Source organism: Pan paniscus, chromosome 3 (genome assembly GCF_029289425.2).
Source record: "Pan paniscus chromosome 3, NHGRI_mPanPan1-v2.0_pri, whole genome shotgun sequence".
In the NCBI taxonomy this organism is placed as follows: Eukaryota; Metazoa; Chordata; class Mammalia; order Primates; family Hominidae; genus Pan; species Pan paniscus.
The window spans coordinates 100,338,190-100,482,368 of record NC_073252.2 but is presented as its reverse complement, the minus strand read 5'-3'; the positions used below and the strand labels follow the sequence as shown (position 1 = coordinate 100,482,368).

Sequence of the window (144,179 nt, the reverse complement as noted above, 5' to 3'; positions counted from 1 at the left end):
AGGATTTTGTTTTAAATTAGAGGTTTATTAGTCAGGGTTCTCTAGAGGGACAGAACTAATGGAAGATATTTACATATAAAGGGAAGTTTACTAAGTATTAACTCACATGATCACAAGGTCCCACAATAGGTCATCTGCAGGCTGAGGAGCAAAGAGAGACAGTCCGAGTTGCAAAACTGAAGAACTTAGAGTTCAATGTTTGAGGGCAGAAAGCATCCAGCAAGGGAGGAAGACTTAGGCTGGGAGGCTAAGCCAGTTTAGTCTTCTACCTGCTTGTATTCTAGCCACGCTGGCAGCTGATTAGATTGTGCCCACCCAGATTGAGGGTGGGTCTGCCTTTCCCAGCCCACTGACTCAAATGTTAATCTCCTTTGGCAGCACCCTCAAAGACACACCCGGGATCAATACTTTGCATCCAATCAAGTTGACACTTAGTATTAACCATCACAAGTCCATGCCTTGTCAACTTGAACCCATACACATCTCCTGAGATCATACATAATCTTCAAATAAAAACGAAAATAAGTTCATTATTACACCTAATATAATACAACTATCCTTCGTACAACTGGAAACGCACCAATCCTCAACCCAGATACTATTATATAAAGTTAACCATACTTAAATGCTGATGTGAAGTCAATAAATCTTATGTCACATGATAAAGGAGAAAGTAATAAAATGAAGATATTTTCTTAGTACAAGTGTATACATGCACAAACATGCTTTTAACAAAAGAAGGAGGAGATAGGAGATACATAAAACAATTACTGTCCTTGTTTCTGCAACTGGTCATGTGTTTGTAGCTGGTATTGATTACTACCTTCTTCTACTACCCCATTATGTATTCACTTTGCCTTCAGCAAGCACCTCAGCAGGTCATGGTTTTTTTTCCTGGTGGAGTGACCCAGACTTTCATTCCTGAAAAGTCTGGGTCATTTGTAGTCCTGCCTGGATTGGGCTGTTGTAGTTTCCCATTGACCTTAATCACAGAGCATGATAATACTAAGAGATGCCCTAATGGATTTCCTGTATTCAATGTATACTCTTCCTGACTTCTGTGTGGAGTAGTAGACTGATTTCATCTTGATAGTCCAGGTCAGTCACCCCAGCCAACACTGCAACTCCCTTCTTAGCCTGTTGACTTGAAGGTAGGAGGAGCCCAAAGTGTCGAGGTGGCAATCTTAACTTCCAGTTTAATGGGATCGTTGTTGTGTCTCCCGGTGGCAGCATTCCTCCCTCTGGAAATAAGACCTCTGGGCTAGCAGAACATAATGTCGTGAGAACAGGAAGCAAAAATGTTGCTAGTGGATCACTATGGGTGTTGGTGAGTGGTGCCACTTCCACTTCCACCCCTTGAATCCTGGACCCGTGAATCCTGGCTATGGGAGAAACAGTACCATATATTGGATGCTGATTTAGAGCATATGTGACCTTCTGGAGAACTTTGCCCCAGCCCTGCAAAGTATTGTAACTTAGTTGGTGTTGTAATTGTGGCTTCAACAGGCCATTCCACTGTTCTATTAATCTGGCTCCTTCAGGATGATGGAGAACATGGTAAGACCAGCGAATTCCATGAGCATGAAGCCAATGCCACATTTCTTTAGCGGTAAAGTCAGTGCCTTGGTCAGAGGCAATGCTGTGTGGAATATCATCACAGTGGATAAGGCATTCTGTGAGTCCACGGATGGTAGTCTTGGCAGAAGCATTGCATGCAGGATAGGCAAACCCATATCCAGAGTAAGTGTCTATTCCAGTGAGGACAAACCTCTGTCCTTTCCATGATGGAAGAAGTCCAGTATAATCAACCTGCCACCAGGTAGGCGGCTGATCACCCCCAGGAATGGTGCCATATTGAGGGCTCAGTGTTGGTCTCTGCTGCTGGAAAATTGAGCACACATCAGTGGCCGTATCCAGGTCAGCCTTGGTGAGCAGAAGTCCATGTTACTGAGCCCATTCATAACCTCCATCCCTGCCACCATGGCCACTTTGTTCATGGGCCTATTGGGTGACAGCACGGGTGGCTGGGGAAAGAAGCTGAGTGGTGTCCACAGAATGGGTCATCCTATTCACTTGATTATTAAAATCCTCCTCTGCTGAGGTCACCTGTTGATGAGCACTCACATTGGATACAAATATCTTGTTTTTGACCACTTAGAGAGGTCCATCCACATACGTCTTCCCCGAATTTCTTTGTCACCAATTTTCCAATCATGCTTCTTCCAAGTCCCTGACCACCCAGCCAAACCATTAGCTACAGCCCATGAATCAGTATATAATCACGTATCTGGCCATTTTTCCTTCCAAGCAAAGTGCACAACCAGGCACACTGCTCAAAGTTCTGCCCACTGGGAAGATTTCCCTTCACCGCTGTCCTTCAGGGATGTCCTAGAAAGGGGCTGTAGTGCTGCAGCTATCCACTTTCAAGTGGTGCCTGCATATCGTGCAGAACCATCTATGAACCAGGCCCTAGTCTTCTCTTCCTCTGTCAACTGGTCATAGGGAACTCCCCATGAGGCCATTGGTCCAGGCTAGGGGAGAGAAGGCAGGGTGGCAGGAGTGGACACCATGGGCATTTGAGCCACTTCCTCATGTAACTTACTTGTGCCTTCAGGACCTACTCGAGCCCGATGACGTATATACCACTTCCATTTGATGATGGAATGCTGCTATGCATCACCCACTTTATGGCTAGATGGGTCAGAAAGCACCCAGTTCATGATAGGCAGTTCAGGTTACATGGTGACTTACATAGTACATATATATATGTAAAGAGGAGTTCTTTAAGTATTAACTCACATGATCACAAGGTCCCACAGTAGGCCATCTGCAGGCTGAGGAGCAAGGAGAGCCAGTATGAGTTCCAAAACTGAAGAACCTCGAGTTTGATGTTTGAGGGCAGGAAGCATCCAGCACGGGAGAAACATGTAGGCTGAGAGGCTAGGCTAGTCTCTCTTTTCACATTTTTCTGCCTGCTTATATTATAGCCATGCTGGCAGCTGATTAGATTGTGCCCACCCAGGTTAAGGGTGGGTCTGCCTTTCCCAGCCTACTGACTCAAATGTTAATCTCATTCGGCAGCACCCTCACAGACACAGCCAGGATCAATACTTTGTATCCAATCAAGTTGACACTCAGTATCAACCATCATGCAAGGCTTATATATTTTTCTTTTTTATTGTGAAATAAAATACATATCGAGAAAAACCACACAAAATAATTGTCTGGCTTTGAATTATTGAAGTTGAACACTTTCAACTTCCACCCAGGCCAAAATATAGTTTTGCCAGCCATTCTAGTAGCTTCTCCAGGTGACCTTTCCCAATCACACCTGTCCTTCTTTTGAAAATTAACCATGTAACTTCTATCCAAGTTTTGTTTTGTTTTGTTTTTTGTTTTTTTTGGCAGCGTCTCACTCTGTTGCCCAGGCTGGAGTGCAGTGGTGCAATCACGGCTCACTGCATCCTCAACCTCCAGGGCTCAAACGACCCCCCCACCTCAGCCTCCCGAGTAACTGAGACTACAGGTGTGTGCCACCACACCTGGCTAACTTTTTCTTTTTTTGTAGAGATGCTGGTCTTACTATGTTGCTCAAGCTGGGTTGCTTCCTTCTTTATGGTTTCATCACTTGTGTGCATTATTAGACACTCTAATTGTTTTTGTCTATTTAAAAAATTTGTATGTCTTTTAATCTATGGACTTATCCTCCATTTCATTCTTTGCCTTATAGTTTGTCTGTTGAAAAACTAAGGGCATTTAACACAAAGTGTCCTGCCGTCTGAATTTTTGTTTTTTGTTTTGAATCCTCATAGTGAAGTTCAACATGTTCTTTTGTCTTCTGTATTTCCTGAAAATTGGCAGCTAAATCCAGGGACTTGATCAGACTCAAGTTTGATTTTATTGACCTACAATTCCTGGCTGTTTGTCTTTTTCTGATGTTAGAAGACATCGACACTCCTTGCCTCAATTCGTTAAATCATGGCAGATTGCAAAAGGGTGAAGTTCTATTTCCATCATTTGGTTTTCAATTATTAGTTGAAATACCTTGCATAAAGAGATGCTGCTTTCATCTTCTATTTGTTTGGATAGTGGCACAGTTTATATAAGAAAGGCAAAATAAATGTTTTATTCTAGCCCTTTACCTGTTTTTAAGATAATACATTGGTTCTATATCATCCTCTGAAGCTAAGCAATTAATTTTATATACATAGTTTTTGAAAAAAGAGAGGGAAGGAGTTTGAAAAAATATTGGAAAAGCTCTTTTACATGAAATGCTAGCAATTGTACCAGCATTCTAAAGGAATGGCTTCTTTGTCAAGTTATGCTGTGTGTATCCCTCTGTGTTTGTGTGTGTGCATATGCGAAAGGAGAAACACACTGTCATTATAAAAAACGTTGATAAGTAATTGTTCTTTGGCTAATATAACTTAGCACTCCTCATTTTCCACACAGTAAATTTTCTGTAAAACAAGACAAATTACTGCTGTTTGTCTGTACTATGACATAATGCACTATATTAAATCATCTTTATGGAAGTTTCTATCCTTACATTTATGTGAGAAACTTTATGTAGCCATTTACTTGCTTTACAAATTCTTCAGCAGTATAATAAATCAGAGGTACCTAATTAAGTGTTAATATGTAAGGATATAAAGTTGGCCAGACTCACATAATCTCACTTTATTCATTTCATTCAGGAAGTAGAATAACATCCCCTCTAACAAATAAAAAGTAATAACACACTCCTATGAAAAGGCTGTCCTTTGGTGGCCAGACATTTTGGAACGTGGAATTACAGCTCTAATCTGGGCAAAGCTGCTGTGGCTCCTGTTCCAGGCTGGCTGACTCTGGTGTACCTAGCATAGTACTGTTCCACTTCTTTAAAGGGGGCCACGCATAGGAATCTTTGTTTCCTCTCTGGCGGTGATCAAGTAAATGGAGTGTATTTTTTCAGGCCTCAGATAGAATCAGCCACATAACTAAGCCTGAAAAAATCTTGTTCCCAGGGCCTTTTCAGCTAAAATCCTCTCAGACTAGCTGATAGGGTGTGTAGAGATTTAAAATAATAGCTCCACATGCCCTTTGCAATAATAATGAACAGGTATTAGAAAATCTGTTACGGTACCCTAGCCCAGTTTTCAACTCTGTTTCGCAAACACTCTCTTGGTCTAGTAGCTACTTGTATAATTGCTGGCATTTCAGGTAAAGGAATTTTAAAACATTTTTCAAATTCCACACTGTTTTCCATCTTAAAAAAAAAACAAAAAACAAAAAACTAGGGCTATTCTTAGCAACATTAGGAAGCACTTTCTGTAAATAATCTATGAATTGTATATCAAAGTTCAACACTGAAATGATTTGCCATTTGAGAGCTGAAAGGATTCTTGCCTCTATTTTTGGCTTTGTTTTGATTATATGTTATTTATTTCCTAAATGATGCCACCCACTTAATGGAGGTAAGGTATAAACATGTGAAATGAAGAAAGCACATTTGCCATTTAATGTGGAAGCATAATGTTGTTATTATGAACCCGTGGCCCTATACACTATTGATTAGGAGTTGAGCTGATCCTAGCAAGTTTCTAACACCGGTGGCCTGAATCGATTGATTTGTTTATTGCTGAAGCTGCCATTAGAAGTAGGTTGATTGATTCAATTTAACCAGTGAGCAATCTTTCCTACCTGTGCCCATTTTGCGCTACCTGAGCAGATTCAGAGGTGAATAAAACATGCCTCTGTCCTTGAAGAATATATAGTCTAAAACAGTGATACTCAAAGTGTGGGCCATGGACCCATGCTGATCTACAAACTGTTTCTTACCCAGTCCATAATGAAATAAGCACGGCAATTGAGAGTAAACTTTTAGGAACTCTCATAGCAATTAACAGAGTAATTTTAAGTGTGTTTATTTTGTTCTGCTAGTAATTTCTTCCTATTGTAGTTTTAAAAGTATTGGTCCAAAACTGAGAGGAAATTGAAAAAAAAATTGGTTCTAAACCACTGATAGTTTGATAGCACTGGTTGCAAGCATAAGTCAAGTGTGTTCACAGATAACTACAGGTGGTTTGATCTACTGTAAGTAGTTTGATCTTTCGTTTTCATTATTTTTGAATTAAGATACAATTCCCATATCATAAAACCTGCCCCTTTAAATAAAATGTACAATTCAGTAGTTTTTGGTATATTCACAAGGTTGTGTACTCCTCACCATTATCTAATTTCAGAACATTTTTATCATTGAAAAACCCCAAACCTATAAGCAGTGACTCCCCATGTCCCCATTCCCCCAAGCCCTTGGCAAAAACACTAATCTACCTTTTGTCCTTGTAATAGAGATCTGCCTCTTCTAGTCATTTCCTATAAATAGAATCCTACAATATGTGGCCTTTTGTATCTGACTTTTTTCACCTAACATAATGTTTTCAAGATTCATCCAAGTTTTGGCAAGCATCAGTAATTTATCCCTTTTTATGGCTGAATGATATTCTAATTTATTATTTATCTAATGATATTGCTTATCCAGACATCCGTTGATGAACATTTTGGTTATTTCCACTTTTTGGCTATTGCGAATAACGCTGCTCTGAGCATTTCTGTACAATTTTTCTGTGAATGTACATTTTCAATTTGGGGGGGTATATATCCAGGAGTGGAATTGCTGGGTCATATGGTAACTCTATGTTTAACTTTTTGAGGAAGTGACAAACTGTTTCCAAGTGGCTATACTATTTTGCATTTCAACAGCAATGTGTGAGGTTTTCAATTTCTTCACTTTTGCCGACACATCTTGTTCCTCCTTTCATTATAGCCATCCTAGTGGCTGTGAAGTAATATTTCACTGTGGTTTTTATTCCCCCAATGACTAACACTAATGACTAACAATCTTGAATGACTTTTCATGTACTTATTGTTCATTTGTATGTCTTCTTTGGATAAATGTCTATTCAAGCTCTTTGTTCGTTTTAAATTGGGTTTTTTTTTAATTGTTGAATCATACAACTTCTGTATATATTCTGGATACTAGAGCTTTACTGAATACATGATTTGCAAATATCTTTTTGTATCTGTGAGCTGTCTTTTCATGTTCTGAAAAGTATCCTTTAAAGTAAAAATGTTTTTAATTTTGATGAAGTCAAATGTATATACACTTTTCTTTCTTATGCTTTAGGTGTTAAATCTAAGAAACCATTGTCTAATCCAAGATCATGAAGATTTATACTGATGTTATGTTCTAAGAGTTTTATAGTCCTAGCTGGATATTTAGGCCTTTGATCTCTTTTGAGCTAATTTTTGTATGTGGTGTTAGTTAGGGGTCCAAATTCATTCTTTTCATGTGGATATCTGGTTGTCACAGGACCATTTGCTGAAAAAGACTATTCTTTCTCCACTCAATTGTCTTGGCACCCTTGTGGAAAATTAGTTACCTCATTAATGAATGTATGAGTTTGTGTTTGAACTCTCAAGTCTATTTCATTAATCTGTATGTCTATCTTTTTGCCAAGTTTTGAAATCTGGGAATATAAGTCAAACAAGTTTGATCCTCATATTTTATTATTTTTTGGCTATTCTATATTCCTTAAATTTGTATATGAATTATGATATAAGCTTGTCAATTTGTTCAAAAAAAAAGCCAGCTGAGATTTTGATAGGGATTTCATTGAATTTCTAGATAATTTGTAGAGTATCACCATTTAAAAAAATTAAGTCTTCTGACCAGTGATGATAAAATGTTTCTCCATTTAATTAGGCCTTTTAAAATTTGTTTCAATGGTGTTTTGTAGTGTTTAGTACAAAGCGTTGCAACTCTTTAATTTATTTCTAAGTATTTTATTCCTTTTAGTGTTATTTTAAATGGGATTTTCTTAATTTTATATTCATATTATTCATTCCTAGTGTACAGAAATATAATTGAGTTTTGTATATTGATCTTGTGTCCTGTTACCTCACTGAACTAATTTATTAGCTCTATTAGTTTGTGTGTGTGTGTATATGTGTGTATTCTTTAGGATTTTCTATATACAAGATCATGTCATTTGTAAATAGAGTTAGTTTTACTTCTTCTTTTCAGTTTGGATGTCTTTAATTTCTTTTTCTTGTTTAATTGCCTTGGCTAGAACCTTCAGTATAATGCTGAATAGAAGTTATGAAAGGAGACATCCTTTTCTTTTTACTGATCTTACTGATGACTCTTCTGTTTTAATCAGAGATTTATAAAATGTGGGCTATATCTTCACTGTGTTTTCAACCCAGTCTTTCCTGTTGGGGGTGGGGAGTCACTGTTATCATTTCTCAGGCTGTCCATTATCTTAATACTTTAGGAATATAAAGAATAACTATTCATTTTGTTAAAATATAAGTAAGCCCAGACAAGGGTAATAAACATTATAATATCTATATACATAATAATTTTTTACAAATCCAAATGATAATCCACACAATGTTAGACTAAAGAGCTAGTTTTCTTGTAATTTATCATTAACTGTAAGCTTTGTTATGGTTACTTTAATGAACCATTGTGAATATAAGTAAATTACAGGGCATATTTCAGAGGTGAGGTGGCAAGGAGGGAACAGGCAACTTTTGGTTGTTCAGAATCTACTTACTCAGCAAGTGGAATTTAGAATTACAGGATTTCAAGGTTGAAGTGGTAAATTCACAAAGTTCAATCATTATCTGATGTTTGAATTCCCCCTATAGATATCTTTTCTAAGTATTTATGTAACCTGTGAGTCAATCTCTCTAGTGAGAAGAAACTATCATAAAGGTCACCCATTACACCTCAATTCAGAGTATTTATTGTTTTAATGACTTAAATTATTTTTCATATTAAAACTTCCTGCAGAGAGGGTTGAAGAAAGAAAAATGAGTATTATTAGTAGTAGTAGTAGTAGTACAGTTGGTTAAAAAGTTAAAGTTAATTGCTCACAAGTGATTTAAGGATAATAACTATTAGTTTAGAAAATGAAATAAGATGGAACATAAAAAATAAGCACAATAGTATGTATTTTTAAAATTAATGGCCAATTTTTCAACTATTGGGTCACAGTGACCTTAGCATCATGTGTACAGTAGGAAAAATCAATCAAAACATTTTTATGGAGGACCTTTGCTCTAAGTGCAACAAGCTAGAAAAACTTAAGATATATTTTCTTTTAAGGAACTTAAAATCTCCTTGGAAAGGTAAGATAAGAATGTAGAAAGTAACAGAAAATATGAGTACACCAATAATGTGCACCAGTGAAAAGGTTAAAAATAATAAGATTTAAGGCTTTCTCAGAAGTATGGGGTGGTCAGTGAATGTATTCACTGGGGGATGAAGGACATGGGAAGGGGGCTGAGACTTGAAGGATTCAGGGGACTGATAAGATGCCGTGAAGATGAGGCAAGGGAGCCATTTCAAGCCAAAGAGTGGGAGGAGGATGGTTTGAGCAGAGATCTGGTGCAGAAAGGAGAAGAATGCCTGGAGGCAAGTTGGGTAACTGCAGGAGATAAGGTTTGGCAAGGTAAAAATGGGCCAGATGGTTGAGGGCTAGGCACAGGAATTCAGATTTTTGTCTTGCACAGATTTCAGAGTTTGAATTAGGAAATCATTTGACTTAGAGACTGTAAACACAGAAAAATGTAAGAGACAGCAATTATGTAGGCTTTGTGATTATTGTAGAACTTCAGAACGGAAATGAATAATCTGACCTATGTGGACAGTGATGGGGATGGAAAAGCAGGGATGCATGTTAGTGAAGTTGCACAAGAGGAATCAAAAGCATTTGGTAACATGATCTAGGGGTGAGGGGCAGGTAACTTTCAAACTTTTTGATGATGATCATAACAAGAAATGCATTTATATATTTTGCTTATAATTACATATATATATGTTGTACATTTATAAAAAACAGAAATGAAAATTCTAAAAAAAAGTGTACGCTTACTCTAATTGATGTACATTGATATTTGTTTCCTTCCATTCTATTAAAAAATAAACTGACACTAATCCATGAAAATGATTTTATGAACCATGAGTGAGTTGTTATTTGAACACAATGTTTTTAGGGGTATAATTTAAAGGATACCAGAAAATTGTCCTTCTCCAAGATCTCTTACTGATTTTGCATTTCCAGAATTGGAAATTGAAATTTTGGTCCTGTGTTAAAGCAAATATCTTTGGAAAGGCGTAAACTTTGCAACCTTTTACCTTACGGTGAGCAATTTATTATCTTTCCTGGAAATCATGTTACGTTAGAGCAGAGAATAGGGAAAATATGGAAGCCCGAGATGTTTGTCTGAAAGGTTGCGAAAGGCAAGACGGTGTTGAGACAGAAATGTTGTCCTCTTTAAAATTTTATATAGAAGTTACTACAATAAGTACAAGATAAAATTAATATTCACTCATTCATTCTCACTTAATCACAAGATAAAATTAATATTCACTCATTCATTCTCACTTAATCTTAGCCAAAAAACTGAGAAGCAATAATATTCATTCTCTGAATGAGGAAGAAAGAATTGGAGGAAGGTGGAACAAGGATTGGCAAACAGGATAGAAAGCCATTGTTTCTCAGCCATGAGGAGAAGATGCTAACCAGTACATCTGGAAGGTGAAGAACAGGAGAAGGAGAGGTTTGGAATAACCAGGAATAGGAATAGAGGGAGAAGGTGGGAGTGTAACTGTCTCAGGAGAGCGTTATATGTCAATGTATCATGTCAATGAGCCATGATAAAAGTGACTCTAGTCCTCAGGTTTAGGCAAGTTGCTTAGTCTGGGTCCTCTATCTTTTGTTGCCAAGACTCGATTTCACTAAAGTAACTGTCCAAACAAACCAACACACAGAGAATTAGGAAAACGGGTTCCTAATTCATCTGTGGTATTGTCAGGAGAATAGGAGAGTCAGGCAGTTAGTGTTCTTCTAGTGGTTCCAAGGATTAGAGGAAAATCATATTGGAGAAAGGGCATAGGGCACATGCCTTAATTTATGTGTATGGAGAAGGATGCTCTCTGGATGGCTGTGATAATCCCAGGTATCTCACGTTGTCAGCTTCAATTTGGTGTGTGGTCTGCATCTCCATGGTTTTGTCTGGGCTGAGGGGTCAGTCATGAACACTTCAGGGTTATTTTGCACCAGGCCGCTTAGTCCTATCTAGAATACGGCAAATCACTCTTAGATCTAAGATATCAATTTAGCAGAAACAGCAGTCAGTGAGTGAAGTCAAATAATTTCAATGGTTCATAATGGATGTATTAAATTTTATCATAGCACTAACCTCTTCTATCAATTGTGTAAGATTACTTTTCTCTTGAAAGACCAGTACCCTTAGAAGAAAGATCAATCTTCTCTTATTAATGCCTCTCTTAAACAGAGGCATTAAACTTACATATTTGCAACTTCTGCTTAACATTTATAATTAAGAATTTCTCCTTAATTTGGAGTAAATTATATAGAACTAGAATAAAAGATGAGTTCCCTTTGCCAATTTATAGAGCAGGAGCTGGATAAAAGGATGCGGCCATGCTGTTTTCTTCTCAGAGCTATATCTGCTCCAGTGCCTGAGGAGATGCCCAAGGCACAGTTCAAAGTCTCTATTTCTAATCTCTAGTGAGAGTTTGATAGGAAGAATGTGGACTTATCCTTCCTTGGCCTGAAATTGAGAGGAAGAGAGGGATGTGTGTGACTCCCCTCCCCGTGTTCAGGGACTTTGCCATCAAAGCCTTGCATTATTCCAGGAGTCCCCACTTGCCTTAGTTCGATGGAAAGAGAATTTAGCTGGATGGAGGAATCAGGAATTCCCCCTGAATACTGTGTGCCAAGGAAATCTTTTTTGTTTCCAGTAATCATAAAATAACCCATAACACCCAGATGGGTCTGATTCCTGGACCTCAACACAAATGTCCCCTCATTCTCTACTCTCTTTCAGATATAAAGGTAAATGCTATCTAAGCCACAGTAACCTTGGGATACTGTGGGCCTGGGGCAGAGAAGAGCATCTGTAGAAGAGGCAGTGGACCACAGTACTGGATCTGGAAGTCCTGAGCCTTTACTTGTTGAGGAGCAGTGAGTACCTATTTGGGATTTCTGGTGAGTAACATCACCTGCCTCCTCTGACAGAACTCCATTATCATGTCATTGATTTCTCAGTGAACCATACTCTAAAGGTATTACTAGGAGAATCTGGTCTGTGAACATATAGTTCTGTGTCATAGGAACAGGTATAAGAATTTCAAGGAAATAAGCATATCAAATGGTCACTGTGGAAGACTAATTCGCTGTCTACATTGAGTTAGCATTTGCACATTTCACATGACTCCACACCCATGATAAATGATGAAGAACAACAATAGGAAGCATGCAACCAGCCAACTGCTCTGAGGGCCCAGAAGGGCTGACTTTGGGAAACTGACTCTCCATCCTTTGGAAAACAAGGCTGAAGGGCCCTGACTTTTTCAGCACAGCCTTCTCCATGCAAACTGTCATTAGGCAAAACACTGCGTCATAGACCTGTGATTCCCAGCCAGTGTGATATAGGTATCAGATGATATGTTCATAAGAACATGGTAAAATGAGAAAAATCACAAAATGGAGTAAGTTTGTAAATAGGTCCAAGATTATTACAGTTAAAGGAATTTTCCTTATTTTAAGATTATACTCGGGGATGTGGCAAGATGATCAAATAGGAACAGCTGTAGTCTGCAGCTCCTAGTGAGACCAACACAGAAGGGGGGTGATTTCTGCATTTCCAACTGAAGTACCCAGTTCATCTCACTGGGACTGGTTAGGCAGTGGGTGCAGCCCAAGGAGGGTGAGCAGAAGCAGGGTGTGGCATCACCTCACCCAGGAAGTGCAAAGTGCTGGGGACCTCCCTCCCCTACCCAAGGGAAGCTGTGAGGGACTGTGCTATCCAGCCTGGATACTAAGCTTTTCCCATGGTTTTTGCAATCCGCAGATCAGGAGACTCCCTCGTGTGCCTACACCACCAGGGACCTGGGTTTCAATCACAAAACTGGGTGGCTGTTTGGGCAGACACTGAGCTAGCTGCAGGAGTGTTTTTCATACCCCAGTGGTGCCTGGAACCCCAGTGAGACAGAACTGTTCACTCTCCTGGAAAGGAAGCTGAAGCCAGGGAGCCAAGTGGTCTAGCTTAGTGGGTCCCACTCTCACAGAGCCCAGAAAGCTAAGAAGCACTGGCTTGAAATTCTCACTGCAAGCACCGCAGTCTGAAGTCGATCTGGGACAATCAAGCTTGGTGGGGAGAGGGGTGTCTGCCATTACTAAGGCTTGAGTAGGCAATTTTTCCCTGACAGTGCTAAGGAGGCCAGGAAGTTTGGACTGGGTGGAATTCACCACAGCACGGCAAAGTGACTATGGCCAGACTTTCTCTCTAGATTCTTCCTCACAGGGCAGAGCATGCCTGAAAGAAAGGCAGCAACCCCAGTCAGGGGCTTATAGATAAAACTCCCATCTACCTGGGACAGAGCACCTAGGGGAAGGGGAGGCTGTGGGCACAGCTTCAGCGGACTTAAAGGTTCTTGCTTGCCAGCTCCAAAGAGAGCAGTGGATCCTGACAAGGAAAGATCTCCTAGCACAGTGCTCAAGCTCTGCTGAAGGACAGAGTGCCTCCTCAAGTGGGTCCCTGATCCCCTGTGCCTCCTGACTGGGAGATACCTCCCAACAGGGGTTGACAGACACCTCATATAGGAGAGCTCTGACTGGCATCAGGCCAGTGCCCCTCTGGGATAAAGCTTCTAGAGGAAGGAGCAAGCAGCAATCTTTGCTATTCTACAGCCTTCACTGGTGATACCCAGGCAAACAGGGTCTGGAGTGGACTGCCAGCAAACTACAGCAGACCTGCAGAAGAGGGGCCTGACTTTTAGAAGGAAAACTAACAAACAGAAAGCAACAACATCAACATCAACAAAAAGGACCCCCACACAAAAACCCCATCCAAAACTCAGCTTCAAAGATCAAAGGTAGATAAATCCACGAAGATGAGGAAAAACTAATGCAAAAATGCTGAAAAATCCAAAAACCAAAATGCCTCTTCTCCACCAAATGATCACAACTCTTCTCCAGCAAGGGCACAAAACTAGACGGAGAAGGTGATTGATGAATTGACAGAAGTAGACTTCAGAAGGTGGGTAAAAACAAACTCCTCTGAGCTAAAGAGCATGATCTAACCCAATGCAAGGAAGCTAAGAACCTTGATAACAGGTTACAGGAATTGCTAACTAGAATAACCAGTTTAGAGAAGAACATAAATGACCTGATGGAGCTGAAAAACACAGCACAAGAACTTCATGAAGCATACACAAGTATCACTAGCCAAATTGATCAAGTGGAAGAAAGGATATCAGACTGTAAATCAACTTAGTGAGATGAGGGGTAAAGAGAAGATTAGAGAAAAAAGAATGAAAAGGAACAAACAAAGTCTCCAAGAAATATGGGAGTATGTGAAAAGACGAAACCTACGTTTGATTGGTGTACCTGAAAGTGACGGGGAGAATGGAACCAAGTTGGAAAACACACTTCAGGATATTATCCAGGAGAACTTCCCCAACCTAGCAAGACAGGCCAACATTCAAATTCAGGAAATACAGAGAACACAACAAAGATACTCCTCGAGAAGAGCAACCCCAAGACACATAATCTTCAGATTCTCTAGGTTGAAATGAAGGAAAAATGTTAAGGGCAGCCAGAGAGAAAAGTCAGGTTACCTACAAAGGGAAGCCCATCAGACTAACAGTGAATCTCTCTGCAGAAACCCTACAAGACAGAAGAGAGTGGGGGCCAATATTCAACATTCTTAAAGAAAAGAGTTTTCAACCCAGAATTTCATATCCAGCCAAACTAAGCTTCATAAGCAAAGGAAAAAATATTTTACAGACAAGCAAATGCTAAGGGATTTTGTCACCACCAGGCCTGCCTTACGAGAGCTCCTGAAGGAAGCAGTAAATATGGAAAGGAAAAACCGGTACCAGCCACTGCAAAAACACACCAAAATATAAAGATCAATGACACTATGAAGAAACTGCTTCAACTAATGTGCAAAATAACCAGCTAGCATCATGATGACAGGATCACATTCACACATAACAACATTAACGATAAATGTAAAGGGGCTACATGCCCCAATTAGAAGATACAGGTTGGAAATTGGATAAAGAGTCAAGACCCATCAGTGTGCTATATTCAGGAGACCCATCTCACATGCAAAGACACCCATAGGCTCAAAATAAAGGCATGGAAATATTTACTAAGCAAATGGAAAGCAAAAAAAAAAAAAAAAAAAAAAAAAAGCAGGGGTTGCAATCCTAGTCTCTGATAAAACAGACTTTAAAGCAACAAAGATCGAAAAAGACAAAGAAGAGCATTAAATAATGGAAAGGGATCAATGCAATGAGAAGAGCTAACTTTCCTGAATATACATGCACCCAATGCAGGAGCACCCAGATTCATTAAACAAGTTCTTAATGACCTACAAAGAGACTTGGGCTCCCACACAATAATAGTGGGATACTTTAACATCACACTGTCAATATGAGACAGATCAATGAGACAGAAAATTAACAAGGATATTGAACTCAGCTCTGCACCAAGCAGACCTAATAGATATCTACAGAACTCTCCACCTCAAATCAACAGAATATACATTTTTCTCAGCATCACATAGTACTTATTCTAAAATCAACTGCATAATTGGAAGTAAAACACTCCTCAGCAAATGCAAAAGAAAGGAAATTGGCCAGGCACAGTGGCTCACACCTGTAATCCCAGCACTTTAGGAGGCTGAGGTGGGCAGATCATGAGGTCAGGAGTTTGAGACCAGCCTGGCCAACATGGTGAAACTCTGCCTCTACTAAAAATACAAAAATTAGCCAGGCATGGTGACGCATGCCTGTAATCCCAGCTACTCGGGAGGCTGAGGCAGGAGAATCGTTTGAACCCAAGAAGCAGGGGTTTCAGTGAGCCAGGATCTCACCACTGCACTCCAGCCTGGGCAAAGGAGCAAGACTCCAGCTGAAAAAAAAAGAAAAGAAAAGAAAAGAAAAGAAAAGAAAAAAAGAACGGAAATCATACCAGTCTCTCAGGCCACAGTGCAATCAAGTTAGAACTCAGGATTATGCAAGTCACTCAAAACCATGTAACTACATGGAAATTGAACAACCTGCTCCTGAACGACTACTGGGTAAATAAGAAATTAAGGCATAAATAAAGAAGTTATTTGAAACCAACAAGAACAAAGAGACAACATGACAGAATCTCTGGGACATAGCTAAAGCAATGTTAAGAGGGAAATTTATAGCACTAAATGCCCACATCCAAAAGCTAGAAAGATCTGAAATCGACACCCGAACATCAATAGAGAAGCAAGAGCAAACAAATTCAAAAGCTAGCAGAAGACAAGAAATAACTAAGATCAGAGCAGAACTGAAGGAGACAGAGACATGAAAAACCCTTCAAAAAATCAATGAACTTTTTTTTTTTTGAAAAGATTAACAAAACACACCATTAGCTAGACTAGTAAAGAAAAAGAGAGGGGTGGAGCCAAGATGGCCGAATAGGAACAGCTCCAGTCTACAGCTCCCAGCGTGAGCGACGCAGAAGATGGGTGATTTCTGCATTTCCAACTGAGGTACCGGGTTCATCTCACTGGGGAGTGTCGGAAAGTGGGTGCAGGACAGTGGTTGCAGTGCACCGAGCATGAGCCAAAGCAGGGCACGCCATTGCCTCTCCTGGGAAGTGCAAGGGGTCAAGGAATTCCCTTTCCTAGTCAAAGAAAGGGGTGACAGATGGCACCTGGAAAATCAGGTCACTCCCAACCTAATACTGCGCTTTTCCAATGGCCTTAGCAAATGGCACACCAGGAGATTATATCCCGCATGTGGCTCAGAGGGTCCTACACCCACGGAGCCTCACTCATTGCTAGCACAGCAGTCTGAGATCAAACTGCAAGGTGGCAGCGAGGCTGGGGGAAGGGCGGCCACCATTGCCGAGGCTAGAGTAGGTAAACAAAGCGGCCGGGAAGCTCGAACTGGGTGGAGCCTACCACAGCTCAAGGAGGCCTGCCTGCCTCTGTAGACTCCACCTCTGGGGGCAGGGCATAGACAAACAAAAGGCAGCAGAATCCTCTGCAGACTTAAATGTCCCTGTCTGACAACTTTCAAGAGAGTAGTGGTTCTTCCAGTATGCAGCTGGAGATCTGAGAACGGATAGACTGCCTCCTCAAGTGGGTCCCTGACCCCCAAATAGCCTAACTGGGAGGCACCCCCTAGTAGGGGCAGACTGACACCTCATATGTCTGGGTACTCTTCTGAGACAAAACTTCCAGAGGAACAATCAGGCAACAACATTTGCTGCTCATCAGTATTTGCTGTTCTGCAGCCTCCGCTGCTGATACCCAGGCAAACAGGGTCTGGAGTGGACCTCCAGCAAACTCCAACAGACCTGCAGCTGAGGGTCCTGACTGCTAGAAGGAAAACTAACAAACAGAAAGGACATCCACACCAAAACGCCATCTGTACGTCACCATCATCAAAGACCAAAGGTAGATAAAACTACAAAGATGGGGAAAAAACAGAGCAGAAAAACTGGAAACTCTAAAAATCAGAGCACCTCTCCTCCTCCAAAGGAACGCAGCTCCTCACCAGCAATGGAACAAAGCTGGACAGAGAATGACTTTGACGAGTTGAGAGAAGAAGGCTTCAGACAATCAAACTACTCCAAACTAAAGGAAGAAGTTCAAACCCATGGTAAAGAAGTTAAAAACCTTGAAAAGAAATTAGATGAATGGCTAACTAGAATAACCAATGCAGAGAGGTCCTTAAAGGACCTGAAGGGGCTGAAAACCAAGGCACGAGAACTATGTGATGAATGCACAAGCCTCAGTAGCCGATTGGATCAACTGGAAGGAAGGGTATCAGTGATGGAAGATCAAATGAATGAAATGAAGTGAGAAGAGAAGTTTAGAGAAAAAAGAATAAAAAGAAACAAACAAAACCTCCAAGAAATATGGGACTATGTGAAAAGACCAAATCTATGTCTGATTGGTGTACCTGAAAGTGACTGGGAGAATGGAACCAAGTTGGAAAACACTCTGCAGGATATTATCCAGGAGAACTTCTCCAATCTAGCAAGGCAGGCCAACATTCAAATTCAGGAAATACAGAGAACGCCACAAAGATACTCCTTGAGAAGAGCAACCCCAAGACACATAATTGTCAGATTCACCAAAGTTGAAATGAAGGAAAAATGTTAAGGGCAGCTGGAGAGAAAGGTCAGGTTACCCACAAAGGGAAGCCCATCAGACTAACAGCTGATCTCTCGGCAGAAACTTTACAAGCCAGAAGAGAGTGGGGGCCAATATTCAACATTCTTAAAGAAAAAAATTTTCAACCCAGAATTTCATATCCTGCCAAACTAAGCTTCATAAGTGAAGGAGAAATAAAATCCTTTACAGACAAGCAAATGCTGAGAGATTTTGTCACCACCAGGCCTGCCCTAAAAGAGCTCCTGAAGGAAGCACTAAACATGGAAAGGAACAACCGGTACCAGCCACTGCAAAAACATGCCAAATTGTAAAGACCATCGAGGCTAGGAAGAAACTGCAGCAACCAACGAGTAAAATAACTAGCTAACATCATAATGACAGGATCAAATTCACACATAACAATATTAACCTTAAATGTAAATGGGCTAAATGCTCCAATTAAAAGACACAGGCTGGCAAATTGGATAAAGAGTCAAGACCCATCAGTGTGCTGTATTCAGGAAACCCATCTCCCATGCAGAGACACACATAGGCTCAAAATAAAGGGATGTAGGAAGATCTACCAAGCAAATGGAAAACAAAAAAAGGCAGGGGTTGCAATCCTAGTCTCTGATAAAACAGACTTTAAACCAACAAAGATCAAAAGAGACAAAGAAGGCCATTACATAATGGTAAAGGGATCAATTCAACAAGAAGAGCTAACTATCCTAAATATATATGCACCCAATACAGGAGCACCCAGATTCATAAAGCAAGTCCTTAGAGACCTACAAAGAAACTTAGCCTCCCACACAATAATAATGGGAGACTTTAACACCCCACTGTCAACATTAGACAGATCAATGAGACAGAAAGTTAACAAGGATATCCAGGAATTGAACTCAGCTCTGCACCAAGCAGACCTAATAGACATCTACAGAACTCTCCACCCCAAAGCAACAGAATATACATTCTTCTCAGCACCACACTGCACTTATTCCAAAATTGACCACATAGTTGGAAGTAAAGCACTCCTCAGCAAATGTAAAAGAATAGAAATTATAACAAACTGTCTCTCAGACCACAGTGCAATCAAACTAGAACTCAGGATTAAGAAACTCACTCAAAAGTGCTCAACTACATGGAAACTGAACAACCTGCTCCTGAATGACTACTGGGTACATAACAAAATGAAGGCAGAAATAAAGATGTTTTTTGAAACCAACGAGAACAAAGACACAACTTACCAGAATCTCTGGGACACATTCAAAGCAGTGTGTAGAGGGAAACTTATAGCACTAAATGCCCACAAGAGAAAGCAGGAAAGATCCAAGATTGACACCCTAACATCACAATTAAAAGAACTAGAAAAGCAAGAGCAAACACATTCAAAAGCTAGCAGAAGGCAAGAAATAACTAAGATCAGAGGAGAACTCAAGGAAATAGAGACACAAAAAACCCTTCAAAAAATCAATGAATCCAGGAGCTTGTTTTTTGAAAAGATCAACAAAATTGATAGACCACTAGCAAGACTAATAAAGAAGAAAAGAGAGAAGAATCAAATAGACACAATAAAAAATGATAATGGGGATACCACCACTGATCCCACAGAAATACAAACTACCATCAGAGAATACTGTAAACACCTCTATGCAAATAAACTAGAAAATCTAGAAGAAATGGATAAATTCCTTGACACATACACCCTCCCAAGGCTAAACCAAGAAAAAGTTGAATCTCTGAATAGACCAATAACAGGTGCTGAAATTGAGGCAATAATTAATAGCTTACCAACCAAAAAAAGTCCAGGACCAGATGGATTCACAGCCGAATTCTACCAGAGGTACAAGGAGGAGCTGGTACCATTCCTTCTGAAACTATTCTAATCAACAGAAAAAGAGGGAATCCTCCCTAACTCATTTTATGAGGCCAGCATCATCCTGATACCAAAGCCTGGCAGAGACACAACAAAAAAAGAGAATTTTAGACCAATATCCCTGATGAATGTCGATGCAAAAATCCTCAATAAAATACTGGCAAACCGAATCCAGCAGCACATCAAAAAGCTTATGCACCATGATTAAGTGGGCTTCATCCCTGGGATGCGAGGTTGGTTCAACATACACAAATCAATAAACGTAATCCAGCATATAAACAGAACCAACGACAAAAACCATATGATTATCAATAGATGCAGAAAAGGCCTTTGACAAAATTCAACAACACTTCATGCTAAAAACTCTCAATAAATTAGGTATTGATGGGATGTATCTCAAAATAATGAGAGCTATCTATGACAAACCCACAGCCAATATCATACTGAATGGGCAAAAACTGGAAGCATTCCCTTTGAAAACTGGCACAAGACAGGGATGCCCTCTCTCACCACTCCTATTTAACACAGTGTTGGAAGTTCTGGCCAGGGCAATCAGGTGGGAGAAGGAAATAAAGGGTATTTAAGTAGGAAAAGAGGAAGTCAAATTGTCCCTGTTTGCAGATGACATGACTGTATATCTGGAAAACCCCATCATCTCAGCCCAAAATCTCCTTATGCTAATAAGCAACTTCAGCAAAGTCTCAGGATACAAAATCAATGTGCAAAAATCACAGGCATTCTTATACACCAATAACAGACAAACAGAGAGCCAAATCATGAGTGAACTCCCACTTGCAATTGCATCAAAGAAAACAAAATACCTAGGAATCCAACTTACAAAGGATGTGGAGGACCTCTTCAAGGAGAACTACAAACCACTGCCCAGTGAAATAAAAGAGGATACAAACAAATGGAAGAACATTCCATGCTCATGGGTAGGAAGAATCAATATCGTGAAAATGGCCATACTGCCAAGGTAATTTATAGATTCAATGCCATCCCCATCAAGCTACCAATGACTTTCTTCACAGAATTGGAAAAAACTACTTTAAAGTTCATATGGAACCAAAAAAGAGCCCGCATTGCCAAGACAATCCTAAGCCAAAAGAACAAAGCTGGAGGCATCATGCTACCTGACTTCAAACTATACTACAAGGCTACAGTAACCAAAACAGCATGGTACTGGTACCAAAACAGCATGGTACTGGTACCAAAACAGAGATATAGACCAGTGGAACAGAACAGAGCCCTCAGAAATAATACCACACATCTACAGCCATCTGATCTTTGACCAACCTGAGAAAAACAAGCAATGGGGAAAGGATTCCCTATTTAATAAATGATGCTGGGAAAACTGGCTAGCCATATGTAGAAAGCTGAAACTGGATCCCTTCCTCACACCTTATACAAAAATTAATTCAAGATGGATTAAAGACTTACATGTTAGACCTAAAACCATAAAAACCCTAGAAGAAAACCTAGGCAATACCATTCAGGACATAGGCATGGGCAAGGACTTCATGTCTAAAACACCGAAATCAATGGCAACAAAAGCCAAAATTGACAAATGGGATCTAATTAAACTAAAGAGCTTCTGCACAGCAAAAGAAACTACTGTCAGAGTGAACAGGAAACCTACAGAATGGGAGAAAATTTTTGCAATCTACTCATCTGACAAAGGGCTAATATCCAGAATCTACAAAGAACTCAAACAAATTTACAAGAAAAAAACAAATAACCCCATCAACAAGTGGGCAAAGGATATGAACAGACACTTCTGAAAAGAAGATATTTATGCAGCCAAAAGACAGATGAAAAAATGCTCATCATCACTGGCCATCAGAGAAATGCAAATCAAAACCACAATGAGATACCATCTCACACCAGTTAGAATGGCGATCATTAAAAAGTCAGGAAACAACAGGTGCTGGAGAGGATGTGGAGACATAGGAACACTTTTACACTGTTGGTGGGATTGTAAACTAGTTCAACCATTGTGGAAGTCAGTGTGGCGATTCCTCAGGGATCTAGAACTAGAAATACCATTTGACCCAGCCATCCCATTACTGGGTATATACCCAAAGGATTATAAATCATGCTGTTATAAAGACACATGCACACTTATGTTTATTGTGGCACTATTCACAATAGCAAAAACTTGGAACCAACCCAAATGTCCAACAATGATAGACTGGATTAAGAAAATGTGGCACATATACACCATGGAATACTATGCAGCCATAAAAAATGATGAGTTCATGTCCTTTGTAGGGACATGGATGAAGCTGGAAACCATCATTCTCAGCAAAGTGTCTCAAGGACAAGAAACCAAACATTGCATGTTCTCACTCATAGGTGGGAATTGAACAATGAGAACACATGGACACAGGAAGGGGAACATCACACACCAGGGCCTGTTGTGGGGTGGGGGGAGGGGGCAGGATAGCATTAGGAGATATACCTAATGTTAAATGATGAATTAATGGGTGCAGCACACCAACATGGCACATGTATACATATGTAACTAACCTGCATGTTGTGCACATGTACCCTAAAACTTCCAGTATAATAAAAAAAAAGAAAAAGAGAAAAATCAAATAGACACAACAAAAAATGATGAAGGAGATATCACCGCTGATCCCAGAGAAGTACAAACTACCATCAGAGAATACTATAAACACCTCTATGCAAATAAACTAGAAAATTTAGGAGAAATGAATAATTTCCTGGACACATACATCCCCTCAAGAGCAAACCAGGAAGAAGTTGAATCCTTGAATAGACCAATAACAAGTTCTGAAATTGAGGCAATAATTAATCGCCTACCAACCAAAAAAATCCCAGGACCAGATGGATTTACAGCTGAATTCTACCAGAGGTACAAAGAGGAGCTGGTGCCATTACTTCTGAAACTATTCCAAATAATAGAAAAAGAGGGACTCCTCTCAATCATCCTGATACCAAAACCTGGCAGGGACACAACAAAAAAAGAAAATTTCAAGTCAATATCCCTGATGAACGTCGACACAAAAATCGTCAATAAAATACTGGCAAACTGAATCCAGCAGCACATCAAAAAGCTTATCCACCACGATCAAGTCGGCTTCGTCCCTGGGATGCAATGCTGGGTCAACGTACACAAATCAATAAACGTAATCCATCATATAAACAGAACCAATGACAAAAACCACACGATTTCCTCAATAGATGCAGAAAAGGCCTTTGATAAAATTCATCATCCCTTCATGGTAAAAACTCTCAATAAACTGGGTATTGATGGAACATATCTAAAAATAATAAGAGCTATCTATGACAAACCCATAGCCAATATTATACTGAATGGCAAAAGCTGGAAGCATTCCCTTTGGAAACCAGCACAAGACAAGGATAGCCTCTCTCACCACTCCTATTTAACATAGTATTGGGAGTTCCGGCCAGGGCAATCAGGCAAGAGAAAGAAATAAAGGTAATCAAATAGGAATAGAGGAAGTCAAACTATCTCTGTTTGCAGATGACATGATTGTATATTTTAGAAAACCCCATTGTTGGCTGGGCATAGTGGCCCACACCTGCAATCCCAGCACTTTGGGAGGCCGAGGCAGGTGGCTCACCTGAGGTTGGGAGTTCAAGACCACCCTGAACAACACGGAGAAACCCCATCTCTACTAAAAATACAAAATTAGCCAGGCGTGGTTGCACTTGCCTGTAATCCCAGCTACACAGGAGGCTGAGGCAGGAGAATTGCTAGAACCCGGGAGACAGAGGTTTCGGTAAGCCAAGCTTGCACCATTGCACTCCAGCCTGGGCAACAAGAGCAAAACTTCGTCTCAGAAACAAACAAACCCATTGTCTCAGCCCCAAAACTCCTTGTCTCAGCCCCAAAACTCCTAAAGCTGATAAGCAACTTCAGCAAAGTCTCAGGATATAAAATCAATGTGCAAAAATCACAAGCATTCCTATACACCAATAATAGACAAGCAGAGAGCCAAATCATGAGTGAACTCCCATTCACAATCACTACAAAGAGAATAAAATACCTAGGAATACAAATTATAAGGGATGTGAAGGACCTCTTCAAGGAGAATGACAAACCACTGCTCAAGGAAATAAGAGAGGACACAAACAAATGGAAAAAATTTCCTGCTCTTGGACAGGAAAAATCATCATGAAAATGGCCATACTGCCCAAAGTAATTTATAGATTCACTGCTATTCCCATCAAGCTACCATTGCCTTTCTTTGCAGAATTTGAAAAACTACTTTAAATTTCATATGGAACCAAAGGAGCCTGTATAACCAAGACAATCCTAAGCAAAAATAACAAAGCTGGAGGCATCATGCTACCTGACTTCAAACTATACTACAAGACTACAGTAACCAAAACAACAAGGTACGGGAACCAAAACAGACATATAGACGAAAGGGGAGACAGAACAGAGGCCTCAGAAAAAACACCACACGTTTACAATCATCTGATCTTCAACAAACCTGACAAAAACAAGCAATGGGGAAATGATTCCCTACTTAACAAATGGTACTGGGAAAACTGGCTAGCCATATGCAGAAAACGAAAACTGGACCCCTTCCTTACACCTTATACAAAAATTAACTCAAGATGGATTAAAGACTTAAACCTAAAACCATAAAAACCCTAGAAGAAAACCTAGGTAATACCATTCAAAACATAGGCATGGACAAAGACTTCATGACTAAGACACCAAAAGCAATGGCAACAAAAGCCAAAATTGACAAATGGGATCTAATTAAAGAGCTTCTGCACAGCAAAATAAACTATCATCAGAGTGAACAGGTAACCTACAGAATGGGAGAAAATTTTTGCAATCTATCCATCTGATATAGATCTAATATCCAGAATCTACGAGGAACTTAAACAAATTTACAAGAAAAATCAAACAACCCCATCAAAAAGTGTTGGAAGGATATGAACAGACCCTTCTCAGAAGAAGACATTTATGTGGCCAGCAAACATATGAAAAAAAGCTCATCATCACTGGTCATTAGAGAAATGCAAATCAAGGCCGGGTGTGGTGGCTCACGCCTGTAATCCCAGCACTTTGGGAGGCCAAGGCAGGCAGATCACGAGGTCAGGAGATCGAGACAATCTTGAGTAACATGGTGAAACCCTGTCTCTACTAAAAATACAAAAAAAATTAGCTGGGCGTGCTGGTGGGTGCCAGTAGTCCCAGCTACTCGGGAGGCTGAGGCAGGAGAATGGCATGAACCTGGGAGATGGAGGTTACAGTGAGCAGAGATCATGCCACTACACTCCAGCCTGGGTGACAGAGTGAGACTCCATCTCAAACAAACAAAGAAACAAACAAAAAAAGAGAAATTCAAATGAAAACCACAATGAGATACCATCTCACACCAGTTAGAATGGCTATCACTAAAAAGTTGGGAAACAACATATGCTGGCAAGGCGTTGGAGAAATAGGGACACTTTTATGCTGTTGGTGGGAGTGTGAACTAGTTCAACCATTGTGGAAGACAGTGTGGGGATTCCTCAAAGATCTAGAACCAGAAATACCATTTGACTCAGCAATCCCATTACTGTGTCTATAGCCAAAGGATTATAAATCATTCTACTTTAAAGACACATGCACACATATGTTTATTGCAGCACTATTTACAATAACAAAGACTTGGAACCAACTCGAATGCCCAACAATGATAGACTGGATAAGGAAAATGTGGCACATATACACCATGGAGTACTGTGCAGCTATAAAAAAGGATGAGTTCATGTCTTTGCAAGAACACGGGTCTAGCTGGAAACCATCATTCTCAGCAAACTAACACAGGAACAGAAAACCAAACACTGCATATTTTCACTCATAAGTGGTAGTTGAACAATGAGAACACATGGACACAGGGAGCAGAACATCACACACTGGGGCCTGTCGGGGGGTGGGGGGCAAAGGGAGGGATAGCATTAGGACAAATACCTAATGCATGCAGGGCTTAAAACCTAGATGATGGGTTAATAGGTGAAGCAAACCACCATGGCACGTGTATACCTATATAATAAACCTGCACATTCTGCACATGTATCCCAGAACCTAAAGTAAAATAATAAAATAAAATAAAATACACCTACTATAGAATTAAGCCATTCCACTCCTAGGTAATTATCCAAAAAACAAAAAACAAAAAAGAAAGCATGCATCCACACAAAGACTTGTATATGAATGTTAATAACCATTTCATTTGCAACAGCCAAAAATAGAAAAAAACCTAAACGGTCTCTTTTGCTGATGCCCAGATAAACAAATTGTTGGATATAAACAATGGAATACTATTAAGCAATAAAAACAGTGAACTTCTGATACGTACAACAAAAATGAATTGTGTAATAATTATGCTAAATAAAAAAAGCCATAAAGAGTTTAAAAAAATCATACTCTTAATTTTTATGTGATAAAATGTCCTTCTCCTTAATGGAACACTGTGAAGAAAGATTCTTTTTTATGGAATATTGTCTGGTTATATGTGTGTGTGTATGTGTGTGTGTGTGTGCAGATACACATGTGTATGTTTAGTGTGCTTACTTGGCAAAGGAGGAGTGGAAAACTCTTTGTCTTCTCCCCTTAACCTTTTAAGGAAAATTTTATTGTTTCTAAAGTTCCAAGATCTGGGAATCACTGTTTTGTTCAGTATCAATCATAATCCTAAAATACATAGTCCCAAATGTTGAAATCCTGAAAACTTGAAATCCGTAAAAGTCGCTAATATCTAAATTGCTAATAACTAAAATCTTGAAAATTATACTCCTGAAAGATTAAATTCCAAATGTTTAAATCCTGAAAGCTGAATTCTAAGGAAGGAATTAGTGTGTTTTTTATTTTATGCAAGATAGATGCATTATGCTCGTTGCATCATGTTAGGCAGAACTATTACCTTGTTACTGTTGTTATTTGGAAATTAAGTATGGTTTAAGGAGATGCATATGGGTGCCAAGTTTTGTGGATTTAATTTTAGGTGTTAACTTGAATGGATTAAGGGATACCTAGAAACCTGGTAGGGCATTATTTTGGGTATGTGTGTGAAGGTGTTTCTGGAGAAGATGAGTGTGTGAGTCTGAGTGGACTAGGTGGGGAAATCCTTTCCTCTGTGCTGGTGGACACCCTCTAATCAGCAGGGGGCACAGAGTGAACAAATATAGAAGGAGAATTGGTCTCTCTCTGAGAGCTGAGACACTTTTCTTTTTGTTTTTTTGAGACAGAGTCTTACTCTGTCCCTCAGGGTGGAATGCAGTGGTTCAATCTTGGCTTACTGCAACCTCCGCCTCCCAGGTTCAAGCGATTCTCCATGTCTCAGCCTCCTAAGTAGCTGGAATTACAGGCATGAGCCACCACGCTGGCTAATTTTTGTATTTTTTGGTTTCACCATGTTGGCCAGGCTGGTCTCGAACTCCTGACCTCAAGTGATCCTTCTGTCTTGGCCTCCCAAAGTGCTGGAATTACAGCTGTGAGCCACCATGCCTGACCTGGGACAGACTTTTTCTGCCTTGAACATCAGAACTCCAGGCTTGCTGACCTTTGGACTCCAGAGCTTACACCAGTGGTCTCCCAGCTTCTGAGACTTTTGGCCTCAGACAAAGTTATAACATTGGCTTTCCTGGTTCTGAGGCCTTCTGAGTTGGACTAAGCCACATTACTCACATTCCAGGGTCTCCAGCTTGCAGACTGTTGGACTTCTCAGCCACCATAATTGCATGAGCCAATTCCACTATTAGATTCCCTGTCATGTGTCTATATACATATCTTACTGGTTCTGTTACTCTGGTGAACCCTAACACAGATTCGATACTGGGAAAGCCAAATATTATTCCTTCTTACTGCATTTCTTGAAACACAAAGGAAGAGATCGGTGAAATTATCCCCATGCATAAAGGCTGTGATAAATTAAGTGTACAAAGCTACTTAACTATGAAAGATAAAAGTTTGAAAATTAATTATTATTGGTGTTGTGAAAGTAGAAAATTGTTTAATTGCAATGGCCAAGCAATAACCAGATTTTCAAATGGACAGCATATACTTACAAAATTTATAGGTTACAACCACTCTCCAAACACAAGTGCAGCAAGTATTTCAATCATAGAAGTGAAAACACAGAAGAAATCTCTTCTGCCAAATTATTCAATCACATGTAACTTCTGCCACTTCCACATTGTGTCAATTTGCTATGCTACGTATCTTATCTTTGCATCATTTCCAATACTGGAGGTATAAATTGTGCAAAAACTTTTAGAGAGTGCTAATTTATTTTATGCATTTTTTTTTTGCAAGTTTGACTCCACAAAAGTGCATTGGCACAAGGTTCTTTCCGTGTAAGTATTGTGTATGTATATAAAAATGTTGAAACTTCCTCAGTAAATGAAGAGATGTCCCTTTTGTACATCTGCAATTGTGAAAGATAAAATTCTCAAGCTCTCAGCTCTTTGGGTGACTGCATATGTGGTGATGACCCCATCATGGTCTTTGATTGATCTTATTAAAAGAATTAGATTAGGGGCCAGGCACGGTGGCTCACGCCTGTAATCCCAGCACTTTGGGAGGCAGAGGTGGGTGGATCACGAGGTCAGGAGTTCAAGACCAGCCTGATCAACATGGTGAAACCCCATCTCTACTAAAAATACAAAAGTTAGCCGGGTGTTGTGGTGCACACCTGTAATCCCAGCTACTCAGGAGGCTGAGGCACGAGAATCACTTGAACCCAGGGAACGGAGGTTGCAGTGAGCTGAGATCATGCCACTGCACTCCAGCCTGGGCAACAGAGTGAGACTCCATCTCAAAAAAAAATAAAAAAGAATTAGGTTGTCTGATATGGTATTTCAGATGACTGCAGTTATAAAGCTGGGAGCTCACAACTACCAACCATAGTTACATGGGTTTATACATTTTGCTTTTGACATATTTCTTTTTTAAAAAATAAACTTTTATTTTATGTTCAGAGGTACGTGTGCAGATTTGTTATATAGATAAACACGTGTCATGGGGGTTTATTGTACAGATTATTTTGTCACCCAGGTACTAAGCTAGTACCCAGTAGTAATTTTTTTCTGATCCTCTCCCTCTTCCCACCCTGGCTCCACTCTCAACTAGGCCCCAGTGTCTATTGTTCCCCTTTTTGTGTCTATGTGTTCTTCTCATTTAGCTCCCACTTATAAGTGAGAACATGAGGTATTTGTTTCTGTTCCTGCATTAGTTTGCTAAGGATAATGGTCTCCAGCTCCATCTACATTCTGGCAAAAGACAAGAGCTTGTTTGTTTTTTATGGCTGCATAGTATTTCATGGTATATATTTACCATATTTTCTTTATCCAGTCTACCATTGATGGGAATTTAGGTTGATTCTATATCTTCGCGATTGTGAGTAGTGTTGCAGTGAACATTCGAGTGCATGTGTCTTTATGGCAGAATGATTTATATTCCTTTGGATATATACCCAGTAATGGGATTGTTGGGTTGAATGGTAGTTCTGTTTTTAGCTCTTTGAGGAATCACTACACTGCTTTCTACAATGGTTGAACTAATTTACACTCTCACTAATAGTGTACAAGCATTCCCTTTTCTCTGCAACCTTGCCAGCCTCTCTTATTTTTTGACTGTTTAATAATAGTCATTCTGACTGGTATGAGATGGTATCTCATTATGGCTTTGGTTTGCATTTCTCTAATGATCATGATATTGAGTGTTTTTTTTTATATGCTTGTTGGCCTCATGTATGTCTTCTTTTGAAAAGTGTCTATTCATGTCCTTTGCCCACTTTTTTTATGTGGATGTTTGTTTCCTTTCTTGAAAATTTATTTAAGTTTCTTATAGATGCTGGATATTAGGCCTTTGTCAGATATATAATTTGCAGATATTTTCTCCCATTCTGTATGTTTGTTTCTGTATGTTTGCTTACTCTGTCGATAGTTTCTTTTGCTTTACAGAAGCTCTTAAGTTTGATTAGATCCCATTTGTCAATTTTTGCTTTTGTTGCAATTGCTTTTGGCATCTTTGTCATGAAATCTTTGCAGTTCTTATGTCCAGAATGGTATCACCTAGGTTGTCTTCCAGGGTTTTTTCAGTTTTGGGTTTTACATTCAAGTCTTTAATGCATCTTGAGTTGATTTTTGTATATGATGTAAAAAAGGGGTCCAATTTCAGTCTTCTGCATATGGCTAGCCAATTATCCCAGCACCATTTATTGAATAGGGAGTCTTTTCCCCATTGCTTGTTTTTGTCAGCTTTGTCAAAGATCAGATGGTTGTAGGTGTGCAGGTTTATTTCTCTGTTCTCTATTCTGTTTCATTGGTTTGTGTATCTGTTTTTGTACCAGTACCATGCTGTTTTGGTTACTGTAGCCCTGTAGTATAGTTTGAAGTTGGGAAATGTGATGCTTCCTGGTTTGTTCTTTTTGCTTAGGATTGCCTTGGATATTAGGGCTCTTTTTTGGTTCCATACGAATTTTAAAATAGTGTTTTTCTAGTTCTGTGAAGAATGTCATTGGTAGTTTGATAGGTATTGCATTGAATCTGTAAATTGCTTTTGGCAGTATGGTCATTTTAATGATATTGATTCTTCCTATCTATGAGAATGGAATGTTTTTCCATTTGTTTGTATCATCTCTGATTTCTTTGAGTAGTGTTTGTAATTCTCATTGTAGAGATCTTTCATCTCCCTAGTTAATGATATTCCTAGGTATTTTATTCTTTTTGTGGCAATTGTGAATGGAATTACATTCCTGATTTTGTTCTTGGCTTGGCCATTGTTAATGTATAGGAATGCTAGTGATTTTTATATGCTCATTTTGTATCCTGAAACTTTGCTGAAATTGTTTATCAATTAAAGGGCTTTGGGGCTGAGACTATGGGGTTTCTAGATATAGAAACATGTCGTTTGCAAACAGGGATAGTTTGACTTCCTCTCTTCCTATTTGGATGCCTTTTATTTCTCTCTCTTGCTTGGGCTTCCAATACTATGTTGAATAGAAATGATGAGAGAGGGCATTCCTGTCTTGTTCTGGCTTTCAAGGGGAATATGTTTAGCTTTTCCCCAAGACATATTTCTTTATGAGTACAGTTTGTCTGTCTGTCTGTTTGTCTGTTTGTTTTTTGAGATGGAATCTCACTGTGTTGCCCAGGCTAGAGTGTAGTGGTGCCATCTCAGCTCACTGCAACCTCCGCCTCCTGGCTTCAAGCGATTCTCCTGCCTCAGCCTCCTGAGTAGCTGGGATTACAGGCGCCCAGCACCACGCCCAGCTAATTTTTGTATTTTTAGTAGAGACAGAGTTTCACCATGTTGGTCAGGCTTGTCTCAAACCCTGATCTCTGGTGATCCACCCACCTCGGCCTCCCAAAGTGTTGGGATTACAGGCATGAGCCACTGCACCCGGCCAGTTTGTCTGCTTATAACTGCCACACTTGTGCAACTATTGTTAGTATACCTGAGTTTTATTCTTGCAAAAATATGTCATTATCATTGCCCATTTTATTGCAAAAAGTGGCATATGAAGTGTTCAGCTATGTTTTTACGTGTTTCTCAAGTAAGTTTCCTTTTAAAAATGTAGGCTGGGTGCGGTGGCTCATGCCTATAATCACAACACTTGGGAGGCCAAGGTGAGTGGATCACTTGAGGTCAGGAGTTTCAGACCAGTCTGGCCAACATAGCGAAATCCCATCTCTACTAAAAATACAAAAAATTAGCTGGGCATGGTGGTGTGCGCCTGTACTTCTGGGAGTTTGAGGCACGAGAGTCACTTGTACCGGGAGGCAGAAGTTTCAGTGAACCAAGATTGAGCCACTGCACTCCAGCCTGAGTGACAAAGTGACTCTGTCTCAAATAATAATAATAAGTAATAAAAATGAAAATGTAAACAAATGTCTTTTAAATAATTTTTTAAATTTATTTTTTCCAGAGTTTTATTTTTGGAATTTTGACTTTTCAGGATGGTGATTTTTGGGATTTTAAGGATTTTGATCTTTTGGGATTTCAACATTTGGGATTATGGCCTTCAGGATTGTGTCTTTTGGGGTTACGGCCCAAACCTGTATTATCCGTGGGTTGAATCCTATAACACTGGAAGGTCAAAGTGAGAGAGTTCATCTTAGCCTATTGCTTAAAAAATTAATAAATTCTATTTTAGAGCAGTTTTAGGTCGGCAGAAAAATGAGCAGAGAGTTGCCATAAACCTCCTTGTATCCCTCTACAAGTTTCTCTTAGTAACATTTTGCATTATTGCAATATATTTGTTGCAATTGATGAGCCAATATTGATACATTATTATTAACTAAAGCCCACTGTTTACATTAAGCTTCGCTCTTGGTGCTGTATGTCAGGGTTTGATAATATATAATATATATCCACCACTACGGTGTATACTGAATAGTAGTACTGTCCTAAAATGCTCTGTGTTGTACCTATTAAGCATCCCTGCCTCCTCTCGGCCTTTTGGCAACTGCTGATCGTTTGATTGTTGCCATAGTTTTGCCTTCCCTGGAAGGTCACATAGTTGGAATCATACAGTATGTAGCCCTTGCAGATTGACTTCTTTCATTTATCAATATGCACTTAAATTCCTCCATGTCTTTTTGTGGCTCGATAGTTTATTTCTTTTTATAATATTCCATTGTATGCCTACACTACTGTATAATATTCCATTGTATGCCTATACTACTGTTTATTTTTACATTCACCTACTGAAGGAGATCTTGGTTGCCTCCAAGTTTTGGCAGTGATGAATAAAGTGGCATCTTATCCTGTTTTTTGCATTTAAACATACATGATGTAGTATTAATTTGCCACCTATGATGTACTCATTATGAAATTTTAGAAAGCGCAGGAAATACTTTAAAAAATACTATTGGTAATCTCATGCCAAATATAACACTAGTAGCTGTTATGTATATCTATGTTTTCTTTTCTTTTCCTAAATCAATATCTATGTCTGAAAGCTTATTTTTGCCTATATATGCCTCAATTAATTGTTCTTATAAGCTCAAGTATTATATTCTATAGTTTTGTATTCTTGTTTTTTTCTCCCCACTTAATATTATATGCACATCATGGAAGATGGGGTATTCACTCCCTCAAGAATTTATCCTTTGTGTTGCAATCTAATTATATTCTTCTAGTTATTTTTAAATGTACAATTAAATTATTATTGACGATAGTCACCCTGTTGTGCTGTCAGATACTAGGACTTATTCATTAATTTTAATTAATTTTTTGTACCTATTAACCATCCCCTCCCCTTCTCCTCCCCACCACCCGGCAACCTGTTTTGTTCATCGATGATTCTTCAGTACACAGAAGAGTGTCTACTAGGCACCCCAAAAATATCTGTTGAATAAGTGAAGGAATTGTATTTTTGAAATTTGCATGATCTCGTTAGCTATTCTTTGGAATCAAACCAAAGTTTACTTGTAGTAAAAGTTATTGCCTGTTAAATTGAGAATCAAAATAATCATGCAGTCTTACAGTGTTTTTAAGGAACTGATTTCTATAGTGGCTTTCTCATATAGTTAGTGATGACAATGTTTTTACCAGCTCATCATTAGCATGTTCTGCAACTTGAGGGTTTTTCAGTGATGGGGTAGTATTGTTCCTGCCCTGCCCCTTCTCTTGAGAATAATGGCACACTGTTGCTAAGAGGCTGGTAAGGATTAAGCATTCTCTTGAGCAAAACAACACTGGTTTATGCTGGAAATAACTTTAACTTGGTGGTAGCAATGCGCTGCTGACAGGGTCCCAGCTAGAACATGCATTCTTCACCATCTTGAGGCTTCCTCGATGAGAACCACTCACTGAGAGCAGTTTGTAAGGTTCATCAAGGCTGTGCCTTGCCCTCCATGTATTTCCTGTAGATTTCCTGGGAAACCAACCTCTTCACTTCAGCTGACCTGAAATCCCCACAGGTCCGCTCAAATGCTGTATTTGTTTGCATCCAACAAAGTGGAAGTATAGGGAGTGTCAGTGATAACATACTGTTTACATGGGTGATAGCTGGGAAGAGAAATTCACCAGGAAATCCTGGTGAGACTCTTACATTCACCAAGGTGTGTGGCAGTGGGCAGACTCAGGAGTCTTCAGATTTCAGAGCAAGGACCTGCAGCATAAGCAGGAAGAGGAGAAAGGGTGTTGTCAGGGTGAGAGATTATGGAGTCAAAGGCTTGGAACAGATGTTATGTACTTTTAAGTCTTAGTGAAGGCTAGCTCTGTTCAACACCTTGCAGTTCTATTGGGCGAGTTCATAAATTAAAGCCATCTCCATAAAATGCCATTCCAGACTAACATATGGGATTGACTTAATTTTTCCATTTAAAAATGCCTGCTTTATAGTATAAGCTTTAAAATTGCTTTCTAAGTAATGCATTTAAAAAAATCCGAGTAGGCGTGTATCCATGGTTATGGCAATGATGATAGCAAAGATTTCTGAAGATAGGGTTTTTGTCCTAGATTTTTATAGGGTTTCTATTTATCCACCTTGCTTCTGTTTTCCTTCAGCTCTTTCTATATGATTTGAAAATTTGTTTGCCAGTTTTTTTGTTGTTAAAAAATTTAACATTATTTAACATTTTTATTTTACTCATTAATTCATTTATTCTATCAGTATTTATTGAATACCTAAAATATGTGGAGCATTTTAGACACAATGAGAAATAGAAAACTTCAAATACTCTAATTGAATAGATGACATAAACAAATCTAGACAGGTAATTAAAATACAGTGTAATGTTTTAAGAACACATAGGAGGGGCACTTAACCAAAAATTAACATGAGAAGATTTTCAAGAGTAAATGCGGTCTAAACTAGAAGTAGTAAGAAGCTGGAAGTGGAGATGAGGAATGAAGAAGTGCATTTCAAGAGAAAGAGGCAGCATGTGCAAAGGTCCTGAGGTGACAGACCACATGGCTGGTCAGAGACCTGAGAGTAGCTCAGTGTGATTAGTGTATGAAGTGAGAAGTAGGAATGGTGAGAGATGTGACTGTGGAGGAAAACTAGGTCTTTATTAGGACAAACCTCAAAAATCATATTAAGGAACTCATATTAAAGACAATGGGAAATAATTGAAGGTTACTATGAGTGAGTAGGATTAGATAGTCCATTTAGAAAGCACACATTGACTTCCCCATGGAAAATAACTTGGTAAGGGACAATTTGCAAGGCAGGGAGACAGAAGACGGCAAATTATCCAGTTAAGAGTTGATGATAGCCTATCTTAAGATAAAGGCAGTGGACTTAAAGAGAGTAGATCAATTTGAAAACCATAGTAGAATTACTATGGCTTGATAATTGATGGCCAGAGAGGGTATATAAAGGAGAAAGATAAGGGAATGATATTGACTCTCTTAGTGTGGTTTCTCCCTAAAAGCAAGTCTGTGTCAATAACTGGGATGCAGGAAGTTTATTTTAGAGATGATCCCAAGAAATAAGAGTGACAGAATGAGGAGAGTGTGTTAGGGAAGGAGAAAATCTAATTCAGGGAAGGAAGAAAGCCAGTAAAGGGTGCATTATTGAACTATTTATTGCTGTAAAACCCTGGGGCACATATTGTAGGAATTCCCTGAAAAACCATGTTGAAAGCTTTTCAGAAGTGACCCTTTGAAAGACTGAAGACTGAGCCTTTCTTCTCTGACTCTCATTTCTCTTTGGTTTAGGGTTGCCTCCAGGGATGTTAGCTCCTCTATGCTTGAAAGCTGCTGAGCAGGTTATTAGAATTCTAAAGAAAACCTGAGGTAAAAAATATGAGAGAATGACTTGAAGTGAAACTACAATTAGAGGTGGGCTAAGAGGATATGATGTGGGGTACAAGTAGGGTCTAATACAGTGACCATGTTTCTGGCACAGGTAACTGGATGAGCCAACATACGTTGAATTCTTGAAATATTTTTGAGACATCCATGTGGTGAGATCCAGTAGGTAGAGGGATACAGTCTGGCATTCAGAGCTGGCACCACAGTAATGAGTTTAGGAGCCACAGTCTAATCAGAGGGACTGTATTAGTTTTCCAGGGCTGCCCTAACAAAATACCACAGGCTGGATGGCTTAAAAAACAGAAACATATTGCCTTCCAGTTCTGGAGGCTGCTGACAGGATTGATTTCTTCTCAGGTCTCTCCCTGGCTTGTGGATGGCCATCTTCTCCCTCTGTCTTTACATAGTCTTTCCTCTGTGTCTGTGTCTGAATTTCACCTTTTTATAAGAATGCCAATCATACTGTATTAGGGCCCACCCACGTGACTTCATTTTACCTTAATTACCTCTTTAAAGGCCTTATCTCCAAATAGAGTCACATTCTGAGGTACTGGGGGTTCGGAATTCAGCATATCAATTTTTTTTTGTGGGGGATGGGACACAACTAAGCCCATAACAGGTAGCAATCGACACAAAGGGAATAGATAAGGTGTTCAAGAAGCATGTGTAGAATGAGGGAAAGAACAAGGTTTGAAGGGATACCAACATTTAAAATGACTAGCATTTAACACTAACAAAACAATACAAAAAATGGAAGGAAAACTGGGAAAGTGTGGCTTCCTGGAAGTCAAGGGCAGGACTGCTTGAAGACGGATGGAGTAGTCAGCCAATGCCCAGTGCTCCTGAGAGGCCCAGTAGAGGAAGATACTGTGAGATTGTTGAGCTTATGGGTTGGTGTTTGAAAAGAAGGTGAAAACTTGTGCTGGGAGAAGGAGCATCTTCAGGACACCACCGAGTAGGTATATAGGTTTGGGTGCTGCTGGGAAGAAGCCGCAGGTGGGTGAGGAAAGGGCTAAAGAGGAAGGAAAGAGAGCAGCTGACTGGCTTGCAGCAGTGGAAGAGAAAAGTGTCCACAGCTCAGACACGGAATTCATCTTAGATGAGTGTAGAGTCACCACTTCCACGTAACTAGGGTGGAAGGAGGAGATAATGTGAAAAATGATTGGAGAGTAATAGGGATATGAGCAGAGCTTTGAGGGAGAGAGAAGTTCGTTTGAATTAAACTAAAGTTTGAAGTAAGATGTGATAAAAGAGCATACAAATGTATATTTAAATAATTTCTATGTTGTGAAGTCCAATATCACTTCATCATTGAAATTTCTCAAATCTTTCTTCATGAAATCAGTATTGTCACGACATCCTTTTAAAAAAGATGAGTTCAGTGGAAATATGAACATAATGTATTAATAAAATTATTGTTATTATGTACACACACAGATTACTAAAATGCTGTTGTTATATTAACTCATGTCCAAAAGGTAGCTTGAATAAAACATATAGTGTTCTTCTTCTATGGAGGCCTTGATAGAAAGTATAGCAATTTAAGAAAGTGTAATAATTCATCCCTGATATTTTCAGTTAGCAAAGTTACAGTATCTTTAATATGCTGCTTTATCTTGCTATTAAGCTGCTGTTTACTACCGATAAACAAGGCAACCAGAAAATGGAAAAGACAAATTTATGTGGATATAAGTGGTGATTAGTGTAAACTATCACATCATAGACTAATGTGATCATAGCCCCCTTCAAATTAGATACTGCATTTTATGAATACATTTAACAGTGCTCCTTAATTTTCTCTTTTTACTCAGTTCATTGTGCTAAATTTCTGCTGGCCCACAGAATAAGAACTGAGCAAGAAATCTTCATTTATTGCATATATTTGCATAATATATGATTTCATATTCCTCATCTGTAAATTGCTTTAATATCCAGGAGGAAGTTATTTTTTCTCATTTAATATAATTAAGATAATAATCTTACATGCCAATGAAATTATAAGGTGGTGTTGCTGCTGAGGGATTTTAGTGGAAATTAAACTGATTTGACAGTTCAAAGTTCTTATCCCAGTTTGCATTTTATCATATATCCACTTAGATATCACAGAAAGGCCCTTTGGTCTTAAGTCCCTTAATTTCCAAATCTGTAAGATAAAAGTTAAACACCCCTTTTTCCTAATACATAGGATGAATGTGAAGATTAGTATCTGCTAATAGCTGTGGAAGGTGCAATATGAAGACATCATAATTTACCTTGGGATAAAATATAAGTGATAATGTATGCTGGCACAGCATGTATACTTCATATTAGTAGTAACTTCCAAATTCTTGAAAAATTATAACAAAATCCTTGCAAAATATTACCATCCATAAACAAAGAGTGTTTATATCCAAATGGAAATTTTATGTCCTAAATGTAATTAAAAATCTAAAAGCAAATGTATTTCATCAATTTTCTTTGAGGATATATGAAGTACCAGGGCCTGGAGTATGGTTAAAAAATACATCTATCCCCTGTCTTTTTGGAACTTACAGAGTCTAGTAAGTGAAACAGAGAATAGCTACATTAAAAATAAACATATAATATTACATGTCATAAAGAAAAATAAAGTACAATAAATTACTTTGACAAAGCTATCTTCTGGGGAGTGGAGAGTGGGATGAGGGATCATGACCAGAATGAGTGCATTCGAGAATGGGAGGAGCAGAAGTAAATACAGCAATCGTAGGTAACTCAAGAAATTTGCCATCAAAAGTAAGCAAAACAATAAGGCAGTAGCTTAAGAGAGATGTAGGGTCAAGGAAACTTCTAAGAGATAAGAGATAATGTTTTCTGCTCATGGGAATAATTTAGTATAGAGTGGGAAACTGATGACCTATAAGTCTTCTAGGGCTGCTGTAACAAAGTGCCACAAACTGGGTGACTTTACTGTCTCGCACACAGTTTTGGACACTAAAAGTCTGAAATACAGTTGTTGGCAAGGGCCATGCTCCCGTGAAACCTCTAGGGTAATCTTTACATGCCTTTTCCTAGCTTCTGGTGGTTGCTGGCAATCTTTGGCATTTCTTGGCTTGCAACCGCATAATCCAATCTCTGTCTTTGTCATCACATGGCGTTCTCCCTGTGTGTCCCTGTGTGTCTTCACATGGCTATCTTCTTAAAAGGACAGCAGTCATATCGGATCAAGGGCCCACCCTGTTAGTTAAGATGACCTCATCTTAACTAATTCCATTTGCAACAACCCTATTTTCAAACAAGGTTACATTCTGAGTTACTGAAGTTTAGGACTTCAGCATATCTTCCTTTTGGGGACACAATTCAACCCATAACAAATAGAGCAGTAGCTTGACAGAGATGTAGGGTGAAAGGAACTTTTAAGAGAAAAGAGACAATATTTTCTGCTCATGGGAATGATCTAGTCCAGAGCCGATGATATAGTAGGAGAAAGAAGGTTAGAATTGTGGAGACAGATAACTTGAGTAGGAAAGAGGATGAGATCCACTGGAAGGCTGGTCGTGCAAGAAAGCATGGAAAATTCATTTGCTGTAATGGAACAGAAGGCAGAGTTTAAGAATTCAGATAAGGTTTGGTTGTAGATTTTATGATGGCAAAAGTTTCTCTTTTCAGTGTTTATATTTTTTTAGTAAAGAAGAAATACATTTTCTTCCTTCCTTCCTTCCTTCCCTTTCTTGCTCTCTCTTTTCTTTCTCTTTCTTTCTCTCTTTATTTCTCTCTCTCTCTTTCTTTCTCTCTTTATTTCTCTCTCTCTCTCTTTCTCTCTCTCTCTTTCTTTCTTTCTCTCTCTCTCTCTCTCCCCCACTTCCTCCCTACTCACTCTCTCTCTCCCCTCCCTCCCTCCCTCCCTTCCTTCCTTCCTTCCTTCCTTCCTTCCTCTTTCATTCTCTCCTTTATCTTTTTTTTCTTTTTTTGTGATAGGATCTCTCTCTGTTGCCAAAGTTGCAGTGTAGTGATACAATCTCAGCCCACTGCAGCCTCAACTTCCTGGGCTCAAGCCATCCTCCCCACTCAGCCTCCTCAGCAGCTGGGATTACAGACGTGTGCTACCATGCCTGGCTAATTTTTTTAAAAAACTTTTTGTAGAGATGATGTCTCACTATGTTGTTCAGGCTAGTCTAGAACTCCTGGCTCAAGAAATCCTCCAGCCTTGGTCTCTCAAAGTGTTGGGATTATAGGCGTGAGCTACTGCATCTGGCCACAAATGTTTCTGATATGAAATTCAGACCAATGTCATAATCATCATTAGTATCCTTTTAGGGCATTGTGGGATATACTGGAAAAGGAAAGAAGTATATGAAAGCATAGCACCATGCTTGAGATACACATGCACATACTTTTGTACATTTTACATTTACTGAGCCTCTGCTATGTGGCTTTATGCTAGACACTTTATATATACTATCTACTTTAATCCTCACAACATTTCTAATGGCATTCCCTGGCCAAAAAATGCCTCTTTTTCCATATATACTTATACTATCTAAATATTAAATAAGCTCACGTCATAGGCCAGAGGCTACTAGCGCACAGTCACGTGAACAGGTCCTTTGAAGGTTGTTATGTAGTCAGTACAAAGTTGAGAATCACAGAGTTTTACAACTTTTTAAAAAGAAATATTTAGGATATAGATTAAAGAACAATTAAAAAATAAAAAAGCAAGTATTTTAACAATTTTAAAATAATTGAAGGTAAAAATACACTGTGACCAAGCACACCTAGGTTCTTCATAACAAACTTCATGGGCTGATCAAACACTGCAGTCTCTTTGTACTTTAACCTGGGCTCTTGGCAAGAAGCCCAGTCAGTAGGCATTCTTTTGTTTGTTTGTTTCTCAAATGTAGATCAGCTTATTAATAGGTAATGGTCTTGATCATCTCTATCAATATTTATATCAAAAGAGGATTATAAATTTGAAATATGTATTGCTTATGATTTTTAACTTTGACTTTTGTTTTAAATGAATCGACATTTTAAAACAAATTTGTTCTTCTGTATTTTGTCTTTGATTTAAATTCACTCCTAATACTTAAGAATCCAGACTATATGCAAAGTGTTCTTGTCTGGTTAAGGCAATAAATTAATTTTCTACATATTCACATACCAGAATTGAAATGTCAGATAACAAGTCAAGCAAAGGTTATACAAGGAAATGAACATCTGTAAGAAAATGATGGCCGTTAGCTGATGACATGTTAATCTGAATGGTATAGTGAGAATACTGTTATCTTCCAAATAGGCTTCCATCAGGTCTATCCCATAGACCTAATTTCTCCGGAGTGATTATGTCATCATAATAACTGTGGATTAGAGAGGATAATTATAGATATTATTTTTGTTGATGGTATTGTTTCTATAGTCATAAACATTGAGTTCTACAGTGTCAACAGGGACATAGATGAGTTAAAAAAAAATAACAGTGATAAACATTCTCTATTTATCTTAAAACCCAGGCCTCTCTGAACTAACTCTGCAAACAGGTTTGATATGATTTGGTCTGTGATGATGCCCAACTCCATTCTTCAGTTCTATACCTATCACACAGGCCAGGTGTGGTGTTTGCAGACAGTAATTCTAAACATTCCTTTTCTAGTCCCATTTTTCTAATCTTACTCTCCAGCATTGGCTAAGATGGAGGACTTACAGGCCTCTCTTAAGATAAAAGAGCAGAAAGTACATTTGAGCTTATCGGCTTTGACTTTCTGTCCTACTCTCTGGATGGCAAATTTATTTTGGCTCCATGTTTGTTCCAAGATTTTTCTGAGTATTTTTAAAAGATTCAAATCCTGGAATCAGAAAATGATACAGAACAAAACAGACAGTGACCTAAAAGACATAATTTTGCATTTTAAAGATTGAAAACTTTGACATAACATTGGTAAAAGTTTTCTTTGTATTAAATCTCAGTAGTCTAAGTAGGAAGAAACAACTTGGAGAAGTTGCATTTTATTCCTGTTTTAGATACTCATAAGAAAAATTTTTGGTGATTTTATTTTAGATTAAATATTTAAAGTTTATTTAGACATTTAGTAATATTTTAGATTAAAACTCTCTAACTTAATTCCTATCCCTATGAAATATTTTAGACGAAAACTCTGTAATGTGGTAGCTATCCAGAATTTATTAGGTCACCTATTATATCTTACTCATTTGGATTTTAAGGTTTTAGTCTAAATTTTCCCTTTACATGTGGGAGGGTGCAGTTGCAGTTGCAGTTGGCAAGTTTTATGGAGCATAATAATTCTGGCCTTGGGGAATTTCTTTTCCTGCTAAATATAGGGTTTGCTTACTTAGTTCTTGTTTTTACAGCAGTAGGATTACAGTTCAAATATATAATAAGCCCTCAAGGTAGTTTGAAAATAAAAGTTTGAAAATTACAGTTTGAACATGTGATTACACCTTTAATGAGAAAACAAATGAGAAATGTCAAAGGAAAGAACTTAATTCAATATGTGAAACATATTGTCAAACTTATCCTGTTATAGAAAATCTCTTCTACCCTCCTTATTTCTTCCTCTCTTTCCCCCTCAAATTCACAAATGAGAAATAATAAAATATTGAAAACGAATCCATATGAACTCCCTATTTTGCTGGAATTAACTCCATCGTAGCAATTTATTCTTCTTTTAGATGAGAGAAATGTAGGCGATTAGGCAAATGGGACTTTGGAACAAAGCAGAGCACCTACTTATGCCTGTTTGCTGTTAACCTTAAAAAGACTCATGTGCTTTTGTCTAAGTAAGGTTTTGCACTTCTTTTAACATCAAAAAATTGTTTCAAATCTAAATTAGTTTCAAAACTGCACTGGAAAGCATATTTTTCATTTTTAGAAAGATAATAAACATGTTTTGATTAACTTGAATTAATGACTGGATTGTAGGGTTCATAGAAGACATACAAGGTCCATATGTTGCCCACACACTTTGAGAAATACACATTTACCAAAGAAGGCAAAGTGTAGTGTTTGCAGACTTTGTAAGTCTGCAAGAATTAGGGCCTGGAACATAAAAATCATTGGACATTAGTAAATCTGTCAATTTTTCCATGGCACCAGACTTCATGTCTTGCAAATGTTTCTTCTGTCTCAAATACAAATTGAATATTTCTTTATGGTTCTTAGGATATTAGGATTTATTATTTTTGGATTGCAAGTTTCTTGTGTATTCAAACCATTATCTTTTCCTGTAAAATCTATCCTTAGTTTTAGTTTATTTTTGTGTAAATCATACTTTATTTCAAGTGCATTGATCCTCATTAAGGCTTGAATACAAGAATGGCTTATATATAAATGTAAAACCACAGGTACCAAATATTGGTTTGTCATTTGTTTGTGCCCCCCCAAATTTTTTCTCTTCCTGAAGTGTACCAACCAAAAGTATCAGAACAGGAAATAGAACTGGAAAACATTAAAACAGTCCATGGTAAAATGAAAAATTCCACACAGGTTTAAAAAAAAAAGAGAGAGAGAGCAGTGTTGTCTGCAGTGGGTTCCCTAGACCTGCAGAGAACTAATTTTCCATTCTAGAGAGGATGTGCTACCTGGCTTGTTTGGTGGTGTTATGTGCGTACAGACGAGCAAGTAGTGTCACAATGCTGTAAATCATGTTCAAAATGACTTCTCAACCTGGTTTGGCCAGTTTGAAATTTTAGATTTTCTTGAATATATAGCTTATAAAATGCTTTGATTTATGTTATCTTAACTAATTCTTGTAATAACCTCTTGAGATACACAGAATTGTTAAGAGACTCAAACTATGAATATTACAAAGCTGTTCACATCGTTTCAGTTAGAATCAGAACTCAAATCTTCATTCTTATTTCATTGTTCTTTCCACAGCACTGTGCTGCCAGGAAACCTTGGGTTAGGATAGTTGATGCTCATTCCTTAGAGAACATAAACCTCTTTCAAACAGGGCTTTATGATTTAACCACAAGTTACAGATGAGTACCTAATAACAGTGAGAGTAAACATGTCATTTCACAAAGGTGTTCTGCAGCAAGAATGTGATGTGAATAAATATCTGGAAAATACTGAAACTAATCAAGAAAATTCTTATATGGATTTAAGCTCTTAGTAGTGCATATACTGAAAAGAGAAGACTTTTTCTATTTGCTTTTTAAATTTCCAATAGTCTCACTTAAATTCTTAAGTTAAAGGTATTTGCAAATTATGTAAACCAAGGATATCATTAACAAAAATAAAAAATAAAAAAATGCAAATAGAGCTTGATCAGTTATCATTTTTTGTTCTTAATTTTTAATATTTTAGCATGCATAAAGTTTCTGAGGTTAGGAGATTTGAAGGAAAAGAAGGAAAGGGAAGAAAGGGAAGAGAAGAGGCTGTAGGTTCCTGGTACTAAGGGGTTGAGAACCCAGGCGAGAAGAGTTCCTTGTCATAGTTTCATTTCATAAGTTTGTCTAAGGCTAGGCTTTGTACTAAGCTCTTATCTTGAAAGCAAAATTTTTAATTGTTCTCACATGATCACATTTCCCAGCAGCTCAATTTCAGTCAGGCTTTCGGACTCTGATCCTTAAGAGTTGGGAGAGTGGACATATGGGAAATACTCTCGTGGAGAATTATTCATGCCTGCTGTTCAGCTTACCCCATGCCGCATCAAAGACTTGGCGTTATTGAGAATTCAGAGTGAAAGGAGTTGGATGCTTTTCTGGGCTTCGTAAGACATTTATTTTAAATAAATCTCTGCTTTTTGGTTAGCTTTCGGTGATAAAGAAGCATGCCAGCCACGCAGCATGGGTTCTTCCTGTTTGCTGCTCAGGACTTTCTTCTCATCAGGTACAGGGAGACAATTTACTGAGCCTTATTCTCTCTGTCCCCATTTAGAGTCTACTCAAACTTTTTCCATCATCTACATTTTGATAATTTTTTATTCCTTTAAGTAAAACGTGCCTTTTGAAAAAATGTTAAGTACAGGCCGGGTGCGGTGGCTCACACCTGTAATCCCAACACTTTGGGAGGCTGAGGCGGGTGGATCATCTGAGGTCAGGGGTTCAAGACCAGCCTAGCCAACATGGTGAAACCCCGTCTCCACTAAAAATACAAAAATTAGCTGGGCATGGTGGCACACGCCTGTAGTCCCAGCTACTTGGGAGGCTGAGGCAGGAGGATTGCTTGAACCTGGGAGGCGGAGGTCACAGTGAGCCAAGATCGTGCCCATTGCACTCTAGCCTGAGCGGCAGAGTGAGACTCTGTCTCAAAAAAAAAAAAGGAGGATATAAAGGAAAACAACACATTTTTCTCCACAGAGAAAGGTATTGTTCTTCCCCCTTTGAATCACCTGTCCTCAGACCTACTTCTTACATTTACTTCTTAAAAGGAAAACATTGTAAACAACTTGGCACATATTCCTCAGAACTTTGTTAACGTACACACAAACACACATGTGCGCAGCTGTTTCATTGTTTTAAAACGTGTTCTGCCTCATTTTTTTAAATTAATTTACTCAGTATATTTCCATGTTAGTATATATAAAATTTCCCAACATTCTAATAATAATTTTAAAATTTGTAGAATTATAAAGCATAAAAACCATGCTGAGATAATGCTGGGTGAGCTCAGGTGAAACAGCAGCATAAAGGGTGGGGACACTGGTTCATTAGAAAATAATTGAAGAAAAGGGATGAAGAAGAAGAACTAGGAAGAACATAGGTTAGTATAATTTCCAATTTCACTTTCTCAATCACATTAAAGTCATAAGGGTGTTATCCTTGAAACATTGACTGGTGTATATTTTGTCGTGGTGTAATGGAAAAAGACAAGTTTGGGCTTCTGTTCCGGTCTAAATATGTTACTTGGCCATACTGCTTAACTCTCCTGAGCATTCTTTTCCTTATCCCCTAAATGACAAGATTAGACTAGGTGTAATTTATGGATCTTTCCATTTCCGATTAGCACTTCAATTTCCTAGAAAAAAACCTGAGTTTTGTAAGGTATAAAGTAGTCTTTGTCCTGAGATATTCTTGGTTGTTCTTGTCCATTTCCCATTGGCCCTTTGCTAGGCCTATTACACGGGTCATGTTACCCTACCATTCCAGCATATATTAACACCTGCATTCTGCTTTACAGTTGATAAAGAGATTTCACATACTTTATCACATCTGATTTTCACAATTATTCAGTGAGGTAAATTGAGCAGGTATTATTTTAATCCCCATTTTAGAGATTAGGAATTAAGTTAAGAGGGGCCTTGCAGAAATCTGATTCCTACCTCTACTGTCTCTGGTTTGGATGGCTGAATAGACATTGATGGTCCAGATAGAATCATTATCTTGGTCTTATTTGAGCATTTTAGGTATGGCTTATTTGTAATAATGAGGACTAAATATTGATACTGATACAGGATAAAGAGGTTTAAATTCACTGAAGAGATTTTGTTGTTGTTGCCTCAGATGATCATAAGGAATCTTTGGGGACATCATTAGACAAAGACTTGGAACTTTGAGACTTTTCCTGATTCTGCCAGATGCTGCCTTTCTATTCCAGATTCTCCAATTCCAAGAAACCCCTTGCAGTTCTCTTTATTCTCTCAGGCCTCTCAAGCATTTTATTTTGCATTTTCTTGTCTTGGAATGTTCTTCTGTTTTTTTTTTTTTTGTCTTTCTGTCAAACTTCTACTTATCCTTGAAGCTCAGGGATTACCTACTCTGTAAACTATTTGCTCACTATCATCTGCAGACACTAGTGCTCCTATCTATCTCCACCGCAACATTTAAAAGTCTTCATTACAGCAACCATCTTTCACCTTCCTCCAACCTGTAACTACAAGCTACTTAAGAGTAAAATAAGGAGTATCTTTTCATTCTTGTATTCCAGACACAATGGACTGTGATGCAAACGCTAAAAATATGTATTAGTGAGTAAATTAATTTCACTGAAAATTATACTTTTTGTAAAATTTTAGATTTAATTTTAATGTAATTTGTTGCAGGAACTTTCTCCTTTCCTCATTAGTATTCAATGTTTAAATTTTAAAATTATGAGGTACTTACAGTAAAGTGGCCAGCACAGTAAAAATACTTTTATTCCTTCTGATCCATTTTAGAGTAAGTTGCTAATCTCATGTTATCCTGGAATAATGTAACATGCATTTCTGCATTTTTGGACCATTCCCTTGCTTTCAAGCACAAGGTGATATTCCAGGTTCATCCTGTTCTTTGTCTGCTTCTGGAATCAGCCCTTTTTCTAAGGGGCTCTGGTTCTGTTTAGTAGAGGATAGTAATATTTAGAAGCCAAGCTCAGTGCCCTAGTTATGCTCTTTGCTATTAGTGTCATTGTTCTCAGACCCTGTCAGTGGACAGAGCTGGTAATTATTCATAACTCACTCTCACTCTCTCTCTCTCTCTCTCTCTCTATATATATCTGTTTCTACACCGCAAACCATGAATTGATACTGATCTCTCCAATTCCAACCTAAGACCAGAGGGTTCGTTCATTCTAGTTTTCTCCCTCTCCATATTTGCAACTCCCTTCTGTGATAACGAGAAAACTGGCTACTATAATCTAATATATTTACTTATTTAATGAATCCCCTTATGTATAACTAATGTATTTCTGCTGCCATCCTCTTCCCCACTGATTCCTTCCTTATCCTCTTTGGGTTCTGACACACCGTGCCAGGCTGCCATTCTCACTGCACAGACTCCGATACCTCATGCTACTGCTCTTCAGGGTCACCTTCCTTCCCCTTGCCCATCTCTGACATTCTGTTATGACCACCTCAGGCCTGACTGCCTTCATCACCTTCTCAGGCTCTGACTCTCCACACTGGCTGACTCTTTCTCTCTCCCCTAGATCCATGGATGCTTCCTAGCTGTGCTCAGTCTCTGGCACCCAACACCTGGCCACTACTTTGGTGGGCACCCTACACTTCCAGCTTGGGCTCTGACAGATCATGCTGGGAAGGATGCTCTGCTGATCATACTTGGGTCTGATAGTCAGTGCTTGTGCACACACATACACCCTTATCCCATTAGTGATGCAGCTCTGATTTCCCATGTCTCTTCCCAAATCTGGACACCTTCAGGACCCTGCTTGGGCTCCTACTGTCCACGCTATGTTCTCTCCTACTTAGATATCCTTTTTTTCTTGTTCAAGCTCCAACACCCCTCTTTGGGCCACTATGGCTCCCCTCCACACAGACACTGCTATACTCCACCTAACGACTTCCAGGCTGGATGGCAAGGAAGAGAAGGGAAGAAGAGAAAGGGGTGTGTCATCTTTTAGATTTCCTTATTAGTCCTTCCACAGAGAAAATGCATGCATGAAAATGTTTACAAGAGGCCAGTTTGCTTTATATTTGCGATAGTCACAAAAGATCTGAACTGAGAAAAAACTGAAATCATTAGAGAAAGTAAGATTTGAAGTTAACTGTCCTTTCACTTGGGGAAGTGAAGTCTTATTTCTTTTTTAGGTGTTTCATGTTTTGTTCTGATAAGTGACTTCCAAATTAGACACTTAGAAATAAAAAGGCTGGAATGGAGACTTGATATTCTTCTGTCCCAATTATCTTGTTTTACAGACGAGGGAATTCATCCTGGTGAGGTCAAATGAGTTTCCCAGGTTTCCCAAGTGCCTGAGTCAGAAACGTGACATTTTTCAACATCCTGGCCAGTGTACTTGGCATGCTACCCTCATTATCATTTAAAAGTATTCGACCTTTAAGGCAAATTTCTAAGAAAAATATATTTTATACATTATACATTATATTTTAAATTGGAAGTGTTTTTCTTTTGTAATAATATTACTTATAGAATTTGGACCCTAAAATTTATCTGGCTGGGTGCAGTGGCACAGGCCTGTAATCCCAGCTGTTGAGGAGGCTGAGGTGGGAGGATCACTCGAGCCCAGGAGCTCTGGGATGTAGTGGGCTGTGCCAATCACTAAGTTTGGCATCAATATGATGACCTTCAGGTGTGGGGTGGTGGTGACTGGGGACCACCAGGTTGTCTGAGGAGGTGTGAACTGGCTCAGGTCTCAATGGAGTAGGTCAAAACTCCGTGGTGGTCAATAGTTGGATTGTGCCTGTGAATAGCCACTGCATCCTAGCTTGAGCAACATAGTGAGATCCTGCCTCTTAAAAAAAAAAAATAATAATAAATGAAACATTATTTGGTTATGAGTTGATTTGAAATGCTTGGGACCAGAAGTGTTTCAAATTTGGATTATTAAAGATTTCTGAATATTTACATATATATAAAATGAGATATTTTGGGGATGGGACCCAAGTCTAAACACAAAATTCATTTATGTTTCATATACACCCTATAAACATAGGCTGAAAGTAATTCTATATAATATTTCCAATAATTTTGTGCACCTGTCAAATGAGGTCAGGTGTAGAATTTTCCATTGGTGTCATTTCAGCACTCAAAAAGTTTCATATTTTGCAGTATTTTGGATTTGGAATTTTTGAATTAGAGATGCCTAACCTGTAGTTCTTTGGTGATTATAGTTTATTAGACTGGATGATCTAGAAATTAGCCTTACCTATTTGGTAGTTAGTAACCTGAAATTTTCTGAACACTTTCTCTTAATTGCATTATGTTAACTGGGCTTAGTAAAGTTGGCATGCAGGTTGGTCATTTATTTTACTGTTTCTTATTTTGTGGACTTGATGGGCTGGCAAAATGTATGTGCATAGACATGAATGACTGATAAATAGATAAATTATATATTCTAAAAATCCCACAATGTAAGATTTGTATTTGTATTTGTATTATTTTCTTTTTTGAGGCAGAGTCTCACTCTGTCACCCAGGTTGGAGTGCAGTGTGCTGATCTTGGTTCACTGCAACCTCTGTCTCCTAGGTTCAAGCGATTTTCATGCCTCAGCCTCCCGAGTAGCAAGGATTACAAGCGTGCGCCACCATGCCTGGCTAATTTTTGTACTTTTAGTAGACACAGGGTTTTTACATGTTGGCCAGGTTGGTCTGAACTCCTGATCTCAAGCTATCTGCCCACCTTATTCTCCCAAAGTGCTGAGATTACAGGCGTGAGCCACAGTGCCCAGCCAAGATTTGTATTTTTAAAAACCTTTTATATTTGTTAAAATCTAACACTTTATGGACAAATTTAGTTTTAGAAAAGCTGGAAATAAACAACTTGCTGGGTATAGATTAGCCATTTAAAGCATTCATTAATTTCCAAAAATCATTTTGCATCACGGAGGTCCAAAGGAAAAATAGGCAACAAACTATATTTTAAAATCCAATGAAAGGCTTGAAGAGTCCCACGAGCTGAGTGATTTAAGAGGACAACTGTGATATTAACTTACTTCTGGCCCTTAGATGAAATATTTGCCCTTTTAGTATCAACATAATTCTGTAAACTATTATTAACAAATACGTAGATTTTATAATTGGAAAGAGCACAGTATTAAGATCATTTAGTTTATCTCCCTTCAGGCATGAATCCTCCTACCACCTACTAAAGGCGGTCACCCAGTATCTGTTGATTTGAATCACTTTTGATCGTGGAGAAATCACTATCTTCCAAGGCAGCCATGCCTTATAATTCCACAGAAACCTTCCTCTGGGTGACTTTGCCCCATGACTGCTGCCTTCTGTCCTCTGAAGTTAGATATAATATAGTTAAACCTTCTTCCATATGACAATCCTTCAGCTTCGTCTGCCTAGATCCTTAGCCTCTGGGAATGTTCTCTACCTGTCGCTTTCTTCTGCAGTTATGTCTTTAGGTTCCTCTTCTAAGATTAAGATTTTTTCCCTTTCCCCATCTTTTCCCCTTTGTCTAGACTTAATGTCTCTTTAAAATGTGCTATTTTAGGAGGCTGTGCATTCTCCTGATGAAAGGCAAGAACGGCATCTTGAATTCTTTTTATTGTCCTTAGTCACGTGAATGCAAAATGTCTGAGACAGGTCTCAGTCAATTTAGAAAGTTTATTTTGGCAAGGTTAAGGATGTGCCCCTGACACAGCCTCAGGAAGTCCTGAGACATGTGCCCAAGGTGGTCGGGGGTACAGTTTGCTTTTATATATTTTAGAGAGACATGAGACATCAATCAATATGTGTAAGATGTACAGTGGTTTAGTCCAGTAAGGTGAGACAACTGGAAGTGGGGGCTTCCAGGTTAGAAGTATAATAGACAAGAGACAAAAGGTTGCATTCTTTTGAGGCCATGATCAGCCTTCCACTCAATAGACAGTTTAGTCTGGCCCAGTGAATCTGCATTTTTTGCATAAACGATGGAGAAGAGAAAGCAATCAGATATGCATTTGTCTCAGGTGAGCCTCAGAGGGATGAATTTGAATAGAATGGCAGGCAGGTTTGCCCCAAGCTGGTCCCTTCTTGATGTTTCCCTTTAGCTTGGTGATTTTGAAGTCTCAAGATTTATTTTCCTTTCACAGCCATCTAACAGTGAAGCATGGTTTCACTTTACACTTGAACCACTATATCCACCAGATACAAACTTTGCCTCAAACACCACACTCACTTTACACAAACCTGTTGACATCACACCTAAGTCAGCTTTTCTTGAGCCCCCATATGAACAAATAAACATTCCTCTGATCTGCGGATATCCCGCCAGGAAGGGCCGGCTTGGGCAGTGCTGGCTCAGCTAGCCCGCCACCGCTACCATTGGATTTCCTCTTTCTCCTCTGATTTTAAGAAGTGAGAAAAAAAAGCAATTCCTGTTAATTATGTAGACAATGCAAGGGTCTCAGGCTCCATTTCAGCACGTTGGTTTCATCAAGATCACGAAAAGATGCATGCGTCCCCGAGACCAGAGAGGAGTTAGGGACCCCGACACGGAGGTGGCATCAGGTAACCCTCAGGAGTGAGGGTGGGGAAGAGGGCATGGCTGATGCTGGGAATGAGCAGCGCCCGCGGAGGGAAGGCCGGCGGTCCTGCGCCCCGGCGTGGACGCGCGCGGGAGTTCAGGCTGGGGAAATGGGTCACCACGTGCTACGGAGGCGGGGACAGGGCCCTCCTCCCCTTATTTGTAAAGAGCGCCGGAGCGGATCGCGGAGTTTCACCGCGGACCTGTCAGAGATACAGAGGTTGTGGGGGCGGGAGACAGAAAGAGAGAGAGATCCAGAGACCGAGTCTTACGTTGACACGCAGAGAGAAAGACGCAGAGACAGACAAACAAACAGATAGGAGAGGTGAGAGGCCAGCGAGTGCTTCCGATTAACTTGCCAAGCTCAGAGAAGATCCGGGGAGAGGGAGGGTCCCCTTTAAACGCGCAATCCCCAGGACTCCGGAAGAGCCCTTTTCTGCAGCTCCTTGGGGACTGCACGTCTCACTTCTAAGTTTGCGGCGGAGAGAATAAAGCAGAAAGACAGGAAGAGGAGGTGGAGTTCTACAGTTAGTGTGGTTTTAGTTTTTCCTAAGAAGTGGCGTGGTTTGGGGCTTTATATCCGGGAGGAGCATATGTACGCAAATCCTGGGGCGTTTGCAAACCCGGATCCGGGGCGTCTGGCCCCATGCCCGGCCGGGCGTTTGAGGGCTACTGCCACGCAGCGTTTCTGGAGCCGGCCGGCTGGTGCCCTGGTGGCCTTTATCTCTGTCCCCCTTTGTCCTCTTTATCTCAGGCTCTCCAGGAGGCCGGGGGGCCCACTCCGCCTATCGCTCCCCTCGGCTACGCTGCCACTTCAATGCCCCGCAGGTCGCGAGCTGCTGTTCTTTCGAAGGCGTCGGAGAACCAGGGGCGTCCCGCGCCACCTCTGACTCGGAGCAGCGCCGAGCACTGACGCTCCCGCCCTTGGGCACGGACGCCAGTGCGCCCGCGCGCGTCCCTCTGCGCGGCAGCCCGTCGCGGGCCCTCAAGTGGAAGCCCAGGCCAGGATGGCCCCGGGTCGGGCGGTGGCCGGGCTCCTGTTGCTGGCGGCCGCCGGCCTCGGAGGAGTGGCGGAGGGGCCAGGGCTCGCCTTCAGCGAGGATGTGCTGAGCGTGTTCGGCGCGAATCTGAGCCTGTCGGCGGCGCAGCTCCAGCACTTGCTGGAGCAGATGGGAGCCGCCTCCCGCGTGGGCGTCCCGGAGCCTGGCCAGCTGCACTTCAACCAGGTAAGGCCGCCAGGTCCGGGCAGCCCTCCGTACTGTGGGTGTCCCTAGACTTCACTTTGTATATGAGCCGTTTTTATTTGGGAAAAGTGCAGGAGAAAGAATCTTGTTATATTTCTCAAGTAGAAGGCGGTATCTGGTGACACTTGCTTTTCACTAGACGAGGCTGAAGGATTAAAAGGTTAACGTTGTTAAGGGATTTGGCAGCCAGAAACTGCAGTTTTACGCCTGATGAACTGAGAGGTCCGACCCTGGTGATTGTAACATTTTATAGAAAACTTTATGAAGTAGTTGAGGGTGTGACGCCACTTTAACAGATGCTTTTTAGATAGGAATGAGTTACTTAAATCTTGCCAGAAAGATAACGGCTCGCACACTTCCTACAAGGTTAGCAAGGAAGATTATCACATGCCACCCTGGTTAACAGTTGCCCGGTGCGTAACCAGTGCTATTTGAAAACGAGATATAATGTAGTTCTGGCTCCTGTGTACATTACATGAGGCATTCAGGGCTGAAACAGGGGCGGCCTTGAGACTAAGATTCTAATTTGGTCATCCAGATGGTGGTAGACTAGGCTTATATTGTTAGTTCCTTGTCATATGTCAGGTCAAATATTTGATTCTAGTATTTATCCAAAATGATTAAAAAAACATTTTTCAGTAATAAACAGGGTACTACTAGGCATTTGGCAATACCTTGGGTTTAAGAACAAGCTTCAAACTACGTAGGAGCAGTTAAACATCATACCTCTTTGTAAACATAAAATCAAATTATTCCTAATTATTTCTATAATAAATACTCTGTGATTGGGTAGTTCTTAAAATTGTTAAGTAGACAAAGTGTAGTTTCTGCATCCTTCCAAAACTGCTCTCCGTCTTTTAAAACTCAGTTAACTCAGTGCTTTGACTTGTTTTCCTTTACTCCTGTCCCACTGACAGCTGATATTGGAGGGTAGAATACGGTATTTTCCATATTGTTTGTCATTTTTGGACGATGTTAGTTTGTTACAAGAAGTTTTTGGGGTCCAAGATGTTTGGGAAATGCTGCATATTATACTCTGCTCTTGGAAATTTGGCGTTTCCTAATGAATATGACTTTAGATTACAGTTAGGGAAACTGTAATCAAATAAATTCCATGTTAATAACATTATACGTAGATTGATCTTCTTTTTGTTAGAAATATCTTACCACAATTAAAGTATATGGCTCTTAAGAAAAGTAGAACTTTCTGATGCCATAGCATGTCAGAGGTGGTCTCTCTTTGACCTAGAAAGGTTTTGTGGTCCCCTTATGCATGTTCTTTAGTAAATTGTCTATAATTCGAGTTCTGGGCATGGTATTTTATCTGGGGTAATATCTGAGAAATGATGTGTTGGAAAAATGGAAATGCCCACAAATTATGCTAATATTTAAGAAAATAAAGTGTTTGCTGGCTAGTTGCATTCTTTTCTTATCAAATAGGGGAAACAACTGAGCTGACTCCAGTATTTCCAGGTAGGTATGGTCACGTGCTTGGAAAGAAGTTTAGAGGATTGACTTGAAGCTGCATATCTGTAGCCCACACATTGTTTTGACTTGCATGACCTCCTTATCTTGCAGTGTCTGGAGGTGTTGATGAATTTTAAAGGGGCAAAAGACCTCCCCACATCACCTTTGCAAAGACATTGGAAAACATGCCTAAATTATTTAGGAAAATTGGTTAAGTGTACCAGTAATACGATTCTCTGTTTATTAGCAGGTAGGATGTCTCAATAGGTAAAATTATATGTATCTTGACACCTGTTTTCTCATTCTCATGTTTGCATATTTAACTGCCCTCATTATGGCCTCTGTGGGCATCAAAAAGAGACAGGAAGAAGCCCATAATTACCTTGGAAAGAAAAGGAAGCCAAGGAAAATTTACCACTTAATAAGCCTAACAAACATCTCTTTGATGTTCTTGCTTTTTTTTTGAGACTGAGTTTTACTCTTGTTGCTCAGGCTGGAGTGCAATGGCACGATCTCAGTTCACCACAACCTCCCCCTCTGGGTTCAAGCAATTCTCCTGCCTCAGCCTTCCAGGTAGCTGGGATTACAGGTGTGTGCCACCACACCGGGCTAATTTGTATTTTTAGTAGAGATGAGGTTTCTCCCTGTTGGTCAGTCTGGTCTCCAACTCCCGACCTCAGGTGATCCGCCGGCCTCGGTCTCCCAAAGTGCTGGGATTACAGGCATGAGCCATGGTACCCTGCCTGATGTTCTAAAAAGTCCTAATGATGACAATAATCATTGGTTAAACGATGACAAATGAAATACCAATCTAAAAGAATCCATTGATTTGCTGGTAAGTGATGGACTTGAGCCCACAACATTCATGTATGCTCCAGTGTGAAACCACCCAATTCTGGAGTAAAATTTTAGGGTCATTAATGCTTACATACCCTAAGGAATACAACTTCAGTTTCCTCACAGGGTGGAATAAACAATGCACATGTCTATTGTGAGACACTGGTTTTTGGCTTTGAAAAAGGCTAAGAAGATAAAATTTGTTTCAAGGTCCAGGAATTTACTGAATCTTCTACAAGACTTAGTTTTCAAATAACATTGTTCTTTTGGTTGAGGGCTGTGATATTTATTAGGTCAGCTTTTCTCAGGTAATAGACTAATGAACTCTGGAGATTTGTTAGACAATTTTGGAAGGTTTTCTAAATATTTTTCTTCGTATCCTTAAGTAAGGACTACTAAATTAGCTTGTTGCTTTGGGATATCAAAGAGATCAGAGTTCAAACTGTAGACAGTAGAACAATTGAGCCAATAGTTTTGCTTCTTATAGCTACTGACAGTGCAAAGAGTTAGGTAGAAGCAGTGACCAAAACAACAAAGAAGAGGGAGCCCTTTTAGCCAAATAGGTCTCTGGGGCCCTCATTTCTGGATAAAGGTCTGATCTATTGAGGGGAGTTCCTAGAATACACAGGGAAGCCCCAGATATCTGGATACCCCTGGGTTATTAATCTAGGACATTTAAGAATGGCCTCAGTGCTGCCTTTTGTTTGTTCAGCTGTTCCTTTCTCATTCTTCAAATGTTCCTTTTCCTCATTTCCTCTTTCAAACACTGTATTTTCAAGTTCTTATGTGTAGATAGTGGTTAAACAGCCTGATAAAAGGAAGATCCTATTTTCTAAATTATCACACTGAGCTGCTGGAAATGCCTCCATTCAGAGTTTCTTCTTCTGATATATATTTTTTGATGTATATCTTGCAGCCCATCTCCTGTATTGCACATAGTTTTTTTCTTCTCACATTTCTACTGGTAACCAAGTTCTGTTTTTAACCTTTTTCAGTTCATATTCAGTCTTCTCAAAGCAACACTCTTTCAAAAAGCCTCCATGAACTGTCTCTCAGCTGGCAAACTCTAAATCTTGAGCCTAGCATTTAAGGCCTGATCCTCCTGTGTCAACCTACCTCTCCAGACCTAGCACCCACTAAACTAAATTACTCACTGCTCTATGGATTCCCATAAGCTTTTGCTCAACCACTTCTTAACTCATTATCTTCCTTGGACCTTTCCTGCCTTTGACTGAAATGTTCTTCTTTTCCTTGAATTGCCCTGTGAAAATCTACTCTCTTAAGCCCAGTTAAACTTCACCATAAAACCTTTCTGGGGTATCACAGCCAGCACTGATTTACTGATTTCTCTATTTTCTGAATTCCTGAAATATTTTTTACCATGCTGATGTCACTTCTATTCATGTGTTCAACAGACATTTTAAATGACTGCTGCACTCTAATTTGAATGGTTATTTAAAAATAAAAATCTGATCATATCATTCATCCTGTTAAACAATTCAGTGACTTTTAGATAAACTACGAACACTTAGAGTGGCTTCAAAGTCCTTTTCTGATTTGGTCCCTGCATGTTTCTTAAACCGTATCCTTTGTCACAGTTCCAGTCTTAATGGACCATTTACACTGCCTGGTTCTCTAGAAATACCTGATTATGCTCTGGTATCAGTTTAGACATTACTTCTTCTGAGAAGCCTTTCTTGATCTTCTCAAGAGTGTAGTCGAAGTCCCTTCAATGCAATCCTGTATTTCTTGGTGCTTACATATTATATATTGCAATTATATTATAACATGTAAATTATTTTATATGTATTACAGTTTTCTGCTTATGTGGCTATAACCTCTGCTGCCTCCCTCTACCCTCCAAAAGATTTTTAACAAGTTGAAGGGCATGGTCTGACTCCTCTCTCTAGAGACTAGTGTAGTGCCTGGTTTATAACATGTATTCATTATAATTTTTTTGAATAGATGGGTGAAGATGGTTTAAGATGAGTTCGATAATTTGAGTCCTCACATGACTTTATAGTCTATTGGAGGAGATATGACATATGCACATATAATTATAATGCACGAAACAGTGATATGCCTGATTAAGGAACTAACCCATTTATGCCTGAGGTTGCAATTTTTTGAATTTTTGCAATCAGACCTTGGCAATGACCTTGAGCAGTGGGATATAAATAACTCCCACATGCTTAGTGTTTCAATAATGGAACACTAGGAATAAATGTGTTTAAAAACCAACGTGAGATAAGACCTGTGTTTTCAGAACATTAATCTGACATGAGAGTGTGGAATGTATTGGAGTGGGTCAAGGTGGGAGCTAAGGAGCCATCTGCAGTAGATTTCATGAGATGTAAGGACCACTTGAATTTGGAGAAACTCAGAAGGTAATATAAAGGCTCTGCCTTCAGAGACTTCAAGAAGAGCAGGCATGGCTGAAGAGTATGCAAAAGGCCCCAAAGATAAGCCTCTTCTATTTCAATATTTTGCCTGTAATCGTTATTTATTTAAGTATTGCTAGATCTCTTCCTTCATTATCTTCTGGCCCTGTGATGCCAGGAGAAAGAATAACTCTGGGCTCATATTAATGGATGGCCAGGCTAGTGGTATGTAGCAACAAGGAGTGTATGTATGTGTGTGGATACTGCAAACATGTTTTTTGCATTGCCTGTTGTCATCTACTGCACTTTTTCCTGCGGTGGGGGTAATGATGGGTTAGATGAGGGTGTTTCTGGGAAGCACTGACTATGGACAGAAGAGATAAAGAAAATTTGTTCTTTTTTTTTTCCCCCCTTTATGTGCTGAGAAATGGTGGGGGTAAACCTTCTAGGAATGCCTTCTAACCTGCTTGTTCAGGTGAGAAACTGGAAGGGCAGGACAGAGGGTGAGGTTACCTGGGTCTCTTGTTAAGAATCCTCCAAGACAATGGCCCCATTCTGATCTATTAGATCATTCTCACATAAGTTGATTGTGTACAGTGTGTTGATTGTATTTCAAGGCTTTGGGAAAATGAGGGACATTCGTAATTCATTTGACTGTGATGTCAAGAGCTTAGTTTGCCTTGATGCGAGGTGTGATTGGGATCCATTAGGAAAATGCTTTTCATTCCTTTCATATCTAACTCCCAAAATCACATCTTTACCCACTATTCTAGGAGTCATATGAACCCTTTTATATGTAATATAATAATTATAGCTAGGATTTATTAATCTTTTACTGTGTGGCATTACTCCCTCAACCAATTTATTTGTATTATCACATTTCATACTCATACCAACTCTATGATAAAGGTCCCATTATTATCTTCATTTTATGTGTAAGAAAAATGTGGCACAGAGAGGTTAAGTAACTGGACCAACGTCACGAAGTAAGTGGTAGAACCTCAGGCAGTCTTACACACTATGCTATAGTGCATTTTTTGAATTACAATCTAGAAAGCCATACTTTCTCTAGCTAGAGCAACCATGACCTTAGATTTTGAACTACAGGGAGAAGTTACTAGTCATCGACTGCCTATCTGGTTACATTGCTTAGTCACATGAAGGAAATGGTACTAGAGCTGTGGAGGCTACGATGATGATGACTTGTCTTTGTCCTCAGAGACCTTATAATTAAGAAATAAGATGGAGGCTGGGCACGGTGGCTAACGCCTGTAATCCCAGCACTTTGGGAGGCTGAGGGGGGGGCAGATCACAAGGTCAGGAGATCGAGACCATCCTGGTTAACATGGTGAAACCCCATCTCTACTAAAAATACAAAAAATTAGCCGGGAGTGGTGGTGGGTGCCTGTAGTCCCAGCTACTCAGGAGGCTGAGGCAGGAGAATGGCGTGAACCCGGGAGGCAGAGCTTGCAGTGAGCCGAGATGGCGCCACTGCACTCCAGCCTGGGTGACAAAGTAAGACTCCGTCTCGAAAAAAAAAAAAAAAAAGAAATAAGATGGAAACTGTGAAAAGTGACTATGGAAGGCAAAGCTGCAGTAATCACGAAAGCAGACATTGTAAAACATATCACAAGGCCATATATGATTGTCACATGGATACTAGAAAACATCTGCTACTAGTTTAGAAAGGTGAGGGATTTTTTGGGGTTGGAAATGCCTCATGGAAAAGTTATAACTCAGTCAATTTGGCTTATCTGGTTTGGTTTTTAAAAAATTTATTGATTGAACTCTTGCTTATACCAAATGTGATGAATTTTCATGTGAATTACATGAATTCTTTTTTAGAGGATGAAATTTTCTTTTATTGTATCATATATAATGAATTTTTTTAAGGGACTATATTTTGAGCAACAATAGTACTTTCTTCTATGGATAGACTTCAGGCATGTCTAGTATGAAACCTTTCAGTTCATTTCTCACTTTTATGCTAGAAGTTTTCAGCCAATGAATCCACTGTCTCTTCTGGCAGTTTAGAATGGAAATCTTCCCTTATGATGCCTCTGAAGCAATTGCATTCTTAACTGCACAGCACTGGAGAAAGTGGTTTGTGCATAGGTGTTGGGGAATGAGTTGAAGCAAGGAGGGAAGAGTAGGTGAGCCGAGCCAAGTACTTCAACAGAATCACTGACTCTTAACTATAGGTAAGACAGTGCTGCTAGGAGGCAGTTTGAGCTTTCTCGCACAGTTATCAGGTGAACTTTCCATAATTGGGATAGATCTTTCTCTCTAGGGATGTTCCCTAGGGATGTTCTCTCATCTGGGTGGGAGATTTGCAGCTGTTATGCTTTCCATGATTTATTCTTATCTTGGGATATATTGAGGGGCAGGGACTTAGTTTCCTGCTTTCTAGTCATAAAAACCCATTACTTTTCAACCATAATAATTGTTTAAAGGTGTTTTCTTTAAATTTAATATACTTTTGATTCTTTTTTTTTTTTTTTTTTTGAGAAAAGTGAATTCCTTTTGGTGGTAGTAGGGATTGGGGGAGAAAAATAGGAATATAAATAGAAATGGAAAATAAGGCCTGAAGTTGAGAAGGATCAGTGATCCTCAGGAAAAGAAAAGCAACATCTAATGAAGGCAATTTAATGTGGCTGGTAATGGGTTTGCAAGTTACTTGTATTCCAAGTGGTGTTTCCTCAAGGGATGTACACATTACTAAGTGCAAACAGCTAGTATTAGGGTCATTTACAATGCAATTTATTTTAAAAAAAGAATGTTACTAAACTCTAGGCTATCTAAAAAACTATGTAATTTTCAGAATTTTCCCATTTCCAACTTTATATAACAGTAGATTCCTGTTTGTAATCAAAACTAATTAATTTATTCTCAAATTATTCCCAATTGTCTGTTTCAGAAGCCTTGAGATTTATTTTATAAAGAAATGAACCTTTCATCGAATTACCTTTGTGTTGATAGGATTTGGGAGCATAGAAAACATTCAGAATGGAGCCTTGTTTAATTTGGCTTCCGTCTCTTTCTAAAGATACTCTGTTGTTTTTCCTGGCCTGAAGTTTAAGGAGAATAAAAACAAAAATCTGTTGAGTCTAGATTAAAGGTGAACCTGAAATGTAGCATTATGCCCTCCAAGGCCAAATATTTAACACCTTGACTTTTTTTCTTTAAATAACTAATTGAATAGCTAGAGAAAAAAATCAAGTGAGCATTGATAATGCCTCTAAGTCTTTAGTTCTTTGAACCTAATTTAAAAATAATCCATAATTGTAACCAATTTATTTGGTGAGCTTCTTAGACCTCTAACTATCTTAGCGAATACAGCATAATGGTTTACAATCTGGCTTCTGGAGTCAGGCAAGCTTGCGCTGAAATTCTAATTCTTTTGTTTACCACCTGGGAAATCACAGCCAAGTGACTTACCCTCTTTTTGTAATCCTTAGTTTTCACATCCGTAAATTGAGAAAAAAAAGAGCCTTACTCATAGGTCAGTTTTTTGGACTAGAAAATAAGAACAATATTAACATTTATTGAGCATTTAACATATTTCGGGCACTTATATATTCAGTATGTTATACGTGCCAACTCAATAAAGATATAAGACTTTTTTCCATTACCTATATTGCTTCCAATAATACGTAATACAAAAGACAATTTATGTAAAATACTTAGCATTGGGCCTGGCTCAAATTATGTGCTCAATACATAGTTATTATCATCATAATACTATGTTACTCGATATAGCTACATTATCCTTAACAAAATTGTCTTCCATTGATGATCTGAAGACCCAAGCGTCTGTCAACTAAAAGAAGAAAGCACAGCCATGAAAAGACAGCAAGAATTAATGAAAAAAAAGATCAGTGAAAAATAAGTCAGTCCAGTGCCTTTGATTTCAGTCTTGGTTTCCATGGTGACTCACCTTCAGAAAGGCTTTTACAGTTTACCTCCACTTCCCTTTCACCAAACACTGGTAGTAAATTCTTGAAAATGTAAACCTTAGGAGTAGAGACTAATAAAATAATTTGAGTACTTCAATGTGCATTGAAATTATTACCTCCCTTCCAGAGGACTTCTGATGCTACATTTAGAAGTTGGCTTTATTTTATTATTTTTGCCCCAGATTGGCATCACCACTGAAATGTGAATGTTTGGGGAACCATATAATACTTCCAGAAATGGATAGAATTGCGGTTTTAAATTGAGATCTACTTCTAAATCTGTATGGACCTCTATATGGGTTTTGCAAGCCGAAGAATCCAGGACCCTCTGCATTTAGCTGAACCCTGTTGGACAGAAAACAGATAAGAGAATGAGCATTATTTTAGTCTAACTGGAAGAAGTGAGAGATGTATCTCTTCAGCGACAGGGAAACAGAAAGTTAGCCCGAACTTCAGCGAACAGTAAAATCAGTACACCGATTCTGAGCTTGGCAAAAGTTCCTGCTTTATATAAATATTCATCATATGTTCTATAAAACATGCAGTCCCTTATGTTAAGAGATGCATGCTATGATGGTACCAGGTAATAGAGTTTGAATGTTAAATCATAATGCTCTACAGTTTTCTTCAGGAGCAGAGTTCCCCAGAACGTAAGTATATTATTCGGTTACTTCACCTACACGTTAGCATGAACAGCTAGACACTGGCTCTGTCTCTAGTCTTGGGATGAACACTGTTTAAGTAAATGTTGTGGGTAGGGCCTTTACTGTGGCAGAGGAAACAGGTCCTGTCCTAGTAAGAATATTTACTAACAATTATGGAGCACTTCTTGTGTTCCAGGCATCCTGCTCAGTTCTTCTTTATACACCATTCTGTTAAACCTCCTGATCCCATGGAGTAAACACTCGTGTTATTCCCTTGAGGAAACTCAACCTTAGGTAGGTTAAGTAACTCACTTTAAATCAGATAACTCATATTGGCAGAGCACATATTCCATTCCAGGGTGACTGGATTCTATAACCGATGCACTTTCCACTGTTGCCTCTCATGCTGAAGAATATCATCCCACAGAAGGACTTATTTTCCAAAAAGCCAAGTGCCTCTTGTGTCATCCAAGTGCCTGAATGTCAAGGTAGAACTAATGCCATTTTCTTGAAGCCACTGGGAACTGTACAATCATTTATTTGAAGCTGGCATATGTTCTCTGCTGATGTTCCCCTCTTGTTTGAGTGAAAAGAGGGAAAAAATGTCTTTTCTTCCCCTTGTTAAAGTTGTACTTGCAATAATCAGGGCCGGCCCTAAAACTCATTATTACTTCCTCTACAAACTAGTTTTTAACCTTGCAAAGTTATTTCCTGACAATTAACATTTGATACTCGAAACAATATTGTGAGAAAATTGGAACATATCAGTTCCCCCAGAAACTGAGATACGAATAAGTCATTTGGTAAAAGTTAGACAAAGTCCCCAGATTTTTCTGGGAGACCAGACATTCCAATTTTGAATCCTCAGTTCTTTTTCCTTGGGCTAACTTTAATCAGATGCTGTATTAGCAAGGCCACTGTGCTCTGACTAACCTGAATATTCCATGATCTTTGTGTTTCATTTACTGTGTATAACTGGACCACAGAAAGGTTCGAATGCCTGTTCTGTTTTCTCACCTCTCAGCCACTATTCAAACCATTGGTTCTGGCTTTTTTCTGTCCCCACCACTTCCCTGAAATTTATACCAAGTCACATGGAACCACCTTATTGTTAGGTTCAGTGGGTGCTTCTCAGGCCTCACCGCTCTGATAATTTTGTTGGTGTTGATTACATCCTACCTGAAACACATTCTTTCCTTGCTTGCAGCTGTTTGTGCCATGTTTTTCTTACTTCTCTGGCTGCTTCTTTTCAATTTTGATTTCCTTTGCTCATTCTTTAAATATTAGTGCTCCTCAGGTTTCCATCTTGAGCCTGTTTTATTTTGATGTCACACACTCTTTCTGTATATCTTCAAGGACTCATATGGCTGTGATTATCTATCTGTAGATGCTTTCTACATGAGTTGGCTTACTTCAGATTTCTCTCTTGAGATTCAGCCTTGCGCACCCAGCTGACAATTGATGTCTAACTCTTTTCTTTTCCCCAACTCAACAGGTCTAAACCTGTCTCAAACAAAACTCATCAACTCCATCTCTTTCTCCATCAAAACCTTTTGGTATTCCTGTTTTGCCCATCTTAGTGATAGGTATTACTATCTGCTCACTGAACTAAGCTGTGAAACTGGATGTTAATATTGACTCCTCACTTTTTCTTTCCCCTTCCCATATCAAATGCACGTAAGTCTTGTCATAATAACTTATAAATATCTCTTAGTTAATCTCTTGAAGCTCCAACATCCTCTTTGTGTAATGGGGAAAATTGTACCTACCTTATGGGATTGTAGTAGAGATGAAATCAGATAATATGTCTAGCCACTCTGTCTTTTGCCTGGCATGCTGTAAGTATTCAATACACATACACTCTGTTACTGCTGCCACCTTCTGCATCCAGTCTTGCCTCACATATCTCTTTCCTCTACATTTCTTCCAGTCTTGAATACATATATATATATACATATATATATATACATATATACATATATATATACATATATATATATATATACACATTTTATTATTTTATTAGACTTCAAGTTCTGGGATACATGTGCAGAACATGCAGGTTTGTTACATAGGTATACGCGTGACATGGTGGTTTACTGCACCCATCAGCCATCATCTACATTAGGTATTTCTCCTAATGCTATACCTCCCCTAGCCTCCCAGCCCCTGACAGACCCCAGTGTGTGATGTTCCCCTCCCTGTGTCCATGTGTTCTCATTGTTCAATTCCCACTTATGAGTGAGAACATGCGGTGTTTGGTTTTCTGTTGCTGTGTTAGTTTGCTGAGGATGATGGTTTCCAGCTTCATCCATGTCTCTAAAAAGGACATGAACTCATCCTTTTTTTATGGCTGCATGGTATTCCATGGTGTATATGTGCCACATTTTCTTTATCCAGTCCATCATTGATGGGCATTTGGGTTGGTTCCAAGTCTTTGCTACTGTGAAAGTGCTGCAATAAACATATGTGTTCATGTGTCTTTAAAGTAGAGTGATTTATAATCCTTTGGGTATATACCCAGTAATGGGACTGCAAACCATCAATTGGTATTTCTGGTTCTAGATCCTTGAGGAATTGCCACACTGTCTTTCCCAATGGTCGAACTAATTTATACTCCCACCAACAGTGTAAAAGCTTTCCCATTTCTCCACATCCTCTCCAGCATCTGTTGTTCCCTGACCTTTTACTGATCGCCATTCTAACTGGCATGAGATGGTATATCAGTGTGGTTTTGATTTGCATTTCTCTAACAATCAGTGGATGATGAGCTTTTTTTCATATGTTTCTTGGCCAAATAAATGTCTTCTTTTGAAAAGTGTTCGTATTCTTTGCCCAGTTTTTGGTGGGGTTGTTTGTTTTTGTTCTTGTAAATTTGTTTAAGTTCCTTATAGATTCTGGATATTAGCCCTTTGTCAGATGGATAGATTACGAAATTTTCACCCATTCTGTAGGTTGCCTGTTCACTTTGATGATAGCTTCTTTTGCTGTGCAGAAGCTCTTTAGTTTAATTAGATCCCATTTGTCAATTTTGGCTTTTGTTGCCATTGCTTTTGGTGTTTTAGTCATGAAGTCTTTGCCCATGTCTATGTTCTGAATGGTATTGCCTAGGTTTTCTTCTAGGGTTTTTATGGTTTTAGGTCTTATGTTCAAATCTTCAATTTATTTTCAGTTAATTTTTGTATAAGGTGTAAGGAAGGGATCCAGTTTCAGTTTTCTACATAGGGCTAGTCAGTTTTCCCAACACCATTTATTAAATAGGAAATTCTTTCCCCATTGCTTGTTTTTGTGAAGTTTGTCAAAGATCAGATGGTTGTAGATGTCTGGCGTTATTTCTGAGGCCTCTGTTCTGTTCCATTGGTCTATATATCTGTTGTGGTACCAGTACTATGCTGTTTTTGTTACTGTAGCCTTGTACTATAGTTTGAAGTCAGGTAGCGTGATGCCTCCAGCTTTGTTCTTTTTCCTTAGGTTTGTCTTGGCTTTATGGGCTCTTGTTTAGTTCCATATGAAATTTAAAGTAGTTTTTTCCAATTCTGTGAAGAAAGTAAATGGCAGCTTGATGGGGATAGCATTGAATCTATAAATTACATTGGGCAGTATGGCCGTTTTCATGATATTGATTCTTCCTATCCATGAGCATGGAATGTTTTTCATTTGTTTGTGTCCTCTCTTATTTTGTTGAGCAGTGGTTTGTAGTTCTCCTAGAAGAGGTCCTTCACATCCCTTTTAAGCTGTATTCCTAGGTATTTTATTCTCTTTGTAGCAATTGTGAATGGGAGTTCACTCACGATTTGGCTCTCATCTGTTATTGGTGTATAGGAATGCTTGTGATTTTAGCACATCAATTCTGTATCCTGAGACTGCTGAGTTGCTTATCAGCTTAAGGAGATTTTGGGCTGAGACAATGGGGTTTTCTAAATATACAATAATGTCATCTGCAAACGAGACAATTTGATTGCTTCTTTTCCTGTTTGAATACCCTTCATTTCTTTCTCTTGCCTGATTGCCCTGGCCAGAACTTACAGTACTATGTTGAATAGGAGTGGTAATAGAGGGCATCCTTGTCTTGTGCTGGTTTTCAAAGGGACTGCTTCCAGCTTTTGCCCATTCAGTATGATATTGGCTGTGGGCTTGTCATAAATAGCTCTTATTATTTTGAGATACATCCCATCAATATGTAGTTTATTGAGCGTTTTTAGCATGAAGTGGTGTTGAATCTTATCAAAAGCCTTTTCTGCATCTATTGAGATAATTTTGTGGTTTTTGTCATTGGTTCTGTTTATGTGATGGATTACGTTTATTGATTTGCGTATGTTGAACCAGCATTGCATTCCAGGGATGAAACTGACTTGATCATGATGGATAAGCTTTTTGATGTGCTGCTGGAATTGGTTTGCCAGTATTTTATTGAGGAGTTTTGCATCCATGTTCATCAGGGATATTGACCTGAAATTTTCTTTTTCTGTTATGTCTTTGCCAGGTTTTGGTATCAGGATGATGCTGACCTCATAAAATGAGTTAGGGAAGAGTCTCTCTTTTTCTACTGTTTGGGATAGTATCAGAAGGAATGGTACCAGCTCCTCTGTATCCGTGAATACCGATACAGAGCTGTGAATCCATCTAGTCCTGGACTTTTTTTGATTGGTAGGCTATTAATTACTGCCTCCATTTCAGAACTTGTTATTGGTCTATTCGGGGATTAAACTTCTTCCTGGTTTAGTCCTGGGAAGGTGTATGTGTCCAGGAATTTACCTATTTCTTCTTTATTTTCAAGTTTATTTGCGTTGAGGTGTTTATAGTATTCTCTGATGGTAGTTTGAATTTCTGTGGGATAAGTGGTAATTTCCCCTTTATCATTTTTAATGTGTCCTTTTGATTCTTCTCTCTTTTCTTCTTTATTTGTCTAGCTAAATCTATCTATTTTGTTAATCTTTTCAAAAAAACCAGCTCCTGGATTCAGAGATTTTTTGAAGGGTTTTTTGTGCCTCTGTCTCCTTCAGTTCTGCTCTGATCTTAGTTATTTCTTGTCTTCTGCTAGCTTTTGAATTTGTTTGCTCTTGCTTCTCTAGTTCTTTTAATTGTGATGTTATGGTGTTGATTTTAGATCTTTTTCGCTTTCTCCTGTGGATACTTAATGCTATAAATTTCCTTCTAAACACTGCTTTAGCTGTGTCCCAGAGATTCTGGTATGTTGTGTCTTTGTTCTTAAAGAAATTACTTATTTCTGCGTTAATTTCGTTATTACCCAGTAATTGGTCAGGAGCAGGTTGTTCAGTTTCCATGTAGTTGTGTGGTTTTGAGTGAGTATCTTAATCCTGAGTTCTAATTTGATTGCACTGAGCTGGGAGAGACAGTTTGTTATGATTACCATTCTTTTGCATTTACTGGGGAGTGTTTTACTTCCAATTATGTGGTCAATTTTAGAATAAGTGCAATGTGGTGCTGAGAAGAATGTATATTCTGTTGATTTGGGGTGGAGAGTTCTGTAAAAGTCTATTAACTCAGCTTGGTCCAGAGCTGAGTTCACAGACTTGAATCTTTTTTTTTTTTTTTTTTTTTGAGACAGATTCTCGCTCTCTCCCCCAGGCTGGATTGCAGTGGCACTATCTCAGCTCACTGCAACCTCCATCTTCCAGGTTCAAGCAATTCTCCTGTCTCAGCTTCCCAAATAGCTGGGACTACAGGCGCCCACCACCATGCCCAGCTAATTTTTGTATTTTTAGTAGAGACAGGGTTTCACCATATTGGTCAGGCTGGTCTTGAACTCTTGACATCAGGTGATCCGCCTGCCGTGGCCTCCCAAAGTGCTGAGAATACAGGCATGAGCCACTGTGCCCAGCCAACTTGAATCTTTAATATGCAAATCTGAGCATGTCACTATCCTCACATGACTTCCCATTATTGTGAAAATAAACTCTAAACTATTTGCCTGGTATTTACGGCAGAAGCATCTGCCCCCACTCCCATATTTCTCCAGCCTTATTTCTACTTTTTCCTTCACATTTCACCTTCAGTGCTGCTTTCTCCAGGAAGGCTTTGACAGTCCCATTACTTCAGAGTTGGCTAATACCTCTGTCTTCTCCAAATTCATGGAGCCTACCTCCACACTTACCAGACTATGCTACAGTTATATATGTCTTTTTTTTTTTTGAGATTCAGTCTCTCTCTGTCACCCAAGCTGGAGTGCAGTGGTGCAGTCTTGGCTCACTGCAAGCTCCGCCTCCCGGGTTCACACCATTCTCCTGCCTCAGCCTCCCGAGTAGCTGGGACTACAGGCGCCCACCACCACGTCCAGCTAATTTTTTTGTATTTTTTTAGTAGAGACGGGGTTTCACCGTGTTAACCAGGATGGTCTCGATCTCCTGACCTCGTGATCCTCCCACCTTGGTCTCCCAAAGTGCTGGGATTACAGGCGTGAGCCACTGTGCCCGGCCCCTGCAGTTATATATGTCTTAATATGGACTCTGCAATAGTCTGTATGGTCCATGAGGCAAAGGACTGGGTTTACCTGGATAGCCTCCGCTATGCCCATAACTAGCATAATGTCTGACATTTAGGCGATATTCAAGAAATATTTGTTGAATGAATGAAATACTTGATAAATAACTTCAACCTTTTTAACTGATAAATTTTTAAATGATTAATTTTAAACCAACATAACCTTCTAAATTAATATTCCTTTCCCTCCTCATCATCCTCTAAAAGGACACATGAACTCTCTATTCTGCTGGTTTAAGCAGATGATCTAGACATCAACCTAGATGCATCATTTAATTTAATTTAAGGTAAACCAGCAATTCCATTTTTTGTTGCCGACAATGAATTAAAAAAAAAAAATAACAGAGAGATAAGGCCTGAGAAGCACCCATTGTATTTAGCAATAGGGAGGTTCCAGTGACCTTGTATAGAATAATTTAAAGGAAGTGGTGGGAATAGAAGCCAGACCACAATGGGTTGAGGAATGACTGAGAGGTGAGGAAATGGAATAGGTATTCATGCATTTCCATGGGTCCAATTACACACATAAAAAACCTAAAAGTAATAGTACATTAAAATTTAACCCATGGGTCATCTAAATAGAAGGAAATAAAGTTTTTATTACTTTTAGTTTATGAACTTTCCAGGAATTTTTTTCTTCTCATTTAGCCTGGGATTTTCTCTGTAGCCCGTTACTATATTCTTTACGGCAACTTAGAAACACTGATATCAGGATTAGTTTATTTGTAGCATCAGGGCCACATTAAACTGATTCTAGGAAAGTTTCATAGAATGAGAAGAAAAACTTATGGCTGGAATATTTGCCTCCTCAGAGGTCTTGGTAGATGATTCCCAGGTTATTGATTTATATTTCTCAGAATTATATTCAAACACAGTGTGCTAGTTTGAAATCTCCTTTCATTCACCTTCTTTCCTTAATCTACAAAATTAGCAATTGTTTATAAATTGAGTGTCTTATGTGTCCAAGGACTTATTAGGGGTTGAAGAAGATATAAAAAGGAAGAAGTCCATTCTCTGTAGATTTTTATGATCTTATTGAAGGAATATCCATTTCATGAGAAGATAATAATACATGGAAGCACACATTAAGTGCTAAACAAATAGATAACAGGGATGTCTGGAGTCTGGAGAAGGGATAGGTATAGCAATATTAGGCAGTGAAGATGGATTCCAAATGGGCCTTGCAGAACAGACAGGAGTTGGGTAGTTTGAGAGGAGATGTATCATATTCTAGGCAGGGGTCATGGGAGATGCAAAGTCACAGTGAAGTTACAATATAAGGCTGATTATAACTGGTTAGGATAGAGTATTCATCTATCCTTTTACAGCATGCTGAAGGGGGAAAGGAATATTAGAGACAGGCAAGTGAGGTTCTTAAGTGTTAGGACTTTAGACTCTCGGCATAAATGTGTACAATTTTTTTGAGACAGGGTCTCACTGTGTCACCCAGGCTGGATTGCAGTGGCACGATCATGACTCACTGCAGCCTTGACCTCCTGGGCTCAAGCGATCCTCCTGCTCATCCTTCTGAGTAGCTGGGACTACTGGTGTGCACCATCATGCTTAGCTAATTTTTAATTATTTTTGTCATTCAAGCTGGTTTTGAACTCCTGGGCTTAAGTGATCCTCCTGCCTTGGTGTCTCAAAGTGCTAGGATTACAAGTGTGAGCCACCATGCCAGGCCAGAAATGTGTAATTTTGAAGGTTTTTATTTTTGTTTTTTTGGTATGTGTGTGTGCAAGGGGTGCAGTTTGGGCAGAAGAAGGACATGCTGATGGGTGATGCATCAGTAGAAACAACCTTGTGGAGTTGTAGGATAACCAGGATGAGAAGGGTATTGGATACGATTAGGTTAGAAGCTCCTAGCTCCTCAGTGAAGTGGTACATAAGGGCTCTCTCTGCTGGTGTGTCATTTTTATCTGCTAGATTCTCAAACATTTTGGTCTCAGGACCCCCTTGTACTCTTAAAAATTATTGAGAATACCAAAGAGCCTTAATATATGTGATTTATATCTATTAATACTTACCATTATAGAAATTAATGTTAAGAAAACTTGAAAATATTTAATTTATTAAACATAACAATAAACCCATTCCATGCTAATTTTATTTTTTATTTTTTTGAGATGGAGTCTTGCTCTGTCGCCCAGGCTGGAATGTAGTGGCGCGATCTCGGCTCACTGCAAGCTCCGCCTCCTGGGTGCACCTCATTCTCAGACCTCAGCCTCCTGAGTAGCTGGGACTACAGGCGCCCGCCACGAGGCCTGGCTAATTTTTTGTAGTTTTAGTAGAGACGGGGTTTCACCGTGTTAGCCAGGATGGTCTCGATCTCCTGACCTTGTGATCTGCCCGCCTCGGCCTCCCAAAGTGCTGGGATTACAGGCGTGAGCCACCGCACCCGGCCAAGGTGCACTCATTTCTTGTGGCAACTCCCCAGCCCTGAGTTGAAGAAGCAGCATGCCCTCCACACTTTATCCTCAGAAGGACTGAGTGGGAAACCCTTGGTGTACATCAAGGAAACAAAGGCTTTTGATCTTGGCAAAAGGGGATAATGCCCATGGGATTCCCTAGCAGATGATGGGAAGTAGGGTGGCCTCTGCCCCCTGAAGACATGTCAGGGGTGGGAAGCGAAGGATCTAGATTGGGTGTCTGTGCTCTGACACCACACCACACTTTTAGCGGTCTAAAAGAACACCTTCTCTTTTCAAGACAAGACCTCGAAAAGCTGAATATGGAATGGGGTAGGGCTGGGAAACTTGTCCATCACTATGACAAAGACAGAAAATGTTGTAAACCTCTTTTAAAAAGATTGTTGTAGCTTTCAACATTCTTTCTTTTTCTTTAGTAAAATCTCTAAGAATTCCAGCCTGCCTTTTGTTTAGGGGAACCTGGAAAAAGAGATTTTAAGCAAACAAAACATGACTTAATTTTATTTGTCTTAAAAGAAACTGAAATACAAGTACATTGTTAAAAACTTTGGCAGATATAAAGAAGCAGAAAGGAAAAAAAAAAAAACCATACATAATTTTACCACTCAGAGATAAACACTGTTAACATTTGGAGCACAGATTTATCCTTATTTATAGCAGCATTCTCTATATATTGTTTCATAATAATCTTTTTATCCCTAGCAGTGTATCATAAAACAAGGCATCTTTATCCTTTAAATTGTATATTCAGGAAAAGCGTTCTTCATCTTCCCTTCAAAAAGAGTTTTGAGAGTGAACGTAAGTGTGTGTGTATGTATGTGTATGCATGTGAGTGTGTGTGTATATGAGTGTGAGTGTGTATGTATGTGAGAGTGCATGTGTGTTGGTGGCATCAGTGCCAGAGTGACTTCAGTAAGAAGTGTAAGAAAACCTGAGGAAAAATGGAAACATTAATCTTGGGGAAACAGAGTTGGGGTCACTTGACTGGCCACCTCTTAAACCTAGAGATTATTTTTATAGAGTGTTCTTGGCTTAAACCTTAGAAAACTGTCTTTTATCTTGATAGAATAATAATGAGTAAACTTTGAAGAGGACTTTAAAGAGGGGAAAACTTCAAGAGAAGGTGGAGAGAGAGATTCAGCGTGTGTATATATGTATACATATATATGTATATATATGTATGTATGTATATATCAGGGAGATTTGGAAGTGAAACTTGAGTGCCTTGTAATTGAGGCAGTTTCATTATTGCAGGAAGAACAAATCTGGAAGCAATTTCCTCAGTCACTCTTGCTTTGAATGTTCCCGCTGTGAGTGTGGAACATGTAAGTCACCAATTCCATTGTTCAGTGAGCCCTAAAAGGATAAATTAATGGGACGGTTCACTTGTTTCAAGGGTCAGAAGTGGTCTCCCAATTGTTAAATTCAAACTACCATTTTAAATGTATGTATTTCAATTGCTCTCTTGAGATCTTTGGCCAGTTGCCATATTCAAAACACTTTTAGGTATCCCAATGATTATTTAATGGGAAAGAAACCTCTGGAATCCTGGAATTCATATCTACTTTAGTATTTATTAAGATGATTACTAATATTACTATGTACCTGGCATGCAGTAGTGCTCGGTAAATATGTGTTGAATGTATGAATGAGTAAATAAATGAATGAACCTCTCACTTGTCTTCACAGCATTTTTGGAGCCAACTGCAAAAATGGTTTAAGTTCATAGCTGCAAACTAAACAAAATTATGAAAAAGCAAAAGAAATGAAGTGCAGAAAGCAAAGTATACCTAAAATTCTCACTCTGGTGAGAAAAGTTGGCTGATGTTTGAACTGTAGGATTTTTTTTTTTTTTTTCTTGAGACGGAGTCTTGGTTTATCACCAGACTGGAGTGTAGTGGCACTATCTCGGCTCACTGCAGCCTCTGCCTTCTGGGTTCAAGCGATTCTCCTGCCTCAGCCTTCCAAGTAGCTGGGATTACAGGCATGCACCAACACGCTCAGGTAATTTTTATATTTTTAGTATAGACGGGGTTTCACCTTGTTGGCCAGGATGGTCTTGATCTCTTGACCTCGTGATCTGCCCGCCTCGGCCTCCCAAAGTGCTGGGATTACAGGTGTGAGCCACTGCACCTGGCCGGACTTTTTTATTTGTATAAATGTAAGTACAAGGGCAGTTTTGTTACATGAATATATTGGGTAGTGGTGAAATTTGGGCTTTTAGTGTAGCCATCACCTGAATAATACATATTGTGTCCATTAAGTAATTTCTTATTGTAGGGTTATTTTTGAAGTCTGTCTCTGAGTGGGATCCTAAATATGGTTTAATAGTTAATTTAATTGTGTGTTTCAACTCACTATTAGGGGCAACAAAGTGCATTCTCTGCCAGGGTCTCAATGATTCTTTCATTGAATCCTTCTCAGTGTTGGACCAAGACATAGCAGCCAGAATATTGGCTTACAAGTCAAAAGGCATGAGAAGACATATATCTGAATTCTGTCTTTAACACTTTTACATTGTTTAATCTTGTACCGTTAGAAATTTACCTTTCTATACAGGATTTCTTCATCCAAATTTAACCTAAAATCTATTTAAGTGGTTGATTAAAGAGGTTATACGTGTTAAGCATATATTATGGTTTGCTATTACTGTAGTCCTTATATGCTTCCCAGAACTCTTATGATAACTATTGCTTATAAAATTTATTCACCAACTAATTGCATACTCGTTTGCGTTACTGATCTCTCCATTAATTTTTTTGTGTATCATGTCTTATTTCCCCAAGAATCAGATGCATCAAAATAACAAACTTAGCACATGTATCTCCTCCTCTAGGAAGCCTTCCCTGACCTTATTCCTTTAATCACATGATATGTTGTGCATATTTTTATTTGCTTATCTGTTTTATATGTATCTCCTTTCTATGCTGAATGATGAGATTGTTGAAGATGGAAACCATGTCTTATTCTCAACACCTACTGGAATACCTGACTCAGAGAAGGTGTGAGCAACCTGTTCAGTTAATGAATAAATGAATGAGAATGAAGGAGAAGTGGAATGGGCTTCTATAAGAGCAGAACAGATGAAGATTATAGGTGGATTCTTATTAAACCTCTTACTTGTTGCATCTCTTTAAAGAACAGGAGATCGCCACTTACTTGGGGTGGGGGAAGGATGGGTTTCATGGCTTTCATCACAGCTGCATACATGGCAAATTTCAGAAAGTAGCTGTAGTTCTTACTGAATAACAACAGCTGTAGCAATCACTGGCAGGGCAGCGCAGGGTAGAGGTGACTAAAATAAAAGAAGCTAGACAGAGCTCTTTCAGACTTGGATTCTAACCCCAGTTCTGCTGCTAGCTCCCTCTGGGGCTTTGTAATGGTATTTAAAGTTGATTGTCATTGAGTCTAAATGCATTACAAAAATCTGTGTCTCCCTGCCTTTACCTCCACAGAGAGAATACAACCACACCTAGCACTTTCCTTATTGGGAATGTGAGCTACTCAGCCTCCCACAGAATCTCAATCTATTGCAAAACAAAATCTGAAACCATTTCTGGGGTGGCTTTTGAATGGGATGATATTTCATTTCTGGTGTGGTGTGAAGGCCTTGGTATAATGGTACAGGATCAGATGGTCTTACTGTATTGTATTATTTAATGGGTGCCACTTGATAAGACAACCAAGCAGACAAAACAGCCTGTGTGTGGAGAACAGGAAGAAGTGTGGAAGCTTTAAAGAGTGGAAAGTCTTATCTTTTTGTTTTCCTATAGGTTATGATGTAGCATTCATTCACTAGCTTTTAAAAGTGACTTTTAAATAATTACTTTATGTATCCATCAGTACTCTTTTATTTGTAAGAGTGAAAAAAATTCAACTTTAATTAGCTTAAGCCGAAAGGGAATTCATTGGCCCACATAACTTAAGAGTCAGGGTGCACATCAGCTTTAGGTACAGCTTATCCAGGGTATTGTGATGGTATTGAAAATCTGTCTTTCTCCACTTCTTAGTTAGCCTTCTTTCACATGGCGGCAGAAATGGTTTAAGATGTCCCCAGACTCACAGCAGGACTAGTGGAGAAAGAGTTTTTCAGTAGCACAGGTGAGTATAGGATCCAGACTGCTCCTATGCTTACCAAAATCACATGGAAGGGAGTTCCCATGGCAGTAAGGAGGTCTGTTACTAGATGATGGGACAAAAACCCAAGGGTTACATGTCTTTCATCATTCCAGGAAGGCAAAAACCACAGACATCTACCAAATTTGACTGGTCTGGATTGTTTCTTATGTTTTGAGCTTAATTCACTCGGGCTTATATACTGGCTCTTTTTCGTGCTTTTGCACAAATCGTGTATGCATTCCCAAGCCTTTGTTCTTCTTTCTATATGCTGATTCTCCTGATCAGCTCCACTACTCCCACTCAGCTATGACCTCATTGCAGAAGAAGCCACATCCTTGTCTCTGATCTCTACCTTTCTCAGGGAAAGCTCACCAATCATTTGCATTTGGGGTCCCAGGAGCATTGCAACTTGAAATGTCTAAAACCAAAGTTGCCACCATCCTGACAAATGGGCTTCTCTTCCTAGATTCCCTAATCACAGTGTTGCAGAACTTTGTTCCTTAGTTCAGCTTATACTGGGTTCTTGTCACACAACCAGAAAAAATTAGGCACATAGACACATTGAAGGGTGAGGAGAATGGAATGTATTGGGCGAAAAGGAAAAAAGAAAAAAACGACCTCTCAGCAAAGCTAGCGGAGTTCCTGCTAACAGGCCCCCATCTCACAGATTGGTTCCAGGTCACAAACACAGGAACTGAAGAGGGCAGGCTCCTCCCCCTTGCACGCACGGGAAATTCCCATGGCTCCATCCTATTCTCCCACTGCTCAGGCAGGTAGAGATTCTCCGAGGACCCTCCCTTTTATCTGCCTCCTGCATCTATCAACAGCAGTAGCAGCATCCTCTTTCTACTCTCCCAGCATTCTATCGTCAATGTTGTTTTTGACTATTTCCTCTGCATATCATTTCTCCCTCATGTGAACTCTCATAGTTCTTTATTATTATGTTTTTTGTGAATTTATAATTTCCCCTCTGGTTTTACAGACCTTCATGTATCTAATTTATTTCTGCCACAGTTATTTAAGTTTGCTGATGGAAGGCAGTTTTACTTATTTATCTTTGTACTATTTCCTTCCTGATTGTCATCCTCCAGCTTTCCCCACTTTCTACTTCTCCCATCAATATTATACCTAGACTTTTATGGTTTGACAAATATTTGTAGAATAAAGGAAGGAGTTAATGCAATCTGTAGTATAACTACATGGCTACTATACTTGATATTGTTAAAAAAACCAGTGCCTAACAGCAGTCGAAGTGGTAAAAACAGATTTCATTCAGGAAACATTGCAATAGGGGTATGTTAGAGTTCTCCAGAGAAACAAAACCAACAGGATATATATATATATTTTTTTTCTCATATATATATTCTCATATATATATTCTCATATATATATTCTCATATATTCTCATATATATATTCTCATATATATTCTCATATATATACTCTCATATATATATTCTCATATATATACTCTCATATATATACTCTCATATATATTCTCATATATATACTCTCATATATATATTCTCATATATATACTCATATATATATTCTCATATATATATACTCATATATATATTCTCATATATATATACTCATATATATATTCTCATATATATATACTCATATATATATTCTCATATATATACTCATATATATATTCTCATATATATATACTCATATATATATTCTCATATATACTCATATATATATTCTCATATATATATACTCATATATATATTCTCATATATATATACTCATATATATATTCTCATATATATATACTCATATATATATTCTCATATATATATACTCATATATATATTCTCATATATATATACTCATATATATATTCTCATATATATATACTCATATATATATTCTCATATATATATACTCATATATATATTCTCATATATATATACTCATATATATATTCTCATATATATACTCATATATATATTCTCATATATATACTCATATATATATTCTCATATATATATACTCATATATATATTCTCATATATATATACTCATATATATATTCTCATATATATACTCATATATATATTCTCATATATATATACTCATATATATATTCTCATATATATATACTCATATATATATTCTCATATATATATACTCATATATATATTCTCATATATATATACTCATATATATATTCTCATATATATACTCATATATATATTCTCATATATATATACTCATATATATATTCTCATATATATACTCATATATATATTCTCATATATATACTCATATATATATTCTCATATATATATACTCATATATATTCTCATATATATATACTCATATATATATTCTCATATATATATACTCATATATATATTCTCATATATATATACTCATATATATATTCTCATATATACTCATATATATATTCTCATATATACTCATATATATATTCTCATATATACTCATATATATATTCTCATATATATATACTCATATATATATTCTCATATATATATACTCATATATATATTCTCATATATATATACTCATATATATATTCTCATATATATTCTCATATATATATACTCATATATATATTCTCATATATATACTCATATATATATTCTCATATATATATACTCATATATATATTCTCATATATATATACTCATATATATATTCTCATATATATATACTCATATATATATTCTCATATATATACTCATATATATATTCTCATATATATATTCTCATATATATATACTCATATATATATTCTCATATATATATACTCATATATATATTCTCATATATATATACTCATATATATATTCTCATATATATATACTCATATATATATTCTCATATATATACTCATATATATATTCTCATATATATATTCATATATATATTCTCATATGTATACTCATATATATATTCTCATATATATATACTCATATATATATTCTCATATATATATACTCATAGATATATTCTCATATATATACTCATAGATATATTCTCATATATATATATATATATATATATATATATATGAGAGAGATTATGAGGAATTGGCTCATGTGATTGTGGAGGCTGAGAAGTCCCAGGATCTGCTGTCTGCAGGCTACAGATTGGGAAAGCCAATGCTTTAATTTAGCCTGTGTCTGAAAGCCCAAGAACCAGAGGAGCCAGTGGTGTAAACTCTAGAGGGAGGGTTGAAGAAAATGAAATCAAATGACCCAGTTCAAGCAGTGAGGAAGGAAAAAAGGGACAAATTCCTTCCTCTGCCTTTTGTTCTGTTCAGACCTTCAATGGGTTGGACTCACACTGGGGAGGGCAATCTACTTAACGGAGTCCACCGATTCAAATGCTAATCTCATCTGGAACCACCCTGCAGACACCTCAGAAGTAATGTTTAACGCCCTAGAAATAATGTTTAATTTGGGAAGCCAGTGGCCAGTCAAATTGACAGAAAATTAATGATCACAAGGGGAAAAGAGACCTCAGTATGGAACTTGGCTCAACTCCAAATACAACATGGACAAGTAGGGATTTACAGCCAAGGAGGAGCAGGGGTAGGAGTGGGGAGGGGGTCAGTGAATGGAAAATTACTAAGAGGAAACATTAAGGGTAGGGGGGATTTTGGTTAAACAGACCTAACAGGATTCTTGCTGAAGGCAGGACCAGGGTGGTCAGACATGGAGGGTGAGGGAACTCTCTTTAAACTGAGTTAGAAGGTTTCTTGCTAACACCAGGTGATGCAGGTCCTGTAAGGATGGATGCTAGGGTCGAGGCCTGGGCTCAGAGGAGCCTGACTGCAGTTTAGTCAAGGAGAGAATCTTTGTCAGTATTGAAGCTTTCAGATTCAGCATTTATTATAACCAGATCTCAATTGTGTAAAATGCTAAGGAAGGAACTTGCCCTAATTCCTTGAGCTTCCTTCACCCTCTCTCTGAACCAGCCCCCCACTTTCCCATAAGGACATGTTTAGGAAAGAGGCAGAAAAACTTCTGACTCATAAAAACTGGTGAGGAAGAAGGAAGAGCAGAAGCGAAAGCCAAAATGCACATAACTATTTGCTGAAACGGTTTTGAGCATACTTTGCGGTCTCTTTTGTAATATATACCTAGCCCCTACCTATAATGCTACCTTACTTTGGTGTTTCACACATATAAGGCCCATTTGAGGTCACCCTAATGTGGCAAGAGACCAGTGAATAGGAGCTTAACTTCAAACTTAGAGTCTTTATGAAAAATGTCAACGCGCTGAACACGAGGACATCTGAAACCTTAAAAGGCCACAGCAAACATCAGGGCAGCATGCTTGAGAACAGCAGTGTCCTAGATACAAACATGAAAAGAAGTAAAGCTGTCATAAATGTGAAGGAGCTGGCGAAAGCACATGGAGTTTTATTAAGGCAGATAGCATTCTGTACAATCATCCTGAATAGTTTTCTGAGTAGCACTTGATGATCCTACCCTTTCCGTAATTTGTTTGTTCATTGTTTTGGAGGTGAAAGGGTGTGCTTGTGAGGGTGTTTGAGCCTCCTTGTCCATGGTATAACCGGTTGGTTTTGTTGCCCTCACTCTTCAGACGCTGGACTCTCATCCTGTTTGTTCCCGCTCTGGGAGGCACCACCCTTTCTAAGACAACTGCTTTCTTTTGTTTCTGGTTCAACTTTGTTAAGTCAAAGTATAATAAATATCAAGATTGTTTGAAGCCAGAAATAGGCCACTGTCCAAAATTGTGTTCATTCCACTTGCTGGTAGATAGCTATTTTAAATAAGTCAGGCTTGCCATTAATTCAGTTCTGCTGCACTGTTCGTATTCTGTTCTCATTCTCTTATCACGAGGTGAGCTTTGAGTTTTATCATCTCTACATCTCTGTGTTCTTCGTGGTGATTGGACAGTTGCCACTCTCCATGACTACCGTGACTATCCCTGACCACCTGTCCAGCTAAAATTTCAACACAAATGCTGCACAGCTAAGCTATCTGATGGTATTAATTATATATTTATTTGACTGCACTGTTTCTTTTTTTCTAATTGTATGTAGGAGGGTGTCTTTAATGATGTACAGTGGGCAATTCTGATATCCTTAAGGGTGGTGGCATTCAAGCTCGTGACTGCCATTCACAGCAAGAAATACATTTTACATCATGATCCAGTATACATGTTCATGTTATATATGATGTGTAACTGAAGTTTGGTTAAGCAACACTTACCCTATTATGTGTGATATAGTCTATAGTTTCTATTATTTTGTATTTTACTTCATTAAAAAATGCAGACTGTGCCTTAGCAAGTGGACGTCCTGATTCAGGAATGGGTTACAATTTGAGTCTGAAAAAGAACTGCTTAACAGTCATCAGGTGTTAGGGAGTCTTAGCATGCTAATTCTGAAAAGTCTTTGGAGATTATCTATAGGCATCTTCCCGTTTTCCTCCTATTTTACAGTTGGAGGAATTTAAAGTCCAAGTAGGGTAAGTCTTCCTTGCAGGGAAACAGTGGTGCTCTCTGTGTGTGCTATCATGTGCTATCACACCTATTTATTCCTGGAAGCACACAGTGTCCAGTTGAACCACAAGGGCTGTCTACTTTTTGAGTCTAGCAATTATGCTTCTGGATGCCTTCCTGGTGATGAATAAACTGTTCACACTTTCCCTTCCCCAATTAAATCTTGAGGTATTTTCTCCCTCCATTAGTTTATTATACGTCATTCTGAGCTAAAGGGAAGACTGTTAACAGGGCATTGAGTGTGGTGTATCCTCTTCTATGGATGGCATGCAGCTGTCATTAATCATAAACTCAAAACAGTGGGTTGAATAAGGAACAATTTTAGGTACATACTTAGACATTAAAAAAATCTAAATGTGCATTTTCTGTAAGGTAGTTGTAATCTTAACTTTGGACAACTGCATAGATCTTGGTGTATTTGATTATTTGATGTTTTTTCATTTTTCCTTTATAAACAGTAGTGATCTCCTTGTATCAAAATATGTCATTTTAAATTTCATTGTTTCTGTCATAAAGGGAATTACAGCATCTTATGGTCAAACAATTAACATCAACTTTGAGTTATTGATACCATTCATAGTGTATTAGTCAGCTCAGGCTGCCATAACAAAATACCAAAGCCTAGGTGGCTTAAGCAACAGAAATTTATTTTCTCATAGTTGGAGACTTGAAGTCCAGACCAAGGTGCCAGAATGGTTGCTGTCTGTGAGGGCTCTCTCCTTGGGTCACAGAGAGCATTTTCTCGCTTCCTCATATAGCAGAGAAAGAGCAAGTGAGCAGGCTCTTTGATGTCTCTTTTTATAAGTGCACTAATCCCACTGGACCAGGGCCCCAACTTCATGAACTCATCTAAACTTAATTACCTCTCAAAGGCCCCATCTCCAAATACCATCACACTGGGGATTAGGGCTTCAACATGTGAATCTGGGGAGACATAATTCAGATCATAGTACATAGCTAAGGTCTTATTGGGGTTTAAGCATTGGCTGAAGCATGCAAATAACTTGCCTAAATTACATTTATTAAAGACAGACTCTTCCATTTGAGTGAATGGATATTTTTCACACTATAATTCTTATGACATTCATTAGCATTTATTTTATATTTTTCTTAATAATGCAAGTACTGTATATGGAAGAGCTTACAGTTAAAATGTGAGAACAACATTATACCTTTAAAAAATTATTTTTGCAGTTTTTTTCCTAATGTAGATTCTAGTCCTCGTTAATAGTTAATGAATTTCTAAACAGCCCAGCACTATTTTCAAAACTTAATATAGAAAAGTTACCCAACGTCATTGAGAATAATGCATATTTTAATGAAAAACAGTTTGTGCAAAAGACATATTTTAAAACAACTTTTTATATTTATATTTATTGCAGTGTAGAGAAGAGAGGAATTTCTTAGCATGAAACTGTAGGGAGCCAGGTATTTGTCTACAAGATATGCTATAGAGAGCCATGCCAGTGACACACACAAAATATCCATTCAAACTGAAGAAAAGTAAACTAAGAGGGGGTACTGACAATAAAAAATTGTTTTAAAACCCTTTGTTTGAATGGTGTTGGTGCACCCCTATTTTAAATAAAGTCCTTGGATATGCCCAAACCAATTCTTATCTATTTTCTGCTGTAGGAAAGCTGTTGATTAAGAAGGGATTTTTTTTTTCTATTTTTCTTGTTTCTAGGTTTAAACTGGTGTGGGCTGTTTTACAACTTTAGGGGCCTTTCAATTTCTGTGGTGGGCTTTTGTATAAAGAGTGCTGTGCATCTAGATGAAATAGTCTGTGTCTCTTTATAGCATCTTTGCTTATGTGCTTTTACACATTATTATCACATTTTTTTTTTGTTTATTCTATTTCAGTGTTTAACCGCTGAAGAGATCTTTTCCCTTCATGGCTTTTCAAATGCTACCCAAATAACCAGCTCCAAATTCTCTGTCATCTGTCCAGCAGTCTTACAGCAATTGAACTTTCACCCATGTGAGGATCGGCCCAAGCACAAAACAAGACCAAGTCATTCAGAAGGTATATTGGAAGCATTTTTTCTCTTTTATTTGAAAAGTCTATGAACCATTGTGAAATGAAGTTAATATGCCTCTTTTTCTGCTTTATTGCTTTTAATTAATCTACATAGAACTTCTTCGAATAATACTTATATTTTGAAAGTATTTAGAATAAGAAGAATTATAACTCATTTAAGCTTCATAAGTTATGCTCTTCTCTTTGTTGAATCAAAATTACATTTAGTACACTTAAAAACTTTATAAAATCCAGTTCTTGATTTTAAACAGTATATATTTTATGCTGTGCATATTGGATTGCATTTTATTTGGCTTATAATTGATCATTTCATTTCCATTATCTTTTGCTTACCATATTATTTTAAAGCTTGTCAGTTTATCTGCAGTTACCAATGAAGAGATAAGAGAACTAGCATGCTTCTAGATTAAATTTTCAGGGACCAAATTATTAGTTTTAATTTTCATAGGTGAAAGAAAATACCAGAGACTATTTTAAGTGACTATAATGGTATTTCCATGAATATGTACTTTAAAGGTATGATCTGATGCAAAGAAATTTTAAACCATAATAAAATATATGTATGCTTAATATACAGCTCACATGCTTAAATGTGTAGAAGGGTCACTTTCACCAATGAGATAAACCAATTGTTCAGGGAGTCTGTTTGAAAATTATGTTGGAATTTTAAATTTTCGTTCATTTGTTCATTAAGCAAATATTTATTGAACGACATACCAAGTATTGTTCTGTGCACTAAGGAGTCAATGGTAAACAAGAAGAATAATTATCTGTCTTTTTAGGGCTTACAGTGTAGTGGAGAAGATTTAAACAAGCAAATTTAAACAAGCAAATAAACAACATAGTTTCAGAGTGAAAGGTGCTATGAAGAAAATAAAATATTAGTAGGTGAGGCATAGAAGGTGAAAGTGGGTGAGTGTCATCTTAGATAGATCAAGGAAGCCCTCTCTGATGAGGTATCATCTGAGCAGAAGGAGAGGGCCACAGCAAGGTCGTCTCTAGTGAAGAGCATTCTTGATTGAGGGCACAGCCAACATAGCTTGGCAATGAGCTTGGCATGAGTGAGGAGCAGCAAGAGGCTCCTATGTGTCTGGAGCCTAGTGAGTTGGTGGGGAAGGTAGAAGGATATATGTCCTGGCGGGAGATGGAGACCAGGTGAGGAAGCCTTGCGGGAGGTGGTAAATTGATTGGGTTTTATTCTGACTGTAGTGTGAAGTCACTGTACCATTCTAAACAGGGGAATGCTGTGATCTCATTCAAATCTGTTAAAAGGGCATTCCACCTGCCTACAATCTGAAGAACAGATTGTAATGGGGCAAGAGTAGAAGCAGGGTGATTGGTCAGGAAGCGATTGCCAGGAGCTGATGCCAGGATCATGGGGACTTGGACTAAAGTAGGGGAAGTAGAAGTGGGGAGAAGCAGTAGATTCGGGGTGAGTCCTGGAGATCATGCTAAATGGTTTGCCCTGGATTGATTGTGGGAGAGGGAACAATGAGTCAAGGCTTGAGCCAGAGAAACCGGAGAGATCGTTATACCATTTCCCGGGATGGAGAAGACTGGGAAGAGCCCTTTATTGTAGAGGAAGGGAGTGGTGAGGATAAAGAATATAATTTTTGACGTGGTTGCTTTGAGACATTGACATACACAGGTAGACAGGGAGGTCCAGTAGGCAAAGGCACACAGACATTTGGAGAGGAGATTGCTTTCAGAGGAGAGGTCAAGACTGGGGATTTGCCAGTCTAGAGATGATATTTAAAGACACTGGGGCTAGGCACGGTGACTCATCCCTGTAATCCCAGCACTTTGGGAGGCCAAGGCAGAGGATTGCTTGAGGCCAGGAGTTCAACACCAGCCTGGGAAACATAGTGAGACCCCATCACAACAAAAATTAAAAGAATCAACTGACGTGGTGGCATGCACCTGTAGGCCTAGCTACTTGGGAGGCTGAGGCAGGAGGATCACTTGAACATAGGAGGTCAAGGCTGCAGTGACCTATGATTACCCCACTGTACTCCAGCCTGGGTGGCAGAGGGAGACCTCATCTCAAAAAAATAAAAATAAAGATGCTGTTCTGAGTGAGCTCATCTGACAGGAGTATAGATAGATAAAGAGAGTAAAGATAGAGAAGAAAAGGGAAGACTTAACAAAGAAAGTGCCGGTTTTCATTTCCGGATTCCTTTGTGTATGTACACTTCAGTCTCCCTCTATATGAATAAAAGAAATAACAACAACAATGACAAAAATAACAATGATGATAGCCAATTCTTTTGTAGTACTTACTATATGGCAGGCACTCTTTGAAGTACTTTACATATTCATATATTAATTTCATGCAACTATATGATGTAGACACTACTATTCCCATTTTACAGCCAAGAAAACAAAGGTACAGGGAGTTTAAAGTCATTTGCTCAAAGTTACACAACTTGCATGTGGTAGAGCCAGATTCAGCCCAGGTTGTCTTGGCTTCAGAAACCATATTCTCATTGATATTCTGTATTTATATATACAAAGCATAGAAATCACCAAGTATCATTTATCAATATAATTTGCAATTTTGTGAATAACAGTAATTTCAATTTTGAAATATTAGTAATTTTGAATTGCTAATTGTTCAAGCAAATATTTTTGCTAGAGTATATTTATATTTCTACAAGCCTGTTTAATACAGTTTGCACTTTACATTAAAAAGTAAATTCAGCAAATGCTTTAGGATACTACCCTTGACTAATAGTATTGCACAGTAAAAGCACAGACTCTGAAGCCAGTTTACCTGGGCTCAAATCCCAGCTCTGTAATTTTCCAGCTATGTTGAGAACATGACTTTAACCTTTTCCTGCCTCAGCTTCCTCATCTAAAATAGTACCTTTCTTATGGGCTTGCTGTAAAGATTAAATGACTTAATATTTGTAAAGTACTTCGAACATTATTCAGTAACTAGGTGCTGTAGTAGGCCTGTTAGTTAGGTCTGTTAAATAACTACATCTAACATGTGCATAACTCTAGGTACAGGAAGTGAGGTTTCAGAAAAAGCAAATACTCTACTCTGTGCAGGTTACTTACTTATATTCAAAAGTAATTTTTTAACCCAAGTTGCTCTGTGCAAGTTAATTACTCATATTCAAAAGTAATTTTTAAACCCCAGTTGACTAGGTTACTGTTTCAGGAACCAGGAGTTGAGAACTGGGAAGTCAGAAGCAGGGTGTGAGAGGTAGAATTCTAGGGACAACACTACAAAGTCATAAAATGGAAAAGTCAGCAATTCTAAGTTATGAGATCACCAAATATTCAGACAGATAACCCAATAAAAAGAGAAATGCCTCTTAGGGTGCATATTGTCTTAGGAATTGAAATGAGGCTGGAGTGGAGTGGGATCTGGGGGAGAAGATATGGAAATGTTTCCGGGGGAATTTAGGGAAACTAGTAGAGTGCTTGTTACTACTCATCTAAGATGTTTAACTTGGCACTCTATTGCCTTTTTGATGTGATATCTTGATTGTTTTATTTTAGTGCAGCTGTATGATTATTTAATATCTCTATGGGTCAGTTACTTTAATAGTACCTTTATAGAATTGTTGGGAGTATCAAATGAGTTAATATACGTAAGTGCCTAGAACAATGCCTGGCACAGAGGAAGAAGAGTGTCTTTGTTCTTATACATGTATTCATAGGTTCACCACATTCCCTGGCCCCTGTGTTATCCTATTGTTTTTCTCACTAAGAAACACATTTTAAAATAATTAAATGCACTGGATTTTTCATATAACTTTTCACTTAATGAAGAGTCAAGTCTTTAGCTCATCCAAAGCAATAAAAAATCAACATAAAAGCAATCCAAATGATACAAGAATTTGAACACATTTATGTTGACATTTCAGTGGGTAGATAATATAATTTCTCAGAGGCCTCACATTTTATTTTTGAAAGTATTTCATGTGCTTTATAAAATGATATTGATGAGTACAGTAAACTGATGATAAGTTAAATTCTCTAGGAGAGAAATTAATTGCATTTTAGTAATAATTTAATGATCTGAAATTGCCTCACTTTTTGATGAAGTTACAGAATCGTATTTAATTCATACAGTAGATAAAATAAAGAATATTAATTGAAGCATCCTTGGAGATCGTATTGTCCAACTCTGTAATACAACTAGTGATGTAAGTCTAAGTTCCAGAGAGGTTAAGTGGCTTCTTGTAGGTATAGTACCTAAGGTGAAATGAGAGCTCCTGATTCTTAGTTTGTTCTTCTTTTCACTGAATAACAGTGAATTAAATGAACTAACATTTATTTATATCATGGTCTACTTACTAATTTTTTAAACATAGTAGTAATCAACATTTATTAAAGGCTTGCTATATTCCAGGGACAGCATTAACTGGTTTTATTTTATTCTTGTAAAAACTCTATGAAATAGGAGCTATTTTAATCTGCATTTTAAATATGAGAAAACTGAAACTTAGGGAAGTCAAGGAACCAACCTATGATGCCAGTGAGGGGATGAGCTGGGATTTGAACACAAATCCTCTGGCTCCAGAGTTCACACTGTTAAACACCATTCTATACAGTTTCGCAGTTAAATGGGGCCAGGCAAAAATTGAAGCCTGGGCTGTATGCAGATCTGCAAAATGGGTATCATAATAGAACCATATTTCCTCACTATTAAAATGGGAAAAATAGCAGCACCTATCTCATAGGGTTGTTGTGAGAATTAAATGAGTTAAAATAGGTAAAGTTCTTAGAAGAATCTTACACAGTGGACAGTCAATAAATGTAAACTATCATGACTGTATTTCTTTGAAATCTATTAAAATCTTTCAGGGTTCACTTATAAGGAGACTGGTCCCTCTCTGAAACAGATCATTTGAGAAAGTCCCATGTATATATGGAGATGTCCAAGGAATAGATTCATAATAATGTATTCTTTTGGTGCTTCAGTTAAATGGAAAGTGCTTCAGTTGAATGGAAACTCCAGACATTTTTTTCTGAATGATGTTCTAACAATACAAGAAGGGGAAGCTATGCAGTGTGCTTAGAATGTGATGAATTACACTCCCACCATCCCCCAAGTTGTGCTGATAAATGTGCAAGGGCAAAGAAAGTTAGAAAGTTGGATAAGCAGATGGATTGGTATTTCTTTTTGACAGAGTTCTGCTGCACCTTGAAATGGGGAATTTATTAATTCATTCAGCAAGGAATGTGTGCTTTTTCCTGGACAATTTTCTAGGCACTGAGGATGAATAAAACATAGCCCTTCTCATTGAGAATCACACAGTTTATATGATGTAGGCAAATATATCAGTGATAAAATTACTGTAGCACACAAGAAGTGGTAAGTGAACCAATTAGTTTCAAACAAAGAGTGATGGGAATCCTGACCAGCCAGGGAGTACTGCCTGGAGAGCAGGGAAGCTTCATAGAGGAGATCTTTGTGTTGGCTTGGAAGGCCACGTATGACTTTCTTAGGCAAGGAAGATAGGAAAGTGTTTTCAGACAGAGAACCACAGTGTAAAGGTAAATCTCGGTTGGGAAAACATAGTGTTTGGGTAAAGGCCATGTTGAGAAGGGGGTAAATAACACTGGAGAGGCTGTGTGAGGGTCAGTTTATGAGGGGCTATTTCAAATGGGGGCATGAGATGATCACTTTTGTGATTTAGTATAAGTCTGTAGGCCATGTCAGCTAGTAGGAGGGGCACCAGATCGATAACTGCCATGTTATATAAGATGAGGGAGTGAGAGGTGATGAGGGTCTGACTTCAAGACCACTGGCAATGAGGATGGAGAAGCTAGAGGTGAGAGATACCTGAAGCAGAACTGGTAGGGTTTGATCACCAGTTGTCTATGGAATTAATTGGTGGAAAGTGAAAAACTGAAATTGATCCTACTGTTCCTGTTATTTATGTAGGTAGTGACCAAGGGTAATGGAACAGGTGTTTGCAGGGAAGCTGATGAGTTTAACATGTGCATGTGGCTTTGCTTCTATTGGCACTTAACAATTTCTTTGCCTTTTAATTTTAGTTTTCAACATGTATATATCTTGTCTACCCAATGAGATTATAAATATTTGTTGAATGAATGAAGGCATGTAGGCTAGTGATGGATAGAAGTATGTTTGTGTTAAGAGAAATTCCATGTAGATCTACCACGATAAAAGGTGTGGAATTGAGAACTCTCTCCAAGTGGAATGTCTGTGGGGACTAGTAGTATTGTTTAAGGTGATAAGGTAATAAATGGGAATGAAGTGGGCTGTTAGGTGAAGTTGTAGGGCATGGCCAGGACCTGCAACTGATAGGAAAGTGTCTGGAGAAGATGCAGTCATCATGGTCAGTGCTGTGATGATTCTCGGGGTTACATAGTACCATTTATAATCTGATCTTTTCATTTGGTACTTAGCACAGGTGACTTTGTATCACTCTGTGTGTGTGTTTGCACGTGTGTGTGTTTGTGTGTGTGTGGTGGCAGGAGCCATGGTTTGGTCCACATCATCTAGGCTGAATGAACATTTACTAAGTTTGTTTATTTGTACATAGAAATTCTAGACTAACAATAATTATAGTGAACAATCTTGTGTTAATAAAGTATGTGTAATTCAGGAAAACATTTTTACAGTTTTATTGAGTCCTTTGGGCTTTTGAAAAATGAGATTATCTCTAAAGGAATAATAAAGCATATGCTAAAAAATGTGGGCCTGGGAGCCAGACTGTCCAGGTTCAAAATCCAGCTTTCTATCTGTGTGATTCTGGCAGCTTACTTGAATTCCATCTGCTTTGGTTTCCCCAACTGTATGAAGGAGGTAGTAATATTTCTCTCACAGGGTTTTGTGAGGTTCAAATAAGTTGACATATGTTGATCACTTAGCACAGGGCCTGGCACATGGCAAATGCTCCCTGAGCTGTAGGTGTTACTAGTGTACTCCACTGACAGTGCCGTGGAGAAAAGTGGCCCACCATTTAAACATGCTTTCTGGATATTTTAAAGAAGTGGCTATGCAGAGGCAGCTTTCTCCTCTGTCACACTGTACTTTGTGTACAGTGTGTGGGGCCAGAGGCAAAGTCACATGTTGCATAGCCCTGAGGCCAGGTTGTATCTCAGCCTGCACCCACACATAGGTGACTGTCCTGGGTATGTTTCACTTGTGTTCCCATTTTGTCCTTACACCAGCCCCTTTAGGATAGAGAGAGGGAAATTGAGGCCCAAAGGCAATAGGTCACACATGCCATTAGCTATAGAGCTTAGAATAGTATTCATTCATTTTATTCTAAGCAATACTTATTGTGTGCCTACTGGGTGCCAGGCCCTGCGTCTCGAGAGATAAAAGATGCACCACCATTTTCCTGTCACCAGCATCTCTTCTGTATGGAATATTTTTGCCTAATTTGTGTCTCGCAGGGTGGGTTATGTAATGCAGCTGCTCCCTCCTGCCCCCATGTGCTCACTTCCTGAGTGCTTATTGCATCAGACTGACTTTCGTTCCCAGGAGGCTCCAGCTGGGGACCTGAGGTGCTGCTGGTGCCACCTTCTCTGAGGAGATGCTGTCCTCAAGAGTCTGAAGACAAATGATTGTGACAAACTCAGTGTTAGCAGCTATGGTCACCTTGAAGCTAGCTCACTGTGACCCATCTCCATCCCTGCCCTCCACCCATCATCCCATACCTTTGTCCTGAGGCTCACACTGCCCCTGTTTTTTCTTTTTTTTCAAAATGCTGTTTTAATCTATTCCTTGAGCCATAGATGAAACTAGGTGGCTTGGAGCCTGTGGACCTCAGATTGTTTGTCACTGTTCTAGATGTTCTCCAATTTCCCTGCAAGCTGTAAAACTCATTAATCCCATAATGATGATTTAGGGCTGATTAAAACATAAACTGTATTACTATTAATGCTTGCTATGCCATATTTGTATTCTCAGTTTTCTATATACTTTTCATTGAGTAGATTTTGTTCTTTTAAAGAAGATATGTGTCTTAAGCTTTTAAAGACACTTTTTAAGCTTAATGTATAGGAAAACATCATTTGGTTCCTTGCTCTGATTAATTTCTACTCTCTTTTCCCTCTGACCCACAGTTTGGGGATATGGATTCCTGTCAGTGACGATTATTAATCTGGCATCTCTCCTCGGATTGATTTTGACTCCACTGATAAAGAAATCTTATTTCCCAAAGATTTTGACCTTTTTTGTGGGGCTGGCTATTGGGACTCTTTTTTCAAATGCAATTTTCCAACTTATTCCAGAGGTAAGGATGTTGGCTATTTGTTTCTGTGAATAATTGTTTCTTTTGAACGTTTTAGCACTTTGTATGTTTTTAGCCTCCATAATTCTTACAGCGTTTTATGGTCTGGTTTATAGTGTCTTGGATAAGAGAAAGCTGAATCACAGCAATTGTAAAGGCTTGTCCCAAGCTGCAGTGGATATCACTATCAGAGACAAAATTAATATTCTAGGAGGCCAGCCACTAGGACGTGCTCAGACAGCTCTGGGACACCTCAGAAGGCCTTAAAACTTTATTCTGCCTTGCACTTGGCAAATTTAATTTTTCCACACACTGTTTCATTATTTATTTATTTATTTATTTATTTTTCTAAAGAGCATGCAATGTCAACTGTACTGCAAATGTCAAATGTAAATTTATAATGTATTTAACATATACCACTAAATTCCCTCATATATTTACTACAGTTATAAGTGACTAGAGAGTAAATGAGAGCATGGTTGACAAACCTTTTCATTTTTTCCAACTGTGGAAAAATATCAATTGAGGACTAATAAATAAATGGCAACTTATTTTTTTCTTTGATAAAATGTGTTATTGATCTGATCTTGACTATAGTGCACACTATTCAATTTATTTCAAATCTGTGTTGTGCCCATATAAGGAAGAGAAATGGAGGAAGGGAAATAAATGAAAGGAAAAGAGAGGCAATGTTGAAGAGGAAGGAAAGGAGAAAGAGACTTTCATAGAAGGGATCCACAAAGGGGAACTAGAGAAATATATGTATACATGGACTGTATCTGCCACCCACAATGCACACACACAGGGAGAGACAAACCCCATACAGAGAGAAAATATTAATAGTATTTCAGGGAGTACCACCCTTATCTCATAATTTTTAGAAAATTATAACTAAAGCTTCCTTTAATTTTTCAAGCTATACATGAAAGTGGGTATATAACTTTTTAGAGTTATAGATTTATTATCATTATTTGATCTAGGACCTAAGATAATATCTATTTCACAGCCTCAATTGTAGACATAAAAAATATTAAAATTTAGGGTGGTTAAATAATTTGATTATAGCCTTACAATCAGCTAGTAACAAAGCTAGGATGACAATACAGATTTTCTGATTTAAAAGAGTATTATATACATAATATATTTAATATGATATAATATATGTATTTATTATCTCATCTGCTTTATGGGTCAAAGTAAATTAAACAAACTAATACTGTATGTGGACTAAAGACTCTACATTGATGATGTTAAGGTTTTCTATTTTCTTGAAGTTTAACAATATAAAGAATGTCTTTGTAATAATATCTCGAATTTTCATAGAGTTTTTTGTAGCAAAATGATTTTCCTTTTCTTATTTCACTTTATTTTCATAACCTCAATGTTAGGTAAATGGAACATTTATATTTATATAGCCATTTTGCATTGTATAAACAGGCACAAAGAAGTTATTCAAATGAGGATGCGGCCATGATGTCTCCCCAGAGGCAAACATAGGACAAGAACCCAGACATCTTCTATTCTGCTTCAGAGGGGAGATTTACAATGTGTGGAATGGTGTAAAGTTGTGGCTTTTCACCCATTAGTCTCTCCTCTGATTCTATTTATTTGAAGTTTATATGTCTTGTCTGTTAGGAACATCTTGACTCTTTATAACTTCAAACTCTAACTCCAGTTCTTTGTCCTTTAAAGAAAGAATTATTCCATTCTTATTGCTGTGTGTGTGTGTGAAAGAGAGAGAGAGAGTGGTGGCAATTTTAAATCTTCTTTTTGCTTTTATTCTTGGGCCTAGGCCTTGATTTATTTACCTTTTTAGGATTTATCACAGTTCTGTAGGTATAAGAGGATTTCTCTTGGGAAAACAGTAATCCAAGTGGCCTGCCATATTTGTTTTAAAAGTTTGATTCTGGATATCATGGACTAATATATTACTTTTAGAGACAGTAGGTAATCAATATCTCATTTATCTTCATTATCTAGACCTAATATCGTATTCTAAAGATGAGAATCAGAGCTGCTGCTTTGCTGCTAAAAGTTTACTCTTTCAAGGCAAATATTGCTGTAGGTGTTATAGGTGGGAAACTAAGATTCTCTGGTGGCTTTATTTAATGAGACTTCTAGTTGTAAGGTTTTTGTGCCATCTCGTACAGTTTTGTCATTCAAATTTCAAAGTTTTTGTTTTGTGATTTTTGGCAGCTAAGTTTCCAATATTACTTGGATGTGAAGAGAGACTTAGAACATTGGTGAGAATGGTATACTGGTATTATTTTCCAGAAATCAAGTTAAATTTCTTGGTTTTACTTGAATTGCCCTTTTTTCTCCCTTAGGCATTTGGATTTGATCCCAAAGTCGACAGTTATGTTGAGAAGGCAGTTGCTGTGTTTGGTGGATTTTACCTACTTTTCTTTTTTGAAAGAATGCTAAAGATGTTATTAAAGACATATGGTCAGGTAAATGGACTTTATTTAAAGCATCCAATATTTTACCCCCTAAAGCTACTTTATATAGGCAAATAAAGTCAGGAATTTTATTTTTATAATTATGAGAATGGTCCAGTTATTAGGCTTGTGAGTTTAAGGAGAACAAAGAGTCAATATATTGACAAGTATAAGATAAATACTTGATTCATGTTGTAAAATTTGGAGTTTTTTTTGTTTTTTTTTCAAGTACCAGCAATTTAATATTGAATAACAGATGTGCATAATTCATATTCTATTCATATTCATCAAAATAAGAGTGTATACGTGTTCTAACACGAACAAACAGTAACAGCAGAATCTAATAAATGAAAATACATGTAAAAAAGAGAAATTTTATATATCTAAAAAGACTTCTTTACATATAGAATAGACATACAATTTTCCTCTTATAAATAAAAGGCAGTAAACTCTATTTCCTTGTCTGTATGAATCATCTTTTTTCTTCTTATAATCTCTTTGGTTTTTGTTCCCCTATAGAATGGTCATACCCACTTTGGAAATGATAACTTTGGTCCTCAAGAAAAAACTCATCAACCTAAAGCATTACCTGCCATCAATGGTGTGACATGCTATGCAAATCCTGCTGTCACAGAAGCTAATGGACATATCCATTTTGATAATGTCAGTGTGGTATCTCTACAGGTATATGTTAATTCCATTTTTCCTTCATTATACTGCATTCTTTATACTGTGTAAACATGACTGTTTATGCAGCTAAGTCAGTTTTTGTACATTTATGTATGTCAGACTTATTCCTATATATGTGGGGTAACTGGAATGTAAGTCTGCATTGTTTTTCCACCTTCCCTGTATATGTTTACTCTAAACAAGTGAGTTAAGAAAGAAATTGTGGATCACTGGTCTGGACTTCATTATTCTCTAAGATTATTTACTATATGAGAGTCTCTCAATTGCATTTATACAATATTATATAGCAAAATTTATTCAGAGCATTTATTTTACAATTCTTTGAAGATCCAGAATCAAATAATCCTTTGATTGATTTTGAAATTGCAAGAAGAAAGAAGATTTGCAAATTATTAAAATTGTTTTTATTAATTGTCTGACTTATAATTTATATTTATATCCACATCTTCTAAATAATATTAATAGGCACAATTTCTTGAGCACGTATCATATACCAGGTAATATGCTTAGCACTTAATTATTTGATCTCATTTACTTTTTATAACAACTACTCAGTGTAGGGATTATTTCTTATGTATTAGAACTATATTGGTTTCAAGTGATAGAAATCAAACAAAATTATATATGCACAAAGGAGAACTTACTGGAAAGATACTAGATGACTAATGGAACAGCCAAGCTACAGGAAAAACAAGAACCTAGGAAACATTAGAACCACTAGGACTCTCCCTCCTTCTCTTTCCTGTCTCTTAGTATCATTCTTTTCTTTCACTGTAGGCCATCTTTTCCGTAAGTGGGATACATAGCCACTAGCAGTTCCTGAGATTTGTCTTATAATTTCAGCTACTAGAAGGAAATTGACCTGACTCTTTCAGTCCTAAATCCAAAATCTCTGGCAAGTGTCTTCCTGGTTCAGCTTGAATTAGATGATCACTTCTAGACTAATCTAAGTGCTTAGAGGGCTGGGCCCCTTTAATGGTATCAAGGGAATGTGGATGGAGTAGAGGAGTGGTTATCAAAAAGGGATGCTGAAAAGATAGTATCACTGGTGTCTACAACAATTCTCATTTGACAGATGAAGAAAGTGGAACTTTAGATGTTAAATAACCCCTCCAGGTTTACTCAGCTAGTGAATGGCAGATCCACAAGCTATATAGTTAAACATGATATAAAAGTGAACAGCTAAAAACAAAATAAAAAGGAAAGCCAGTTAAGGGGAAAAAAAGCAAAAAAAATAGAGCAATCTGGAAGAGATTATTATGGCAAATACCTGAGTTTCCTTCTGGAAAGAAAACATGATTGGTCATATGCTTCTCTCCACCTGATTAAGGAAAATCTCAAGTGTATTTGAAGAGCCAGTTCTGTGTTCGCACTCAGCTAAGACGAAATTATTATTTGCAGTGTAATGAATGATGCTTTCAGCCAAGAGTTTGCAAAGAATCTGGAAATGTTCAAGTATATAATTTCTTACAATAATAATTACAGTTAACATTCATTAAATGCTCAAGGACTACGCCTAGAACGTTAGATGAATTACTTCATTTGATCTTCCTAATAACCTAGGGGGCAAGTGCTGTTGTAATTAGGAGAGTATGACTTAGAGAGGTTAAATAGCAAACCCAAAGATGCTCAGTTCCTAATGGCAAAGCTTGGATTAGTACCAAGGCTGCCTTATACCGAAGCCTGTGTTCTTATATACTTTGCTGGACTGCCTTCCTTATGTTGCTGCTCTACTGTAAGCAAGATGACAACATCAACTGTTAAATATTTATTTTTTGTAGTGGGGAAAAATAATTTGACCCAAGATATTGCTTTCTGAGGATATATTATTTAATGCGAGGCACAGCAGAGAAAGCCTAAAGAATAGTAGTTAAAACCCTTCCTTATACCATGTGTCTAAATTCTAGTTGCCTTACACAAGCTTTTGGCAAATACTGGATTATAGTGAGATTGTGGTTGAACTCTGACAAGTCATTCAAGAGGTGCCAGTCAGCTATATTGCTAATTTAAACATTGATTAATAATTCTTTAGATACCAGATGGCAGAGGGATAATCTGCCATGAAATTTGGAGCCTAACTTGAATTCTTGCTCTGATGGAAGATTTTCCTGTATCTTTCCAGCGTTAACAAGATAATTTTAGGCAGGGCTACACTTCTACAGAGAAGGAGCTTTGAACCTGGTCCAACCTTGAACAAGTTCTCCCCTGGGATCCTCAAGTCCTGTAACACAAAGCACGGAAGAGATACAGTTTGAGATTTAAAATATTTAAAGGGCTGATCACCTCCTTGACCATACTAGAAACTCAGTGTGACCTCTCCTGATTTCAGGAAAGTTCCTTCTGATGAACCTACTAGGATAAACTAGCTGCTAAATGTGCCTTGAGTATCAGAATGAGCTGATAGGCATATTTATATTTAGAAAGGAGGATGGCTGTCAAAGCCTTCAGCTTTTGTGAGAGGCTAAATTATCTTTTTAAATCATAATTAACAAATAAGTTTAACTTCTCCAAAGTTATATTTTAGTTACAGATTTAAGGCTCCTGATTTAGGATTAGCTATGGGCAGAAGACATGTTTGCAGTAAATCTAAGCACCATGACAAAGATGAGGCCCTCGACATGATCCTGTTTTACATAATTTTGAAATACAATCAGAAGGCTGTTTTTATTCCACTTATGACAGTAATGCTTTCATTTACTTATTCAATAAACATTTATTGAGTTCCTGTTCATTGTCCTAGGCACTGGAAATTCAGAAGCAAATTCTTGAGGAGCTTACAGTTTATTCAATGGAAACATAAAATATAGAAATGAGCAAAACAAGAAAATATCATATAGTAATAACCTACCTTGATGAAACTAAAGCATGGTGATGTGAGAGTGATGTGTGGGAGCTTCTTTTGATTGACTGTTCAGAAAAGGTCCCTCAAGATGTCCGTAGGGAATTGTATAATGAGAAAGAACCAGTCATGCAAATATCGGGGAAGAAAATATGCTAAAGACTTTGAGAATAATCAAACAGGTCACACACAAGGGACCTGGAAGCTGAATGGTAGTGGACTTCCCCACATCAACGCTGGAGAGCAGTGGCACAATTCCTTCAATATTCTGAATGAAAACAACTGTGGAATTATAAACCTAGGTAAACTACCTATCTAGTGAGAGGGAATAATGGAACTAAGATTCTGGAAATACACTTCCAGGAATAAGAAGGCAGCTGAAGAAAGAAGAGAAGGTGCGTGCCAGGGTGACAGCCCTGCAGCAGGCCTTGAGATAATAGTTTTGACGTTAATTTCTTATGGGGACTATTTTCTTGCTATTTTGGTTGAAAGTATAGTCTCAAATAAATAGACATTTAAACAAATTGAGCAACAGACTGCAATTTTCAGTTTTGTTTACATTGCACAAAAAATCAAAAGAAATGAAATTTAAGAAATAAGTAGGTCTGGATATTGCTTTAAGAGAGTAAGTATTACAATATAAGTGATAGTGATTTTAATAATAAAATTAAAATACTTTCTAATATTTTATATTATAAAAATAATCTAACCTAGGTGACCCCATTAAAAGGATTGAACATGATAATATAACTCAGGGTTCAATTTGAGTTACAAGTATGGATTTAAGAATTTTGTTGACAATCCCGGCTGTCACTGCTTCAACAAAGTTTTTCCACATTGAAAATAATAAGGAACTCTCTAAAAATTACAGTGAGTTAAGAAAGGTGGTCTAATTGGCATTACTGTCAATAGAATGTAAATTATGTGAAAATCTAGATTATAAAAGCATAATTTTTGATCTTGCTGAAATGTAGAAAGAACAAAGACATGTTATAGAATACTTAAACTGTATGACTTAGGAATGTCTTTATTATTCATCCAAGCAATTCTGGCTCATTACAGAATACTCAGCTAAGCAATAATATTTAAATTTAGAAGTCTCTGGTGTTTTATCTGTGTTTAGTCATATAAAAATCATAGTTTTACACATATGTTTTTATTTTGTTTTCATGGAAGCATATTTATCACAGTGAAATAATAGAAGATATTAACATTTAACAGTTAGCTTGATTATGACTTTTAAATATTTAGACGAAATGATTTGAGAGTTCCTTAATACCTTTGCTCCAGGCCTACTAAGTGTGAGGCACAACAGTCTATGTGGCATGCGTGTGGGCACGTGCATGCTTTTTGGGGAAAAGTGGGGGTCACAGAGGGGTAAAAAGGAAGATGTAGGAAAAAGAGGGGTGCACAAGATGCTATTTCCCCAGTTATTCAGTTATTGTTACTAGGTAATGTGTCACATGTCACCTTGTGACATGCTTTGTGTTTTTCTCTTCGACGTTCATGTGTAGCCAAGTGTGGAGTCATTTCACTATCTCTGCAGCCGGGTGGGGCTCCCCAGCCCAGACACAGCCTTGGTGTTTGTTGGATGTTGATTGCTGAGGAATGTTTGGTACTTTGGGGAGGGTGTCAGCTCTTCAAGGCCACTAGAGGGCCCCTGGAGCTCGTTCCTCCAGCAATCTGTCATCAGTCTCTCTTTTTATGAAGTTTCCTGTGCTTTCATTTAAGAATAGATACTATTAAATATAAAGTGATTTTTAGAAGTTGATTATTGTGAATTTTATGTGTAAAGTTGAGGTGCAATAAAATAGAATTTAGCTGCAAAGTGTGGAGATGTTAGGGAGATTTTCTTTGTTGATGACTGATATGAAGTGACACTCTATGAATAGAATGCTAACATTTTTGAGGTGGTTGGGCCTCCATGAGAGTTTAAATACACATAATTCATTCAACAAGTATTTTTCCAGTACTTAACATATACTTGGCATTATTCTAAGTGCTGGCACATAGGGGACAGTGGAGAGGAGATGAGGACCCAGAGCAGTTTTCAAGAAGTAACAGATGAGGTGAGACAGCAGAGTTCACAGATTCCACACTTTCCACCCTTCCATAACATAACTGAAATATTACACATTTTGCACAGAAAAATGGAAAGCACTCTTTTTTTTTAAGTATGAAATACAAAAAAAACTGACTGGAAGTTCTGTGTGTACATATATGCGTGGGGCTTGTCTACCAGTCTTTTGGGTGGTGTGTTTTTCTCCATTCTTGCCTGGTGGTGGAAAGAAGGGTAGAATATTACTGGTTATCACTTGGGAAGTGGAGTGGGAGGAGAAGGGGACTGGGGCACTAAGAATATTTGACATAACACCCCTTTCTTTAGTACTGTACTTCCCAACTGTCTTCAGTTTGCTTTGTGTCCTTGAATTGAGGGTCTCTCTGGTTCACTTTCCCCAGGGGTAGATCTCCAGTCATCATTTGGGGTGGCTGCCTTGCCACATTGGCTTGGGAGGAAGGACTTGAGGTTCTACTTGTTCCCCAAATAGACTTGCAGCCACTTCTCTTATGTTTAGTTCCGGTCTTTGCCCTCTGCCTTCAGAAGTACTTGGTGCCTCTAATCCCTGAAGTTTTTTGAGGTTCTGGGTCCTGCATCACTTTGCTTCTTGTTGACTTTCTTCCTCTGTGAAGTCAGTCAGAACTTGCCTTCCTCTTTCCATCTTCCAAAATACAAATCTCAATGCTGTCATGTTGTCTCTTTTTCCTCCTGTCCTTGCAGTTTTATGTCTTTATTCCTTTATAAGGACATAGCTTCAAGAGGGCATTTCAGGACGGACTAGAGATAAATATGTATATCTGGTCTGCACTATTTCACTAAAAGACCATTTACTATTTTAAATCATATAGTTCTTGAACATCACAAGATTTAAAAACAGAAATTAGTTAATTTCCCCTATAATAACAATTAATTAAAATAGAAAACTATACAAATAATAAAATGACATAAGAAATGATTTCCACTGATCTTGATTGACTGGTACTTACATAAAAACAGTAACTAGAGGCAGATGATATAGCCAATCATGAGGAGAAATTCTGGGTTGTCTTTGCTGTTAGTGGAATTTCTCTCTCACTGGGTCTATCTCAGAGCATCCCTGCCCTGGACAGGTCATTTTATCTGGCTTTACTCTATGTGTTGCTAAGGTCATGAAAATTGGTACCTGAATCCACTGAATTTAGCCTACTTTCACTGATATGAAGTATACTTTTATTCATGAAAAACTGTTCTAAAGTTTTTTTTTTTCATTACTCCACAAAATTCTTATTTCTTATTTTCTTACTTTAACAAGGAGACTGAGATGATGATTTGGAATGTGTGAACTCTGCCGTCTCACCTCATTACTTCTGTTACTTCTTAAAAAAAACTACTCTGGGTCCTCATCTTCTCTCCACTGTCCCCTTTGTGCCAGAACTGGTGTCCTGTCTCCTTTTTAAGGCCAGTTCCTCTAAATATTCTCATCTTTCCTGTGGCCTCTTCCAGTTTTGTTTTGTTTTGTTGTTTTAGGACAGGGTCTCACTCCATAACCCAGGCTGGAGTGCAGGGCTTAATCAGAGCTCACTGAAATCTCAAACTCCTTAGCCTCAAGGGATCCTCCCACCTCAGCCTCCCAAGTAGCTGAGACTGCAGGCACATGCCACCATGCCTGGCTAACTAAATTTTTTTTGTGTAGAAATGGGGTCTTGCTATGCTGCCCAGGCTGATCTTGAACTCCTGGTCTCAAGTGATCTTCCTGCCTTAGCCTCCCAAAGTATTGGGATTACAGGTGTGAGCCACCTCATCTGGCCTGTTTTCATTTATCTTTCCTGAATCTCTCCTTTTCCCGTGTCTACAAACATGTTCCATCTTTTCTACCTCAAGGTGTTATTTTTTTCCTCAATCTGCTATTCCCAAGTTTTCTCAAACCTTCTTTCCCACAACTGTCCAACTTTTCTAAAGATTGGCTAATTCTGAAATAAGACTATATACGTTAGACATATTCTTAAATGCTTTACATATATTAACTCGTTTAATCTTCACAGTAACAACCCTGTGAGGCAAGTACGATTATTATTTCCATCTTGCAGATTTGGAAACTGATGTACAGAGAAGGTGAGGAACTTACCCAAGGTCACACAGGTACCACATTAGGACTGAAGTGCAGGAATCCTGTTTCCTGGTCTGTTTGGTTAACTGTTACCTTACACTACGCTGCCTATTGTTTCCATTTGTTAACCAGCCTTCCTCATCATCTCCTTACATGCTTAATCATGTACAGTTTCTAAACTCACTACCTATTCTCTGAAAATTTTTAGAATAATGTAAGTGGTTGTTCTAGGCAGCATGTGATATTCCTCTTTTTAAAATTAAATTAAATTATTCATTTTTTTTGAGACAGGGTCATTGTAACCTCAGACTCCTGGGCTCAAGCAATGCTCCCACTCAGGCTTCAGAGTAATTAGGACTACAGGCGTGGGCCACAAGCTGTGTTCCTAATCCTCATTCACTCTTTCTTCCTGAGCCATTCCTATAGTTTAACACATAAGTGAGTACCTATTGTGGGCTAAATGCTAGAAATATAAAGGCAGGTTTTTCGCTGGAGCCCCTCCCCTCCCTGTTGAATTACTTATGAGGTGGTCTTGGTAACATGATACCATCCTTGCTCTGTCACCATTTTAGCTGCTGTAATACTTTCCTGGTGCTTCTTCTGAGTCTCCTTTTCTTGCAAGGCAGTTGGATGTGGAAGAGAAGCATAGGCTTTGGAATTACACAGGCCATTGTTTGCATCTTAGGATTAAAATATGTTGTGTGATTTGCGAAAAAATAATTAACACCTTTGAGCCTTTGCTCATCTGTTAAATGAGGAGCAAAGATTCTTAATTTACTGATTTTTGTGAAAGTGAAATAATTTCTTATGGGTCAACTATGCAACATTGTGTCTAATACATTGTACACTTGTGATAAATATACATCTCCTTCCCTCTTCCATTTACCATTTTTGTCTTTTCTTAGTTTTTATCATAGTCATCAAGTCGCATCACTTCATCTTTTGCACCTTTGGGAATAGCTTCTAAATCCATATGCTTAATTATGTAAAGATCATCACTTAAAAGATGACTTCTTGTAATAAGCCACATAGGTGTTTGAATCTATTTGTATATGTTCCTTCTAGGTTAGGGTAACAAAATGAGAAGATAAAATATACAGAATTCCATGCTTTCTCATTTTTCTTATCTACCTTAAAATTTGAGTAGATTTTCTAGAAAGTAAAGCTGGACTTTAAAAGCTCATAGGTAATTTAGTAATAAAGACAACCTTCTGAATATAAATGCCCACAAGCCTGCCTTTGACCTGTCAGATAAATTAAGAGAATTTGGAACATTTACTCTCTCTTAATGGAAGAGAATCTTAAAGTCCAATATAATTTGCTATTCAAATGACGATTTATCAGGCTTTGCACCACCGATTCTCTGTTAGAGCCTTGAAATATCAGCTAGAGCCACTTGCCAAGGAAGGAAAACACTACATTAAGAACTACTTGCTTTTCCCCAGATAAAAGCATGTCCAAGTTATGTAAATTTGACAAAAGCATTTTATTTGATAGCTAATGTGAGGAGGGATCTAGGGTTATCTGTTCTGGTTCCTTATGTTAGCTAATCATTTGGCCAGCTAGTATATTCATTCTTGTGGAGGCTGGTGGCATCAACATTTATACAGAAAGTTCATTAAAAAATAAAACAAACATTGGGCCAGGCACTGTTGGCTCATGCCTGTAATTCCAGCACTTTGAGAGGCCAAGGCAGGTGGATCACTTGAGTCCAGGAGCTGAAGACCAGAGTCCAGGAGTTGAAGACCAGCCTGGGCAACAGTGAGACCCTATCTTAAACAAACAAACAAAATGTTGATATTGCCAACTCTTAGGTCAGCTAGTATAATCAGATAAGATTAGGTATGAATGTGCTTTTAAAGGTACAAAAATCTGTACTATTTACTCTATTTGGAGAACAGTCAGTTTCTTATGGGTGTCAGTCATGGACTACTTTGATATCCATATGAAAAGATAACATTCTCATTAATTGTGTGATAAACATTTAAATAGTCAGCATTTTTGTGGAGTTTATAATTTTAATCCTTTGGAATGTGCTTTCCGGTCCATGCAAACACAATTCCAATGTTATGAAGTTTTGAGTTCTGGAGATAATCTGCAGACTTTTAGGTTTTTCTTTTCCCTCTGTGAATAGTTTTTTATATACATATATAATATATATATTTACATATATACACATATAAACACATATATAAAGTTTTATATTATATATTAATATGTATCATTTACATATATATTATTATCTAATAAATAGATGTGTAAAAATGGGTCATGGAGTATGCACACATTTAATTTTGCTGAATAACAACAAAATGCTTTCCAGCCTCTTATGTTTGTTTACCTTCTCATGAACAGCAAAAAATGATTCCTGTTTTCTCTTTGTCTTTAGCAATACTTGGAAATTTCAGACTTAAAAAGATTATTGCCAGTTTAATAAGTCTGAAGTGGTATCTTTTTCTGATTTGTCTTTCTGATTATAGTGCAGTTGAGCATCTTTTCATATGCGTTTTGGTCATAAGTTTACTTTTATGTTTCCTATTCATCTGTTTTGCACATTTTTAGTTGAGTTTTTTTTTCTTAATGATTTGTGTTAAAGAAAAAACTATTCTGACACTTGTTAAAACAGTAAGGAAGAGTGTATTCAAGACTGTTGCAATAAGGGTTGCTTCTATGGCAACAGCGGAGAGAGATTGGGTTCAACTCTAAATAAAGTAAAGACAGGTTGGCATTTATAGCCAATTAGCAGAGAGAGGGGAAGAATGCAGGGAATATTCTTAAGAGAAAACATCAAGGGTAGGGGGATTCCTACTAAACCAATTTAATGGAATTCTTGCTGAAGGCAGGCCAGGGTGATTATATATCACTTTGGGGATGGTGGAGAATGAAGAATTTTTAAAAAATAATTATTTGATTTTTCCCTGAGTCAGAGGGAATGAGGAATTTGATCAGATATTAAGAGTGATCATATATAAAGGATGAGGGGATTCTTGCTAAACTGACTTGGCAGGATTCTTGCTATGACTGAATTCTGCAAAAATGGACACAGAAGTCGAAGGTCTGGTTGAGAAGAGACCTCAGAGGAGCCTAACTGAAATTTGGTCTAAGAAAGAGTCTGTCATTTGTAGGAGTTTTACATATATTCTAGATGTTAATTTTCCTTGATTAAATGATTTATAAATGTATTCTCCAAATCTGTGGTTTCTCTTTTCACTAAGATTTCCTTCCATATTTTCTTTCAAAAATTTTAAGTTTAATTTATTTTTGTATATGAGGATCCAGTTTTTTCCTGTATAAATAAGCAGTTATCCTCGCTTCTTTTGCTGAACAGATCATTTTATTCCTGCCATGTATCAAGTTTGTATGTATTAATGTATCTGTATTTTGGCTTTCTAGTCTCTTTCACTTGTCTATTTGGAAAAAAAAAAACAAAACTCTGACCTACCACCACACTGCCATAATTATTATAGTTTTTAGTCAGCTATAAAGACAAGGTCTGCTCCTCACCTTGTTTTTTCACTAAAAGTTGTCTTTGTTTTTCCATATCAATATCACTGTGGAGATTTTCATTGACATTGCATTGAATTTAGAGATTAACTAGGCTGCAGCTTACATTTTTATGATATTTAAGATTTTTTGGTTTGGTAATTTACTATATTAGAAATATTTTTAAAATATTCTGTTAGATTTCTTCCTAATTACTTTGTAGCTCCACAGGTATCACAAATGATATCTTTTTTCCTACTGTTTTCTAGTTGATTATTACTGCTATGTAAGAGTACACTGATTTTAGTACACTGGTTTTGCGTCCTGCAGTAGTGCTGAATTCTCCCAGTATTGTTTTGTTTGTTTATTCTTTTGGACTTTCTGCATCCATATTGAGGAGCAAAGAAGCCCTTTTTAATTTGTTTTCTAATTGTTTTAACTCTTATTTTTCTTGTTTTATTGGCAAGGGCTCGTAGGACAATGTTGAGTAGAAGTGGTGATAGTTGGTAATTTGTCTTGTTTCCAACTTTAATAGGAATGCTTCTAAGCTCAGTAGGTTGCTTTCTTTTCTTTTTCTTTTAAATAGCCTTAATTAGATTAAGAAACATTTTTCTCAGTGTTGGATTTCATTGCAACTTTTTTCTTTTTCTATATTACAGCTAAATATAGGTAATCTGTACTTGGCTGATTTTTCTACTTTAAGAATTAGGGAGGCTTAAAGCAGAGTGAAAAATTAAATGAGTGAATAATTATATTTCCTCACAAAATTTGTGTCATTTTTGAATTACACATTGTTCATTAGGTGTTAATTAGTAACATGAACATTAGAGCAACTTATCTTTGTCAAAAGTACTTGAGTCAGGTAGATTTGAGTTTAAATCTGACTCTGATAACTAATTGGGTTACTTCAACTTCTAAAACTCACTTTCTTCATCTGTAAACTGGCAATAATATCTACAAGGCAGGATTATTATGAGGATTAAATGAAATATTTTTAAAGTTATGACTAAGAGAAGGTATGCATTAAATACTAAATCTTATTATTTCCGTGTCTACCATACAACCATACATCACCATCATGCTCCTGAGAAGTGAGGGTGATGGGGATTAAGTAAGAGAAACAGCATCTAACATTATGTATAGATGCAAAGCCACAAAGTCCTCTATTTCAATGATGGAATATTGAGCAACTGTTGAAAGAGTAGGAGACTTGGTTCAAAGTCATTGAATCATATGCCAGGTTTATAAGCACTTATCAACTGGAAGGAGGAAAGCATTTTATGCAGTGGGGTTTCTTGAAGACATAATGGGGATCATTTTGAAGATTCAAAAATAGATGGATTAGTTCATGTAAGAGCAATTTATAGCCAAGAGTGATATATATGAGGGCTTCCAGAATAGACTAAGAGAACAGGGCCTCCATGGCAGTTTGCAGAGAACAAAATCAAATAGCAAGTTTGAGCAAAGGCTATAAAGGCAGTTGGATTGAATTTTTAGAAGTTAATTAATTAAATTGACAAATAATAATTGCATATATTTATAGGGTATAATGTTATGTTTTAATATATGTACACATTGTAGAAAGATTAAATTAAACTTATTAACATATTCATCACTTCACCTATTTTTCATTTGTTTTGTGGTGAAAGCATGTAAAGTCTACTTTTTTAAAAGCAGTTTTGAACTATACATTATGCTATCATTAACTATGGTCACTAGGCTGTGTAATAGAGCTCTAAATCTTATTTTTCCTTTCTAAGGGTAACTCTGTCCCTTTTGACCAACATCTCTCCTCCTCCCAGTCCCCAAGCCTCTGGTATCAAACACTCTACTTTGTTTTTATGAGCTCAACTTTTTTAGATTCCATGTGAAAATGAAATCATGCAGTATTTATTTCTGTGCCTGGCTTAGTATCCTCCCAGGTTTTAAAATATGCAGCCTTTAAAAAGAAGGAAATGACAGGATTTCCTTCTTTTTAAAGGCTGCATAGTATTCTCTTGTGTGTTGATACCACATTTTCTTTGTCCATTTGTCTGTTGATGGATTGAATTTTGATGGTTTGCTTCTTCCTGAGAACACATTTCCTAGTGTCAGGTTCATTAGAAGAGAGCTTGATGGACAAAGTCCCATGTGCTAGGCAATCCCATCCTTAGGGGCATAACAAAGAAAAAACAGAAGAAACAGAAGAAAATGACCAGGGGCCAGAGTGGAATGGAGTGGTGGTATATTTTTAGCTGTGAATACAGGAACCCCTGTGGACCCTAGTATATTGGACCTTCTTTGAGAAGGTGTGTCTTTGTTTGCATTGCCCTGGCTCAGACGAATGAGAATAATAGATCATCTTCCATAGTATGTTTATCTGAAGATAGAGAACTGGTGTGGGTTAGGGAGAGAACATTTTGGAATAATTTTCAAGAAAGAGGAGATTGGGAAGATCTGCCAAGGACAGCAGAAACTCTGTGGGTAAGGTGAGAGGTCCAAAGTGTATTTAGGAAGTGTTGCTGTGTGGTGTGTGTGTGTGCTGAATAACTCATTCCTTGGTTTAAAAAAGGCTTTGGCAAAGAATGCATAAATTTTCAATGCTTCTAAAGTTACATGTAGCTACTCTGGGGAACATTATTTTGCTGCAAGTAGCTGAAAGAAGAGGAAGGGCTGGATCTGGTAAAGAGATATAGGAAAAGACTAGAAAAGTAAACTATTTTAAGGAGTTTGTCATTGAAGTGAAAAAAAATGAGGGAGAAGAGCAGTTCAGTGGAGTATCAGGATTTGGGATTGTGTTAGATTTAAGACAGAGAGGAAAGGCCAGGCAGACAGGGAGAGGTTGAACGTTCAAAAGAGAATGGAAGTCATGGTAGGGATATCTTATGGAGCGCATTTCTGGAGAAAAAATGAAAATAGAGTACAAGTGGAGCTGTTCACAATGAAAAGGAAAAGGGTTCTTATTCTAAGATGGGATGGAAGGTGGAGAAAGTGTTTGTGGGTGGATTGTGAGTTAGATGTTCTCAATTTCAGGCAGGTGGGAAGTAGTAATGAAGGACTGTGGGGTTGGGGAAAAGTGGGAAAGGCTTTTAATAGGCTCTCTCTTAGTGTGGTTCACGTTGACTAGCGATGATAATACATTGCGGAGTAGAAAGTCAGAATCCTCAGCCCTGAGCCAGTGTCCTCATTTTCAGGGGCCAAATTGTTGACGTTTACCTTCTTCACACCTACAAACTCAACCATGTACTACACAGCTGTGAGATACAGAGTGGTGGCCCATCTAGTTAGAATCACACACTGTTGTAGACAAGGAGAACAGTATGCCTTGAAACTCTGGAGTGCACTGGGAGCCAGGTGATCACATGAAAGTAGTCTGCTTCTTTGTATGAAGTTGCAGAAACATCATTATGTTCTTTACCTCCTGGAAGGCTGTCCCTGCTCAGATATTCTCTGAACCATAGTCGTTGTCAAAATCAGATGAATTTGGTTCCAGACCACTGCAATAAAGTAAATATCACAATAAAGCAGGTCACATGATTTCTGGTTTACCAGTGAATATAAAAGATATGTTTTCACTACACTGTAGTCTATTAAGTGTGCACTGTCATTATGTCTAAAAAATGACATTGATATCTTAATTTAAAAATACCTTATTGCTAAAAAGTGCTACTGATCATCCAAGCTTTCAGCAAGTTCTAATGTTTTTGTAAGTGGAGGGCCGTGCCTCTGATGTTGATGGCTGCTGACCAGGGTGGTGGTTGCTGAAGGTTGGAGTGACTGTGGAAGTATTTTAAAACAATGAATTTTGCAACATCGATTGCTTCTTTCATGAAAGATTTCTCTGTACATGCGAGAACATGCTGTTTGACAGCATTTTACCCACAGTAGAACTTCTTTCCACATTGGATGCCATCCTCTGAACCTCTACCACTGCTTTGTCAACTACATTTATGAAGTATTCTAAATCCTTTGTTGTCATTTCAACGTTGTTCACAGCATCTATACCAGCAGTAGATTCTGTTTCAAGAAACCACTTTGTTTGCTCATTCATGAGAAGCAACTGCTCATTTATTCAAGTTTGATCATGAGATTGCAGCAATTCACTTCCATCTTCAAGCTTAACTTCTCATTGTAATTCTCCTGCTATTTCCCGTACACCTACCGTGACTTCCTTTACTGGATTCTTGAACACCTCAAAGTTATCCATGAAGGTTGGAATCAACTTCTTCCCAACTCCTGTAAATGTGGATATTTTGACCTCCTCCCATGAATCATAAATGTTCTTAATGGCATCTAGATTGATGAATACTTTCTAGAAGGTTTTCAACTTCCTTTGCTGAGATTCATTATAGGAATCACTACTATGGCAGCTACAGTCTTACACAATGTATTTCTTAAATAATATGACTTGTAGGTCAAAACTACTCCTTGACCCATGGACTTCAGGATGGATATTATGTTGGCAGGCATGAAAACGACATTCATCTCCTTGTACATCCCCGTAAGAGCTCTTAGGTGACTAGATGCACTGTCAATGAGCAGTAATATTTTGAAAGGAATTTCTTTTATTTTTCTGAGCTGTAGGTCCCAACAGTGGACTGAAAATATTCAGTAAACCATGCTGTAAACAGATGTGTTACCATCCAGGCTGTGTTGTTTCATTTCTAGAGCACAGACAGAGTAAATTTAGCACAATTATTAAGGGCCCTAAGAGTTTTGGAATGGTAAATGATCATTAAGGGCCCTAGGAGTTTTGGAATGGTAAATGATCATTGGTCTCAACTTAAAGTTACCAGCTGCATTAACCCCAAACAAGAGAGTCAGCCTGTCCTTTGAAGCTTTGAAACCAGGCACTGACTTCTTCTCTTTAGCTATGAAAGCCCTGGATGGCATCTTCTTCCAACAGAAGGCTGTTTTACCAACATTGAAAATTTGGTGTTTAGTGTGCCACCTTCATCAATGATTTTAGTTAGATCTCCTGGATAACTTCTCCATCAGAACTTGCTACTTCACTTGGCACTTTTATGTCATAGAGATGGCTTCTTTTCTTAAACCCAATGAACCAATTCTGCTACCTTCCAACCTTTCTTCTTCAGCTTTGTCACCTCTCTCAGCCTTCATAGAATTGAAAAGAGGGGCTTGCTCCTACTTTAGGGTATGTTGTGGGTGGTTTGATCTTCTATCCAAACCACTCAAATTTTACTCATGTCAGCAATAATGCTGCTTTGCTTTCTTATCATTTGTGTGTTCATTGGAGTAGCACTTTTAATTTCCTTCAAGAAGTTCTCCTTTGCATTCACAGCTTGGCTGTTTGGCACAAAAAAACCTAGATTTGGTCTATCTTGGCTTCTGACATGTTTTCCTCACTAAGTTTAATCATTTCTATCTTTTGATTTTAAGTGAGAGACATGCAATTCTCCTTTTACCTGATCACATAGAGGCCATTTTAGGATTATTAGTTAGCATAATTTCAATTGTCTTGTGTCTCAGGGAATAGAGAGGCCCTACAGAAGGGAGGAAGATGGGGGAATGGCTGGTCACCGGAGCAGTCAGAACACATACAACATTAATTGGTTAAGTCTGCCATCTTATGGGGGCACAGTCATGGTGTCCCAAAACAATGACAATAGTAACATCAAAATCACTGATTACAGATCACCATAATAGATATAATAATAATGAAAAAGTTTGAAATATTGTGAGAATTGCCAAAATGTGGCACAGAGGCATGAAATGAGCACATGCTGATAGAAAAATTGTGCTGATAGACTTGCTCAATGCAGGGTTGCAACAAACCTTCAATTTGTAAAAATCACAATATCTGAGAAGCACATTAAAGTGAAGTGCAGGAAAAAGAGGTATGCCTGTACCTGTCACTCCTGAATAACTAATAGAAATAATAATGGTGGTAGTTGGTAGTGTGATGCTGGTGGTACCTGTCACATGCAAGAAATATACCCATACTTTGTAAATATTATTCATATGCAACATTCATTTAGGTGTAATTATCTTGATTTTACAGATAGGAAAGCTGAATTTCAGGGAGGTTTAACATCAGAGTAACGATTTGAACTTAGATTTGTTACACTCAGAGTTCTTTTAAAAAAGCAAAATTACATCCTGATTTGTATGCTTCTCATCAATTAAAATGGCTACTTTAAATAAAATCTAAGTATACATTTATTTTTGTGAAAAAATTCATATTTATTTGACTAGAAATTTTTGAGCATGTAAAACTAGAACTTAACTGACATAAAAAATAGTTATTGTGTAGTGTGATGAGTACTAGAGTAGAGGCATACGCAAGTTGCTATGTTGAGAGAGATGTGGTGTGTTTTGGGGTGGGATGTGATGCAAGTGGAGTGGCGCATATTGGGATGGAACATGATGAAAGTGAAATGGTCAAGGATGCTCTTCTGAGAAAAATCATGCTTGTATCCATCTTGAACTTGTATCCATCTTGACAGATATGTAAGACTTTACTGGGATAATACGGTTGGGCAGAACAGCAACTTAAGTGCAGAGAGTGCTTCCAGTCATTGTTTTTAAACATTTGTCATTTTCTAATTTTGAAACATTCAAGAAAGTGGCTATAGAACAATGGTTTTTAATCATTCCCTTAGACAGCCGCTTGATGAAGCCCATTACCTGTTGCAACAGACCTACCAAATTTTGCATACAACTTAAAGGGGTTCATGAACTCACTGATGCTCCTCTATGACCTGCCAGCCAATACTCTCTGATATAGAGAAATACTTGAAAAAGGAACATAAATGGCTATGGGTAAGAGTAGAGGGCACTGGGGTAGCTTTTTAGCTATTATTATATTAAATTCCTACAATAGCACTATGAAATTGGTATTAAGTCAACTTACAGCTGCATAAATTAAGATCCAGTTAAGTACAGTGACTCCCTCAAGTTCACACAGATAATAAACAGCAAAACTATGCTGAGGTCCCCTTCTGGGGTCTTGCATCCCAAGCTCATGTTTGCTCCATATACATGATACTAATTTCCTAATGAGAATATTGCTGTAATAAGTTATGATTTCTAACAATTAGCTTACAAATGAACTTTCGTAAAACAACTTGTAGTGAGTTGAGGATTGCCCGCATAGTGAAACCTTGTTAGTTTTGATTACCAGTCTGTCATAGCTGATAATTTATGATTTGTTTTATTTTGCTATGGGCTTGGCTATAGAGTATTTTGGCAGCATCTGTAAAAATTTCTTTTGAAACAATTTTTTTTGGCAAGATTGCACCTAAAGCTTCTAAATTATCTAGAGAAATTCCAAGTTGTTATTATGTGTTTGATATGTTGTGTTAGTCTTATCCATACACTGTGGCAGGTTTTCTGAAGAACCTCAACCGTATCTCGCCTTTGATGCTGGAGAGCCCAGTTTGTTAGTGTTAAGTTCTGGAAAGCAATAAAAGTGCATCTATCTAAACATGTTCTATACTAAATTGCTTTCACTAATCAAGCAGGACTTATCCCTATTTAGAAGAATTAGTGAGGTTTTAGTCAATTAGGCTTGATGTCAAGTTAATTTTTCCTCCATTAGTGTAATGAAGAATTGCTGTGTTGTTCTGTCATGCATGCTGATTGATAAAAAAAGTTAATAATGAATGCCAATACATTTTTCTCTTGAAAAATGAACCAATAATATATGAGGTTCAAGTAAATTATTCTGCTCATCAGAAAGAATTGCTTATTCTACTGTGTGGAAAGCCCAGTGGCAAACCAGGGGAAGCAATGGAATATTTAAATACTTATTCTATTGCTGGTCAGTCTTTAACATCAGCTTTTTAAAAGATTGCCTTATAAAGGATGTCCATTTCATAATTGTTGGATGACTAAAATAGACCACTTTGTTTTCTTTGGCTTCTGCTATTTGCTTATTTAAAAATATTTATATTGTGCTCTATTCTTTGCATGCTGCATTCTGCAGTTTGGGAATACTGAATCAAGACCTGGTGAGTAACTTTTACTCAGTGGATTGCATGATGAAAGATTTGCCAAACCATAAGGTGTTTTATTGTAATAAATGAAATCCATCTCCCTTGAAGAAGCACTTGCAGAGACAGAATTTACTCTACATTTTATTATTCCATTTTATTTATTCTATATATTCAAAATAAGGATTCTAAATCAAAAAGATACCAAAGCTAATGCATCCTGTAAATGAAGTGTGGTCTTGCCAAACTGCTTTTTGAGGTTGACATTACTATATTATATAGTAATTAGCAGACTGGCTCATGCACACATACACACATGCACACACACACACACACACACCCTCATCTATAATATTTATTTGTCTCTACAATCATATCTATTCAGTTTTGTGTCTGAGGTAAATTTCCAGGTAACAAATTTCACTTTTATAACTATTAATACTTCACTAATAATCTTAGTGAATAAAAAAAGAATTGAAGATATTTGAAGAACAATTTAAGTGCTCACTCTTAATAAAAGTATTAAGGGTTAGAGTTAGGGCATTGATTAGGTGGTGAAATTTGATTCTACTATATGTCTGCTTCTTAGATAGAGAATTTCAGTCCCGTTCTAAGGCTCTCAATTCAATTAATAACTCTTCATTTATTTAAATTAAGTGGTGACATTCTCCTGCCTTTAACTTTGCTCTCCATGCTAATTATTGGCTCAATTTATTTAGAAGTATTATTATAGAAGTTTTGAATCCTAATAAGTAGAAAGAGAGACCAATGTGTGAGCCTAATTCTTTTTCGAAGTGATTAAGATATTATTACTTTTTATTTGTTATCAGGTATCAGAACATTAAAAGTAAAATAAAAGAACAGACTTTATTTTACTGAATCTCTTTCTACTTAGGAATATCAAAGTGCTTAATGAACATGACTTTATCGAACCTTTATACCAACTTAGTGAAAGTGGATAAAAGTCAGAAACATTTAGCAGCAGAGGAAACACCAATAGAGATTACATTTGAGGGTTCCATAAGACATTCCGGCCTCTGGTCTTATGCTTTCTAGTGTATCCTCCTCTATTACCAGGTTACAAAATATTTATTGGAAAAAATAAGTGAGGGATCAGCCATCATTAATAGTTTCCTGGGTTGCAAACAAACACCCAAATCTAGAGATTGTTTCCATTTAGAAAGTAGAATCTCAAAAATTCTTTTTTGGACAAACATCACTTTTGCAAAAATAGTCTGTATTTTTTTTTGTAATTTTTATAGTGTTTGTGACTTTGATCAAAATCCCAGAATCATGTAACTTTTATATTAAAACAATAATGGCAATCTTAAACTGGGCCTCTGTGATATATCAGGCTACTTTTGTGACAACATTTTATATTCTGAATGATATCCTGGTCCATACATTAAATCAGTGATGCTATATTAAAGCATAGGAAGATGGTATTCAGTCATTCATTCCATCATTTATTTTCTTCTCATGTATTCAGTGATCACCTGCCAAGTGCCAAGCTCTGCTCTACACCTTAGAAATTCCATGACAAACTAGACAGAAAATGCTCATGTGCTCTGCCATTCTGGTTCATTCTAGTGGGACACACAGCCCAACATCATAGAGTTACAAATGCCATGCAGGCACTTATAAGTAGGAGCTAACTAATGTGTACATGTGGACATAGAATATGGAATGATAGACAATGGAGATTCAGAAGGGTGAGCAGGAGGGAAGAGGATGCATGATAAGATATTACTTAATGGGTACAATATACTTTATTTGGGTGATGGATACCCTGACATCACCACTACTCAATCTATACATGTAACAAAATTATACTTGTACCCCATACATTTATACACATAAAATACAAAAATAAATTTTAAAATGCCCTGCAGGGAATTAAAATGTGATATGGTGATGTCTGGGTCACTATGTTAGTGTGGGTGGTCAGGGATGACTTCCTCAAGGAGAACACATTTAAGTTAAAATCAGAATTGTAAGAAGGAACCATCCATGTGAATATCCGAGAGAATAATATTATGGCTGAGCAAACAGCCAGTGAGAAATCTCTAGGGTAGGAAACAGTTCAGTGGGTTTTAGGAACAGAAAGATGAACAGAGTAGGTAGGCACAGTGGATGCTTGTATAAAATGACATTGGAAAACATTCTAGATAGAAATTCTTCTTCAAAGTAAGCATTCCTGTGTTCTAACACTTAAACAGTGTTAATAATACAAGACATTGGCTCCAAAATTACATTTTATTAAATGTTATAAACTAAGAACAGGTCAGTCAGGAAAACAACTGTCTTTTGCAATCAGTTTTTGCAATCTGTAAACAATAGATTATATGTAGTGGATTTGAAAGCTCTAGGATGGTGTTTTTTTTCTCCTCAACGATTGGAAGTATTATTTTAAGTGTGTGTGAAGTGTTAGCAATCCTCAGAACACCTCAGCACATTAGTTCAGTGTCTTCTACTCAAAACCAGAGGTACTTGAATCCTGGAGGTACTCCACCTTCCAGGATGGAGACTGGCAAACAGCAATAAAATAATAATTTCTTACCTTATAGCAACAAGCTACTTAATTCAGAAATTCCTCATCTGAAAAACTCAATTCTCTTGGGAAGTCTCTTGACCTCTTATTGCATAGGCTTAGGAGTCAAATAGTCTGGGCACAAATCCTGACTTTCCCATTTTCTAGCTGTGTCGTTTTGGGCAAGTCCCTTCTTCCAGTGTCCTCATTTATTTCCTCTGTAATCAGGATGATGTACTCATCACAGGCATTTAGAAAAGCATCTTGCAAACAATAAATCTTTAACAGGTTATCTGCTTTCATTGCTAATATTCTTACTTTTATGCCCTCCCTTTCCAAACGATCTTCTGAAAAACTGTGTTAAGTCCACAAAGTTAGAAGCAAGATGGTTGCCAATAAAAGTCTTCTGCCTTGAGGGCTGGGTGTGGTGGCTCACGCCTGTAATCCCAGCACTTTGGGAGGCTAAGGCAGGCGGATCATGAGGTCAGGAGATCGAGACCATCCTGGCTAACATGGTGAAACCCTGTCTCTACTAAAAATACAAAAAATTAGCCAGGCATGGTGGCACGCACCTGTAGTCCCAGCTACTTGGGAGGCTGAGGCAAGAGAATCGCTTGAACCGGGGAGGCAGAAATTGCAGTGAGCCAAGATTGCGTCACTGCATTCCAGCCTGGACGACAGAGTGGGACTCCGTCTCAAAAAAAAAAAAAAAAAAAATTGCTTGATCACTAGAATAGAGGGGGAAGCCTCTGAGATCCATTGACTGAAATGTATTTTGATATTTCATTTCTCTACTTAATTCAGCACCCCCCCACCATTTAATTAAAAATAATATTTATTGAACACCCATTAAACGCTAAATTCTCGGCCAAAAAGGAAAAAAACATCTTGTCCTTCCAGGAGATTTTAATCCAGTTCTTCAACTCTCAGTAGCTAAGAATTGGCAGACAAACAACAAAAGCATCTCTGCACTGAATTTTATGTTATATTGATGAACCAATTTGGAATTGATTAATGAACTTTTTTTATGCACACCCTTTCCATGTTGTGCATAAATGTCCATGTGTTTGCTCTTTGGAAAGACTGGAATACATGCTTCATGGGACAATGATTTGTGAACATGTCATGAGAGAAGATGTACTTTTACTATTACTACACATTTATTTAGTCAACAAACACTCACTGAGTGCCTACAGTGCTACATTCTGGGTGAACAGGAACCACCAACTCAGAAAATAAAATCCTGTATCTCCTAGGTATCACAGGCTTAGCTTCTTTGGCATGGAGGCTCAAATCCTGTTTCTGCACATTTCTAGAGGTATGACTTTGGTTAATTTACCTAACCTTTCTATACCTCGGTTCCCTCATTTGTAAAATGGGGATAATATCTATATAGGGCTGTTGTGAAGATTAAACGATGGTATATGTAAAATGTGTAGGACAGTACCAGGAGCATAGTGAGAATGCGGCAGGAGGCTCTGTTATTACTGTAAATATTATTATCACTACTGCTCTGTGCTCCAGTGGTGTATTCTGTATATTTCATGCCCAATTCTTCTTTTCTTAAACGGGTCGGCACATCTTTAGAGTGGCACAGTGACAGCTTTCAGAGGGAATGTGGTCCTGGTACCCTTATCCTGTGTGGCTCCTACTTCTCACGCTCCATGTACAGAGTAGAGACAGCCTCTGTTTTTCTGAACTACTGAAATATAAACCAGGGTGCCAGTTGCCCCTTGCAGAGAATAGCTTTATATTTGTCTCTCTGTTGGCACCTTGCCTATTCCTTATCACCCCCACTTGGTCCTAAGTGCCTGTTCTGTCATGGTGGTTGCAGTTACCACTGGCTCTAATCTCTCTTCTCATCTATGTCTTTGCCTCTTACCACTTTCCCTAAGCTCCTTGACCGTGTGTTTCTAGATCTTCTCTGCCACAGAAAGCAGTCTCTCTTTTTTTGCAGGTGAGTCACATGGAGTATATTGAGTGGGATCTTGAATATTTCAGTTCTTGACGTAATTCATGTCAAATGTTAAGACATGACAGGCAGCTGCTGCACGGGGTTGGTTTCTCCACGGCATCCCATCCTACCCCTGTTTTCTCATATGAATTATTCTGAAAGCCTTGAGGCTGATCAGGGTAGATATTCCTATATTTTGGAAACACTACTTTTAAGGATCCTAGCAACTGATTTCTCCAACTTACATTGAAACTTAAACAATTCCCTGGTGCCTCCTGAATCCCTTTAAGATGTTGCAGTAAGAATGAGAGTTGTGTAGGCGGGGAGGTACATTTTATGGGCTTTTTATAAGAAATGATATCCTGTGTCCTGAATGTACCAGTGCATTAATGCCATCCTCATCTGTAGCAACAGTAAGCAGCCTTTTAGAGTGGTATAAATAGTCCATTAGGATAAACATAAATATTTAACTATTATTTACTTTAGATTCCATTGGCAAAGTAGCACATTTCTTGAAAACCTCTCAGGTTTTTCCTAAATTGTTCTTTTCAAGGCAGTAAAAATGCTATGGTCCCAAACTGAAAATAACTGATTATTAATTAAACTACTAAAGACCAAAACAACTTTACTCACATTCCACAGAAGGATTGGAGAGACAGGAAACAACTTGCGAGGTTTCTAGAAATTGTTATTTTCTTGTTAATCGTTATTTTAATTAGCAAGGAGAGTTTTGGAAATAGTTTTGAGCTTTACCTGAAACTGAATGACTGGAAGGTAAGTGCATTTGAATTATATTTGGTTACATGCATTAAAGGATAAATAATTTCTCTTTTCTCATGTGAAGCTTCATTTTGGTTGTAGTTAGCTGACTTTTCAGGGTAAGGAGAAGGACCAAGTAATCACCAGCTATAAAATACAAACATTTATCACTGGAAAACCTAGTAATGAAAGCAAAGCCTATCAAAACTTTATGTTTATAGAATGCGTTTAACTCTTTTTAATATATTCATGTCTATGTAATCCTTTTGTTACTTTTTTCATGAAAACTTATTTAACAGTATATATAGTTCATAGTATTGTGTTGTGGAATGAGCATTAGACTTTGGATATGTCAAATCCTTTCCAGAGAGAGATGGCCCACTCAAATAAGGATAAATAATAAATAGGGGAGAGACAGTTTGTAAAACTCTGAGCACGGTGTAGGTGAACCACAGGGCAGTAACCTGAGGCTAGTAACAGTGGAGTTGTCAACAACCTATGTCCAAAGGGAAAAGGGAAGTAAAAAAGTTCTCTAGAACCTGAAAGGAGCTAGTTTTGTGTAGAAAGCTACTGTACGTGGAACAGTGATCTTTAGTTGTGGACATAGCCAGCCTAAGTTAACCTTCAAGGAGGGAGCCAAGGGAATAAATATCCCGATCCCCACTCCTCCTTCCCTCCAATTTTGTTAGAGCTCACTGTCTGGAACCTGCTGAGCACCTGGACATGAGGGCCTTTGATAGAGTGCCTACAGGTCTTATGGGGAAAGAAGAGCGGAAAGCGGATCTGGAGGGAGAAATGAAAGATACCTTGAATACTCTACCACTTTTCTCTCTATCAACCTCCAATCTTGTCCTCCATGTGGTTGACAAATGCATGTTCCTAACACAGGGTATGCACAAAATCCCATCAACTACCATATCATTCCCATGATGTCTTTTACTAATACTGCAACCTGACTAAAATATTGGTCCCCAGCAACACTCTTCATATAAAATATTGGGAGAAGAGGATGCAATTAAGGAACATTAATTATAGCTGCAGCTCACTTCTGGAGCTGGTCATGAGGCCTAAACTGCTCATTATAGGGCCCCCCATCGACAATACCTTCTGTATTTACCTTACTGTCTGACATCACCTTGACTGGATGAGTCATTTTCCAGTTAGGGCAATTGAAATCTTCATTTCTTTAAGATCTGAGTGCTTGGTAGTCTTGTTTTTATTGGGGGATCGTTGCTATTTTCCCTTGACTAGGACTATCGGGAAGGGAGTACTAAGAGGCATCCCACTGAATTCCCTGAGTTCTAAGCACTGTCCTTGTCTTCATTCTGTAGCAGAAAATCAATTCCCCCTGATCATTAGGTGTGATTACCCTAGCTAGTTATAGTGACTTTCTCATCTCTGTTGGTTCGGGACCATAAATAAATTTAAATTGCCAGGAGTTAGTCTCTACTTCCAGTGAATCAGAAAATGACCATGTTTCCTGGTATAAGAATTACTGCCTTGGACAGTAGGGCCATCAAACTCATCAAGTCCAAGGTTTCGGGGACAGGAGGCAAGAATTCTTTTTTTTATTATTATTATACTTAAAGTTTTGGGATACATGTGCAGAACGTATAGGTTTGTTATATAGGTATACATGTGCCATGGTGATTTGCTGCATCCATCAACCCGTCATCTACATTAGTTATTTCTCCTAATGCTATCCCTCCCCTTGCCCCCCACCCCACTAACAGGCCCCAGTGTGTGATGTTTCCCTCCCTGTGCCCTTAAGTTCTCATTGTTCAACTCCCACTTATGAGTGAGAACATGCGGTGTTTGGTTTTCTGTTCCTGTGTTAATTTGCTGAGAATGAGAATGATGGTGTCCAGCTTGATCCATGTCCCTGCAAAGGACATGAACTCATCCTTTTTTATGTCTGCATAGTATTCCGTGGTGTATACATGCCACATTTTCTTTATCCATTCTATCATTGATGGGCATTTGGGTTGGTTCCAAGTCTTTGCTATTGTAAATAGTGCAGCAGTAAACATACATGTGCATGTGTCTTTATAGTAGAATGATTTATAATCCTTTGGGTATATACCCAGTAATAGGATTGCTGGGTCAAATGGCATTTCTGGTTCTAGATCCTTGAGGAATTGCTACACTGTCTTCCACAATGGTTGAACTAATTTATACTCCCACCAACAGTGTAAAAGTGTTCCTATTTCTCCACAGCCTTGCCAGGATCTGTTGTTTCCTGACATTTTAGTGATCGACATTCTAACTGGCATGAGATGGTATCTTATTGTGGTTTTGATTTGCATTTCGCTAATGATCAGTGGATGATGAACCTTTTTTCATATGTTTGTTGGCCACATAAATGTCTTCTTTTGAAAAGTGTCTGTTCATATCCTTCACCCACTTTTTGATGGGGCTGTTTGTTTTTTTCTTCTAAATTTGTTTAAGTTCCTTGTAGATTCTGGATATTAGCCCTTTGTCAGATGGATAGATTGCAAAAATTTTCTCCCATTCTGTAGGTTGCCTGTTCACTCTGATGATAGTTTCTTTTGCTGTACAGAAGCTCTTTAGTTTAATTAGATCCCATTTGTCAATTTTGGCTTTTGTTGCCATTGCTTTTTGTGTTTTAGTCATGAAGTCTTTGCCCATACCTATGTCTTGAATGGTATTGCCTAGGTTTTCTTCTAGGGTTTGTAGGGTTTTAGGTCTTACATTTAAATCTTCAATCCATCTTGAGTTAATTTTTGTATAAAGTGTAAGGAAGGGGTCCAGTTTCAGTTTTCTGCATATGGCTAGCCAGTTTTCCCAAAACCATTTATTAAATAGGGAATTCTTTCCCCATTGCTTGTTTTTGTCAGGTTTGTTGAAGATCAGATGGCTGTAGATGTGTGGTGCTATTTCTGAGGCCTCTGTTCTATTCTATTGGTCTATATATCTGTTTTGGTACCAGTACTATGCTGCCTTGGTTACTGTAGCCTTGTAGGATAGTTTGAAGTCAGGTAGCATGATGCCTCCAACTTTGTTCTTTTTGCTTAGGCTTGTCTTGGCTATACAGGTTCTTTTTTGGTTCTATAAGAAATTTAAAGTAGTTTTTTTCTAATTCTTTGAAGAAAGTCAATGGTAGCTTGTTGGAAATAGCATTGAATCTATAAATTTGGACTGTATGGCCATTTTCATGATATTGATTCTTTTTATCCATGAGCATGGAATGTTTTTCATTTGTTTGTGTCCTCTCTTATTTTGTTGAGCAGTGGCTTGTAGTTCTCCTTGAAGAGGTCCTTCACATCCCTTGTAAGTTGTATTCCTAGGTATTTTATTCTCTTGGTAGCAATTGTGAATGAAAGTTTGCTCATGATTTGGCTTTCTGTTTGTCTGTTATTGGTGTATAGGAATGCTTGTGATTTTAGCACATTGATTTTATATCTTGAGACTTTGCCGAAGTTGCTTAGCAGCTTAAGGAGTTTTGGGGCGAGATGATGGGGTTTTCTAAATATATAATCATGTCATCTGCAAACAGAGATAATTTGACTACCTCTCTTCCTATTTGAATACCCCTTATTTCTTTCTCTTGCCTGATTGCCCTGGCCAGAACTTCCGATACTATGTTGAATAGGAGTGGTGAGAGAGGGCATCCTTGTCTTGTGCTGGTTTTCAAAGGGACTGCTTCCAGCTTTTGCCCATTGACTATGAAGTGGGCTGTGGGTTTGTCATAAATAGTTCTTATTATTGTGAGATATGTTCCATCAATACCTAGTTTATTGAGTGTTTTTAGCTTGAAAGGGTGTTGAATTTTATTGAAGGCCTTTTCTGCATCTATCGAGATAATCATGTGTTTTTTGTCATTGGTTCTGTTTATGTGATGGATTGTGTTTATTGGTTTGCATATGTTGAACCATCCTCGCATCCCAGGGATGAAGCCTACTTGATCATATTGGATAAGCTTTTTAATGTGCTACTGGATTTGGTATACCAGTATTTTATTGAGGATTTTTGCATCGATGTTCACCAGGGATATTAGGCTGAAATTTTCTTTTTTTGTTTTGTCTCTACCAGGTTTTGGTATCAGGATGATGCTGGCCTCATAAAATGAGCTAGGGAAGAGTCCCTCTTTTTCTATTGTTTGGAATAGTTTCAGAAGGAATGGTACCAGCTTCTCTTTGTATATCTGGTAGAATTCGACTGTGAATCTCTCTAGTCCTGGGCTTTTTTTGGTTGTTAGACTATTAATAACTGCTTCAATTTCAGGACTTGTTATTGGCCTTTTCAGGGTTTCGACTTCTTCCTGGTTTAGTATTGGGATGCTGTATGTGTCCAGGAATTTATCCATTTCTTGTAGATTTTCTAGTTTATTTGCGTAGAAGTGTTTACAGTATTCTCTGATGGTAGTTTGTATTCCTGTGGGATCAGTGGTGATCTCCTCTTTACCATTTTTTTTATTGTGTCTATTTGATTCTTCTCTCTTTTCTTCTTTATTAGTCTGGCTAGCAGTCTATCTATTTTGCTAATCTTTTCAAAAAACCAGCTCCTGGATTCATTGATTTTTTGAAGGGTTTTTCATGTCTCAATCTCCTTCAGTTCTGCTCTGATCTTAGTTATTTCTTGTCTTCAGCTAGCTTTTGAATTTATTTGCTCTTGCTTCTCTAGTTCTTTTAATTGTGATATTAGGGTGTCAATTTTAGATCTTTTCCACTTTCTCCTGTGGATATTTAATGCTATAAGTTTCCCTCTAAACACTGCTTTAGTTGTGTCCCGGAGATTCTGGTACATTGTGTCTTTGTTCTCATTGGTTTCAAAGAACTTATTTCTTTCTGCCTTAATTTCGTTACTTACCCAGTAGTCATTCAGGAGCAGGTTGTTCCGTTTCCATGTAGTTGTGTGGTTTTGAGTGAGTTTCTTAATCCTGAGTTCTAATTTGATTGCATTATGGTCTGAGAGACTGTTATGATTTCCGTTCTTCTGCATTTGCTGAGGAGTGTTTTACTTCCAATTATGTGGTCTCTTTTAGAATAAGTGCCATGTGGTGCTGAGAAGAATGTATATTCTGTTGATTTGGGGTGGAGAGTTCTGTAGATATCTATTAGGTCAGCTTGGTCCAGAGCTGAGTTCAAGTCCTGAATATCCTTGTTAATTTTCTGTCTCATTGATTTCTCTAATATTGAAAGTGGGGTGGTAAATTCTCCCACTATTATTGTGTGGGAGTCTAAGTCTCTTTATAGGTCTTAAGAACTTGCTTTATGAATCTGGGTGCTCCTGTATTGGGTGCATATATATATTTAGTATAGTTAGCTCTTCTTGTTGCATTGATCCCTTTACCATTATGTAATGCCCTTTTTTGTCTTTTTTGATCTTTGTTGGTTTAAAGTCTGTTTTATCAGAGACTAGGATTGCAACCCCTGCTTTTTTGGTTTTTTTTTTTTTTTTTTTTTTGCTTTCCATTTGCTTGGTAAATATTCCTCCATCCCTTTATTTTGAGCCTATGTGTGTCTTCTTACATGAGATGGGTCTCCTGAATACAGCATACTGATCGGTCTTGACTCTTTATCCAATTTGCCAGTCTGTGCCTTTTAATTGGGCCATTTAACCCATTTACATATAAGCTTAATATTGTTATGTGTGAATTTGATCCTGTCATTATGATGCTAGCTGTTTATTTTGCCCATTAGTTGATGCAGTTTCTTCATAGTGTCAATGGTCTTTACATTTTGCTTTGTTTTTGCCATGGCTGGTACTGGTTGTTCCTTTCCATATTTACTGCTTCCTTCAGAGCTCTTGTAAGGCAGGCCTGGTGGTGACAAAATCCCTCAGCATTTGATTGTCTGTAAAGGATTTTGTTTCTCCTTCACTTATCAAGCTTAGTTTGGCTGAATATGAAATTCTGGGTTGAAAATTCTTTTATTTAAGAATGTTGAATATTGGCCCATACTCTCTTCTGGCTTGTAGAGTTTCTGTAGAGAGAGCCGCTGTTAGTCTGATGGGCTTCCCTTTTTAGGTAACATGATCTTTCCCTCTGGCTGCACTTAACATTTTTTCCTGCATTCCAACCTTGGTGAATCTGATGATTATGTGTCTTGGAGTTGCTCTTCTCAAGGAGTATCTTAGTGGTGTTCTCTGTATTTCCTGAATTTGAATTTTGGCCTGTCTTGCTAGGTTGAGGAAGTTCTCCTGGATAATATCCTGAAGTGTGTTTTCCAACTTGGTTCCATTCTCCCCATCACTTTCAGGTACACCAATCAAACGTAGGTTTGGTCTTTTCACATAGTCCCATATTTCTTGGATTCTTTGCTTGTTCCTCTTCATTGTTTTTTCTCTAATCTTGTCTTCATGCTTTATTTTATTAAGTTGATCTTCAATTTCTGATATACTTTCTTCAATTTCTGATATACTTTATTCTGCTTCATAGATTTGGCTATTGATACTTGTGTATGCTTCACGAAGTTCTTGTGCTGTGTTTTTCGACTTTATCAGATCATTTATGTTCTTCTCTAAACTGACTATTCTAGTTAGCAATTCCTCTAACTTTTTTTTCGAGGTTCTTAGGTTCCTTACATTGGGTTAGAACATGCTCTTTTAGCTCAGAGGAGTTTGTTTTTACCCACCTTCTGAAGCCTACTTCTGTCAGTTCATCAAACTTATTCTCCGTCTGGTTTTGTTCCCTTGCTGGTGAGGAGTTTTGATCCTTTGGAGGAGAAGCAGCATTCTGGTTTTTGGAATTTTTAGCCTTTTTGTGCTGGTTTTCCCTCATCTTGGTGACTTTATCTACCTTTGGTCTTTGCTGTTGGTGACCTTCAGATGGAGTTTTTGAGTGGCCATTCTTTTTGTTGATGTTGATGCTATTGCTTTCTGTTTGTTGGTTTTCCTTCTAACAGTCAGACCCCTCTTCTGCAGGTCTTCTGGAGTTTGCTGGGGGTCCACTCCATCCCCTGTTTGCCTGGGTATCACCAGCATTGGCTGTAGAACAGCAAAGATTGCTGTCTGCTCCTTCCTCTGGAAGCTTCGTCCCAGATGGGCACCCATCAGATGCCAGTCGGAGCCCTTCTGTATGAGGTGTCTGTTGAGCCCTGCTGGGAGGTGTCTCCCAGTCAGGAGGCACAGGGGTCAGGGACCCACTTGAGGAGGCAGTCTGTCCCTTAGCAGAGCTCGAGCACTATGCTGGGAGATCTGCTGCTCTTTTCAGAGCTGGCAGACAGTAACGTTTAAGTCAGCGGAAGCTGTGCCCAGAGCTACCCCTTCCCCTGGGTGCACTGACCCAGGGAGATGGGAGTTTTATCTATAAGCTTCTCACTGGGGCGGCTGCCTTTCTGTCGGAGATGCCTTGCCCAGAGAGGAGGAATCTAGAGAGGCAGTCTGGCTACAGTAGCTTTGCCGAGCTGTGGTGGGCTCTGCTCAGTTTGAACTTCCTGGAGGCTTTGTTTACATTATGAGGGGAAAACTGCCTACTCAAGCCTCAGTAATGGCAGATGCCCCTCCCCACACCAAGCTCGAGTACCCCAGGTTGACTTCAGACTGCTGTGCTGGCAGCGAGAATTTCAAGCCAGTGGGTCTTAGCTTTCCCGGCTCCTTGGAGGTGGGACCCGCTGAGCAAGACCACTTGGCTCCCTGGCTTCAGCCCCCTTTCCAGGGGAGTGAATGATTCTGTCTTGCTGGTGTTCCAGGCACCACTGGGGTATGGAAAAAAACTCCTGTAGCTCGCTTGGTGTCTGCCCAAACAACCACCCAGTTTTGTGGTTGAAACCCAGGGCCCTTGAGGTGTAGGCACCCTAGGGAATCTCCTGGTCTGTAGGTTGCAAAGACCTTGGGAAAAGCATAGTATCTGGGCTGGAGAGCACTGTCCCTCATGGCATGGCTCCTCATGGCCTCCTTTGGCTCCAGGAGGGAGGTCCCCGGCTCCTTGCACTTCCTGGGTCCTCACCCTGCTTCTGCTTGCCCTCAGAGGGCTGCACCCACTGTCTAACCGTCCTGAATAGATGAACTGGGTACCTCAGTTGGAAATACAGAAATCACCTACCTTCTGCGTTGGTCTGGCTAGGAGCTACAGACCAGAGCTGTTCCTACTTGGCCATCTGGCCTGTCAGTAAGAATTCTTTAAGTGGTGTATTAGGCATAAAAATAAGATAGATTACTTTATTTATCTGTTTATTTATTTAGAGACAAGGTCTAACTCTGTCGCCCAGCTGGAGTGCAGTGGCGCAATCATAGCTCTCTGTAACTCTCCTTCAGCCTTTCGAGTAGCTGGGAACATAAGCTCATGACACCATACCTGGGTAATTTTTTCTTTCTTTCTGTTTTTTTCTGAGATGGAGTCTCGCTCTGTCACCCAGGCTCGGCTCACTGCGATCTCGGCTCACTGCAAGCTCTGTCTCCCGGGTTCATGCCATCCTCCTGCCTCAGCCTCCTGAGTAGCTGGGACTACAGGCGCCCGCCACCACTCCCAGCTAATTTTTTTTATTAGTATTTTTAGTAGAGACGGGGTTTCACCGTGTTAGCCAGGATGGTCTCGATCTCCTGACCTCGTGATCTGCTTGCGTCGGCCTCCCAAAGTAATATATTTTTTGTATAGACGAGGTCTAGTTATGTTGCTCAGGTTGGTCTTGAACACCTGGCCTCAAGCAGTCCTCCCCCTTGGCATCCTATAGTGCTGGGATTACTGGCAGGAGCCCCTGAGCCTGACCTATACCCCTTTTACTCTCACCTCTTGGTTCCTGGATTTGTGCATTCTCTACAGCAGAGATGACACCATATACTTGGCTGCCCAACCTATGAACAGAACTCCAACCTCTCAGGGTGTTATCTCTTGGCTTGCACCCTGGCTGAGGCTTCATCAGGACATTTCATCATTCTGTCAAACTGGTTGCTACTAGAGGGTGCAGGTGATGTGATCCATGAATTATATGTATTGAGCCCACTGTCTCACTTCCTTTGCTAAAAAATGGTTAGGAGATAGTTTTCACAGGAAACCTTGGCTATATATCAGTTGCACTATAAGTCCATGAATGATGGTGCTTGCAGAGGCACTGAAGGCAGGGAAGACATATATTGTATATGTCTATCTTTGTGAGTCCAAGAGCATCCCCTTATAATGGGAGGAATCCAGTGGAATCATTCTGCTACCACATACAGCCACCTGGTCCTCTTGCCCTGTTGGACAGTGATAGCTTTTTGGGGGCTCAGCATCAGCCTTGGCTTTTGAAGTTTGGGACTTCTTTAGTGCTGGAAAGCCAGATTCCCCCTGGTAGGAGAAGAGAATGCTGAACCTATATATATCCTCCCTCTGCACCACTCTGCGCTTTATATGTAGGTCCATTAAGCAAACATTTGGATGGTTGATGAAGGATACTGAGTGACAATCAGATTTTCTTGTTCACTTTATTACTGAAGCTATCCTCTGTAATAGCCTTTTATGAGATTTAGTGGAATAGAATTAGATTCACATTCTGTACTTATTAAAAGAGACTCTTCCGTATATTCTTCACCTCCTCCTTTGTGTCCTTCTTGTCTGTCCTTATCTTTCTCCTCCTTTTAGTCCTCTTCCTGCTCCTCTTACTCATGCTTGCTCATTTCCTTCTCCTTGTTCTCCCTGTTTTCCTTTTCCTCCTTCTCCACATGCTCCACCTTGTCCTCCTCCTAATCATCCTTCTCTTCTTCCTCTTCCTCATCCTCCTTCTCATCCTCCTTATACTTGTCTTCCTCCTCCTCCTCATGCTACTTCTCCCTTTCCTTGTGCTCCCTATTCCCCCAGGCCTCCTCATCCTCTACAACTTTCTCCTCCTTCCTTAAACTGTTCTGCAATAAGCCCATTTGTTTTCTCCATTTTAATTTCTAAGTACTTTTTTTGAAAAAAATTTTGTTTTTTGCCCTCCAATTTATGTTGGGATTCAACATAGTCTCCCCTCTATTTTTTTAACTTTGGTGCATGATATTCTTTCTCCCCCATTCTGATAACACTACACAGTGCTTTGACTTCCATCCCCATTAATAACTAAGTGAAAGGTGTTACAAGTCTTGCTGAAGATTACACGGTAATTCTTCTCACAGCCAAGCTTGAACTCAGTTTTAGATTCCAGACTTAGTGTCTTTTCACTAGGCTGAATTGCCTCATCATGGCTGAGGATAGAAATAGCCTCATATTTAGAGTAAAACTCAGACAAGAAAGCAAGCAAGTGAATAACAATAACAATAGAAAACAAAAATTTAAAAAGGAAAGAGAGAGATAGGCATATTCACTAATTCAACTACAGGAACTTGAATTTAGTGTTCTCTCTGCTCAGTGATTTAATTCTAGGTGAATTAAAAAAGAAGTTTCTGTGAAGGTTTGCTGACTTTGGTTTGTTTCAAAACTATTAAAAATGTAAAACTCTTACCTGCTCAACAGTATCATTTGGGACCAAAGCTCATAGAGCGAATATGAGGCATAATAAATAGAGTCAATAATATCTGTACTTAGAGGTAAGAGAATCACTCCTGATATATTAATTTAATTTCTTCTGTAAAATTAAGGGTGTTTGTATACAGACTCTGTATGTGATATCGGGTAGTCAAGACTTGGTTTTGTGGTCTTCTTCTGAAATCATCACAATAAGGAAATTTTAAACATGTAATTAGACAAATTAGATTGGAAGATGAAAACAACTGCTTTAATTCAAAATAATCTCATTAAGTATATCACGGCATTAAGTTTTACAAAGCCCAGGTCACTTCCTCTGTGGCTTTCCCTATGACCACCTTTGTTTCTCCTTCAGCTGTAATTGCTTCCCGCTCTGGGGCATTTTTTATGCAAACTACCCAATCCACCTGTGCTAAATTATGATTGTTTATTGTGTTGTGCGTTTAAGATACAGCTATAAAGTAAAAAGCCCACATTTTAAGAAAAGATAGATTTTTTTTATGTGGATAAACTTTGTTTCTTAAAATAAAAAAGATTTGATACTTACTCAATGTTGCATCAAGCGTTCAGAAGAGTTTTCTGAGAGGTGGGGAAGTCTCCTTGCGAATTACCTTCAGATCCTATTACAGAGAAGGATCCCCATCCCCGATATGTTTGTAGTAGTAAAGCACTGTTGCCAAAAATGCCCATTCACTCTTTTTTTGTATCTCTGGGTAAGTTTACCAACCTTTTTGTGCTTTAATTTCCTCAACTATAAAATGATGGTAACAGTTGTACTTTCCTCATAGAATTGTTCCAAATGAATTCGGTATTTGAAGTGCTTAGAACAGTGCCTAGCACATTATAAATGCTATGTGCCTTTGCTGTTACTATTTCTACTACGACCACATTGGTGATGACAGTGATGATGAATCCTATTACTAACAGTTTCCCATTCATTTCATATTAATTAAAAAAATATTTGCTCCAAATGCTTTTATCTGTGCCTACAAGCAAACAAAAATCCAAAGGTGCAGATTTGCCACTAATGAAATAGCAAAGAGATGTATTGCAGGATTTAAGGCTGATTCTGAAAGTGTTGGTCCCCAAAGTGTTTGGAGTAGTGAAGTGATATTGGAGTAACTGTAAAACCTCTTAGATGGTTGCTCTGAAGTAAGCCCCTCTCTGTTGGATATATATTGCATGTTTTTTTTTAATGTATCCATATATATTATGGCTTGTTTCTCCAATGTAAATACACTTCTTGAAGACAGAAGCTGTGTTTTCCATTTCTGTGTATTTCCCATAGCATTCAACAGAGTGTTTTACAAATTTCAGAAGTTCAATAAATATAATGATTAGCTGCTTAGGTAGAGGTGGGAGGAGGAGAATTAGGAATAAAATGTTCTCCAGTTAATTGCAAACTGCTTTTGTACTTAAAAATGAATTTGCATTTTATCTTTTTCTACAACTTCTGGAAACTGTTTTAGTTGGCATTTGTCATTTGATTTTGTACAATTTTGTAAATTTTCTGGAAATCTAAATTCCTACAAAGAGTCCATCACAGGATTTTCTATTTTTTTATTGTTTCTACATGAAAGGAAGTGTTAGTGTAAAGGCTAGCCTGTTCCATTTACACTTCATGCAATTTGTTAAGAAAATAATTAAGCTTTGGAGCTAGTAGGGACCATATTGTTACAGCCTAAACCCTCCACAGGGTACCTGGAACAGAATGGAAACTCAATAAGTTGTTGATAAATAAATGAATCATTTAGTACAATGTCTTCATTTCACAGTCGAAGGAACTCTGTGATAACTTGCTCCCTGTCACATGGTGGCATAGGAGGGATTAGAACAAATGTTGCTGATGTCATCATGCTCTAGTTGTGGATTTCACATTTAAATTGTAACATGAAAAAGACTTTTAAGTTTAGTCTTTGAATAACTTCCTTCATTTTAAATCTTGTGTATAAATAAATTTCTTAGGTTAATATCTGCTACATTTTAGAAAGGCAGTAGGAAGAAGTTTATACAAGTCAAAAGAATTGTTTTAAAGGGAAAGTAAAGGAAAATATCCGTTAGTGGCTTATTCGAGGTGTGTCAGTTGATTAATTTCCTTTCTCTCGACCATAGTTTTCTTTGCTCTGTTATATATTATTAGGGTTTCCTAGTTACTCTAAAAGATTTTCTGTTGGAACAATTTTTCTCAAGACATAACCCATCTCCAACTTGCCTGTATTTCTGAGACTTTCAAGAAATGTTGGTTATCATTTTAATTGATTTTCTGCTAGGATGGAAAAAAAGAGCCAAGTTCATGTACCTGTTTGAAGGGGCCCAAACTGTCAGAAATAGGGACGATTGCCTGGATGATAACGCTCTGTGATGCCCTCCACAATTTCATCGATGGCCTGGCGATTGGGGCTTCCTGCACCTTGTCTCTCCTTCAGGGACTCAGTACTTCCATAGCAATCCTATGTGAGGAGTTTCCCCACGAGTTAGGTAAGGAGCTCTGCTCATATTGTAAAAGTCTGCTTACTTCTTGATTTCAGTGGAATGAGACTTTTCAGGTGACATGCTCTTAAAATCCTTCTGATGCACTAAAATGAAGACCTTGTTGGACATTGATGATTATCTTTGATCTCATCCAGAAATAAAAAAAAAAATAAAACTATTCACTTGATATTTTCTTCTTCTTCTAGGAGACTTTGTGATCCTACTCAATGCAGGGATGAGCACTCGACAAGCCTTGCTATTCAACTTCCTTTCTGCATGTTCCTGCTATGTTGGGCTAGCTTTTGGCATTTTGGTGGGCAACAATTTCGCTCCAAATATTATATTTGCACTTGCTGGAGGCATGTTCCTCTATATTTCTCTGGCAGATATGGTAAGAAGCTTAAAATTTGTATTTTGTTTTAATTTAAAATTTGGAAATGAGTATCTGGATTATAGGTTAACTAAGGGTGGCCTTCTGCTTTCCGCAGTGTGGAAGGCCTTTCTGTTGTAATTCAGAACAATCCCATTTCAACAGATCATTCTACTTGAGTAGTTTACACTAATAGTAATTTGAAACTGATCCTCACTGGTTCTTTAAAACATAATCGTATTGTTTGAAGGTGAAATGATTTGTTTTTGCTGAAATAGAGATATTTTCCTCTATCTCTATTCCCCTTGTGGTTGGTACTTCTTGTCTTATGTTATAGTATGTCCCTATAGGACTTTTTTCTCCTTTTTCTCCCTCTTTTGTGTCTATGTCACATTTGGAAGAGGAATAACTTATTAGAGTAAATAGCATTTTGTTATTTCAAAGTTCTAAACAGTGACAGCTTTTTGGGTTAAACTAAAACTGGTACACTAAAATTGGTAAAATTTTGACAATAGTTATTTGACATAGTATATATTTATATCTGTTCAATGTCTGTGTCTTTGTATCTGTGTGTATGTGTGTGTATGTGCTCAAAAGAGCGTGCATGGCCGGGTGCGGTGGCTCATGCCTGTAATCCCAGCACTTTGGGGGGCTGAGGCGGGCGGATCACAAGGTCAAGAGATCTAGACCATCCTGGCCAACATGGTGAAACCCTGTCTCTACTGAAACTACAAAAATTAGCCGGGCGTGGTGGCGGGCGCCTGTAGTCCCAGCTACTCGGGAGTCTGAGGCAGGAGAATTGCTTGAACCCAGGAGGCAGAGGTTGCCGTGAGCCGAGATTGTGCCACTGTACTCCAGCCTGACGACAGAACGAGACTCCATCTAAAAAAAAAAAAGAGTGTGCGTGTGTGTGTAAGAGAGAGAATATCCTGTGCATTTTCAAATAAATCATGGAAATCTTTCTATAAAATGATAATATGGTAGTGTATGAAAATCAAGGAATATTTCTTTTGCATTTGGAACTGGATGTATTACATACATAATTTAATAATTTGGTTTTTTTATTTGCATTCTTACCTCCAAATTATATTTATCTAGCTCTGTTCATGGTTCTCTGCAGACCCTCAGAAGAGCAAGGATTTCATCTCTTAGAACCAATGCTACATTTATAACTTTTTTCACAAAATTAATGTCTCATACTATCTTATAGTCATTTTACTTTCTGATATAAGAATGGAATCTTATTAGAGTTGTTCAGTTTAAAGAAATAATACTAAGAAATAATACTCATCCTGGAGTGAGCAAAATAGGCACAGTTCAAGGGGCTTTTCCATTCATGGGGTTTTTCCTCTAGAAAGAGGGGATCCTTAAATTAAACAACAAAAAATCACACAGATGACTAAATAATTACAAATAATGAAAAATGCTATGAAATAAGAGAGAAAATAGAATATATGATGAGAGATGATAATAAAGGAATCTAGAATAAACTAGGATTAGCTAGCAAAAGTGTTTTAGCAAGATATAAGGTGAAACGTGAAGGATTTAGTCCACTGAAAAATTAGAGAAATACAAGTTCTGGTATAGGTGATGGTTGGTGTGAAGATTTTGCTGGGTAAACTTGAGGTCATGAAAGAATGGGATGGGTGAAGCATAGAGAGCAGGTAATGGAAAAGGAGAAAGAGAACATAAAATGAGGTAAATTCCATCCCACTGATTGATTCAGTTGGAGAAAAATACTACTTCAGTACTTTTACTCTTGTTGATGCCTGAAAGAACTAGATATTCCTATTAAGCTATCAGTACTAAAACCTTTAAACATCCAAAATAAATGATCATACCACCCCTCCCAGCATTCTATTACAGGAGCACCTTGTTTTATTGCACATTGCTTTGATGCACTTTGTAAATGCTAGGTTTTTTGCACATTGAAAGTTTTTGGCAACCCTGCCTCAAGCAAGTCTGTCAGTGCCATTTTTCGAATAGCATGTGCTTATTTCCTGTCTCTGTAACATTTTGTTAATTTTTAAACTATTTCAAACCTTTTCATTATTATTATAATATCTGTTATAGTGATTTGTGATCAGTGATCTATGATGTACTATTATGTTTTGGGATGCCATGAACCACATTCGTATAAAATGGTGAACTTAATTGACAAATGTTGTGTGTGTTCTGCCTGCTCCCCTGATCAGCCATCCTTCCATCTCCCTCTCCTTGGGCTTCCCTATTCCTTTGACACCCAACAATGTTGAAATTATACCAATTAATAATCCTACAGTGGCCTCTAAGTGTTCAAGTGAAAGGAAGAGCTGCACATCTATCATATTAAATCAAAGGCCTGAAATGATTAAGCTTAGTGAGGAGGGCATGTTGAAACCCAAGGCAGGCCAAAAGCTAGACTTTGTTTGCCAGATAGCCCAGTTGTGACTGCAAAGAAAGGATTGATGAAGGAAATTAAAAGTGCTACTCCAATGAACACACAAATAATAAGAAAGCAAAACAGCCTTATTGCTGACATGAATAAAATTTACGTGGTATGGATAGAAAGATCAAACCAGCTACAACGTTCCGTTAAGCAACAGCCTATTTCAGAGCAAGGAATAACTCTCTTCAATTCTGTGATGGCTTACAGAAGTAAAGAAGCTGCAGAAGAAAAACTGGACACTAGCAGAGGTGTATTCATTAGGTTTAAGGAAAGAAGCCATCTCTATGACATAAAAGTGTCAGGTGAAGCAGCAAGTGCTGATGGGAAGCTGCAGAAAGTTATCCAGAAGATCTAACTAAGATCACTGATGAAGGTGACTACACTAAACTAATAGATTTTAAGTGTAGCTGAAACAGCCTTCTGTTAGAAGAACATGCCATCCAGGACTTTCCATACTAGAGAGAAGAAGTCAATGCCTGGTTTCAAATCTTCAAAGGATAGGCTGACTGTCTTACTAGGGACTAATGCAGCTGGTAACTTTAAGTTGAGGTCAGTGATCATTTACCATTCCCCAAATCCTAGGGCCCTTAGGAATTATGTTGAATCCATTCTGTGCTCTAGAAATAGAACAACACAGCCTGGATGATAACACATCTGTTTACAGCATGGTTTAGTGAGTATTTTAAACCCACTGTTAGGACCCACTGCTCAGAAAAATAAAAGAAATTCCTTTCAAACATTACTCTTATTGACAGTGCATCAAATCACCTAAGAGCTCTTATGGAGATGTACAAGGAGATGAAAGATTTTGTGCTTGCTAACACAACATATATTCCGCAGTCCATGGATCAGTCCATGGAGTAGTTTTGACTTACAAATCATATCATTTAAGAATAATTTGTAAGTCTATAGTTGCTGTAGATAGTGATTCCTCTGATGAATCTGGGCAAAGTAAGTTGAAAACTTTCTAGAAAGGACTCATCCTTCTAGATGATATGAAGAACATTTGTGATTTATGGAAGGAGTCAAAATATCCACATTAATTGAAGTTGGAAAGAAGCTGATTTCAACCCTCATGGATGACTTTGAGGTGTTCAAGACTTCAGGGAAGGAAGTAACTGCAGAGGTAGTGGAAATGGCAAGATAACTAGAATGAGAAGTGGAGACTGAAGATGGTACTGAATTGCTGCAATCTCGTGATTAAACTAGAATGAATGAGGGGTTGCTTCTTACGGAGGAACAAACAGTGATTTCTTGAGACAGAATCTATTCCTGGTGAACATTGCTGAAATGACAACAAAGGATTTAGAATATTCTACAAACATAGTTCATAAAGCAGGGACAGAGTTTGAGAGGATTGCCTCCAATTTGGAAATAATTTCTACTGTGGGTAAAATGCTGTCAAACAGCATTGCACACTACAGAGAAATCTTTCATGAAAGAAATAAATTGATGTTGCAAATGTCGTTGTCTTATTTTAAGAAATTTCCACAGCCACTCCCATCTTTAGCAACCACTATTCTAATCAGTCAGCAGCCATCAAGATGGAGTCAAGACTCCACCAGCAAAAAGATTACAACTCACCGAAAGCTCGAATGATTGGTAGAATTTTTAGCAATAAAGTATTTTTTAAAATTATGGTATATACATTGCCTTTTTAGATATTATGCTATTGCACACTTAATAATGCAAATATATCTATTATATGCACTGGGAAACCTGAGAATTCATGTAACTTGCTTTATTGAGATGTTTGCTTTATCACACTGGTCTGGAACCAAACCCACACTGTCTCCAAGGTATGCCTCTAAGTGACTGTTTTGTGGTTTGCCACAAGATGGCAACAGTTATCTAACAATATATCTGTCTTCTAGTTTCCAGAGATGAATGATATGCTGAGAGAAAAGGTAACTGGAAGAAAAACCGATTTCACCTTCTTCATGATTCAGAATGCTGGAATGTTAACTGGATTCACAGCCATTCTACTCATTACCTTGTATGCAGGAGAAATCGAATTGGAGTAATAGAAAATGGAAGATGGTGTTGTTAATAAAGGCATTTAATAGATAAAAACATCTCCAAAAAGGATTTTGAAGCTGATCCTATTTAGTTAAAAAGATAATTTTGCTTTCAACTGTAGGTCCAGAAAACTAATTATTGGCATCAGTCTGTGAAATAGTCCATTATTTGTTGTTAAAATGCTTCAAAAGGTTTTCAGTGTCAGTCTGAGATGCCTGGTATATAGGAGCCTTTGGGAAATACCTATTTTTCAGTATTCCATGCATATTGGATATCACCATGAAGCAAGAGACATGCATTCTATAATCATGTAGACACTCAGACTCAGGGGAAAATACAAGTTATATCCTGAAAGCCTTTAAAACTCTATGGTAGGATCAAAGATTCAAATGGTTTCAGAGAGGTTTTATTTCAATTAATTTGTTCTAGTGCTTTCAAGAGCAAGTACATCAAAATGTAGAAGGTAAAATGTATGCAACACTAATATAAATTATTCCAAGTCTTTAAGGAGCCAAAGAAAAAAAAGATTTCTCACAGCTTTTTGTCCTGTTTTGTATTTCAATTAGGAACTTGCAGTATTATTTTGAAAACCATTCTAAAATAATAGGAGTTAGGAAATAAATAAAGTTTTGCTAGCCCTGCTAAGTTCAGGCTTAGAAGCTTATCGCTAAGTGTAAACTTCACCAGATTCCACGAAAAGCTGGATAGCTTTTTTTCTGACTTATGTTGTGGTTGCACCCCTCACAAATGGCAGAACAGTATGTAAAGCTGATAACACCTCGGTTTCAGTGCACCATGTGTTTGCTTTGTGAAGGTGAAGAATATGTTGGTTTAGAGAAAGAAATTGGATGTAATTTTATGCAATTTACTTTTAAAGACAAACATAACTATTTAGCAGAGAATATTTTAATAAATGCAAAACAACAGCTGGACTGCTGTACATCAAGGACAGATTAACTGGAAAACATATGTTCCTTATGTGTGATCAAGAGCCATTCAGAAAAGACTTCCTTTGTGTTCAGCCTACACTTTTCCATATGGTATACCTTGAAAAAAATTAGCACACCATGGTTATTTTTCTACCTTTTATAAAAGACAGAGCCTGTTTACTCATTTAGAAGATGGAGAAAATTGGTCTAAAATTGAACATCCTAGATTCACACTCCCAAGTCACTTAAGGTGATTTGATGGTGAGGAAAATGATTGACAAAGCCCAACAATGATCTCAGGAATTACATTTTCCAACAGACCAAAAAATGTTTTCATGTAGCAGCAATGCAGATTTGGTGAATATTTAATATATATTTTAGTATGTATTTCACTTTATGACTGACAATTAAAAAATATTGTTTGGCCAAATAGTAAACACCCTTTTGAAACCATGTATTGTGTCATTTGTTATTTAATATCTGTCCTGTTGAGTGACTACCATGTATCTGGTATTATGGGGGAGAGATATAAATAGGAAATCAGTGATGTGCTCAAACTGTAAATCTAACCCCGCCATGGCTTATTTCTATACCAGTTGCTTAGCATGGCCAACCCGAGAGTCGACGATTTTAATAGTCCCTGAATAGTATTATGATGATCTCTTGTTACTTAGTAGGGCCCTACCTAGTAGACTGTTTCGCTTTACCACATCTAAAAGGGTTTCTTTAATGAGGTGCTTAAATTTTTAAAAAGTGAACTAGTTGAGAATAGCCAAAACAGCACCACGAGTTTACCAGACAATTAACATAGGCATATCAACAGCTGATTACTGATGGCCTGTGCCAGGGGAAAACTTCCAGTCTGTCCTCCATGCTCTGGTTGGCATCATCTTCCTTTAGGTCTCACTTTGGAGACCAGACTTCTGTGCTCATTTAAGGTCCATTACGGTACAAGAGGTTAACCCTATAATAAATAGATTCTCCAACACTGATGTTACTACAGCTTCTTTCTCACTGATACTTTGCCTTCCATACAACTGTGGGTGGCAATGTCTGTGTTGGATTGCTTTTCCTTAGCTTCCTTTCTGTGCCAGGTATGCACAAGGCATTCTCTCATGGCCATTTCTCTTCCACATTGGGAATTTCCAGCTTCTGGATGGTCCCAGAATCAGTGAGTTTACTAGTAAGATTTCAGGCAAGCTAAGGCAGCTGGATAAACTGAAGACTCTAAATACCTGTTTCATTAATTCTAAGACATGCATTTCCCTAAATGGTATGCTGTAATCACTGACAGCTGGGTAGCATTGTGGAGGTAGTTATACTTGCCTGAAAATGAAAATCATCTGTTGCAATCTGGTAAGGCTAAGAAAATGCCAGTAGCACTGTGTTTAGGATTTGATGGTGTATGGTAACAGGATTATCTATGTTAGGTTTACTTTCCTTCTTATAAAACAAGTGTGGAAGGAGCAGTGCAGGGTTGGCATGGCAGTCCCATGGTGGCTGGGAACCCAGACTCCTTTAATCTATTAGCTCTGCCATCTTTAACTTGTGACTCCCACCTTCAAGATTGCTTCATGCTCTAAGATGGTTGCTACAGATTCAGCCTTAAGGTCTAAATTCTACATAGACAGAAGGAGGAATGGGTAGAAAAGCAAAAAGTTCAAACTCAGCTCTTCCTCCCTCTTTAAAGAACCTTTTCAGAAGTAATAGCCAATAATCTCCACTTGTATTCAATGACCAGAATTAGTCACATGGCCATACCAATCTTCAGGAGAAGCTGAGAAACATTGCTTTTAGCTGGATACATTACCAGCAATAAAATCAGAATTCTCTTACTGAAAAGAAGCCCAGACTGGATATCGGCTGTCTCAGGTACAGACAGGCTTGTATCAGTTTAATTCGTAAGCTTATTACTCCAGATGGTTCTTATGCAGCCAGTTTAGGGAACTGCTTTTTGTAGGGATTCTCATGACTTGTTTCGGATCAATCCCTTGTCACTTTAACTATTTTAATTATACTGGCCTATCTGAGCAGTCTTTCCTAATAACCAGTATTTTTCTTTACACACTTGAACTACTTGTCATTATAGTTTCTCTGCCTTAGCCTCCTGTGAGTACTATTTATTTACCTTGAAGAAATCCTATGTTTTTCACAGGATGATCTAAATTCTAAGGAAACGGAAACAAAACTCTTTTCTATGGACTTTGACCTTTCTGTTTAAAGCTCTTCTGATTACTGGAGCCACATCCAGAGCTATGAAACTAAGTACTATTAACACATACTGGCAAAAGTAAATTTAAAAAAACACTTATTTCTCCCCCTGCCCCATATGGGTTATTACAGCCAGTCAGTGCAAGAAAAGTTGGATCTGACATCCAAATGTGGTAAAGCAGAAACAGTCTACTAGGTAGGGCCCTACTAAGTAACGAGAGATCATCATAATACTATTCAGGGACTATTAAAATCGTCGACTCTCGGGTTGGCCATGCTAAGCAACTGGTATAGAAATAAGCCATGGCGGGGCTAGATTTACAGTTTGAGCACATCACTGATTTCCTATTTATATCTCTCCCCCATAATACCAGTTTGTTATCTGATTCTTGTAGATAATCAAATGGGCTACTGGTGACATCAAATCTCAACTTCATTTACTTTGGATATATACGGTAAGAATAACAAGGAACAATTTTAATGGGTGGGCTTGCATGTTTTAAAGTTTATACAATGGCTTAATTCCTTCTGCAGTGACTGTGCATGTTATTCCCACAACAGTATAGACCAACTGGTGGTAAAACCCCAGTGAGGCAACACGTGGATAATTTATTGCCAAGCTTATGGTCACCAACAGGATGTTTGCTTAGGGGTCATAGGAAAGAAAAATAAAGATGAAAAGTTATGAGTACAGGGGGAAATCTCCTTGGAAGAATTCAAATGGAAAATTCTTCCCTCTCTCAAAAAGCTGAGGAAGTTTATAAAACTTGTTTCAGTCTGTATTTTGTGGCAAGCTCCATTAGCAGACCTCACAGACACTGCGGGTGGTGTCTGTAGAGAGGCTCAGAGGAGGTCTGGCAAGTGCCTTTGCAGGTGAAGTGAGGAGAGTTGTTGCTACCTCAGCTTGACCTTCAGTCATAGAGTTTGTTGGGATAAAAGGTAGACGAATATTCCCATGGTCTAGTGTGAGCCAAGTGGTGTGTAAGTTCTGGTTTGGAACAATTTAAAATCTTCTGTAAGAGGGGTACTATCTTGAAAATAGAAGAAGGTCAGTACTGAGTGAACTTCTGGAAAACCAAGGACTAAGTCATGTGGGGCAATTGGAGAACTAGAATACATCACTTGGCACGAACCCCTCTGAAGAATCCCAAAAGTGTCTATAAAAGAAAGGTTAGTCTTAAGCATCTGTCAGACAGACAGCATTAAGCAACATTTTGACAGTATCTGTCAAGTATGAACTTTTTTATCCCCTTTTCTTTCCTTCATCTGAGCACTTAACCCTGGAAGGGCCAAAAGCCAATTAGTGAACAGTGGGGAGTAAGGAAATAAAAGAGAAGGATTCCTTCCCAGAAGTCTTACCTTTAAATACAAATTGAATTACTGATTGATGCATTGGATTGGACACTTTCAATAACTGACTTGAGACTATGTTTGTGTCTTGAAGTAATTGTAGGATTTTATATTCCCTCCAAAGTCCTGTGTGAGAACAGCCATTGTGCCACCCCAAGTTTCATCCAGGGGTAGGAGAAGGGCTAGCCAGTCCTTCACTCCCAAGCAGACAGTGAGGAATAAAATTAAAAGTTGTTTTTAGTTACCCCTGTGAGAACTGCATGTTAATATACTGATTATATCTGCCCTTTAAAAATTAGTACTTACACACGCCTGTAGTCCCAGCTACTCGGGAGGCTGAGGCAGGAGAATGGTGTTAATCAGGGAGGCGGAGCTTGCAGTGAGCCGAGATCGCGCCACTGCACTCCAGCCTGGGTGACAAAGCAAGACTCCGTCTCAAAAAAAAAAAAAAAAAAAAGAAAAAACACGTACTTACAACAAACCTGTGTAATGGGTTCTATTTTTAATGCTAGGCCAGGCTGCAGCTGAGAAGTTGCAAAGGAACCACATGCTCAGGGATGCAGCCAGGGAAGAGCACGACAAAAGCCCTCCCACCCACACTGCTGACCTCTTGCAGCAGCTGCAAACAGCAGGAGAGCCCTTTCCTGTTGCAGTATCCCTCCAGCGCCCTCTACTGAGACAGCTCAATATCATGCTCACTGTAAAGGATGGGTGCTAAAGGAATTCTGTTCATTATGACAGAGCATGTATTTAGAGTGAATTTGGAGTTCAGTGTTAGTAAGTTGGTAAGTGGCACAGGGAGACATTACTCCGTGACTAAATGACATCACTCTGTGGTGATGGGACTTCATGCATTTGCAATGTTGGGGACATAGACTTTTCAACTGTACAGGATGGGGATCCACTCTCCACCCTTCTGTATCTTGCTTTTTGCCTCCAGAGACTGACCCACATGGACCTCAGTGGGTATAGCCAAATGGAGAACTTCGACAAGAGACTGGAGGAAGTGAAGACAGGAAGGATAGAGTATCAATTTCCTTGACTATCCTCCTACTGGGTATCCTTGGGCTGCCTGTTTTGCCCAAGAAGGCCTTCTCTACAGAAAAGCTTCTTACAATATCTGTGGCTAAGGCCCAGCTTGTTTTCCTTATTTCCAATTTATCAATAGCTGGCACTTCTGTAAATAGATAGAATTCAAAGAAATTACTAGAAAAATGAAATACAATTAAAAATAAATAAATAAATTAGCCGGGGGTGGTGGCGGACACCTGTAATCCCAGCTATTCAGGAGGCTGAGGCAGGAGAATTGAACCCGGGAGGCAGAGGTTGCAGTGAGCCGAGATAATGCCACTGCACTCTAGCATGGGTAACAGAGCAAGACTCCATCTTGGAAAAAAAAAAAAAGACATAGAAAATCCAACCCCATTTTTATTATTAGATAAACCTCATTTTTTATTAGACACAATTATTCTTTGGGATTACTGTTGAAGTTTATAAATGCTTATTCTCAATTTCCGTACCTAGTTCATCTAAAAAACTGTTGCTGGGCCAGCACCTGCCTGTAGATTCCCCTCCTTTGGTTTTGGTGCCCACTATCTCTCTGTCCCTTTGGCCTAGGGGTAGTAACAGCTCTACTGTCTTCAGCCCTGCGTTCATGTAGCATCACCTGTGGTTTCCCTGCACCCCACTTGCATGTTTGTATTCAGTCCCTTTGTAAATTAATGGACCTGCCTCACCTTATCCTCATTTGAGCATGGCAGTTCTTTGTTTCCCTTGTGGCTGTGATTATCAGCAGTAAACATCTTATCCTGGAAGAGGAGGTGACTGTGTGAATTTGGCAGGAGAAGGAATACACAACAAGTGCGTATATGGGAGTGAAGTTGCTGCTCACTGAAAGCAAGGAGAAAATTTATGGGGATGAAAGATGATAAGCCATTATCATTAAACATTTTAGGGTAACAAGATGGCATTAGGTTAGATTAATTTGTATGATTAACTATGCATACAGAGAAAAATATCTAGGATGTTTTGAGAGACTAGTTATAAGTGGACTTATCACATTTCTGGCAGATAAGAATCTTTTGACTAGATAAAAGACTGTAACCAACTGTCCAACAACACGTCCTTAAGCATGAATCATCACGTATTTTTAAATAAAGACATAGATTTCTAGATAGGGAAGAATGAATATATTTTTATGATTGTTTGTTGAACAGTTTATGCCTTATGGGAATCCTTCTCATGTAGATGTATCTATCGGTCACATTCCCTCACTTAAAGCATACTATGAAGTGCTACGTGGAATATCTGAGTGAGAACACTGGGACTGCTGCTTGTGACTGTATTGCTGAGACGTTCCACCCATTCACAGCGATGCTTATAAATAGACAATGTTTTTTCTTTGGGAGTCATTGTATGTGCTAACCTTAATGGTGTTACTCTAATAATTATGTACGAGCTTGTTAATGAACTGGGAAACATTGATTTTAGAAGCTTAGAAACTGTGGAGGAAGGTGCTTCATGTGGATCCTTCTACTTTTTGTATCTTTTGTGTTTCCATGAAAAAATCTTTTAATTTGTGAAAAGTAAGCCTCAGAATTCATGTCTAAGCATTTCGTAGAAGGATGCATGTGAGAAAAAGCACCTGCGCTGTCATAGCGATCCTTTGGTGTTTTAAGATGAAAAAGTTCAAAGCATTTTAGAATAGTCATAAAGATGACATTGTATAAGTTAGGAGCTGGGTTGTCCTGTCACTTTGTGGTGACAAAACTGGTGAAAGTGGTATTAAAATCATTGCTGGATATGTTTGGAGTAATGCACTTCTGTTGATTGTTTCTGCATACCTTGACTTGTGCACTTGTCCATGTAAAAGCTTCACTCTTCCTTTTAAAAACTGGTTTCTCCCAACCCCTACTGGAGATTGTCAACCAATGCACTTAACCTCACCAGTTTGCCACAAGCTGGGCAAGTCACCCAGTCTGGGTCAATTGTAATCTTTACACAGAAACTTCTAAGGATGTGGAGAGCCAAAGCTCTTGCCTCTTGTATTTGACCCCAGAGCTTCTGGTGGTCATGTTCCTGGCACAAGGAGAAACCCGGGAAAATGAGATGGATGCTGAGAAAACAGTAGAAGCTATGGGGACTGATTGGAGAGAGTTGTGTTGTCTTTGGTTCTAGTTCCTGACATCCTTAGTACTTTTCAGTTATTTTTCTTTAGTTCCTTCAATTTTGTAAGTTACCCAAGTTATTCTAGTATCTCAGTATGTCCTTTTTGCCTTTAGCTAATTTGATTTGGGTTTCTGTTTCTTGCAATACAATTTTTCTAATTAATACAGCAGTTAAATATTGAGATATTTATTTCAAACAAAATTCCCAGCTCTTGAATTTAGCAAAGTTCCTCAGCACTTTCTGGAACTTCACTATCAATGTCCGGAGTCAACTTCCTAGGCAGAGTATAGTAAAATCTCTATTATGTTCCAGTAGTGGTGAGCAAAAATCTTTCAAAACTCATGGATAATTTCTATTTATTTTTATTTCACTTTGGAATACATAGAAACATTGTACATATTTTACTTTTTTTCACTTAGCACAATTAATACATCAAAAGTGAAGGTTGTTCCTCAGTGACAACTATGAGAGGGTAACTAACATTTGATGCCACTGAAAAGTTTTGGAGCCAAAAGGGGCCTCAATCTATAACCTAAACAACCTTGAGTTCAGAACAAATAATGGTGTTGAAATAATATTCTATGTATAGAACCATATGATTTTTAAGAGCAGGAGCAGGATAACTGAGGGAATAACTTATATACCTTGACAAGCCATGCAAAATCAGACTTCATAGATAACTCCAAGGAAGATGTTTAATGTAGGATATGAATCTAGGCTACACTTCATACATCATGTTTTCACAGAAAAATGCAGTTTCCTAGCAACCATCACCTGGTTGTCAAGTTATTATTTGATTTTTACAGACATCTGGCTTTTTAAGGCACATGCCTCACTGATATGTAAGCATAATATCTAGGTTAGTGTTGAAATAATTATATTTCACTTTCTTCCAAATAATACTTAAAAATTAATTGTTCAAACTTTGCCTCTTTTTGAAATTATGATAAACCATTGTAGGGAACTATGGTAGAGAATAAGGAACAAAATTCTGAGCTTGTTCTTCTGTGAATGA

General features: G+C 38.2%; 1 protein-coding gene across 2 annotated transcripts; it reads left to right on the top strand.

The window, feature by feature from the left end:
- Positions 1 to 51,887: 51,887 nt before the first annotated feature.
- Positions 51,888 to 142,799, top strand: SLC39A8 (solute carrier family 39 member 8). Of its 2 annotated transcripts, none has more exons than XM_055111663.3 (9): positions 51,888 to 52,026; positions 52,456 to 52,927; positions 82,659 to 82,821; positions 90,898 to 91,067; positions 93,392 to 93,514; positions 94,022 to 94,186; positions 130,488 to 130,695; positions 130,896 to 131,080; positions 135,362 to 136,888. In XM_055111663.3, the coding sequence occupies exons 2-9, from the start codon at positions 52,709 to 52,711 to the stop codon at positions 135,509 to 135,511; spliced, it is 1,383 nt and encodes a 460-aa protein (XP_054967638.1). In that variant the 5' UTR covers positions 51,888 to 52,026; positions 52,456 to 52,708; the 3' UTR covers positions 135,512 to 136,888. The 2 variants fall into 2 exon arrangements, with proteins under 2 accessions (XP_054967638.1, XP_054967639.1); XM_055111664.2 differs by lacking the exon at positions 51,888 to 52,026 and adding an exon at positions 139,042 to 142,799 and having other exon boundaries at positions 52,709 to 52,927; positions 135,362 to 135,394.
- Positions 142,800 to 144,179: the final 1,380 nt, after the last annotated feature.

Excerpts from the sequence above, each read along its gene's own strand:
- SLC39A8 (XM_055111663.3), top strand. The coding sequence starts at position 52,709 with ATGGCCCCGGGTCGGGCGGTGGCCGGGCTCCTGTTGCTGGCGGCCGCC. Across the intron at positions 82,822-90,897 it reads AAGACCAAGTCATTCAGAAG|TTTGGGGATATGGATTCCTG; the intron begins GTATATTGGAAG and ends TCTGACCCACAG. Across the intron at positions 93,515-94,021 it reads TATTAAAGACATATGGTCAG|AATGGTCATACCCACTTTGG; the intron begins GTAAATGGACTT and ends GTTCCCCTATAG.